The 144,179-nt window shown below is 35.2% G+C and overlaps 7 protein-coding genes across 9 annotated transcripts in view; 6 read left to right on the top strand and 1 right to left on the bottom strand.

Moving 5' to 3' along the window:
• Positions 1 to 82, top strand: part of LOC128550963 (uncharacterized) — a 5,357-nt gene extending 5,275 nt beyond the window's left edge. Inside the window, exon 7 of the mRNA XM_053531164.1 lies at positions 1 to 82. This exon is cut by the window's left edge and continues 58 nt beyond it. Coding sequence (XP_053387139.1) covers positions 1 to 59 — 59 coding nt within the window. The 3' untranslated portion in view covers positions 60 to 82.
• Positions 83 to 7,318: 7,236 nt separating this feature from the next.
• Positions 7,319 to 8,266, top strand: LOC128550962 (techylectin-5A-like). Its single transcript, XM_053531163.1, has 2 exons — positions 7,319 to 7,466; positions 7,998 to 8,266. The coding sequence occupies exons 1-2, from the start codon at positions 7,319 to 7,321 to the stop codon at positions 8,264 to 8,266; spliced, it is 417 nt and encodes a 138-aa protein (XP_053387138.1).
• Positions 8,267 to 47,657: 39,391 nt separating this feature from the next.
• Positions 47,658 to 51,269, top strand: LOC128550961 (beta-2-glycoprotein 1-like). Its single transcript, XM_053531162.1, has 3 exons — positions 47,658 to 48,066; positions 49,604 to 50,308; positions 51,253 to 51,269. Exons 1-3 carry the CDS (start codon positions 47,898 to 47,900, stop codon positions 51,267 to 51,269), a joined length of 891 nt encoding a protein of 296 aa, XP_053387137.1. The 5' UTR covers positions 47,658 to 47,897.
• A 1,607-nt stretch (positions 51,270 to 52,876) lies between these two features.
• Positions 52,877 to 57,013, top strand: LOC128551215 (ficolin-1-like). The gene is made up of 4 exons (XM_053531866.1): positions 52,877 to 52,893; positions 53,867 to 53,963; positions 54,480 to 54,647; positions 56,277 to 57,013. The coding sequence occupies exons 3-4, from the start codon at positions 54,500 to 54,502 to the stop codon at positions 56,543 to 56,545; spliced, it is 417 nt and encodes a 138-aa protein (XP_053387841.1). The 5' UTR covers positions 52,877 to 52,893; positions 53,867 to 53,963; positions 54,480 to 54,499; the 3' UTR covers positions 56,546 to 57,013.
• A 6,794-nt stretch (positions 57,014 to 63,807) lies between these two features.
• LOC128550960 (toll-like receptor 8) lies at positions 63,808 to 66,063 on the bottom strand. The gene has a single exon (XM_053531161.1). The coding sequence runs from the start codon at positions 66,061 to 66,063 to the stop codon at positions 63,808 to 63,810; it is 2,256 nt and encodes a 751-aa protein (XP_053387136.1).
• A 7,426-nt stretch (positions 66,064 to 73,489) lies between these two features.
• On the top strand, positions 73,490 to 104,399 carry LOC123541837 (uncharacterized). The gene is made up of 7 exons (XM_053531160.1): positions 73,490 to 73,547; positions 77,281 to 77,352; positions 77,798 to 77,880; positions 78,435 to 78,506; positions 80,769 to 80,871; positions 81,681 to 81,775; positions 104,241 to 104,399. The coding sequence occupies exons 1-7, from the start codon at positions 73,490 to 73,492 to the stop codon at positions 104,397 to 104,399; spliced, it is 642 nt and encodes a 213-aa protein (XP_053387135.1).
• A 7,070-nt stretch (positions 104,400 to 111,469) lies between these two features.
• On the top strand, positions 111,470 to 143,309 carry LOC128551269 (uncharacterized). 3 transcript variants are annotated; one of them, XM_053532027.1, is made up of 6 exons: positions 111,470 to 111,757; positions 123,096 to 123,558; positions 124,754 to 124,824; positions 125,662 to 125,989; positions 126,409 to 126,563; positions 142,888 to 143,309. In XM_053532027.1, the coding sequence occupies exons 2-6, from the start codon at positions 123,220 to 123,222 to the stop codon at positions 142,961 to 142,963; spliced, it is 969 nt and encodes a 322-aa protein (XP_053388002.1). In that variant the 5' UTR covers positions 111,470 to 111,757; positions 123,096 to 123,219; the 3' UTR covers positions 142,964 to 143,309. The 3 variants fall into 3 exon arrangements, with proteins under 3 accessions (XP_053388002.1, XP_053388001.1, XP_053388000.1); XM_053532026.1 differs by lacking the exon at positions 142,888 to 143,309 and adding an exon at positions 140,526 to 140,684 and having other exon boundaries at positions 123,100 to 123,558; XM_053532025.1 differs by lacking the exon at positions 142,888 to 143,309 and adding an exon at positions 140,526 to 140,684.
• Positions 143,310 to 144,179: the final 870 nt, after the last annotated feature.

The raw sequence follows: 144,179 nt of genomic DNA, 5'->3' as shown, positions 1-144,179 counted from the left end.
TTAAAGGAAAAAGTGATCATGTAAAGCCCCAACGTTCGCTGACAGACCACGTTTTGTAGTGCTGTTGTAACAATGATTTGTGCAAAAAAGGGTTTTGTAATGGACAACACTTGTCGCAGGTGCGTATACTGCTTCTTCCCAGTTAAAATAACTATATTCGTATTTGTATACCTGACAGCATATTAATTCATGTATTGCTGCTTTAATTTTGTGATTTACGAGAACCGTCGCAGAATATAATAGTATCAGTTCTAGATAGTCATATTGTTCATCTAAATTCAGATCATAATTCTTCGAGTCCGTATGTGCACTATCGACGCGAGAATACCAAGTTCTAGATAGCTTTACTATGCATATTTCTTCAGATCACTGTTCTTCTAGTCCATGCCTGCATGGTCGTTGCGAGAATACCCCAAATGGATTTACATGTGTTTGCGACGATACGTATACTGGTGTTACATGTGATACTCGTAAGTAGCAGTTTAGGATTCTAATTGAACAGATTCGAAACAAACAATATTTCGTGCAATGGATAAATACTATTCTGACCTCAGGGCTCAAAATTCCGAGTAAAGGTTGAAAACTAGTATAAATGACCCAAGGGCTATAGGTATAAGAAGCCACAAGAGACGGTTAACAATGGCAAATACCCTAGTCTCTCATGCTAATCTGATAATGGATTAATAAAAAGCCAACATTAATTTTGCACATGATTCCATGATTCCAATTGTTATATAATAGTGTTAATCAAAGTTAGTGCTTTGGGGCTTGAGAAGTGTTGCACCTTCCATAACCTCTCACGAATAGACATAATTAAATCCTGTCTGCTATTAAATTGCTTTGTTGAATTCAGTGCTTCTAAATGATATCTTAAATTCTATTATCTATCACAATATCAGGCTTTACGTTTTCTTGTGGCCGTAAAATGTGGGATGATTGTGTAGTACATAGTACAGTTGTACATTCAATGTATTTTAATCATACAAGTTTAGCTTTAGCCGAATGCCAGGTATTGAGGGATGTTGCGCATTTCATTTCCTCTCAGTTAACCTAAGTCTGGTATTAACTTACCTCATTGCATTCAATTTATTAAAAATCATGTTGACAGTGGTATAAAATATTGTATATCTACCAGTATTCGTCAATTTTCTATTCACAAACAGATTTCGGAAAATGTTATAACAACCCGTGTGTTCATGGAAAATGTTATGAAAACGAAGAGGGCTATCTATGTGTGTGTGAAACAGGATATGAGGGTCAACGATGTGAAAACAGTAAGTGTTTTATGATAGTTTGACGTCATTGCATCAAAGCTAATACATTTATAAATTACCAATGTAAGAGGTATGCTACTGAACTGAGATTTTGGATTACTGCAACTCTAGATATTGAATGCGGCATACAAGATAATTTTTTATAAAAGTTTTGATCGCGCTGAATTCCAGCGAGAATCTCTTATACTGTTTACATGTCGAAGAAACATGTTTGTTAAATTTAATTATATATTATATATTGACATGACGAGTGTGTCACATATACATAATTGCATACCAATACAAAAATAATTCTTCTTGATTCCTTGAAGTTTTCTAAGATTTTAGTATTGCTAGAATTATTTTATGATACATGTATTTATTTTTTGTTTCTTGTATTAGAGACTGATTACTGTCAATCGAGTCCATGTGTGCATGGGAGATGTGTTTCTAACACAGCAAATTTCACGTGTATCTGTGGACGTATTTTCACGGGAGAAAAATGCGAAACGGGTGAGATGTCGTTCAAAATTTTGTTAAATCTTTACACTGAATTTAAGATATATTTTATTTTGTCAGACTACCAAATCTAATGTTACAGTAGTATTTGCCTGTTGGACTTTTTCTTGATTTTGTGTCAGTTGTATCTATTTCCAACCAAATGGAAGAAAATTATCAAATTACAATTTTAAAGTGAAAAGATCTGTACATTGTAGATATATTTTACAATTATATTTGTATCAAAATGGTAAATATTCACAAAGAAAAATTGATAGAGGTACGTATGATTCATGTTGTTCTATAAAATTATTAAGCATGTATGGCTCCACAATTGCATTAGATGTATTTGTATTTAAATTTATACTTTCTTTCACTTTTACATCTTTTCTAAACGCTTTAAAGGGAAAGTCGTAGAGAGATGAATATTGTATTACAGCATTAAATGCTCTTTCCGAACATGTGACCGATTTGTGTATAATATTTTATAAAGCTATAGCAGCTGATTGCTACGACATTTATACGAAGAACATCAGTACAAAAAGTGGGGTATACAGTGTTACGTTGTGGAGATCAAAACAAATCATAGACGTATATTGTGACATGGATACATATCCTTACGGATGGACGGTAACTTGTTCTTGATGTATTGTACCTATACATTTATATTTTTTTAAATAATGAAAAGATTAGTGATAAAAACGTATTTAACAAATAAGGGTATTTCAATATTAAGAGTACTGGTCTAGATTACATCTTAAGTAATATCTTAAGCAAGACTACCACCCTAAAACAGTTAAGCTAACACATAACGGAAAGAAAAGTTTTGGTTGAAACAGCTTTCGTGGGGATACTTTTCAAAACTTCTGTTACATACAGGTTTTTCAGAAACGATTTGATGGCTCTGTTGATTTCTACCGCAATTTCACAGGTAACAGATGGTTTTGGAAAACCCTTTGGGGGTGAATTTTGGCTTGGTGAGTATAATATCACTTCTTACAAGATATTACTGGATTCAAATTTTAAGTTCGCATGTACATGTAAATTTAAATGTGAAAATCCTTCAACACCTTTAGAGATGGTACCTAAAAAAATTCAAATTCATCTTTACATATTTTTTTCAGAGTGAAATGATAGCTAAAGGCACCAAGTTTCTAAATATATTTATGGTTTTCCTCTTCTCCATGTAAAAAAAGAATTATTTTATATTTAAAAAACGACATTTTCAAAATATCTGAAGCAAACTGGACAACTCTTGTATTGGCCGTTTTTCAATGATTTTAGGATGTCCCCAATCATAGTCTATATCAAAAGTTTCCACAGCAAAATAAATTCAAAATTGTATAGTGTAAGTTTAGTTTACTTTCAACACGTTGAAAGAGCCTATACTGAACTTCCTTTTGTCTTTTAATAAAGTCAAATTCCAAGACCAGCCAAGAGTCTAAAACGGTTGAAAAAATTCTGAGTGAAAGACAATGACATGCTCTTTATCATAAGCTTGCCAAAACCATACCAAAAATTTACCTGAAAGAAGATATTAAAGATTTTATAATGTAAACAAGCCCCTACACCATCAATACTTTCCACTCATAAATGCACTCAATTCAGGTGATAATTGCTAAAATATCTGTAATTGAGAGGCCCAACAAAAAGCTTCTTTTTCAAGTTGTGTAAACAGTCTAAATGGTAAATTAATGTTGATATCTGAATTTATCCGCTTACTTTGTTAAAACAATAATAAAACACTTTATAGCTTGTTTAAGGTAGTTGACCTGTATCGAAAATCATCAGATAAAGTAAACTCCATATGCTTTTTCAGCATTTATTCGTTTTCCAAGGAAATCAATAATCGTGATAGTGCCATCCAGAGAATGTTGAACTACTTAAAATACATTACATAGAGTCATTACCTATCAGATACCTTCAAATGTTGTAATTACAACCACTACCTTAAAACACTATAATTATATCCGATGACAATGAATTTTTGTGTTACATTATTTGAAGCAAAGTACTCCTGAACAGTAGGAGAAACTCTTCAAAATGACTAAAGCATATGCAACACTTTCAAAATGATTCATTGAGTGTATCAATATTGAGAACAATAAATGACTTTGACTAAAAGATCAAAACCTAATAACGTTTTTTAATTTCGTAAATTTTCTTTAAAGGAATTTATGCATTATTTTACATTATCTTCATGCATTACTAAACTTTCTATCAGGGCCTCACTACAACATATAAAGTAACTGTCAGTGTAAGCCATGAGAAAAGTGTGCTATTGTAAAATTGAATGAATGAGATTTAAACAAATGTAGGTCATATTTTGTCTGCCTGATCAGTTTTTTGGAAAAAGGACCTATCTGTTTTTCTTTCACTTTTGTCCAATGTTTTATGTTAGCTTCTTTATTGGTCAATTTAGGGGCTGTTCCCCTTAGATTTACTTCGGTAGGTACATCTCTAACATCTTTTGCATGCACGATAAGAGAAGTTATGCGCCAATACATAAAATTACATAAAATATGGTTAAATGCTAACAAATCGGTAACTGGGATAGTTATCTCAAATAAGCCGCTTCTGATTTGTTATTTGCCAATTCTACAGTAGAGCACATGTCGCAGGTTTTGAAAGTAGGAAATAGTGGTTATGTTTAAAATACTGTAAAAGCAGCAATTTTTGCGCAATATATTAACATGATATACAATATCAATTTAAAAACGGTAATAATATTTTTTATGACTTTATTTTCATAACCAGACAACATAATTCATTTTAAAGTAGTATTGTGCGTAAGTATTTATCTGCACTAATCTATCTCGGGCATTCTCGTTTTCATGCGATATTTGTTAGCCTGAGCATAACTTTTAAATGAGTATTCGATGTCTTTGATTTAAAGTTTATATTGTGGATATATGTATTAATTAGATGACAAGAACATGCAATTGGTACATTGTATTTAACAGGAATAATACGTATAATATTTAGATCAGTCCTTATATTCTAACATTATCCGATTTCCATATTAAACAAAAAAACTTAAACTGTGTGTTATTATGCAACACACACACATGCACGACACAGTTATTATGTCATAACGGTAAACGTCATAGCGACGCACTGTAAAAGAAAACAGAACAGGCAAATACTGTATAAGTACTTATTTCTGCGGACTTAATATTTTGCGATTTTTTCAAGAACGGGGTGGCATTAAATTTCTGCGGTGTCTTCCTTCTCACGTATTTTTGCGGTTCTGTATTCACCGGTTGTTTCATTAATTTAAAATAGACAGGTACGTATTTTGTTGTTTTTTTTTTGACAGTTATGTTGGCTTCCGGGTTGAAAATAAAAGTTGACAAACACTAATGTGAAATCGTCATCATAACATAATGTTGAGTGTTAAATAAAAACGCAAGAAAAACAGTCATTTTATAAATACAGTCATGTTAAACAGACACGAAAAATGCTTGAATATATGCATTGTAACGGTATGATAATTTTTGTTAATCACGCCTTTTTCAAGTCCCATACAAATAACGGTAAATATGAACAACACCAGACGGATCGGTTAAAAATAGACACAAAGGATACAATGGATTGTGTTTGTCACATAGTTTAGAAAAATTGAAAGTGGCAGCTGACTGCTCAATAGGGAACGAAAATAAAAAAATGATGTTTTTATTATGTTTATTCAACAGCAAAACAATGATAAAACAGTTCTATTATATTACCGTTACTACTAAAATTTTAAACTTGCTTCGTCGGCCTTCGGCTACAGGTGGGACAAAAGCCGGTAACGCTATCGGACATTGTCTTATACTTAACCGAATTATAATGGCGGCTTGTGTCATCGTATCACGGCATGTCAAGACAAAATTTTCTGCGGATTTTAAATCTGCGGTCTTGTTGTCTCCCGCAGAAAACGCAGAAATAAAGTTCCCGCAGAAAAAAGTACTTATACGGTATCGTTAAGTGTAAGATTCGAAATTATATAGCTCTTTTAGCGATTTGCTCTTGAATGAAATTATTGTTTGTCGTTCAGATCAAAGCGTATATTATGTCTTATCTGAATTCCAAACAATGGTTTTATTTAACAAAAAATCACTAAATAATATATATCTATTTTCAAGAAACCAAATCATTAATTGACAAAAAAACAGAAAGAATATTTTTAACGTCAAAGGTTATTTCTAAGGTCACGGAGTAAAGCTTATAATGACAACAGCTTTCGATGGCAGTTGCTCAGTCGAGTGTGACTTACAAGTTCTAAGTATTCCTTCTCGAGAAAAGAACAATAAAGGTCTTCGATACGCAGAGGAAAATGCATACATATATTAACACTTTTTTGATTTGGTCATCTCTTTTAATTGTGCCCCGCCTTTTTCTAAGAAAAAAGGGGAATTTAGAAATAGACTGCGTCTTTTCGTCCGTCCGTCCTTACTTCCATCAGTCCATCCGTCACACTTCGTGTCCAGTCCATAACTCTGCCATCCATAAATTTCCCCATAATGCGCAAGACCCAGATCCCTAGCTACAAGGTCAAGGTCACTCTTAGAGGACAAAGGTTAACAAGTTCTGTTTCGTGTCCAGTCCATAACTCTGCCATTCATCAAGGGATTTTAAAATTGCTTGGCACAAATATTCCCTATAATGAGTTGATTTGTCAGGCGCAAGAACCAGGTTCCTAGGTATACGGTCAAGGTCGGACTTAGAGGTTAAAGGTTAACATGGTCTGTTTCTTGTAGGGTTATAACTCTGCCATCATCAAGGGATTTTAAAATTACTTGGCATAATATTCCCTATAATGAGTTAATTTGTCATGCGCAAGAACCACTCTCTAGGTCTACGGTCAAGGTCAAGGTCACACTTTAGCGGTCAAACGTCACATTCAAGAATGACTTTGACAGAAGCATTTCTTCTTCATGCATAGATGGATTTTGATGTGTTCACTACCATGAGGCACCCTTGTTTTTACAATTACATCCCTTTGTTTTTACTATGACCGTAGGGAAAAATCTAGACCACTTTTCTGTGGTACAACATGCATGTTAGGTCCTATTCTCTACCTTGTGAGGTGTTTTGTGTGGACTTATATTATATAGATTTTATTTTTAATTTTAGGATATACTTCCACTTGATGCTACTATAAATAACATCTATAATAACTTTTTTATAATTGGTAAAAATCCATATGCAAATACAGGTGCTAGTGTAAAGAAATTTACTATATCGGGCGTATATTGTGATATTCTTGCACTCTTGTTTATTTTCCTTACTAATTTAAAAATTGAATCACATTAAATCTTTAAAATACAGATATTAGTATTTGACAGCATTCACCAGAAAAATTATCATAAATTTCCAGACATTTTCAAACTTGATGTCTTCATGATATATATGATATATATTTATGACTTAATGGACATTGTTAGTATGTTGCCCTATTACTTAGAATTATATTGTATTGGCATGCAATTCCAATATGTTTTGGGAAAAACGTCCCTTGGCGGTAGACGTTGGTAACTCTGTCACAACTTCTTGTTTATATAGGTCTCCGTTATATCGAAGAAATGGCATCTAAATATGAGAGTGAACTTAGACTGAATGTGGTAGCAGCTGACAATTCTCATGTGTACGAGGTCTTTCAAAATTTCAGTTTATCGAAATATCCAAATTTTACCCTCCATCTCGGATCTCAGACTGTTGAACAAATATCAGGTTTGTTAAAGTTTTCATTGCATTTTATTAACAGACTGGATCAAAGAGCGTTTGTTGTTACTGTATTTGATTGCATACCGTATGATAGGATTTCTAATCACAACTATGTATTTAATATGCAAAAGAAAATTATATGTTGCCAAAACTTTGATTGTATTAAATGAAATCAGCATTTGCCATTACCAGTTTTATATTAACATTTAAAAATATTCCGTTGAACATGCTTACTTCTAATAGGAATGATTGCAATGTATATGTGTCACTTATTAAGTTTTCATATGTGTATGCGTTCAAGTTTACAGTTTTTCGTCAAGCAAAGTAAGCACTAGGCAAATAAAGTGATGATCTGCATCTTAAATAGGCTTATACCGTTATACATTATTTCAGTTAAACAACTTTGTGCGACTAACATTATGAACTATACATTCTCATGATCAGGTATTTTAAACCCTATAACTTTTTGAACAGAGAACACTAACCTATTGATGCCTTTATGCATCTATTAAATTATATAACATTTATTAATTTCAGGTAATACATACGGTTTTCTTTATTGCAATGGTTATGACTTTAGCACATTCGATCATGATGTGGACACTTCTGGATCAAACTGTGGACAACTTTATCATGGTGGTTGGTGGTACTGGAGCTGTGCTCAGACAAACTTGAATGGTGAGTATCTCTCACCCCCAGGAGCAATTTCCACTCACATCGATGGAATGGGAGGTTTCATCTATTATGCATGGAAAAGATTAGCAACACTTAAATCTTCACAAATCATGTTCAGAAAACACACCTGAAGTTGTTTCTCGAATAATTGTTCTGTATAAAATATATATGTTAATAAACATTTAAGAAGATATTCCATGCTTTGTAGAATATTTATGCTATATCTAATCAAAAGAGCCTAATGGATTTGACCATAATGTCACTGTTGCGTATTTATTATAAATATATTTAATTAATTTCTTGTTATTTTCTGCTTCCGTTGATACCTGTCGTATGACGGAATACTTGATTAACATTGGAAGAAGTAATTTAAAATATTAAGTTGTTTGAGATAACTCACATATGATTCTGACTTATCAGTTCATGTGCAACATAAAAATTTGAGCTTTTCTAATTTTGTAATAATGCATGGTCTCTATATTCACCACTGCTTTGTATGTTTATAATATAAAATTAAAGCGCTATGGAACATTTATAAATTCATACCTAATTGTCTGCTTTCTTATTGTCGGTTATTTAACAAACAATATGTATATATAGAAAAAAATAATTATAAAAACAATAATAATAGATAAAGTGAAGAACTAACTCCAGATATACACTTTTTACTTTAAAACTAACATGTTCCGTCCATTGACTTCATTAGAGTATAATAAAAAAGAAACAGTATGACATCACAGGAAAGTACGACGTTAATGAAGGCGTCAAAAGACGTTACCCATTTTGGCGTAATATTCACATATAGTATAGGATCAAAAATAGATACTTATTCCATGCAAAACTTGCAAAGCAAAAATAATATGAAATAAGGCACTGCCTCAATCGGGAATCGATCAGACTTCAAGTCGTCCCTTTAACATTAAAAAAAGACTGTCTACTAGGGTATTAACAGGCAAATTGTTGAGAAGCACAATAACAGACTTAGGGTGATCACATCAGCTCACGTCACACTTTGCACAGGTGAGCTAAAAATCATACAAACTGAAAAGTTACTAGATTGCAACTCACTGTTAACAAGACTGTAACAGACAGACACACATGAGCTCAGACAAGGGAGACATATTAGCCTTCTTGTGCAGGCTTGATTTTTTCTATTTGTGTTAATTGTAATTCTGAAATAACTCGCTCTTAGTACCATGCTTAGTAAAACAAATCCTAATTTCGCTTTTATATACACATTACAAAGACTTGCATCACACTTTATTTATTGAATAAACTGTCCACATGTTTAAGTTTTATCTATAAACAAATTTATAATGATCACAGATCACATAACTTGTTTTATCCATACATGAAATAAAGCTGAACTGTGAATAACAACTTTTAATAAAAGTACTGGATGCTTTTGTCAGGCTTTGAAATAAGTATTGTCAAAATAAAGAAAATGTGACTTGCTGTAATCTGTATTCTAAAATGTAAACTAGCTTTTCCTTTGATTTGACCCGGTTACCTAGTTTTTGACCCCACATAACCCAGATTCAAACTTGACTTGAAGATCATCAAGATTAACATTCTGATTAAGTTTCATGAAGACACAGTCATAAATGTAGCCTCTAGAGTTTTAACAAGCTTTTCCTTTGATTTGACCTAGTGACCTAGTTTTTGATTCCACCTGACCCAGATTTAAACTTGACCTACAAATTATCAAGGTTAATATTCCGACCAAGTTTCATTCAGATATGGTCATAAATGTGGCTTCTAGAGTGTTAACTAGCTTTTCCTTTGATTTGATCTAGTGACAGAGTTTTTGACCCTACATAACCCAGATTCAAGCTGGACCTTGAAATCATCAAGATTAACATTCTGACCAAGTTTTATGAAGATATAACCTTAAATGTGACCTCTACAGTCTTAAAAAGCTTTTCCTCTGATCTGACCTGGTGACCTAGTTTTTGAACCCAGATGACCCAATATTAAACTCGTCCAAGATTTTATTGAGGGTAACTTTCTGACCAAGTTTCATTAAGATTGGGCAAAAATTGTGACCTCCAGTGTTAACAAGCTTTTCCTTTGTCCTGACCTGGTGACCTAGTTTTAGATCCCATATGACCTAATATCGAACTCGTCTAAGATTTTATTGAGGGTAATCTTCTGACCGAGTTTCATTAAGATTGTGCCAGAATTGTGACGTCCAGTGTCAACAAGCTTTTCCTTTGATTTGACCTGGTGAACTAGTTTTAGATCACATATGACCTAATATCAAACTCGTCCAAGATTTTATTAAGGGTAACATTCCGACTAAGTTTCATTAAGATTGGGCCAAAATTGTGACGTCTACAGTATTAACAAGCTTTTCCTTTGATTTGACCTGTTGACCTAGTTTTTGACCCCAGATGACCCAATATCAAACTCGTCCAAGATTTTATTGAGGGTAACACTCTGACCAAGTTTCATTAAGATTAGGTCAAAATTGTGACCTCTAGAGTTGTTAACACTCAAACTGTTGACGACTGACGGACGAACGGATGACGCCGGACACAGGGCGATCATAAAAGCTCACCTTGAGCACTTTGTGTTCAGGTGAGCTAAACACTAGAGTTGTCACAGGAGTGACGAAATATACCCCCACAATATGGCCTTATCACAGAACTAATTTAAGCCGATGTCAAAGCAGCACTTCCTTGAGCTTTGACTTAATGACCTCAAATTCAATACAGATCGTCCGCTGGTCCAGATCAATCTCCTTATGAAGTTTCATGATCCTCCGCCCTAGTGTTCTCAAGTTGTTGTATGAAAAAGTTTAAATGTTCCGGGTCATCCTGACCTTTGGAACTCAAAATCAATACGGGTCATCTGCTGGTCAAGACCAACCTTGTACTAAATTTTGTGATCCTCATCCCATGCATACTGAAGTTATTGTCCTAAAACCGTTTTAAAGAACCGTTATTTATTTTGTTGGATTTAACGTCACACCGACACAGGATAGGTCATATGGCGACTTTCCAGCTTTAATGGTGGAGGAAGACCAGAGGTGCCCTTCCGTGCATTATTTTAAAGAACCGGGTCAGTGTGACCTTGACCTGTGACCTCAACATCATTAGGGGTCACTTGCTGGTCATAATCAACCTCCCTAACAATTTTCATGATCCTAGGCTCAAGCATTCTCAAGTTATAATCTGAAAAACATTTCACTGTTTTGCCTTATTGTGACCTTGACCTACTGACCTAAAAGTAAAACTTGACCTGTATTTCATGATGTGACACCTGTGTACCAAACTTTATCATCCTATGCTCAAGGTCTCAAGTTATCATTCGGAAACGGTTCAACTGTTCAGGGTCACTGTGACCTTGACCTTTGATCTACTGACCTTAAATTCAAACAACCTGTATTTTATCATGTTACACCTGTGTTACAAAAGCTATGATCCTAGGCCAAAGCGTTCGCAAGTTATCATCCAGAAACCATTTACCTGTTCAGGGTTACTGTGACCTTGACCTCTGACCTTCTGACCCCGAAGTCAAACTTGACCTGTATTTTCTGATGTTACACATGTATACCAAAAATATTTAAATTGGTCAAGCTTTTCATGAGTTATCATCTGGAAACCATGAAAACAAATTGACTGAAAGGCAGACAAGCTTACTACATGGGGGTTAACAAAACTTTCTCTTTAAAATTTCATGGAAAATATTACTTAAATATACCTATATTAATTAGTAGACAACCTTTACAAAATAAACCAGAAAACAATTATCTAAAATAAGATTAATGAAACTTTAGTATGTTTTATGAGCATAACAAAACCAATGTGATAATAGTACTCTTAAAGTAATAGAGCTTAGTCAATCACTGCTGTTCTCAAAATAAATTTAGTTTCCAAGTAAATCCTGAATTTCTATCTTTAAAAGTTTGTTTTTTTACTCAAGTTCCCTTGTTCTTCTGTCTTTTCATATTTTCTGGTGTTTCTTTCTTGCTTTTCAAGTATACTGGTTTTGTTTACCTTCCATTTTGTAGCTGCCTGCTCTCAAGAAGTGAACCTGTAAAACACAAAATTAATAAAAAGAGACCCCAACAAAAAAGACATGTTTTCGTACTCAAAGCTTTCAGAAAGCAGGCAAACTAAAACAAATAAATATAAAATTTCTATTACAAATTGGACATTACTCTGAACAATTTGAAATATTTTCAGCTGTTGCAATACAGAGTTGGCCAAAGTTTTTCCTAAACTTGCTTTTAACCGAAACAGAATGGCTAAGTCAATTTTGGTAGAGGGTCACCTAGAGATCATTTCCATAAAATATTTTTGAAATCCCGCCAGGGCTTTTCACCAGCAAATTGGATAGAGACCAAGGCCTTTAAAATTTGGAAATTTATGTGCGATAACTGTCCAGTTTTCGAAGAAATGCTATTCATGGAAAGATGGTGTTAGTGTTTAAATTTGAACAGTAATAAATATTTTCAACTCAAATTTAATATTTACTGTAATAGACTAGACTACAGCATTTTTCAGACTTCAAGTTTTACAAATCTAATCACAGGCCGTTTCTTCGGTGGTATTATTACCCGTACCCTCAAAGTTACGCCTTTTTACTCCACGGTCGAGAGATTACCTCTAATTTCTTTTGATACTGCCACGTGTTTGATAGATTTGCCTTTATATGACATTTTGTCAGGAAAATAATCAATCGGAAGTAAACATCGAAAGACGAATTAAATTTATTTCCCTGAAGCACGGACTAAAATATAAATTCCGGGACACGAAACATAAAGGATTAGAATGGTATTTAAATGCGTAACACGCAATACTGTGCGCTATAGTAAGACAAACAAGAGCTCCGCCAAGTGGGGCAATATACGCCCGAAGGATTACATCATAGGATGGGAGCAAAATTTAAAGAACTTGACTGTTTCAGCCCAAAGGAGTGGAACCACAAAAGGAAAACTTCAAAAAACAAATCTTAGTCCACAAAAAAGATATTCAAAGTCCACCAAAAAAATCCTTATCAGGTACATGTATGTAAAAATACACCTAAAATCAGAGGTACCGTCCATGTTGTACCACAAAAAAGTGGTCTCGGTTTTTTCCTACGGCCAATAATGAAAAAGTTTCAAAAATAAGCTATTTATAGTAACATAAAAGGGAAGTAATTCAAAAACAAAATTATTGTAAGTGAACAAAAAAGAGATCTGCCAAATAAAAACAAGAGCACTGCAATGCAGAGCTATATACACAAAGCAGTCATATATGACCTTTGACCCTTAAGTGTGACCTTGACCTTGAAGCAAGTCATCCGGAACATGCACTCTGCACATTGACTCAGTGTGGTGAGCATTTCTGCCAAGTTTCTTTGAAATCCTTCCAGCAGTTCAAGAGTTACAGAGCGGACACGAAACAAACTGATATGACTTTTGACCCCTAAGTGTGACCTTGACCTTTAAGCGAGTCGTCCGGAACATGCACTCTGCACGTCGTCTTGATGTGGTGAACACCTGTGTCAAGTTTCCTTGAAATCCTTCAAGGGGTTCAAGAGTTACAGAGCGGACACAAAACAAACTGATATGACCTTTGACGCCTAAGTGTGACCTTGACCTTGAAGTGAGACATACAAAACATGCGTTCTGCACGTCGTCTTGGTGTAGTGAACATTTGTGTCAAGTTTCCTTCAAATCCTTCAAGGGGTTCAAGAGTTACAGAGCGGACATGAAATTGCTAACGGACAGACGGACGGACAGACGGACACCAGCACCAAAACATAATACGTCCCTTCGGGCGTATAGAATTCGATACCCGAGAACCGCTTCCTCCGGTAATACTAAAATGTAAACAAAATTAAACCATTTGTTGATGTGATTTTTGGGAAATATTACCAAGCATTTTGGAATGTTTCTCTGCCACAGTTGGGAAAAAATGCAACATTTTTGGATTGGGAAGTGGCCGAATATAGGCCTCTGTCATATAAGGAGGAAAAGCCCTGCCGGCTAACAATTTCTGACAAGAAATCATTTTCAAAGTTTTTCTTTTCGGTTGACATGGCAACCAGAGTTCTATATGGAATTAAATTCTTTGGGCAATTTTGAAAGAGACCCACCCAATGATCACTCCTGTGAAGTTTGGTGTAAATCTGTCCAGTGGTTCTGAAGAAGAAGATGTTTTACAAATTGTTGACACATGACGGACATCAACTCATGTTGTCACCCTGTGACAGGTGAGCTAATAATTGTTTAAATTTGCATACATGTATAAAATTTAATGGTTTTGTCCAGAAATGCTTTTTCATTCAGATACCATATCATGGATTTTCACATCAAGAAAATGAAATGGAGTCTTTACTAAGGCCTAAAAAAGAAAGTTCTTTGTTTCCGGGCAACATTCTAAAAAATTAGGGTAGGTAGATCGGAAAAACATTTTCTTTGGGGTTTTTTTATATAATTTTTAGAAAAACTTTTCGGAAATTATTTTTGTGTCAAAAAATGAATACAAATAGGGGGGTTATGCCTCTAGAGCATCATTAAGTTGATTTATAACATCACTGACCATGTTTAAAGTATAAAAGTGCAGTTTTGCAACTTTTTGTTGAAAAAAAATGTTCTCCAAGGCCATAAAAACATTTAGGGTCGGGCCAAAAATTTAGGGTAGGTCGGGATACCGGAAACAAACAATTTTTTTTTACGCCTAATGTTCCTTGATATTTGATTCTGTGCACTGACTCAACCACAAAAGTCTATCCACACAAATACTAATGATTTTACAGTATACCATGCTTTTTGAATGATTGAAACTGCTTCCCACAGCTGCAACTATAAAGAAATAGAAAGATAGAAATAAATACCTTATGAGCTGCAACAAGTGGTTTCAAACTGTCAACAAGCACATTGGAGCAGTACAACAATACTCTGTATAATAGACCAAGATGCCTGAAAATAGTGAAAAGTGAGCAAATTAAGAAAACATGGACAACCAGCTGTTTTGAAATTTCTAAGGTCTAAGGGCTAACATCTTTTTTGCAAAAGCTGTTTTTTTTTCAATTTTCATGCCAATAAGATGACCCCAATTATATCATTGGCATGGCGGGAGAAATTTGTTAAATAAAACTTTTTTCAATGAAAATAAAACAGTAGCAAAATTTGTCAAAATGTATAATGAAACAATGTAAATGCGGTTAAAAATTTCAGTTTTGAAAAAAAAGTCACTGTATGAGTGGGTTTGTTTACAGGACTGACCAGCCAGAACGGCCAAACATTACTTTAACCCAGTGAATTCCATGTACCTTTTTGACTTGGTGGTCTATGACCTTCACTTTGCTCGATATCATTAAAGGCAAAAACAGACTGGTAAAGCAGCTAGAAGAATTTGTTCTGCCTTCCTCAGTTTAGTATGAACATAGGAGCCGACAAAATGCTACAACTGTTTATTGGTATCTGACGGCCATGCTTCATAAACGTATAACTTTAAACGTATTTGAGTATGCGTGCAGTGTACAAAATTCAGATTTCAACTAACCCATTTTGACAACCAGATAGAAAATCTTCCAAGCCTGACACCAATTTCACATGCCTGAACTTAAAGCACCATAAAATATCTTAATTTTGCACCATAAAACAACTGGTGTCATACCCTCAAAATACTTCATCATATTGTTTAGGACATGCTTGATTGGGGATTCCTAGGAGAACAGGAATTGAATGCATCGGAACAGTCTTCCAACAAGTAATGTGAGCGGCTTCGGTTTGCATTTGCAGAGCTCAAATTTAACTTTTTTGACCAATTGCAAATTTTAGCACGTAGCTTTTTTTTCTTGTTGTTAAATCTGAAAATCTACTTGCAAATTAAGACTTTCAATTAAAAATGTTAGAATATCCGAAAAAATCATGCTAGAACATCAATATTGTTTGCACAGTTTTCCTTGGCGTACAATTTTGTGCGTTATAGCTCAAAATGACCCTCAAAGTAATTCGGAACGCATCATTGATGGCGTAACTTAACTACAGGCTGAAACTACAGCAAGGCAAATTTTCGTACCTAATATTGTAAGTACCGATTCAATCGTATGTACGAAGTAGTAAGGTAGCCTGCGTTCTAGATTTAATTATCAGATAGACCTTTACATCTCTTTATAATCAGTAATCCATTCAACAAAAATTGGCTAACCAACAAAAGATGTTGTGTTTTCTGTTATCTGCACGTGGGGAAAACTCTGTCACTGCCTTTAATTGTCCTAAAATGAAAGCGAATCTACAAACATTAACAAAAACTGCAACAATTTTGACTATTATTTGTATTTGCAAAATAAATTGTGTGAAATTTTTATCTTAACTCGCATTCCATGAAACCGACTTGCGAGTGCAAAATTTGAGCCCTGTGATCTGTGAAAGTAATTACATCTTCTGCATGATTTATGGTCTAACTCTTAAACTCTTGCATTTATGGAACAGTTTGAATTCAATTCCTTCATAATTCTGACCAACTAATCGAGCATGCTCATACAGTTTCAATAAATCAATAAGTGTTCCTCAACCTGTACATTATGCGATGCATTCTAGAAAAAAAAAGTTTTATAAATGGAAATCACACTAAATAAACAAGATTGACGCATTTAACTAACATGCTTTTTCAATCACATTAGGAAATAAATGGTAGCCTGGTCGAGGTTGTATCTGCGGCGAATCAGTAGCACGAGCTGAAATTCTGTGTTTTGAAATTGGTTATTGAACTACCTCTAATTTCGAACACTGTGCATTCACGGTTACGAGTAAAAGCATGTATATGCATGGGACTCACTGACCTATTTTTAAATCAGATGTGCGAAATTACTGGTTTAAATGATTTCTTATAGAAAAGCTGATTAACGAGGTCAAATATGTGTCCAGTCATGAAAAATAATGCAGTATATGCAAAATTCTGAGAACATGTTTTTCTATAAGCCGATCCGATTCCCTATATTTAGGCTGAGCACAGCTTATGGGCAGAATCATTAGCTCAACTTAATTACTGTGTATGCAGTCTGTATCTGTATCTGTATTGATACTCGAAATTATCTCACTAATGAGCAAAAATTATCGAGGATGTAATATGTTAATCGCGCGATCTGTAGTCCAAGAGAGCACGTTTGAATATATCGTTTTTTGTACAAGTAACAATTGAGTCTGGTAATGAGTTCCAATCGCGGATGGTTTGAGGCACAAATGAGTTTTTGTATATGTCTGTATTACATGTCACTTGTTTGAATGATTTAGAATTTGATCTTCGTTATTGCCGTGCGTTATATTCCAGGAAATTATCAGCGGGGACGGCCACCAGGATACACGATCTTATGTAGGAATGCCAGGCGCTGGTCTCGTCGGCGCTCCTTTAAGGGTTTCCACTTGAGGCAGTGAGCCTTAAGAAATAGTTATCTAAAAGGCCCATTTCAAATTTATGAATAAATAAAAATGGAAAAAATAAGGAATTTCTATGCTTTTTATGTGTGGAGTGTTTGTTTACATTGGAAAGTTAGTTACTCACGTTTCTAAAAATGTCACAGGTTCAACCATGCACATGCTGTACTGGAGTGCCGTCCATATTCTATATAAAAGTAAAATAGTTCCATTAATCAGTCATGCCTGCAAGTAAAATCACGGATTTCTTAATTTTAAAAATTCAATATAGGCTAAGTGAGTAACAGAGAAGTTCCAAGAAATTAAAGTACCGGAAAGGGATTAAAATATGAACTGAAAAGCGGCACAAAGGTGACCCAAACGAAAAAAAAGGGAAACAAAACACTTAAACAAAACACTAATACTATACTGTATTTTGATGATGTTTTATTAGTATAGCAAATGACATGCAAATGAGGTAACAAAACACTAACAAAACACTAACAAAACATTTCTAACGAAATACCAACAAAACATGATATGCAAATTATGTTACAGGTTTATACAAAACACTAACAGAATACTTTATATGTTTTGTTAGTGTTTCATTATATGTGCTAAAGAAAACACTAACAAAACACTGCTAACAAAATACCAACAAAACATATGATATGCAAAAGAGCTAGGTTACAAATTTAAACAAAACACTAACAAAATATTTTATGCTTTTTTAGTGTTTCATTACATGTGCTGAAAAAATACCATTAACAAAACATTATTTACATGCATGAAACAAATTTATATATGAGCCACGCCAGGAGAAAACCAGCATAGTGGTTTTGCGACCAGCATGGATCCAGACCAGCCTGCGCATCTACGCGGTCTGGTCCGGGTCCATGCTGTTCGCTTTCAAATGTTATTGCAGCCAGAGAAACCATCAGCGAACAGCATGGATCCTGACCGTACTGCGCGGATGGCAGAAAAAGTCTACACACAATAAGGTGTTCAAACGTCACCATTTTCTACTCAGTTCCAAAGTCATTAAAGTATATCAATATTTTCCACTTTTTGCCATGTTTTTTTTCAAATAATCTTCTGGTGTATAGTCAGTGTAAGATATGTTATTGTACTTTCAACTGAATGTCACTATTGGTTGAGAAATTTTCTGTAACTGTTAGCCACCATCAGTGTAAAATGCTACAGTTTTTCACTAACCGACACAAAGCCATCATTTGCAACCATTCGTCTCACTGCAAAACCTGTAGATATAAAAAAAACAAGAGATATTAAACCATAAAAGCAGTTTCTTCATTATTTTTTTCCTTTGTTTATAGTTTCAAAATTAAATTAATATCATACATGGTAATTTTTGGTATTCAAAGTAGTGCATCTTTTTGATACAGGCAACACTGCAGATTTAAGCAAGTAATACTTGTTTTATTTTCAAGGAACTGTATTTTTTTAATTTGATTTCAAATGTTGGTATAGAATAAGGTTCCAAAGATGTCAGACAGATATTCAATGTTTTGGGGTAGTGATAAATAGTTTGGACTTATGCATTGCTATTACCATTACCATATTGTATAAATAGTAACTTAGTTTAATTTCTGCCAGTTACCTGCACTTACACCTCAAGTTATGTTGACTGTCATGTGATTACTTAATTTGGTATTTTTTAAATATATATATATATATATATATATATATATATATATATATATATATATATATATATATATATATATATACTGATTTGGACTTGATATAAAGGAGATAATTATAAAACCTGCCATGAGTTTGCTGGAAATAAGTTTTAAAATTGATCCATTAAGTCATGTTCGGGGTACATTTTTCAATTGCCCACATTCAATCAAACATACAACTAAGGTAGTGTGTACATGTATATATAGCAATATATAATGCCAGTATACTTACATGTTTTTGAACTGATGGATTCATTAAGTCTACTTTGAACACAATACCTTGATTAGATCCCAATTCATTCATGTGTGCCATACTTAATATACACATAATTATGGTGCTATACCTGAAGAATAGATTTAGTTTAAAACTTCAAATGTTCATTAAAAATTTGGTTTATTATTGGTAATGTCAATGACCTAAAATTTAAACTGTATACATTGTGATGAAAAATGGGGCCAAAAAATGTCACCAGCAGCTTCCAAGTTCTACCAGATGTATAGCAAAGAGGGTTACATTAGTCTTTATTCTTATTACATTATACTCTTTAATAGATTGAAAGAATTATCTACTAGATGAACATTAATAATAAATTTGAGTATTTTGGAGAAGTTATTCATATGTTATGTTTTAAATTAATTACCCCAATCTTATAAAATAAACAATATAATCATCTATAACAACAAGTAAATAATCCATAAACAATTATTTTTGTTGAAAATAATTTTCATTTACCTTAACATAAATGTGTGCAACACCAATAGACTATAATTAATAAGTAAAACATAGGTTAAAAACACTGATTTTAAAGCAAAATATTATTCTCTGAATTTACAGACTGAAGTAGACAGTGCCATGGTAAGCAGACTGGTAGCATTATTTACCCTGTAATTGGGGAGATAACTATACTGGTTTAAAAATTTTTTGTCTCAGTTGAATAATTTCATTTAAAAATATCCATTTTTCCTTTTAGTAGATTAAAAGCATGATAAATGCTTAATAGTTGCAAAACAAAAGCATATGAACAAAAATATATGTGAAGCAAAAGTCATTTGTGAAAGCTACCCAAACGAAAAGTAAACAACCTGCTTCCAGTTTGAATCCATGATTTACTAGTTACAAGTAATCTAGATAATTGTTGGATAATGAATAAATTATATTGACTCACCATTTGTATTCTTTTCATTACTCTAAAACTTCCATGTTTAATATAAACTGCACATAGTAAACAAAGAGCTGTATAAATAAACTTCTTTGTAGTGAAATAACTCTATCCTGCTCACAAAGAACTTCCTGTTAAAATTTGAAATTTTGATATTCTTGGGCAAATGTGTCATTTACAGTCAGCTAAAGAAGGATACATCTAGGATGTTGAAACTATTTCTGTACTAGAGTAAGATTTTATTCCGTTTAGATACACATATATTTTAAAGATTACTCTAATAAAAAACCCAAAAAAGTTAAGGATTACTTTTTGTGGTACATGCACAGCCCCCAGAAGTAGTTCACTGACTTCTTTTCATTGGCTGACCTCTTGGTAGAGTTTCTATATATAAAGCAGGCAAGATCTTATCAGTCTGTGCTAATCTCCTGTTGTGAGACAAGCAACATGTACACTGCAGTAGATTAATTTATCACCCCTTAATAGCCAGGTGGAAAAAAATGCAATATTATCCATGCAACTACTGTTAGTGATGTTCTTTTTGGTGTTACTCTAGGAGAAAAAGTAATAGTAATTAATTCAATAATTTTTTAATTAGTTCAAAATGAACTTTTCTGCAAGGTGAATACATATTTATACAAGTTGCATTACAATAAATGTTTTAATCCCATCTGTTTTGTTAACTATCTAATTAAGTTAATTGTAGTTATTGGTCATAAAAATACTTATCCATTAAAAAATTCTATGTTCACAGGAAATACCTCCCAAAAATTCTGTGGCTATAGGTTGCATCACAAAAGCTTTCTAAGTTATTTTTCATGCTATTTTCCATTCCAAAATTTTACTAATTAAGTTCAACTTCCCAAGACAAAAGCTCCTGTTTCTATAGGTCAAATGAGATACCAACAAAATATAGCATGTACAAATTCAAGTGTAATGAAACACTAAGAAAACATGGTTTTCATTCTCCAAAGTGTAATCATGGTAATAAAACATCAATAAAACATTACTGATATAAGAAAACATTAACAAAATACTAAACACCTAAAATCCTGGAAGTACAGTATTGGTGTTTTGTTAAATGCTGTAGTAACGAAACATCCTAACAAAATATTAAAATATGTTTTGTTGATGTTTTGTTTGTATTTTGTTAGTGTTTTGTTAATTATTTTTTTTCGTTTTGGGAATCTATTCTCTCATTCCCCGAGCTGGAGAACTCGTTGAAGAAAGTTTTTGTTTTCTCAAATTTTCAAAATGTCGGCGCCAGTGTAATTGTATCTACTCTCACTTTAAATAAATGTAAAGATAAAAATGTTCAAAATGTCGCCGTTTAAAAATGCTACTCAGTAATGAATAAAGCATGTTTGTATCACAAATTATATCAGTGTAGTCATGTTACCGGCTGATTAGCTTGTGACGCAACAAAATTAACAGCTTACTTTGAATATTCTTTCGTGTCGCAGACATCTTATTGTGCGGATATTGCGTTTGGCCTACTGATCTGACGGACGCTTATTAACATTAACGAAGACCGTGATATTCCGAATTTCATCGGGGTCGTCGCACGCCCATGGTCTAAACCGGAACTCCATATTTTTTTATTTGGATAGTATGTGTTGTTTGGATTACCTCGTATGTTATCGTAGTGGGATTCGGTCCCCTAATATTAATACAGGCAAGGAAAACTAACTAATATGCAAAAATACATTAGGAAGAATCTGTGTGAAAAAAAAATGAAAGACTAAAATAATATTTTAGCATTCATGCCATAAGTCCAGGCTGTATTCAATATATGAATCCAACGAGTCTCTTTCAAGTGTCTAAACCAGTCATTTCTTTACCAAGCTGCAGTTGACCGATTGTTAAAGAAAACATCGCTTGAAGTAACTCGTCTGGTTTGTCAAGAACAAAGACAGCAACTGCATGAATCCAAACCTAAAATGACTGAACAGGAAAATAGGCTGAAGGCAAAACTAAAGAATGAAACAAAATGGATAACTGTCACACAGGATATCTTTGAAAAAAAAAATTGCATTTTGATATTTTGATTAACTTTTTCCCGCCATTTGACGTTACGTTATCAGTTTTACGTCATGTCCGTTGTTTATATTTGTATGTGTATTATCCTGATGAAGGCGTTAGCCGAAACGTTGATGAGATAAAAAAAACTATACATAATACGTGTTGTTGTTGAAATACCTATCGCAAAAAAAAACAACAAATACCTAATAAAATTCTACAAAAGCAAAACAACAAAATTGAAGTTTTGCAGAAAAGGATGAGAGATGTTCCAGTCAACCACACTTCCTGTCCTGAGATAAATGAAAATGGTATTCAGAAGAAGAAAAACAACAACGACAAGTAAAACAACAGCGACAAAACATCAACAACGAAAATAGAGAGAAAAAGAGACGAAATGATAAAGAGAAAACTACTGCTGCCAAACAAAAAACATCATCTACAAAAATTAAGCAAATGCAGAAAAAAATTCTTCTCATGTTAACTTAAATCAGTCAGAAAAATAAAAAACAAAACAGGAAGCCCCCAGGCAACTCACAGAATATGACCTACTCGAATGTCACAAAATGGAGTGTGTGTGTGGTGGCGGGGGGGGGGGGGGGGGGGGGGCACCAGAAGAGGAACGAGAATCAGCCTCCGAAAATCAAACCTCGGGGTGCACAGAGCTGCCTCAAGGAGTCCATAGATCACCTCATCAAGTGTCTGAAAGAAATAAAAGAAATAAAAGAAACAGGAGATTCATACGAATTCACGGTAGGACTAAAAGGCAACAACAAAAGAAAATACAGAAAGAAAAACGAAGGGGCAAGGAGACGGTGAAAAATCTTTCTTCAAGAGAACTTAAAACTGTTAGTACAGACTTTTAGGTAAGGGACTAAAATGTTGTCTTTAACCTTAGTACCGTCGTTCATATGTATTGACTGAAAAATTGTTGAGAAAGACGTTAAACCCGAACACACACACTTTAACCTAAGCACCATAATGTGATACAGTTGAAACAAGAGATTTATGAGTTCACGAGATGTTTACGGTTGAAAGAATTTTTTTTTTCAAACCGGAAGAGGATTCTGATGGTGAAAATGATTGTGATAGTGCTGAAGGTGTGAAAATAAACATTCTAGCATAAAACTGCTGTTATTGTCACTTTTCGGGGGTGTTTTAACAGAAGAGAAAACGTGTGTTAACGGAGAGATTCTCGCGCTCACGTGCTGTTATAACACCTTTTTATATATCCACGTTCCGTGGCAAAGCGTAAACGCATTACAGCCCCAAAACGGATAATTCAAAATGAAATGACGTCAACGTGACAAAACAACGTAGACTTTACCGCGCATTTCATGGAAATTCAATGACGTTGAGGGACAATATATTAATTCACCTGTTTTTTATGCGTTTTCTGCTAGAATAGCGTTAGCGCATGTTCTTTTTGGTTACTATGGATGTTTCATTCTTGTACACTAATATTCCGCATAATGACGGGATGAAGGCTTGCCTTGATTATTTGGACAAAGCTCGTTTATACTTATCACACCAGTCAGTCAATGATATTTGTCACCTATTTGAACTAGTCTTGACCAAAAAAAACCACACATTTTCAGTTCAATAACAAAAATTATGTTCAAAATATTTAGGTACTGCTATTGGCACACGTATGGCTCCTACTTATGCTTCCCTTTTTACGGGAAAACTGGAAAGCGATTCCTAGCTTATACTACTGTTAATCCATCACTTTGTTTACGCTTTCTTGATGATAGTTTCTTTATATGGAAACACAGTGGAGCGGGCCTACTTAAATTTATTGACAGTTTAAACGATGTCCATCCCAATATAAAATTCACACACAGTTATTCAAGGGATACAGCTACATTTCCTGATGTTAAAATTGGTAGAACAGTAGATGGTAATTTTGATTTTTCCTGTTCATGAAAAACCAACCAATACACATCAATACATTGAATTTTCATCCTGTCATCCTCTTTCATGCAAGAAATGGATCCCGTTTAGGCAAGCTAAGCGGTACAAGCGTCACACTTCAAATGATGATTTCCAAAATCGTAATTATCCAAGTCATATCCTTGATGATGCATTAGCTAAGGTATCGGTATTGTCGGCATGAAGCCATGACCAAACACAGGCAGAGTACAGATGATATTATCCCCTTTGTTTGTGTATACAACCTATCCCTACCAAACATTGGCCAGATCCTTAATAAATATTGGGGGCTTTTTTGAAATATCTGAGAAAAGCAGTGTTCACAACTTAGCCAAATGCAAACCAAACCACTTATTGCCTACAAGCGACTTACAAATCTTAATGATATCTTGGTTCATAGTAGCCTGATGTCTTCGGATGTAAATGGTGGTGTTCTTAAATGCAATAGAACACGGCGTTTTCTTTGTGCTTATATAACTGAATCTGCACAGCTTATAAGCTTTCAAAATTAATATAAGCTTGTACATCTGTATCAAACTAGTTCGATCACAGAGCATACTGCCAGTTGTTATTATTATACCAGATTTGTTGAGCGCCCTTTTCATATGAAATATACGTTCAACGGCGCCTAACAATTAAACATGTACATATCGCAAATATGTAATAATATCACAAAACATGACATATGCAATCATTAAACTGAAACTGAGTAATTTGATTAAACGCCCATTTTTGTAAATGATATATTCAATGGCGTTGTACATAATAATAATAATAATAATAATAATAATAATAACAACAGGTATTATAACAATATTAATAATGACATAGATAACAATTACAGCCTTATTGTAACAAACAGTCATGACTGCAACCCTCCCTTTGAGGTCATTTTACCCTTATTGCCAATACCAGTGCTTAAAGCATCTGGTACGCCCAGACGAGCTGCATATAGAGGTTCGAAGCCCCGGTTAATGGTGTCATCATATACTGTATTAGCAAGAAATACCACACAAGTGAAAGTCAAACCTTGCAAAACATACACATAGAATGTCATAACCCTTAACATGTGACATGATGAAATAAAGGATGAATTGACAATTTAGTTGATTATATGATGAAATGTACAGTAAAGAGATCTTCGTCAGCAGCGAATGACTTGCCGTAGTTCTGTATCACACAAAAAAAAAAACGATAGCATATTCAATATGGGTAGAAACAGTCACAGTTGTTACCGGTATCTATGTGTTGTAGAAAATTTTGAAAAGGTGTGTTTTGAGAGCTATTTTGAATGAATATAGTGATGAATCTTTTCTGAGATTGTCAGGGAGAGAATTCCATAGTTTTGCGGCGGCAATTGGCACGTAAACCTTCTGTAAGTCGCCCATATACACCGGCGACTGTCCATGCAAGGCCTTGAATGTTTGAATGAGAATTTTTTAATTGATTCTATCTTGTATTTGAAGCCAATGAAGAACTTTAAGGATTGGTGTTATATGTTCAAAACGAGTAGTTTTCGTAATAAGACGTGCAGCTGTATTTTGAACATTTTGCAGTTTGCTCGTTGTTGATTTTGGCACGCCATACAGAAGAGCATTGCAGTAATCTAATTTTGAGGTCACAAGCGTGTTTATAAGGGTTAAGTGGCATCAGTTGTCAAATATGGTCGAATGTGACCAATTTGTCGTATTTGGCTAAAGCATATTCGAGTCACAGAATTAACATGATGGTCCATGTGCATGTTCAAAGCAAGCCTAGCACCAAAGTTTCGAACAGATTTTTATTGTGTTATGCACAAATCGCCAACTTCCAGTTTTAAATTTTCAACATGTTTGTAGCGGTTATGATTCGAAAAAAGAGTTACTTCAGTTTTGTCTGCATTCATTTTGAATTCATCCATGAGATGATTTCTTTTAGGCACTGTTTAACTCGCGTGATTGTGGCTGCCTTTGATGCATGGTCAACTGGTTTAAACGAAAGATAGATTTGGGAGTCATCTGCATAAAAATGTTGGTTTAGTCCATGGTTTCCACATATGGACCCGGCTGACTTTGTTTGTAGTGTGCGCGTCTGCGTACTGTGGGTTTCGTTTTGAGGAGGCTGCGTTTTTGGTACGTGGCATTCCCTGTTTGATATTTTGTCTTTTTTTTGTGTACATCGTGTAGAATCTTGGGCTAGAACAGATTTCATAAGGACTGGTTCAGAGAGTTTGCCATCGATACATACTGTTTGGTAGAGGTTTGTTAGATATGATGCCACCCATTAAAGAGGTTTAAAGGCGAATCCAAAGTTAAATTGAGTCTATAAGGAAGGGTGCTATGGTCAATGGTGTCGAACGTAGCCGAAAGGTCTAACATCACAAATACTGTGACGTCACCTTTGTCAAGGGATTCGAGAATGTCGTTCTGAACTTTTAACAATGCGTTTTCAGTTGAATGAAATTTTCTGTATGCTGACTGGTTTATTTCATGTAATTGATTGTTTGTCAGATGTTCCTCAATTCCTCTATTTGCCACTTTTTTATTTTTAGAGGTATGACAGATTGGAAACAGGTCTGTTATTCTTAAGTGTGTTCCGGTCAAGACTTGGCTTTTTAAAAATGGTCTTATTCATGAAGTTTTAAATGATTTTGGCACGATTGCACGTTGCAGAGAAATGTTACAATATTGGTAGAAGTTCGTTTTTACAAGATTGCAAGAGCCATGTAGGAAGAAGGCCTAATCCATATGACTTATTAGGTGACTGTTGAACAAGCTTTTTCACCTCCTCCTCTGTTGATGGACTGAAACTAGCCAATCGCGCAGTATCACATAGTTCTATGCGTCCGTCATCTGGAGTAACTGATTCACTCTGATCCTAGGATGCAATATTAGTTCTGATTGTTTCTATTTTATCTATGAAAAAATAGTTGAACTTCTGTGCTAGTACTTCTGGGTTCTTGCCTGATGGAAATGTAACTTCGCTTGGACCGATGCTAATTGTACTAGAAACCTAAATGGTTTTTATGCTATTTCATGGATATATTACTTCTGGTTAATTTGTACCTTATAACACTGTTTAAAAACAGACATCATGTTGAGGTCGAAAGCTGAATACAAACGTCGTTGAAATACTGAAATCATAGGGATGTATGAGACATTACAAAATAAATTCTTGAGTAGCTTGAAACAAGGTAGGTAGGTAAACTGCACCTTATATTTGCAATACATTAAGCGTATGAATTTGTATATACTGTGACCAAAAACCCTAATTATTCTATATAAATTACAAGCATTAGTTATTGCATGTTACTGTATGTTTCTTAAAGGAAATCTGAATCCAGATTCCCCAATTTCACGTTAACCCTAATGTATGCACTTTATTTCTTCCGTTCTGTTAAGTTAAAAAACTGCGTAACAAATAATATAGAAACAGAAAGACATAAATTTACTCATTTATTACGAACAAGCTGAAAGAAGTAAAAAAAATAGCAAGTGATAAGAAACGTAAATCTGAAACATTTTGTAAATTTACGACCAAGCTTAAAAGTGAAAAATTAACAAATGATAAGAAATATAAATCATATACATAGCACAGTAAGGTAGGAAAAACGTAAGGTACGGCTTTTACCATTGGTCGCATACAGCCTAAACTAGAACACAGAAAACCCTAAAAAATCTAAGGAAAGGTAACTATAGATTATGTCTGGGGAAAGGAACAGTGCAGACAAAAACATGATTTTATAAAGAACAATGACTAGAAACAGAGGAACTAAAATGAAGAAGTAAATAATGTGACAAAAATTACACTACATTGCCAAATTAAGTCCCCGTTCATGTATAAACTAATGGCGGATTGTGTTACTTTTGTTGTTCATTTTGTCTTCGTTGTCTGTAAGTTTTACTTTGTCTATATTGTATAGATATGTTTATTTGTACTCATTCATACATACACTGCTATGGGGTTACGGTTTGATGGGGTTTCGTTCTAGGAACTGACTTTCCTAATAGATATTAATCTTTGTCAAATAATGTGACAAAAATTACCCTACATTGCCAAATTAAGTCCCCGTTCATGTATAAAGTCATGGCGGATTGTGTTACTTTTGTTGTTCATTTTGTCTTCGTTGTCTGTAAGTTTTACTTTGTCTATATTGTATAGATATGTTTATTTGTACTCATTCATACATACACTGCTATGGGGTTACGGTTTGATGGGGTTTCGTTCTAGGAACTGACTTTTCCTAATAGATATTAATCTTTGTCCTCTTTTTTCAGAATAATAAGAGATAATTGCGGTCTGTTTGTCTCACTAATTATGTTATCCTCAATGAAGCGGACACTATGTGATTTTCACCATCTATTTTCTGTAATATCATAACCATACCTTTCTCAATTAATTTTAATGATTCCTCTCAACAGTACCCTATACTCGCCCTAATTTGGTGGACGGATAGCTCAGTGGTTTGCACACTGGCCTTCCAATCCTGAGGTCGGGGGTTCGATCCCCGGCAGCTACTCGGGAATTTTCAGAAACGCTTTTCAGTGTTTCCCACCCAACTAGAGGTGTACTGGTCAGGAACCCAGGCAATCCTTGCGTGTATCAGTGCTATACACTGGGCACCTTAAAGAATCAGGCTGTCTATTCTATTTGAAAGTGAAATTGATCATGAAAAGGGCGCTATATAAATCTGGTATAATAATAATAATGATAATAATAATAATTTGATACGGAAAATCCATAATATTTCATAACATTTTCCTCGTACACATGAGAATTGTCAGCAGCTACTATGTCCAGTCTCAGTTCACTCTCATAGTGTGATGTCATTTCTTCGATATAACGGAGGCCTATGCAAGTTAAAAGAGATGTTATTATGACATAATAATTATGACGTACAAACTCTGTGTGTGTTGCATAATAACACACAGTTCAAGCTTTCTTTGATAAATATAGATACAGATCGGATAGTATAAGAATATAAAATATACGAGGTGTGCTCTAACAAGTATGAGTTTCAACTAGTCTCAAACCTGTTGAAAAAGTGTGTATACATCAAATGAACTTCATGGGTGGCCATGACTGTAAAATACCTTCATTAATTTAAATAAATTGCAAACAGCAATCTTGATTGACGTTGACACTGAGAGAATCTAGGTATTGCGAGTTTTGAAAATATTTAAATCGCTGTGTGTTTTTCTTACTCCTAGAGGATGTAAAACAGGGTGGTGGTCGTATTTTGTAAGTTGCTGTTTTCAGGCGAAAAAAAAAAGTTGCAGCTCAAAATGACGTCATTTGTTTACTTTCTGATATAACAGAGGACACATTTTGCAGTGCATAAGTGTGTTTATTGTTTACTCATTTTCAAACGATAACTTCTAACGGAGATAACTTAAAATGAAGGATAGAGTAATGTTTACTTCACGTCACACAATTTAATACTTATCATAAGCGCCAGTATATGTCTAAGTTTGTAAATATTGTTTGATTACAATGCAAAAGTAGAAGAAGAAATAAAATGTTACTAAACCTAAATGAACTTATATGTATATTTCTTTTCAGTTTTTTTCCAGCAAGTAGTTATATCATATATAAACTTGTTGTATTTTAAAAGAGGATTTTATATCCAGATTCCTCTTATTCAGCCAAAACCTTAACAATTTACGTGCTTTTTTTCTAAATTCTGACGTATTTTCTTCGTAAATTTTTTAGCGAAGAAAAAATCAACACGCATTTCTTCATACATTTAACCTCATCCTTAAAAATTTACGTGCTTTTCCCCCCATTTACAACGTAATTTCTTCGTAAATTTTTCAAGCGAAGTAAAAATCAACACATAAAATGACATATGTCATGATACATAATGGATTGCTACTATTTATAAGTAAGTTATTCGATTCATAATATTATCGCTCTAATTACTTCAACTGCTCTGTTTGATATGTGTAGATATTGATATAGAAAATTGAAAGGGGAGTTTAAAACTGATTTTTTTCCATTGTGAAAGTTATTGTGGTAACTTCTTGACTGTACATATCTTTACAATGTTAAGAGGGATTGCTCCCTCTTCTGTATAAATTACATATTATGTAATGAATTGTACAGTTTATCACCATTACATTGTTACATTGTTACAGTTAATTATGTTTACTTTGAAATCGAAATTTAGTATTAAACTATAAATGGTGAAGTAAGTTTCTGTTTATTATTATCTATGAGAAAATTGTACATTATGTTATGCTATCTTATATTTATTATATTCTAAATTGTTTGCCGCGCTAAAAATCGTGTTGCTTACCATTTCAGACAAAATGGTGAAATTATACGAACAACTAGGTCAAAACATGGCGACATCCTAGAAATTAAATGTGACAACGACAGTTAACTAAACGGATCGAATCCAGTGATATGTTTCTCGTCAGGAATGTGGAGCGCCAGCACAGACTGTATTTCTAAAGACTGCGGGCGATTTCCATTAAAACAAAATATGATAGCAAAATCAGAAATGAAACGTCTGTGGGATCGATAATATCTTTGTCGTGTATAAAAGGCATAATTCTGTCCGGGAACAAATTCATCATTTGTCAGACGAATGAAATTTGGTCTGAAACACCTACATGCAAACCTGTGGATTGCAGACCTCCGAAGACTAAAACTAATTCTAGGCAAATAGATATTGTGAAAGGAACATATAATAACTCATTTACTGTCGAGTGCATATGTTGATACTCATTAATGAGCAACAAGACTGGATTATCAATCCTTATCGCAGAATTGGTGGCGCTGCGATCGTATTGGTCCTAATCAATCGAATTACTTCTGTCACTTTCCAGATACTCCTTAGTACAAAAGAATCCAATCGAGTAGAAACAAGTTTAGCTTTTAAAAAAAGGTAGAAAGTGGCTCGCTTAGCTCTTGTTCTAACAGGGCAGTTATGAAGCACAGTGATATGCCAGTGAAAATTACCTGTGATGCCTGGATAGGTCAGTGGTAGAACGTTTATTGTGGGTACACAGGTTATGTGTTCAATGCCTGAACGTGAGCATTTTACCAGAAATTCCCTTGCTTTTTGCTTAGCATTAAAAAGAAAACCAACTTCCTCTCTCTTGTACATTCATGGCGATGGATATCATATAGCGTAAAAAAAGTTACAGCTATGGCGATGGAAAATTATGTCTTGCACATCTACAGGTTTTTGCGGGAACCTCAAGTGTAGAAAGTTGCAAAAACCGAAAAATTTAACGAGAAGAGCCGAAAAGGATGGAAGGAAAAAAACGAAAAATTAAACAAGAAGAACCGAAAAGGAACGAAGGGTACTGTATTCTGTGTTGATAACGTCTTGAAATTGAGGCGTATATTCATTCATTTTTTCCAGAAAAACAAGCGCCGTAAGCTGTTTGATGATGTAACTAAATCGCACGAAAATAAGGAGAATTTTATTTGTACTGATTAATTTTTCCTCGGCACGACTGAAGATATTGTAAGTTCAAAGCTCATTGAAAAGGAGCAAGAAACTATATCGGACGAGGAAACAGCAGTGAAGGAAAAATCATTCTGCTCAGCTCCAACACAGACAGAGAATCAAAGAATTTTCTCAATAGAAAATTTTGGAAAGATGATGCTGGAGTCTATTTCTACACTGGGCTTGAAAACATTTTAAAGTTTTATTTAAATTTGTTCTTAAAACACTTGGACCAGCAGCCTTTTGCCTAAATTACGTGTACCATAATGTTGTTTCAATTAACGTACCAGACCAGTTCTTCATGGTACTTATGAAACTACGACGTCACAAAACTAACTTTGAGTTGTCGAGAATGTTTGGAGTTACCGAAAAAGTTGTTCTAAATATCTTCATCACATGGATTAATTTTATGTCACTTCATTGGAGGGAATTAAACATCTGGCCACCAAAAGAATTTATAGCACATTTTACTCCAAGTGGATTTCGTAGATCTTTCCCCTCCACACGAGTAATCATTTATGGAACAGAATGTCCAGTTAAAAAACCTAAAAACCCAAAGTCACAACAGCAAACATTCTCCACATAATTATAAGAATCGAAACACGGTGAAAGTTTAAGTTGGTGCAACCCCAGGTGGACTGGTATCTTTTGTGTCAAATGCATATGGGCGAAGCACCAGCGACAGGCAAATTACAGAGCGAAGTTCTTTAATGCACTTGTGTGACCCAAAGGACAACATAATGGCGGACAAAGGTTTTAATGTCCAAGATCTATTTGCCCCAAATGATGTTTTTATAAATATTCCAACTTTTTTCAAGAAGGAAAACAGAATGAGTGGAGAAACTGTCATTAAAGATAGAAAAAATTCTAGTAAGCGCGTTCATATTGATCGTTTTATTGGACTTGGTAAAACCTTCAAAATATTAACTGTCTGATTCATGTTGTGTAATTTCCGGTCAGGAATCATTCCTAAATATGTATAGGTGTTTACTCTATATAAACATTAAAAACACAAATATATTTGAAGCAATATTTAATTTGAAAAACAAATCAAATCTGCAAATTACAATTCTTTCAGTGTATTATTGATGATAGAGATGTTACATGCAATAAAAGTTAACTATACAAGTACTGACTTTTTATTGAATGAAATATATTCCGCATAATTCTCACTTTTAAAATAAATAGTTCATATTACACAACTCCAAAAATAATTTACTAGGGCATAGTTTGTGCTATTGACCCGTCTATTAAGACCACCACACTCTTAAAGTCTGTCGTTGCTATGATTGAATGTTTGAAGAATAAAGCAACCACGCAAAACAGTTTTGTTGCATGAAATATGCAAAACCCCTCTTCCCCATGCATATAAGCCAGGTGAAAGCACATCTTGCTTCACTTTAGAAAGCACTACTGAGAATCTCTGTCTTAGACATTTGTCCTTCAGCTATTTCTATAAACATGTTATGTAGGAACAGCTACAGATTGCTACGACATTTTCAAGAACAATATCAGCAGCGTAAGTGGTGTGTACAGAGTGATGTTGTGGAGCTCAAAACGAATGATAGATGTATATTTTGATATGGAAACATTTCCTTACGGATGGACGGTATCACTTTTCTTTACATTTGAAAAGCAATAATTGTTTTAAAAGAAAGACTTTGCAAATAAACTGACAGAACATCTGACTAGTCTTTGCAAAATACTGGCTGCATACCAGTAAATTGCTTTATTGAATGTTTTAATTTATATGAACCTTTTTGCACAGAATTATATCATCATAATGAAGGCACTGACCTCCAGATTTTAAGCATTTTATTGTCAGCTTTTGGTAAATTAAATTGAAAATTGACGTCACAGTATCAAATTTTCTGGACCAAAACTATGATAAATTCACAATGATGTCTGTTATAAAAACGCAAGACAACTGAGCTAGTCTAATAGAGTTTGATCGAATAAAATATTTTTTAGCTCGACTATTCCAAGAATTTCAAAAGCTATTGCACTCAACCGTTTGCCGGTGTCCACGTGTGCGTAAGCGTTGGTTAAATGTTTTAAAGTAAGCTGATACCTCAGTAACCGGTTCATAGAAAGGATTATAACTTACCACACATGTTCACTATGATGATGTGGCAAGCAATGCACAGATAACATGTCTTTAATTTGCTGAATATTCACAAAAAGTTTTCCCTTTTGACTAAGTCTTATCAATGTTCGGTTAAATTGCTTCAGTAACAACGATTTTTAATTTAATTTTTCACATGCGTCTTTACCTAAATGATCTGACATGCTGTACAAAGATTTCGTAACTTTATTTTGCTTTCACACAAATTATGTCCCTTTATAGCCCCATCCTTCTTTGTGGGGAAGTGAAAGTTTTAATTTGCCATTGCCCGCACGAATGTGCGTCCGTCAGTCCAAATTAATGTTCAGTATATAGCAAAAAGTACAGTACCTAGTCATCAAGCCTCATAAATTTTTTAACAGCATGTAAATTTGTACACATGTGTTTTCGTTTTGTATTTCAATCAGCCAGACCAGAGTTATAGCCATTTACTGAGACAAGAATTTGTGTTGTGAAGACAGGCATTTCATATAGAGTTGTCAAAACGTCACTATCTGAAGCTGTCAGCAGGCGTCTCCGGGAATACTAGTAGTATCCTTTGTCAGCCCAGAGTTGATGGTCATGGCTACGTTGAAATATGCTTAGTACGTGGTCATAATAAAAGTATACTAGTTTACTAGTTTAAGACATATTGTCATCACAGTTTATCATGTTAATACTGTTAAGCCACTAAAGATAATGGACGATATCAAATGTACAGATCTACAGTAATCCATTTATAAATGAAGACATTTTGGAAGCATAGAATGCAATCAAACAAAATTATAGGAGACTCGGTTTTATTGAGTCTATTCATGAAAGGTAATGGAAATCGCAACACCCTATGCCCGCTGGCACCGGTTAAGCAGAGTACTGTTACAGAAATATTAAATGGTTTGTATGATCTCAAAACCACTTTTTGAATGAAATGACGTAGGTAAAAATATCCGATTTTAGACCGGCATAGAGATAAATGTTCGTCGTCGTAAATACTTGTAAGTTCTAAAAGTTTGTTTTTTCCGCCATCAGTGTAAAATCTTATATTCAGTAGTTTTCAACTTATTAAGTGCTATTTTATACCATGTTTAAATAATAGAAATGAAATTCCCAGAGTTTATTGGAGACCACTGATAAAGTAAAGTTTATTACAATGAAGTATCATCCAACTTTAATTCTTAAAAATAGTTCTTTGAGTAACTGAAGCGACCGATTCGCGAGTGAAATGAGGCGGTTCACTACCGTACTATACAATAATTTCTATAAAACGAAATTATATCTGAACTCGCCTTGGCGTGGGAAACGGACCATTTTGTTTACATTGTCTTCGAGACAGGTTTTGCCTTGTTTGTTGCATAGTTTTCAAAATTTTAACTTGTTTTTGTTGTCATGAACTAGCTTAGAACGTTACGTTGGATGAGTTTGCGGTAAATCTTACACATTTATTTCCAGATTAACATATAAGATAGTTTACTTGCACATGTATGAATTGGTTTGTAGTATTTTGCTGCCCACAACGTCAGAATATTGGCTTAGTTTTAATCAGAAAAACTATGAAGTCTTGCTTTTAGTGACACATGACAAGACATGAAAGTCACATAAATTAACTCTACCTTTAAATATAAATAATAATGAAAATTATCAATGGGGCCTCAACATTTGCATCTTATTTCATTCATGTCAATCTATATATTCACGAGTATTTTACGAAAAGCGGTAGTACAAATATGGCTTTAAAGAACGAGCGTTGTGATTGGTATAAAAGTCGTCATCAAACTTAATCATTAAGTGACTAATGAAATGACTGTATTTTACACACAATAAATGGACGAAATGTTAAGTAACTTAGTAATCCACGTGCAAAAAAAAGAGAGTATCGGAATTGACTTGTTGTCAAAATAAGAACGCTTAGCTTTATAACTCTGTCTTTTCCCTCGTGGTGAGCAAGAACAAATGTTTTAAAAATACGATTTGACAGAGCTTAAATGATAAAGACTACTTTAAAGTGGCTGATTTAAGACATTTCGTTATGTCTTATTGGATTTCTTGCGGCTCTTGTGACGCATTTCTTTATGTCGTACTGGCGCGCACGCCAACACTCCATAACGAAATTTTTATGTGTCAGTTTGGCGCGCTCGCCAACGCAATAAAAAGAAATCAACGCGATATTACATAACAAAACAAGAGTGCCTTAATGTCACAATATACGCCCGTCACAGCAAATTTCTTTACTCTAGCACCTGTATTTGCAAATGGAATTTTAATTTTGTGGTTGTTTAGTAATCATTGTAAGCCTTTTGTTTTTCTAAGTCCACAAAAAAACTCCTTACCAGGTAGAGATACCTTAAAATACACCTAAAATTTGAAAGTAACATCTATGTTGTACCACAGAAAAGTGGTCTTGTTTTTTCCCTATGGCCAATTATAAAAAAAGTTACAATATAAGTTATTTATAATAACAACTAAGGGAAGTTTTAAAATCTTAAAAAAAAATCAAAAAAGTCCACACAAAAATCTTTACCAGATTGGTCAAAATACACCTTATAATTGGATGTAGCATGCATGTTGTACTACAGAAAAGTGGTCTCGATTTTACCCTACGACTAGTAATGAAAAAGTTACAATATAAGCTATTTATAGTAACAACAAAGAGAAGTAATTCTAAAGAAGGGAACTGCGCATGACACTTCGTCTCATGATGGTGTATAACTGTGCCAAGTTACATCAAAATCCCTCCATGCATGAAGAAGAAATGCTTCGGACAAACTCATTCTTGTATCTGACATTTGGCCTCTAAGTGTGACCTTGACCTTAGACCTAGGGACCTGGTTCTTGCGCGTGACACTCCGTCTCGTGGTGGTGAACATTTGTGCCAAGTTATATCAAACTCCCTCTACGCATGAAGAAGAAATTCTCCGGACAAGGTTTTCATTCTTGTATCCTTTAACTTCTAAGTGTGACCTTGACCTTAGACCTAGGGACCTGGTTCTTGCGCATGATACTCCGCCTCGTGGTGGTGAACATTTGTGCCAAGCTATATCAAAATCCCTCCATGCTTGAAGAAGATATGCTCCGGACAAAGTTTTCTTTCTTGTATCCTTTGACCTCTAAGTGTGACCTTGACCTTAGACCTAGGGACCTGGTTCTGGCGCAAGACACTCCGTCTCATAATGATGAACAATTGTGCCAATTTTCATCAAAATCCCTCCATGCATGAAGAAGATATGCTCCGGACAAAGTCATTCTTGAATTTGACATTTGACCTCTAAGTGTGACCTTGATCTTAGACTTAGGGACCTGGTTCTTGCGCATGACACTCCGTCTCATGATGGTAAACAACTGCGCCAAGTTTCATCAAAATCCCTCCATGCCTGTAGAAGATATGCTCCGGACAAAGTCTGTGGACGCCGCACGCCCATCCGCCCGCTCATCCGCCCATTCGCCCGCCAGGGGCGTTCCCATAATACGTCCCGTTTTTCAAACGGGCGTATAAAAATGCGACAGAAAAAAACATTTTATTTCGCGTTAGTGTGCTTATCAGTATCAAAGATTTTGGGTTGGCTTGTTTGCACGCGCGCTTAGACGAAACATAATGTTTGGTTATATCTCGCGGCTATATACCAAATTTTGTGTCGCCAACGCCAACGCGAGACAAAGTAACTTTTTATTTCGTCTTGGAGTACATGCCAACCCGCCAAAATGAAATATGTGTTAATGACAAATATGCAAATGCGAAACAACTAAGCATTTTATTTCGTCTTTCCGTGAGAGTCAGGACGATTTTGTTGATGACACGCGCGCCAATATAAAATAGAATGATTCGTTTTGCCACGTTCAATGCATTTTAGGTTGCTTTGTTACATTCGTTTTGTCTCGTTGGTGGGTGCGCCAATCTGACACACAAAAAAAAAACAAACTTTAAAAATTTCATTATAACACGATATACTAACACTTTTCGCTGTTGCTTTAGGTTTCAGAAACGATTCAATGGTTCTGTTGACTTTTACCGTAATTTTAGTGAGTACACAAACGGGTTTGGAAATCTCCATGGCGAATTTTGGCTTGGTCAGTTTAATGCCAAATATATGCTTTTAAATCGAGAATACCATTTGGTGCTTGACGAAAACATCAAAATGAATCCAACATTGCCAAAAACACTGATAGATATCAGATATTACACAGAATAATTTCTGCGCAATTTAAAACAGAAATATGTCATCTGGCTTAAAATACAAATATTATAAAATAATTCAATTACAAGAGATTCGAACAACAATCTGTCAGTATTTATTTGACATGCTTAAAGCATTAAACACATCTAATTGATATGTTTTCACTTTAATTGATAAAGGTCTGCGATACATTGAAGAAATGGCGTCTCAATACGAGAGTGAAATAAGACCGGATGTAACCGCTGCTGACAACTCTCATGGGTACGAGGTCTTTCAAGACTTCAGTTTATCGAAATATCCGAAATTCACACTTCATATCGGAACGCGGACAGTTGAACAAATATCAAGTAAGTGATTTAAACGATTTCATAAAGTGCTACGCAAACAGAGGACAACTCTATCAGGGATAAATATGTTGCTTATTTAAACGGTTAATCTGCGAATCTAATGGAGCAAGTGGAAGTTTAAATTTGCGACTACATCGCTTTCGAAAGTAATATAATATCTACATCTGATTTTTTTTACTTTATAATGAAAACCTGTTACATTACCGTCATAGGTAATAGCCTGTCTCTTCTTTTCGACCCCTTGTTACATGAAATTCACTAAAATTACAAGGCGTAAAGAAATAAATGATGAATCTACAGGCATGCAACATTCATACTTTCTTTCATATTTGTTAGTCATAATTTTTGTTTCAAATACAATCTGTTTTCCCAAGAATTCCACGCGTTTGATATTTTTGTATGACTGTACAATGTCATGTATTTTCGTGCTATGAAAGTCTTAGAGGAGTAGCATTTATAGATATAAAATTATTTCTTTGTTAGTAACAAGTTACGTTCTAACTTTTCAAAGAAGGTGAACAACACGATATATTTTTGTAAATACGGTTAATTATAGGTAAGCTGGTCAAAGAGACTTAACTCTTACTTGAAGAATAAATAAATAATAACATTTTTATTAAAGTTTCTTTTTGAACACGCTGATATAAATGAAAGTAACTAGTCGTCTTTCGGCACCAAATATTATATACATGTACACAGAAGTTGTATACAATGGCAGTTTAAGATTGCTTGCATATTTTAGCACGGGTTCTACTTTTCTTACTTCTATAATTTTATCCATATAGTAACTGTACTAGACACTTTCGGACAAAATTTATGTTAACTTTACATTCATGGTAAAGAACAGTTCAGGAGCTGCAGTGTGTATAAACCAGTACCTTCTCATTTATATTGATTTAATATCATAATTACAGATTGTTTCATACTTTCACTTGAACTCTGGTTTGAAAATATGTTTAATGTAATCTTTAATTTGAATTTACTTCAGTAAATTTGACGTTTAGTATTTCTATTATTTAATCAGATTTCTATTCTACAAAATGTGTCAGTACCTCAGATAATGGTTTCTTCTGGTATTATGTTTTCAGCTTTATCGTTGAAGGAATGAAAACGCTTTTCTGCAAAAGAAAATTAACCTAGTTGGATCATTAAAGCTCTTGATGTGGGCCTACTTTGCAAATGCGTGGCCCTGAGACTGTCTGTGGTGCTCTGTGCTTCCGAGAAATCTACCCTTACCTATTTTCTTTTGTCGCTATACAAGTGTTATTATTCAGTTTTATGATAACCAGTCCATAGCATGAAGCAATATGGGGTTCAGCAATATTGCGTTTGATTCAATTACTTTCTTTAGTTTAGAGGAAAGAACTGCAGTATGTTTCAATTTTGAATTGTTTAACTAAATAAAATTTTCACTGTTAACAAATAGAAATATTATCTAGTTTTCGAGAAGAAAACGGCATTAATCTGTACACGTGTACTGTTATAAGAGCAATCGGGTTTAAATTTACAGTTTTATTACACGAATAATATTTTCGTGTTCGTTTTACTTTATCCAAAATAATTTGATCGAGAGAGTTGATCGAACAACACTTCATGAAATCAATTAACATTGAGTTTATTCATTTCTGTCTATCACATATTGTAACGATTTCTTTTCAGAGTTCGAATCTGACTTGACCAAATTAGAATTTCCCTTACGTACGTGTACGTTTTAGAACACACAATAGTAAATATTACTACAATGTACAATAGACAAAATCCTGCATATTTTAGTCGATGTGAAATCTTCAAATTAAGAAAGTCTGAAATGTTCTACTCACATAAATCTATCTTTATTACAGTTCTAACATGTTTTTGTTAAGTGTTACATTTATTTTTTTATTTCATTATTCAATATGTTTCGTATTGAAAATTTTATGTTTATTATGAGACGCGGCTTGCAAATATTATCTATTTGTAGAAAAATACAATCTAAACGATAGTCATTTTTTGAAATATTTAAATCATGCATCACAACTCAAATACGAATTGATTATCTATATGTGAAGTAATAGTTGCAGGTCAATACAAATAGATTTGAACTTTGGTGCCGAAACAACCAATGCCGAAAGGACTTAATACCGAATCGACTGTGGCGCCGAAATGGCTATATGCAGAAACGACTGTAGACATAAGGATAATAACCATCAGAAAGTCATTTCATTTCTACATAAGTGTTCAAAATTTAAGAAGTAACATTTTACATGAACGCTCTGCTTTTTTAATGATACGTTAACAAAATATTTCTGTTGTGCTATGATTTATTTGTATTATTTTACAGTAATAGTATATCACTTTCAGATATGACTAACGGATTGTCTTATTACAACGGTCATGACTTCAGCACATTCGATCATGATGCTGAACATTATTTTCGGAAATGCGCGGAATTCCAACGTGGTGGATGGTGGTACGTAAACTGTGCTCAGATTAACCTGAATGGCGAGTATCTAACGCCACCAGGAAGAACATCAACTTACGGCAGAGGATGGGCAGGTTTCATCTTTTATCCATGGAAAGGATTGGCAACACTTCAATCTTCCCAAATAATGTTTAGAAAGCACGCTTGAAACTGTCTATTTTGAAATGGCCTATCATTGTGTTAGTGTAACTTCATGATACTAATAAACTAACAATGATATAAGGATGCATGTACTTTAAAGTTTAGCTCAAAAACTATATACATCCCCATAATCACGTTGTCCAGAAAATAGTTTTTTATGTAAACACTTCACAAAATGTTTTAACTGAAGAGATAATTTGGTTTGAGTTTAAACGATGCACAGACGATAGAGAGGCAGGATTCATTCCAATCGTTGAAATATTTCTTTTTATGAGGTCAACAATATTATTTCTTGAAAATACTTCATGCCCGATACATTTATTGTCTGCATTTCGTGATATTCCTTGTTCTCCACATTCAATGTAGAAGAATTGGTGTCATTTAAAGATCATGCACGATGTCGTCTGCGCAAAAGCAAGTGTTTCGTCCTGTGAACCTAAACTTTGTGTAGGATGTATTTTTGCGCGTAGTAGGACGGAGATTTTAGCGGGTATTTTGTCGTCATTTGAATCAAAAATAAAGATAACCCTTCCAAACTGGTTTTGAGTTATTTTGTTTTGGATTGATTTGTTCAGGCACATGTGTTTTAAAAAGAACTTTACAAAGCAAAACATGACAATTATATGTAAAACATCTACAACCAGACATATTCCCATGTTACAGTTTGATATTCTTTTAATAAAAAATGATGATATTTTTAAAACTCTCTTTGCAAATGCTGCGTTTCAGTAATCGTTTTTATTTTATTTTGATTTTTGGGAATATTCTGATATAGAATTACTATCAAGTCATTTAGTGCTCTGAAAATAAACGATTTTTCCAATCTTGTCAAGTATAAAATACTCCAAAAATGCTGTTTGAGAAAATACTAATTGCTTTTAAACCGGATGTGCTCATTAATATTAACGAGTAGCAAATATGTTTATTAAACAAAAGTACTGTTGAGTGACTACTGCCTCCGCTCAATTTTGGTACCATTCGTTTTATTTTATCACCAAATCTCTGACTAAAATATGATGGTCTTATCTATCGTTCATATCGTAGCCATGAAATCAAATAAATCCTACGTAATTTAAAAGAAGTTTACCACAGACATGTTTTTGTTCTCGCTCAGTCGGTCAAACAAAAATAATTTGCACCAATGAAAATGTGTCCACGGCGTTGCATAGTAGACTTTACTGGCCCTCGAGCTGTATCTCATTATACTGTGTGCATTCAATTGTCTGGATGTCATGTTGTACGTCTTAAGGGAACATCTAAGCTTGATTTTGCATAAATGCATACTGTCACAACTAATGATGGGCAAATCGGTTAGATTTGCCAACCGATTAATCGGCATAATCGGACATGCCAAACATTTCGATTAATGGGATGTAATCGGATAATCGGTTGCTCTAGTTGAATATCTATAAGTTCACCTCACAGTGTATGTTGTATTTCATTACTCAAGAAATGAACCACACAGACATCAAATATCATATTTCTATTGTATCCTTTTATAAACACGAGTAAGTTAACAGCATAAAAGTAAAATATTTGTGAAGATAGTAAACTTCAAATCAGGTATTCTTCTTAATTTCACCACCGACTGATAATGTCAAGTCAAGTCAAGTCAATATTTATTTATTGTCGGTTGATAAAATAACATTATTAACATAAGCTATGTATAGCTTTTGACCAACATGTGTTATTAAATTAAAATTATTTGGAGCAAAAAAAAGTATTTACGATTTATTAATTTTTAGTTTACGACTGGAATGACCTCAATCACCCAAAAAGATTGAAAATACCTTTGTTTATATGCTTGTGTAAGTCTTACGGCATGCTATGCATATTGCCATACTAATGTCAATGTTTAGGTTGATGGTTTTCCCGGCTTAATTTTGTAAAAGCCAAATATCTTCCAAAATCTGGGTGATCACCTCAATGACCTCAATTTCATTCGAGACTTTGGAGGAAGTCATTTTTACGTAGAGTTGTTTTCCTTAGCGTTATTGCCCCTAAAACGGTAAATACCAAAAATAAAAGGATTAGAAACAACTAAATTAAAATTGCCAGGTAATTAATCGGTCTTGGAAAAGTGAAGTCGGCGATCACGCTCATGAATGCAAAGTCGACGATTGTCTACCCATTACTAGTCACAACGAAAGCTGACTCAATGGAATGCCTAGTCGACAAAGTTGTACTCGTTTAAGTAACGATTCGGATTGTGCGAAACAATAGTTCTATATCCATAGTAATATATCTTCCATGGAGCAAGGTTATAATGTAAAAGGACTTTTTGTAAAACGTTGAACTGAAATCTGATTATGTTAAGTACAATTTTAAAGTATGCGTATTTTAAAGGCATAGTTCAAAATGACGAATAAGTGTTACAATTTCTAGCCTTTTACGCATATTTCCTTTTTGCTCAAATCGAGCACTTCAAACGGACATTTAAACAATATAAATCCTTTGGGTTTAGGCAACCAGTTATTTTCTGAAACCAAAGGATGGTGCTTTTCCATCCTTTATCTCATCATAACGTCAGCCCTCAATTTCCTTTTCGGTCCATAACTCGGCATTCGGCAGGGGAATCTTTTTTAACTTTAATGTTCCCCATACGACGACATGTCAAACATAACCATAACTTGCTTAAAGGCCAGTGTCACACGCAGAGGTCAAAGGTTCACGGCTATTTTTTATTTGTCCGGTCTGTAACTCAGTAACCGATGAAGGGATTTCTTGGTACAAATGTAGCCCATAATAAGGTGATGTGTAATGCACATCTTCAAACCCCTAGCTTAAACACGCCTGGTAAACAACAAATCTACCTCTTTCGGAGGTATACGGTAAAATATTCTGTCTCAACTTCCGAGGTTGTGCACGTCGCGATAAAAGAGCATCAACAAAGGTGAGTGTAATCATATATTTTTTTTTGCATTTTTACCAGCACTGTGTCGAAAATCGGGGAGCGGTAAGCGATGAAGATATGATTTAGCTTTACAGAGAACTTAAAGTTTGCTAATTTATTCTTAATTTGCGATCGTGGTGATGCTTACCAACGAGTTGATTTAGCAGTGAATTTGGCCGTTTCGTCATGAAAGCACTTTCAGTGTCAATTATTTGCACTTTAAATAAAAGGAAAAAGCAAACCGAGTAGGCGTGAAAGAGCTTGAAAGTATAAAATGTATTTGGAAATAAAATATGTACCAAAAATGGTTTGGGAGTAAAAATATTCACGTTTTATTGCGAGAGACAGCTCTGTTGTAAAGGAGATAGTCCTGTCGCCAAGGAGTTAGCTCTGTGATACATTAACTGTTTTGAGCAGTGTTGAATGTATCAGGATAGTAGTTTTATCCAGTTACGAAATATAATTCAGTTATTACATATTTATATATACTGTATATATAGAATTTGTATAATACATCTTGCTTATATCTTCTTATATTTATTTTGCTTGTTTTGCATTTAGTGCCGTTTTAACCAGTACTTCTGGGTCCAGCACAAGTACTTACTTGTTCTCAGCAAAGAACTATCAAGTCTTCCTTCAGACACACTGTGAAATAGTCAGGGTTTCAAACTCAAAGCCCATGATCAATAGATCTGCTCTATTATTATTGACCTAAGCGAGTGGTACCGTTGCACCAAACACATTTTTTTTTTTATTCTGTGAAATATTTGTATATTACAATGCCTTAATGGATGACAGTTATAGGCCTGAAAGGAAACAAAATACCGTATTGTTATTTGACCTCTATGTTTACCTCAACCGATAGATTATATGAACGTTTATTTAGTTTTGTATTTTCGACAAGAACCAGTTGACAGTATGACAGTGTATTAAGGTACAAGTGTCCCTTGGGTACATACACTTTGTTTTAATTTATTGTCTGAATCAAGAAAAGAGATTTAAATACCGTGGTCTAGAAATGCTGTTACGTGCCTGCTTGCTTTTCATATTTTTAAGAACTGGAAAAACAGATACTTCAAGAAAAATCATGTCAAATGATGTTCTTGCCCTATACTTGTGCCACTCAAACATTGCTTCAAAATCCAGAAAGAGGAAACAAAACTAAGTGAAAAATTATTTATTGCAGCATTCCTCGTTGAAATTTAGTTATTGAATCTATCTAAAGATTTTCTTTTATATTTCGTTTTGACATTTTCAGTAGGTTTTTTTTCCCTTTTGCATTTAAATGTTTTTTTCCAAGTCCCCTTTGGATATTTTATAATATTACTCTCATGAATTAATAAAGTAATCAGTTTCTTAATCCCATTAAATCGATTTTATAACTGTGTTTTAATCCCATTAAATCGATTTTATAACTGTGTTTTAATCCCATTAAATCGATTTTATAACTGTGTTTTGATCCCATTAAATCGATTTTATAACTGCGTATTTAATCACGTTAAATCGATTTCATAACAGTTACTATACATTTAATCAAGTTAAATTGATTTTATAACTGTGTAGTTAAATCGATTTTATAACCGTGTATTTAATCACGATAAATCGATTTTATAACTGTGTATTTAATCACGTTATTAATAAATCGATTTTATATCTGTGTATTTAATCACGTTAAATCTATTTTATAACTGCGTATTAAATCACGATAAATCGATTTCATAACAGTTACTATACATTTAATCAAGTTAAATTGATTTTATAACTGTGTATTTAATCACGTGAAATCGATTTTATAACCGTGTGTTTAATCACGATAAATCAATTTTATAACTGTGTATTTAATCACGTTATTAATAAATCGATTTTATATCTGTGTATTTAATCACGTTAAATCGATTTTACTGTCCCCTATTTGGCGTTCAGATAGAATATTATACACGTAAGCTAATAGGTTTCAATAATGGTTTACAAACACAATATCTATGTATGTAAAATTTATTGGTAAGAAGTTTAACTGTACAGTTCGATACAGTATATTATTATTATTTATATTAATATATTTAATTCCTCATTTCATTTGATATAAGACACGAAAGAGATAAAAGGGGAGACAAAAATTATTACTTTGCGTCAAATTATGATAAAACGCATTTTCCAAGAACATATAATGTTGTTATTTGGGTTATAGCATCAAACGCATTGTCTGCTTAAAGCCAAAACAAATTGAAGCAACATAATGCAATTGTGCTGACATTTCTTGCTGAAAGTTAAGACCTAGTCAGATGATTATGTATTATCTACTGCAGTCAAATATTGCATAAAATAGGTCCAATATTTACAAAATCCGATTATTACTAATTGGACGTATTCGTCTAGTTTATATTCAAATATGTCTTAGTTTGTAAATTTGTAAAAGCTTAAAAGTAAGAAAGTAACTAATCCCAAATATTTAAATATATATTTATTTTGTATGGATAAAGCATGTTATTTAATTTAATTTTTGTCGAGCCCGCTTGCGGAAGCGAAGACATAGTTGTCCAAATGGCTGTTCGGTGCGTGCGTGCGTCCGTCCAGATTTGTTTGTCCGGACCATAACTTTGACATGCATCGACCAATCTTGTTTATATTTGGCATGTATGTGAATACTCAGTGAGACGGAGTGTCATGCGCAAACCCCAGGTTCCTATCTCAAAGGTCAAGGTCACACTTAGAGGTCAAAGGTCAGATACAAGAATGACTTTGTCCGGAGCATTTCTTGTTCATGCATAGAGAGATTTTGATGTAACTTGGCACAATTGTTCACCATCATGAGACGGAGTGTCATGCGCAAGAACCTAGAATTACTTCCCTTTGTTGTTACTATAAATAGCTTATATTGTAACTTATTTTATTACTGGTCATAGGGAAAAATCAAGACAACGTTTCTGTAGTACAACATGCATGCTACATACAACTTTGAGGTGAATTTTGACCTATCTCTATCGGTAAGGATTTTTGTGTGGACTTAGAATTTAATAAAAAAATAAGATTTACTTCCCTTTGTTGTTACTACAAATAACTTATATTGTAACTTTTTGTAATCTTTTTTTTTTTAATTGGCATAAATGTTTGCCTCAAAGAAACAGAGTGCCGTGTGCAACTCCCAGTCCTTTTGACAGCTGACGGGCTCGACATGTTGCCCGTGAGCATCTAGTTTTTTTATGTTATAACATCTGCAGAATCATGAGGGGATCAGCTGGTGCCCGAGTCTAGTAGCTTTTATAACACGAAATGAAAATGCGTTAACGCTATTCTAGCATTAAACGCGTAAATACTGATAATTGAATAAATTATCCGACAACGTCATTAAATTGCCATGAAACGCGCTATAATGCCTGCGTTTTTTTACGTTGACCTTGTTTCCTTTTAAATTATCCGTTTTTGGGCCGTAATGTGTTTACGCTTTGCCATGGAACGCGCATACATAAAAAAGGTTGTTTTTACAGCACATGAGTGCGAGAACAAACGTTTCTTCTCCTGTTATAACACCCCAAAAGTGGCATTAACTGCAGTTTGATGTAAGCCTTTCCAGCAAGTAGTTATAACATATATAATGGACTGCTATATTATAGTCCGTTTTTTCTATTTAAGCAGTGAAGTTACGCTTTCACTGTAAATTTTTAGTCATAATATGAATATTCTCTTTACTTTTAATGCGTAATTTGTTGCGTAAATATTGATATAGAAATTGCAAAAGGAAGTTCAAAACTTATTTGTTTTTTCCGCTGTTTAAGTTTGTACTGTGATAACTACTTGACTGTAAATATCTTTATGCGATTCGCTTTACATCTGTTTACAGCATCCTGTATGAGATATATTATGAATTAGTATTTTATTATTATACTGATTTGTGTTCAGTGGATATACTTTTGTGTGGTATCAGTAAGTGATATTTTACGTTAGAGCGGTCACAAAATTTTAAATATAATGTTGGCTTAAAGCGTACGGAGTATGAAACTTTTGGAGCTGAAAATTTCAATACGTATGATAACACAGAAATGCAGCCGCATACTAATCAAGAAAACGTACAACATGATGGAAATACAAGGAGCAAAAATAACAGAAGGAGGAAGAAAGTGTGTATTGTCAAAGTTGTTGCAGTCATTACATTGCTTGTGGTAACACTGGTTGTTATGGCAAATGTTTTCCTGTCCTCTAAACAACAAGGTGGGTCGAGTTTAACTTAAGTTAATGCTTATTAGAATCTTATGAATTAATTACTCAAATAAAGAAAAACCATCTATTAAGTAATTCAGTTCAACATATTCTATTACTCTTTTAATATGCCTGCGAAGAGTGGCATATCATAATCGGACAGTCCGTCTGTCCATCTGTCTGTTTGTACCCCCGATTTCAAACTGATAATTGAAAATCGTCCCAGTGAATTAAAGTCAACTTTTGCATATAGGCTTTTCGCAGCTTGCACATGACTCCAATCAATTTTGAGAGACCTTGCAAGGTTAAGGTTGCAGTGAACTTAAGCTGAAACATTAAGTTCCGAAAGATATCTGAAGAACGCTGACAAGAACCTCAAACTCGGTACACAGGTTAAGGTAGACAAATGATCCCTTTTATTTTGAGATCAGTTTATATAAGGTCAAGGTTGCGGTGACACTGAACAAAAAGCTGGTTTACGATCTACGAATAATGAAAGCTACGGCACAGAAACCGCGGTCGAGACCGGCAACAGACCTCAGTAGATTTTTGGTTTAGTAGCCTAATAGTCACTATCGCGGGGAGCTTGTGCTGAGAATTCGTTTCCGATCGGTAACTCAATAACACTTCATCTGTGGAATCTCAAACTGAATTAACTGGTTGGTAGTGACCGACAGATGAGTCATGCCGATTTTAAGGTTGATGGCTTGTTGGTCAAGATAGTTATCAACTTGAGCTTCTGATCGATATCTCAAGAACGCTTTAGCTCAGGGCCCTCAAACTTCATAGACAAACTGGTTGTGACCGGCACATAGTTCTTATTGATTTTGATCAAATGTTAAGAATTTGATATCTCGAACATCTTTTGAAATGTAGCATTAAACTATTGATGTTGATCGATGTTTCTGTTCAATGTCGTTACTTAGAAAATGTTACGTTATTTTATACTGCCATTTTAATTCTAGTAATAAAACTTATTAAGACTTAGGTCCATGTTTCGGAGAAAAAAGTTCGAACCTCACCAAATCATAGAAAGGAAGAATTGTTTCATATGAAAATTAAACAGCATATAAAGCACTTAGATCATTCTACAAACCATTGTCATTGTACTCAAATATATATCAAGTTCCGGAAAGGGACTGCATGAAGGGGCAACACTTCTGTACAGTTCAACGCCTTATGAAATTCCGTTTTTAACAAACTGTTACATGTCTTCGTTTTGATCAATTTTATAACAATTTGTTAGTGCTTAAACTTTACATAACTGGGTTAAACGCCGTTTTTGACAATTGTTTACTTTTATTTCTTTACAAATGGCATTCTTTTTAAAGAGGAGCAACTCTTTTTAGAATATTTTATGTACCCAATTCTACGGGACAGAACAGTGAAAAATGTATAGGACAGATAGGTTGTTAGTAAAGGTTTTCTTCATTTACTAAAATGTCTCTGTTTTTGTGATATACTGCTTAACCTTAAATACACTCAGTAAACTTATATTTCATCCCACTTTTAAAATAAGAAAATATTTCAAAGTTTAGAATATTTTAAGGCGTCAGTTGCCCTATTCATACGAACATCAGCAATGGACAAATAATAAGAACGACCGGATCAAGACAGGGCGACATCCTTGAAATTAAATGTGGCAACAACAGTAAACTAAACGGATCGAGCCCAGTGATATGTTTGTCCTCTGGAATGTGGAGCGCCAGCACAGACTGTATTTCTAAAGACTGCGGGCGATTTCCATTAAAACAAAATATGATAGCAAACTCAGGTATAAATAGAACCGCTGTGGGATCGATGATATCTTTGTCGTGTATAGAAGGCTTTATTTTGTCAGGGAATAAATCCATCATTTGCCAGACAAATGAAATGTGGGCTGAAACACCTACATGCAAACCTGTGGATTGCGGACCTCCAAAGAATGTAACTAACTCTAGGCAACTAGACATTGTGAAAACAACATATAATAACTCATTTACTGTCGAGTGCATACGTGGATATGCATTAATTGGCTCTAAAACAGTAACATGTGATAAACACGGACAATGGGATGCCTTGCCTGATTGTAAAATTGTGTCTTGTGGAATACCCAATTTGCCTGCGCACGCAAGTTTAACAAACCTAACAGGAACAACATTCCAGTCGAACATGTCTATGAAGTGTGATGAAGGCTATCTTTTGCACGGAAATCCTGTCATCTGGTGCACGAGTAGTGGAAAGTGGACAGCTTTACCAACATGCAAACCATTAGGTAGGTGTGTATATATTTGACAAAAATAAACCTAACATGTCAACAGGAAATTTCTAGCGTTGTTAGTTTTACTTCCTTACTGCATAGTAAAACGAAACAAAACTCATTGTGAGAGAGATTTATTAAAATATCTAACTGTTTCTTTCGAAAGTATGTCGTTCTTCTTTAAATCATTCATTAAGTATGATTTATTTTTACTTGTATCATTAAAAGCGATTGCCTTCATAATACATTTTGACTCTTTAACATAATAGAAATTGCATAAGAAGCGTTCGGGAAATAACTGTTGTTCTCACATTAATAAGACATCCTCTACTGTTTTCTTCTTAAAGTCATAGATATCGGCTAAGGGATGGCGGTCAACATCAGTACAGTTGGCACCTAATGACTTGTCACACTATGGTTCCAATAAATAGTGGTCAAATTACTGTAAAGTCAGTCTACGATATGGAAACTTTACAAAATATCAAATAAAACGGAATATTATATACGCAACTAAGAATTTTTAAACTATCATTGATTGTTTTCATCAATTCCCAAAGAATGTAAAACGAACTAAGAAACATTTGATATTCAAACGTATGACTAGATGAAATCAACTGTATGTTATTAGAAAACAATAAAATCCTGTTACTTGAATAAACACGTAATATTTTAGATTCAAATAAAAGAAAATGAAACAAAATAGTAAACAGAATGGAATTTATTATTTCCGGAAAACGGAAAATCATTCGTTTTTTTCTTGTTGTAAAGATATTTTAATTTTCTTTACAGAAATATTGCAACAGTCAAATTCCCTTTTTTAATGCAGAATAACAGAATCGAGTCTGTGTGACTTTTGTCAAATTGAAGTTTTAAATATGGAGCACTTGTTCCGGAACTGTATAAAAATAAAGCAGTTTTTGGATAATATTTTTGAATGACTAATCTATTGTTATATTCAGACACAACTATTCCTTGAATTTATTCACTCAAAAGAAGCAAAGTCATCGAATAAATACATCATGTACTCATTCTTTCAAAACACTTTTTAAACAAAAATAAAATAAAGAAAATAATACCAGACATAAATAATTTTGAGAAATAAAAATATACAGCTTTCCATAACGAAAGTCTTGACATTTTCAATAAAAACTGATTCTTTCCTTTACTTTGGACAACATGGTAGTCTTCCTTCTCATGTCTTTTTTCTTCCTTTCTTGTTTTTTTTTCTGTTTACCAATCGTTGTTTTTTCCTATACGTATCACTAAGATTTTAGAAATTGCATAAATTGTTATAATTCTGTATGTAGAAAATAGTACAAACAAGATTTTGTATTATTTTTAGATAGCAAAATTATAATGCTAAGAATGTTGTAATAGATAAACGGGCCTTAAACGTGGTTCCAAAGAAGTAATGAATGTAACAACTCTGACTGAATGTATGGCGAGACATTTTACGGTCTTCATATACGGCAAAAACAACGCTGCTTTGATAATTAAAAGAAACTTCACAGGTCATCCAACAGGTCATCCAACACATCAGAAATGTTGCAGGCATCATGTAAACGGTTAACAAACTCAGTTAAATCGGGTCTGCTATCATCCCTTTTTGGTCCTTCAGGATCATGGAATCAATTCAATAGCTGTTCAATATAATTCCGCTGAAACCGATGTTAAGGGCGTGAGGAGTGCTGTTCATATATTTACCTGTCATGATCAGGCCCATGTTAGGTTGTGTCAATTAAAATCAATGAATACCCTTGAAATTGCTAACAATGTAATATATATATGATTGTCCGACGTCGACATGGCTTTAAAACTTCCTTTTGAAAACTGTTGAACATGTTTTCATTACTTTTTAAAACGTGTACAATTAAACATGCTAAAAAGTTTCACATAACTAGAAATTATGCTTTACTCGGAAAACTTAAAAATGTTTTTCTTCAAGATTTTTGAAACCCTATACGCAAAGTCAAAAATGAAATCAATAATGTTCCATTCAGTGGCCTTAAAATATTTTCTTTTCTTTCCAAAATAATTGCAAGGCAAACCTATCAAATAAACTATGCAATGCAAATTTAAAAACTTTGAAAAAAGAACTCTAGGTACCTTAAACTAAAAAGCCGAGGATAGCGTTGTAAAACGGTTTCACAAATCATGATAATGTCGTTTTATAATGTTGAAACTCAAATATGGTTTATAGCCATATCGGACTCATATAACTACACTTTAGTACCAATTGCGACAAATAAAATTTGAATTTACTTCGTCTATACTTTCTGTATTCGGAAATGTCAAGTAGCTTCCTAGAAAAAAAGTTCAGAAATTAGATATCATATCATTTTCACAAACACAAAAGTGTAAAGAACAACAAAGTTGCATGGTGAAGAATTATTAATTCGTGGTAAGACGTGAATACGCCTATTGAGACAAACAAATGATAACATTAAAACGATCGGAGTGTCCAATAACATTGAAAATCATTTGAATTTCAGTTTCGTTTTCAAAAAGATATTCAATGTTTAAAATTCAAGCAAAAATGCGAAAACATATATTTCTAATTTTTTTGTAACACTTGTAATACGTATCCTTATGGATGGACGGTGAGTGACACTCATTTTAGCGTCTATATGGTTTATGTACAGTTTACGGTTTTTAATATTAAACAAATGTTGTTTCTTTCTTCAATAAATGTCCTGAAAACCTTAAAAATTTCCTTGTACGATCTAAAGTGTTATCGCAAGATATTTATCAAATAACAGAGAAATGTTCTTGACAAAGATGTCTGCATTGCAAAAGACTGTAACATTCATAATGTATTCTGTTCAATAGTATTAAATTAAACACAGATCAACAATCATGTCTTCTTAGATGCTTTAAATATTGTATTACACATTTTATCGTATTTCTTGTAGGGCCTAGAACATGTCTCAAACTTATTGTGAAACTAACCATAATGTTTGAAAACGTATGAACGATTATCTGTATTGAATCGGACAATTAATGATGAAGGAATCTTGTTAAGCTTATACACTTAATATAACAGCAATAATACAATAACTGAAGACATATACGTATGTGTGTGTCTTCAATTAGAACTGTATGTGGGGCCTCCGTGGCCGAGTAGTTAAGGTCGCTGACTTCAAATCACTTGCCCCTCATCGATGGGGGTTCGAGCCGCACTCGGGGCGTTGAATTCTTCATGTGAGGAAGCCATCCAGCTGGCTTACAGAAGGTCGGTGGTTCTACCCAGGTGCCCACTTGTGATGAAATAAAGCACGGAGGGGCGCCTGGGGTCTTCCTCCACCATCAAAGCTGGAAAGTTGCCATATGACCTAAACTTGTGTCGATGCGACGTTAAACCCAACCCAAAAAAAAAAGACAGAACTGTTTGTTTTCGTTGTACACATTTAAAATGTATATATTGCCATATAATTGTTATGTTCCGCATCTACATTGTTGGGGGTCTTTACGCGTTATTTCATTTCAGTTTACACTCATCTGAAATAAATATTTCAAGAACTCAGTTATGAAGAAAGAATACTTATCCTAGTCCATATATGTGTCATTTTCCAGGTATTTCAGAAACGATTTAATGGTTCTGTGGACTTTTACCGTAACTTCTCGGAATACACAAACGGGTTTGGAAATCTTCTAGGCGAGTTTTGGCTTGGTGAGTACAAAATGAAGTATTTTACAACAAATGCAAAGCTGAAGAGATGTCACATTATCCGAATTTTATTCAGCAGGTTGTACATTTAAGCTCCGACATAGAGTTGAAATATGACACATCAGTACATGACAAACGTTTAAAGAAACCCAAGTAGAAAGTTTTGTTTAATTGACTAACCAGATCGGCATGCTTGCGATATGGCATGGATATAACGCAATGTACCTTTCTCATTACAACATCTACACGCCTGCATAAAATTAATATAAAATTAAGGGCGCAAAACTATTGATGTATTTACCTCTCGTATCGTTTGTACATCCGGGCATACCAAAGTCATACCAAATGCATACCAAAGTAAAGAGCGAAAACAAAACTGCACTTTGTTTTGAAACTGAAATTGATATGCACAAGTGGCATTTCCGATGGTGCATTCCTTATCTAAACCTGTCCACTATCCTTAGTGGACGGTTAGAAGAGAACTGAAACTATATAGATAATTACTCTTTATTTATGCAGGTCTTCGTGCTATTGAAGAAATGACATCACAATATAGTAGTGAATTCAGACTGGGTGTGACAGCTGCTGATGACTCACATGCGTATGAGGTCTTTCAAAACTTCAGCTTATCGAAATATCCAAAGTACACCCTTCATCTAGGGGCTCAGACTGTCCAACAAATATCAAGTTAGTTTGACAAAGTTTTACACAGACAAAGTGGACACATTCATTTAAAGCGTTAAACGGGCTATATGTGAATATCTAACAAGTCTGTTTTAAAAGCCAACATTTCGTAATATTACCAAAGAGACTGGTATCAGTCCAAATCGAGTTCAAAAATTGTACATATACACCTGAATGTTGGGTATTTGAAAGTGAAAATTGATTGCAATACTTTTACAAAAAACAGCCTGCAGCTTCATAGTTACCGCCGTCAATGTAATTCAACGTACACGGTAAATGTTGTGACTGACGATAACTGGTCAACTTTCATGCATGTCCACATTTGTGTTCTTATTTTTAGTTAGGTACATATGCATGGCACTGTGTTGTTTTAAGTACAGTTAGTTTATCACACATTTGACCTGTTTAGTATGTGTCTATCTTGATACTGACGCCCTAGAGTCACTTTTATTTTCACTAAAAGTGTATATTTATTATTAATAAAAAATTACCCTTGTGAAAACAGATAATTCCAGGAAACTCAAACGTACTTAAAGCAGAATTAACTCAGAAATAAAGCGCAGACAATAACAAGAAGCGGTCACAATAACGGGAAACTGGCAACATTAACCGGTTATTGGACCGCTAGGGATATGTGATGTCATATATAATACTTCGTAATAATCATACATTGTATAGTCTCGATGAAAAAAATGCAAAGGTTAGTATTTTATCTGATATACTGATTCAAATACACAAAGAATGGATATTGAGTTAACCGACTGCTTATCTCAATAGGTAGAGCGTCGGTCTACGGATCGCGGGGTCTTGAGTTCGATCCTCGGGTGGGGCGTATGTTCTCCGTGACGATTGTGTCTGAAATTATTCGTCCTCCACCTCTGATTCATGTGGGGAAATTGGCAGTTACTTTCGGAGAACAGGGTTGTACTGGTACAGAATCCAGGAACACAGATTAAGTTTACTGCCCGCCATTACATGACTGAAATACTACTGAAAAAAATACATTAAACCCAAAGCAAAACAAAACAAACAAAAAAACAAACAAAATATTGAGTTATTCAAATTATAAACAATTCATTTTTCAGATGGATAATGGCATGACGTGCTATACTTAGTTATAAGCACACATACGTTCTTATGCAAATATAGTTTTAGCGGTGCTGATAGCCACTTCAGAACCGTCTTTGCCGTTGTTTAAATTTATAGCGTTAGAATGAAATTGTGTTTCGTACATCCTGGTATATTACAAGTATTTAAAAAGGACGATAGTAACCAACATAAAGCCGTTTTCTTGTAAAATTATTTAAAGAATGATCTATCATGCGTTGTTCGGGGCACACTAATATGAGAATATTTGAATACTGAAGGAAATTTAAATTACAATTTACATTTCAAACTTGTTATCTCAAACTAGCTTGTCAAAATGTTCCGGATAACTCGAACACACCTTCTTCATGTACCGTCCGAAAACACAACAACAAAATATCATTTTAAGACGAAATTCTATTATAATCCCGAAGTAAATGCTCAAAAAACTATTCATTGTAATTTATTTCAAACGTTTCTGATCATCGAAGTCTCTTGTTGTGCTGTATTTCATCAATCGTAATTTATATAATATATATCTTTCAGATGATTCATATGGATTTTCTCAAGGCAACGGTTCTGACTTCAGCACATTTGATCATGATGCAAATAAGGCTCGTCGTAACTGTGGACAACTGCAACGTGGTGGATGGTGGTATGGTGATTGTTCCCGGGTTAACCTGAATGGCGAGTATCTAACACCACCAGGAGGAGCATCAATTCACTACCACGGATGGGCAGGTTTCATCTATTATCCATGGAAAGGATTAGCAACACTCAAATCTTCGCAAATGATGTTTAGAAAGCAGACTTGAAATTTTGTATTTTGAAATGGCCTGTGATGGTATAAATGTAACTTCTTGATATCAAACAACTAACATCGATAAACATAAACGTGTAAGGGAGCATTTTTGAATACCACATAATGAAATTTAAACTACATACTTTATTTTTCGCCTCATATGTTCCAGTTTGTATCAATCAGTAATTTAATACTAAGTGCAAGGTAGCTACTTAAGGATAAAAATACGTACAGCTACCCGAGGGTGAGGAATCTAGAAGGTTTAAAGAAATTTTAGAATCATGCACGATGTAGTATAAACTCCCATGTATTTATGTTAAAACGCTGTTCCCGTACGTAAGGTTTGCACCCTATACATAATTTCGCCAACGCAAATGCAAGTATTTGGTCCTTCTAACCAAACTTAGCGTAGCAGGAAGCAGCTTTCGAGCGTTTATTTATGTCATGTGAACCAAAAATAAAGATAGCCCTCCAAAACTTGTTTTTGATTTTAGATTGATTTGTTAATGTATAAGTGTTTTAAAAAGAACTTTACAAAAGAAATTATGAAAACTTTAACATCTACAACCAGACATTTCACAGGTGCAATGCTACGTTTCCATTTCAATAAACTTGTTAATTTTATCTCTTTCTAGGGAATATTTGGATACAAAATTACTATCAAGTTATTTAGTACTCTAAAAATAAGCTATATTTCCATGTTTATATATGCAAACAATGCTTTAAAAATACTGTTTGAGAAAATACTGGATGATATTTAGACTAGATTAAAACAGGTCAGTTTTTTCTCATAAATAATTTAAGACGGTGCTAGGGGGCGTGGGCAGTGTTGCATTTTCCATTACTGCTCATGAACAGACTCAATCAAACCGAGTCTTCAATTTTCATTGTTTGCATTGTTCTCAGTGCTTCCGAGGGATCTACTTTCCAGATTTTATTTACTTCACAACAGCGGGTGTTAAGGGCTGTGTGGCGGCCGTAAAACCTCGCCCCGACTTCATCTCAGTGTTGTTATATTTTCTGGTCCTTCGGGATCATTGATTTCAATTCATTTAGATTTAAAGATTGAATACTGCTTAAGCCGGTGCTAGGTGGCGTGGGCAGTGTTGCATTTTCCATTACTGCTTATGAACAGATTCGATCAAACCGAGTTTGCAATTTTCACTGTTTGCATTGTTCTCGGTGCTTCCAAGGGATCTACTTTCCAGATTTTATTAATGAGTAGCAAGTATTTTTATTAACACAAAGGTACTACTGAGTGGCCACTGCCTCCGCTCAATTTTGGAACCATAGGTTTTATTTTATCACCAAATCTCTGACTAAATTATGACGTTCTTATTATTTATATGGTTGTCATTTTTACTGAAACGAACGATTGCCGTGAAATGAAATAAATCACATTAACATAGTTAAAAGAGGTTTTCCTTGGAAATGCTTTTGTTCTCGCTCAGTTGGTCATAACGAAATAACTTACACCAATGAAAATGTGTCCAAGTGGATGCTTAATAGAATTTACTGGCTATATGTCGTGCTATATGGCATACTACTGTATGCATTCCGTTTTTGGATGTCATGTAGTTCTTCTCAAGAGATTTTCTTTCCTCGATTTTGCATAAATACATTCTGTCACAACGAAAGCTGACTCAATGAATTACCGAGTTGACAAAGGTGTGATTCATATGATGCGAAACAATATTTCCATACACATAATAATAGATCTTCCACCATTCTGTCAAACACGGAATAATTTAACAAGAAAAAATAAGAGCACCCAAGACAGTAGTTTCATGCCGTATTCTAATACCCAGAGATCAAATTAGGGTAGATATGGTCGTCTTGTTTGTGAAACGGTGTTATTCAAAGAGCGTATGGTTATTTGAATAAAAAAGTGTGCAAACTGGGTGTATCATAGCGGAATCAAAAATGTAAGATTTCTTACGGCAAATATATAAGGTTCCTCATAGCTATAATACGTTTACAATATGATGATATTCTTTTCTATATAATATCATGAGACAGAGCTTTGGGAACTGCGATTTTCAAGGGATCGCCAGACTAGTCCTTTTAGGTGATACTGCTTGTTTGTTTATAGTCGGAAAATAGTTAAGGTAAATCAGGAAGAGACAGGGGCCTATTGCTAAATAATGAGGAACTGCAGAAAGAACAAGTAGAGAGGATGAGGTACAGTCGTCAACAAAGACAATTTTGGATCTGTCTATGAGTAATGACTTTGTTCTCTGTGATGCTAATGGATGGACTCCCAGTGGAGTTTATGTATTAATTTATGGTCAACCTTGTAGAAAGCTTTTAGCAAAGTGCGTTACCATGGTTGTCAGTTTGCTGGCCATTCTCTAGATTTTTGAAGGCCGGCCACTTAAGTAATAAAAAAGCTCTGAACTGAAACAATATTGGTTATGAGTGAATTAATCGTTTTTGTAAGGAGGACGAGATGTAAGCTACTAAAACATGTTCCATCATTTAAGAGGCAATGCATTTTAAGAATATAGGCATATATTTGCTAGTCTCGGAGTTTTGGCCTTCCTTGTGTACTGGATCGAAGTGACTGCATTTTTCCATCTTCTCGGACTTGACTCGTTTTCAGCGATAGTTTGAATGTATATTTTATGACTAGAGCTGTCCTACGGTGAAGTGAATCTCCTCGAGTTGTCTTGCAGAGCCTTATTAGGATTTCAACCCTTCAAAACTTAAGAATGTTTCTTAAAATGGTATTACACACTTTGTTGTAAGAAGAAATTCAATCAAAGAAAAATGAAATCTGAAAGAGAGAAGACCCGCCCGGGGATTGGGCTTAATATTGTTATATCATAATGTAAGTGAGCCGTTGGTCTCCATCCCAGTATTAATTGCAAAGGGAAATTCCGTGTACCAAATTCGGATAAAAATGTTATTTTCTATGCATACATCTGTATAATCATGTAGAAAAATGTCCGTATTTGCACTATGTTTAGCGTACAGTCGCTCCCAAATTCAACGTGTTATTTCAAAAGTCTTAGTATTGGTGCAAAGTGTATCTTCCCAGCTGCAGTATGATACCTTTCTATCATATTTATGCCATTTTGGCAAAAACCACGAAATTTCCTGGTCACGAAATTAAATGATTTTGCAGTATGATGTGATGAAAGAATATACAGGCCTTCAAATGGTTATTTGCCCTAACATTAAGCTTTGATATACTTTTATCACATAGAGACGTGCTATACAAACATGGTGTAATTAAAATGGAAGACAGACCTCATGTTGGGGCCGAAACTCACAAAATTCGTTAAAATGCTGAAAACTTCTTCTTAATAATAGGGATGTATAAGATCATTATAAAACAAATTATTGTGTAGTTTGAAACAGTGTAGGTAGTCAGCTCCTTAATAGTTAAAGACCATTGTTTTCTCCAATATTTGCAATACACCAAGCGTATGTGTGGTATATCATTTCACCTAAGGCCTCATGTTTTCCTACACAAATTACAGACATTAGTTATTGCTTGTAACGCAATATTAAGTAATAGTTTTAAAGTAAATCTGAGTCAGAATTCTCTTATTTCACGTAAACCACTAAGTATACGGTCTTTATTTCATCGTGTCTGTTAGAAACAACAGTGTACAATAAAATATAATAAACTAAAATGACATAAATTTAGTGCGTTTATTACCAATAAACTGAAAAATGTGAAAAATAAGCAAATGATAAAAAATGTAAATCTGACACAGTTGGTAAATTTATAACCAAAATGAAAAAGTGAAAAATTAACAAATGATCTGACACAGTTCGTTATTTACAAGATTGTTACTTGTTCCTATATTTACGAACCATTGAAAAAGACTGAATATTACTGCAAACGTTTGAAAACAATCAAAGGCTCAACTTCGTAAGTTTATGCACACAGCTTTATTGAAAAGCAGTCCTTTTTACATTAAAAGACCTTTTCTAGAGTGCGTAAAATAAGGAATAAGTTCAAATTGATAAAAGTGTCGTTTATTGCAAAAACTGGAAAAAAACTGACAAAATTATAACATTACGAAAGATATTATAGTGAATATATATAGTTTGATATCTTGAATAAACTCTCACTCCAAAGTATATTCCTCCTATGATGGGAATATGTGGAAACTAGCCTCTATAAATTAGCTGCTGATGATATATTTTAATTTCACGAGCATTTATTTTTAAATGACTGTTTTGTTTTGTATCAATTATCTCTGCCTAGGTACACATTTTTGTCAATGGCAAAATGGTCAATGCCTTTTGAAAGAAGTGGCCTCACATAAGTAGAAAAGCATGCAATTATGAAATTCATATTATAATATATAGTTCCAAAAGTTTAATGTGAATCACGAAACTTATCAAAAATAAAATAATTTAGGTCCCCAAATGTAACAAATTTTAAAGCTTTAGCTATTACTCGGTGTCGGTGTCGTCATCGTTAATGGACATCATATTAACGATATTATAAGCACGCCACTGTTCCATTTATTAATCTCATAAGTAAAGAAACATCACACCTGCCTTTTCCAATTTCCTTTTGCTAAAAGCTGAAGCCCAATCTACATTGATTTTTTTTCTCTAATGATTTTGTCAGTTAAAACAAAATGCAAAGTGCCAATCTTAACAGATAGGCAAACTTTTTCTTGAGTTAGGTTGGGCACACTTCTAAAACAATATCTATAACTTGAATATAATCAGTGCTATAACGTTTTATAATGTATTGTCCCAAGAATCATTATAGGTAGTTTATTTTTGTTAGATTAAATAAGGGCTGCGACTAAATACAGATTTGGTGCGCCTGTGATATAATGCAGACTCTGGTATATGCCGGATTAACTAAATTTGAACGAAAATATCTTAAATGTATATATTTTATATTTGGGTGGTACTAACCCTAACCTTTAGTCAGTTTATTGTGCATTTACACACTAAATGCGTGCAGACATGCAAAAAATGAGTAATTTTGCCGTGCGCTCCAATAGATAATAATTTCGCGCATGCGCAGACCGGCTGCACCAACTCTGCAATGAGAAACATTCTTATATAAGTAGTGTATCAATCTCCAAAGATGAGAAAATGAGGAAAGCATAAGGTTGTAAAAGCACACTTTCAGTAGACCTTTACCAATGTCTTTAAAACATTAGCATGCTGACGCCAATTGGATTAGCCTTTACGACTGTACAAAAATAGGAAGTACACATTATATAACATAGTAAAGAAATTATAGGCATAATCTTGATATGTATTCTGTACAAAAATAGGAAGTACACGTTGTATAAAATGAAAAAGAAAGTATAGTCATAATATTAATATGTAGTCTATACAAAAATAGTATGTAAATACAATATAACATATTAAATAAAAAAAAATTGTTTGGCTTTTGGGTGTAATGTCGCATCGACACAATTATAGGTTAAAGGTCAGTAATTCAAATCCTTGTTTCATATAATAAACGACAACTTCAAGTTGTCTTTACCTTTCTTCAGAGAACATTACTTTTTTCTACATTTATGTTTAATGAAAGTTACAAAGTAACGAAAAAATGAAAAGAAAATAAAGGGTTGAGTAGTTCCTAATGAAATACCAGTCAGTTGTGGTCAGCTACCCTAAAATGGCGCATATTTGCTCTCGTCCGCGCAGTAAACACTTCCGGTTTCGATCTGCAAAACTTGCCATGTGGAGTGTATGAACATGAAACCCGTCTCATTTCATGCCGAAATTATTCTATTAGCAAAAAGTGTGATTAAAGCACTCGTTCTACACGAATTAATGCAAAAAGGGAAATTTAGGATCTATTTATTATGGACTTTTTTCGACTACACCACGGAAATACATTTTAGACAGAATTACTGACCTTATTCTTATAGGTCATATGGCGACTTTCCAGTTTGATGGTGGAGAAAAAACCCAAAGTGCCCTCCGTGCATTATTTCATCACGAGCAGGTACCTAGGTAGAACCACCGACCTTCCGTAAGCCAACTGGATGGCTACCTCGCATGACGAATTTAATGCCCCGAGTGAGGCTGCTCGACATACATCGATGAACGGCATGTGATTTGAAGTTCGCTTCCTCAACCATTCGGCCACGGAGGCTCCAACAATATGATAAAGAAAGTAATGGCAATCTAATAATATATATTCTGCACAAAAATAGTATGTACACACACTCACATTACAAAATAGTAAAGAAAGTATAGGCATTCTATTGATATATATATTGCATCTATTGATATAATATATATTCTGTATGTACATACTGTACATTGTATAATATAGTAAAAACAGTACAGTCACTAATTATTACTAATATGTATCATGTAATTTAAAATATGGTATGCACACACTATATATAGGAATACAAAAATTACTGAAATATAGAGTAGCAGCAAACATATAATATCAAGTTTAATGTATTTTATATACACATAAATCAGATTGGACATATACAGTAAACGTTGTAGACACATATATTTTCCATTATAAAGTGTTAATTCGTAAACAATACATTGATTAAAAGTAGTCAGATTCTCACATAAAGTGACGACAGCACGTTCAGGTACGAAGTTAAATTGTTTTCGATCTTGAAAAAAAAATACATTTGATTAATTTTGTCACTTTTCTTCAATATTGATTTCCCAACACCAACTGTATCTCCAGAGGTATAATAATTAGACGGTCTCTTTGAATAGAAGGACAAAGAAAAACGTTACTGAAAAACTACAATATTTTAGCAACACTTTTCATTAAATAAGTATCATTCCGTTTTAACTTGAACTATTATGCAACTTAACTTTTTCGCAGAGCATTAATATAGCTTACCAACAAACAGGTATAGTGCAACCTGGTTAGTTATTGCGAAATATTCTTTCACTTATAAAAACTGATAACATATGCTTCCGACCTTGATAGAAAACAAAACGTCCACAGTAAAGAAACACAAGCTTTTCCATTTTTAGAGCATGTAAAGTGAGGGAAAGAAGTAATTATTTCATTTAAAAATGAGATTCTCAGACTATATCGAATAAGAGATTTTTAAGAGAGGGATTTTTTAATTTGCTACAATGTTATTGGGGTATATACTTAGGTTTCACTGCACGATACTCAACACCACACTTTATGTTTTCATAGAATGTTGGTCGATAACTGAGCGAATTTGACATTATACATGGTATCAACATGCGACCGAAAATAAATGACAAACAGTTTACATGTGATGAAAAATATCAAATATCATGAATTTTACTTTATATGTTTTTGTTTTCACTTTCTAGACGTCATTCTAATTCTTCTGCACATTGCCGACTTGCGAGATGTATGATAGAGTCACACAGCCCTTCCCAGCCCCCAGGCTGGACAGTGAACTCTTCATCCTGTTTCACGAGTTTTGCACGAGTGCATCGTTGAAACATTTGTTTAAGATGAGCAGGCATTTCGTTTTCATCTACTTCTTCACAGAAAATTAACACTATTGGTTTCTGTTGTTCATATGCTTCTTTTATTTCTAAGCAACACCAGCTGCTTTGACAAAATGACTTCGACACGATGAAGACAATTACACAAGATTCTGATACGAATCTCATTATTTCGGCCACGATTTCTGCTCCAGCACGAAAATGTCGTTCAACGATGCAAACTGAGTCTGATTCAGGGCCAGTAATTTCCTTTAATGTTTCATTCATATTTTTGTAGATATGTTCAATGGCAACAGTACTATCCGTGTTGAAATAGGACAGTAAGCACAGAAAGTTTTCTTTAATCTGGTTATTTTGATATTTTTGTAGAAATCTCCGGACCTGGTCATTCTTTCTACGTCTTTTGATCAATTTAGGAACGGCTATAGATACAACTGTACTTGCAGCTATTGCAAAAACTACTGCTAAGGCGATAGATACGTACACCAATATCCTTATACACATAAATTGCGTCTTAGCTACAGTTTTGTCATCAATGCCAACTATCCGGCCTTCTATTGTGCAATTAAGCATTATGCCACGGTGTGGCATATATACTGAATGTTTCTGTATCCATTTTATGAAAGGTGCACTATTACATGAACATTCTATTGGATTTCCTTCCAGATTGATGTTTGAATATGTTTGGAAATGAATCACATCGTTCAGATTATTCATTGATTGTTCATCTAAGATATGAATCAAATTGTCAGATAAATCTAGATGTTGTAGATACTTGAGATGTTTTGTGTTAAAAGTAACTTTTCTAAGAAGGTTTCCCTTAAGGGTAAGGTAAGTAAGCATTTTATTCCGAAGAAATATAGACTCCGGTAGATAGGATAATCCATTTCTGTCCAACACAAGTTTCTCTAAATTTAAACAGTTTGCGAACAGATTTATAAATTCAGGAGAAGAAGACATATCAGACAGCCGGTTTTCACCTAGCACAAATGTTGTGAGATTTGTAAGTCCACTGGTTACGCTTGAAGACAAAAAACTCATTTTATTACCTGTCAAATCAAGGTAACGCAGGAAATTTTGATCTGGCCAATGGAATGTTGTTCCTTGTATCCGACGAACGTTATTTTCCCTTAATTCTACTACCTTTAAATTCATTCTGCATGTAAAGTTAAACGTTGAATTAATTATTTCAATAGGAAATCCAGTATCTACAAGCATATTATTTGCGTAAATATATTCAACAAATAAAAGGTTAAATATATACACCCCACATAGTTCTGTACAATCAGTACAGTGAAGATTAGTAAAACGTAACCGATCTCCTCTCCAAAACGTATCAAACATTTTAAAATTTGTGATATTCAGCAATTTTGTGTTCCCAAATAGCCTTAGTAACGGAACAAACACATCGTCTGGTGATGAAAACCTGTATGACAGGCTATATGACGTATCAGACAGATCGAAACGTGTAACCTCAGAAACTGATTTCTGAATAAACGGCTGAAAATGAATCATCGTTTTTCGTAAACTCAGATTTTTAATTCTTTTATTTACCAGCATATCTATGAATAGTTGAGAAAAATTTATATTCCTACTTCCAGTATTAGTATTAACTTCGTTTAAGTTTAATGTGCGAAGTTTTGTAAATTCTCCATCCTGCATTAGTGATAACGCAACAAAGCTGCTGTTAAGATTGACACATCCGGAAAAATCAAGTTCAGTAATGTTTTCTAGTCCGCGAAAAATATTACTTCTATGTCTATCACCAATACTGAATCCACGGGTGTGGATACCAAATACACTCAAAGAATCCAATTCACGAAAAGCAGAGTCATGAACTTGAATGGAATGAGTTTTTGCCTTATTTTGGTATATCTGAAGAATCAAAATATGTTTCCAACGTGGATCACTGAAACTGTTCCTACTGAGGTTAATATCTTTGTGATTTTCAACGTAGACCTCTGTCACCCCAGGAGGTATTTTTTTCGGGATGTCATATTGGCAAGTCATTCGTTTGTCTGTAGTTTCACAAACAACATCTGCCTTGGAATCACATACCAACAAGATGAAAGCGGTCGACACAACCACCAGGAATGTTATGATATGCATATTCTCCATGGCTTCGAAACCCTGATTTTAATCTATAAACGTACAATTGAAATGATTCATCTAAAAGAGGTATTCTTTTGTAAAGATATCAAATAGATATTTCACCAAAATATTTCATTTTAAGTGTTTACTTCAAACGAAGGAAATCCTCATTAGATAAATTTAACTTAACTGTATGTAGATATAAAAATTGTGTTTATAGAGCTACATTCATAATCAAACTGCATGCAGTAACAGATTATTGTATTATAGCTCGGTGTTTTTCTTAACAAATTTGGTGCAGGTAATTCGTATACTCTGAGTACAGGGTGTGGTAACTAAAAGTGTGCAGGTATTTAATACCCGCACGCTAGTTACCGCACTGTAAGTATGCCAGTGTGTCTGGAACAGTAGACAGCGAAGTGTATTTTATTGATTTTCTGCTCTAGCATTGGTTTATTTTACCTGGGCTTTACACATTTGTAAAGCAAGGATGTTAAGTACTCACTGAACTGCTGTAAACGGCATTGTGGAACGCCTACAACTACCATATATGGATGGCTATGATACAAAACAGAAAGAACATTAAAACTCTCGGGTAAACGAATTGTACTCGGGGACTATGCCCCTCGTACAAATCGTTTACCATCGAGTTTCAATGCTCTTTCTATTACTTGTTAAGAACACTTCTATTGTTTAGTGAAAGTAAACATTTTTACAGTAACAGTTAAAACAGTATTTATAGTCTATTAACCATATATGTATGCAGCTCGAAATGTTTTAACCTAATGTATAGTATTGTTGATACACATAATCTTGGTGTTTTTTTTTTTTTTTGTTTACATAACCTATATATAATCTTAGATCATATTTTTATCTATGAAATTTTATTCTTTTTAGTCGTAGATTAGTATTCCATCTAAAAGAAAGCAGATTTATACTCGTACATAAAATTCATGACACTGAGTTGAATTAATTAAACCGACAAATGACTTGAATAAAATACATTTTGATTTAAAGAAATATCTCTATCGGAAAAAATAAGGGTTATCACAAATATAGTACAAAACGTAATATGTAACTTTTGAATTACCTGTTGTATCGTTCCGTTAACGTTTTCCTTTAAACGTATATGAAACAACTCGGATACTATTAAAGAAGATATCCCTTCATACAGCTTGAGCACTTGTGCAAAATATACGAAAAAATAGTAATTCTTTATGTAATACGAATCAGGAAGATTTAATGAAACTGCATCTAGTTACATGGAGGAAAATATGTGAAATGTATACTGAAAAGTTATACACTAAATGCTCATTGAAATAAAGTGGGTTGAAATTTTATACACTTATGTAGTTCTGCACGTTTGGATCGAAATTTTTTCTACAATGTAGAATTTGATTAAACTCTGATTTTTTAAAATTTCAGAATATACTTAGAAAAATCAGCAAATAAAAATGATAGGGTAGTGTGCTTGATTTTTTGCTAGACTGATTTGAAAAATTTGGACCTCACGCAATTGTTCGAAATGGGAGTCTATAAGAAAATAGCTACTTTCATAACATTTTCCCGAATAGAAAATTTTCCACAATGTAGATTTTAATAAAACTTCTCATAGTCGTAAATAAATATATGACCTACGTTTTCCGGATAAATGACGTTACGCCATCACTTCCGGTTTATCAAACGTACAGAGCTACCTTAACGCTTAATAAATTAAAGGTATTATAGTACTAAATTGATTATAAACAACACTTCCAAGCTTGTCAAATAATGGCAATAAGAAAACATTATAAGTGTTTTCCCGGTTAATGTTCTTAATTGTTTTTACATTTAGAGTTAAAGCTAAATGCTTAAGTAATCTAATAAATGATAAATGAAATCTGCAGTACAATGGGGTTTCCACGTCGACAGCAGAAACAATGCTCGACCATTTTAAAACTAATTGCATATAAACTGACTATTGATATTACTAAATGTTATTTCCTGAAAATAAAATATAAAAAGAAATACGAAACAAGGAATATCTTTAAAAATGATGGTCGGCGAATTGTAATAAGGAAAGAAGTTTATGATTTTTTCATCTAACATTTTTCAAATTGCAAAACTACACACCGCACTTTAACAATTTAAATGGTTCTCTTTTAATTTTTCGCAAAGGTTTCGTAGGGTTGCAATTTTGTTTCGTTTATCCTTAGACGAATAATAACAGCAGTAGTTTGATGAAGATTCATGAAGCGGTTCATGAGAAGAGGTCATTAAACGTGTTTATATTTTTAGCTAAATTGGTCCCTATCCCCATTTGTAACAAAATAGCAGGAGACCTTACGATATTGTTACACATCGAGTTTGATAAAAATCCATTACATTTTAGTGGTTAATGCGAAGAAAGGCATATCTACTTTTAGCTATAGTGGTCCCTAATATGGCCCAAGTTCCTATATAAATAAATTTGGAAGAGGACCTTATAATGATGCTCCAGACCAAGTATGACAAAGATCCACCAAGCTGTTCATGAGACGCTGTATAAAGGCATTTCTAGTTTTAGCTCTAGCAGCCCCTAAAAGAGGTCAAATGTCCCAGCTGAACAAAGTTGACTGCGGGCCTAATAAAGATGCTACAAATCAAGTTTGATTAGAATACATGAGAAAAAATCAATTAAAGGATTTTTTTATTTATTATTTTTATTTATTTCTAAAATAGGCAAACTGATCCCGCTTTATGCATATTCGCTATTCATGAATCTTTGGACAATGACGTCACACCTATAAAAAAGTGAAGGTCAAGCAAAACATACAATTGTAATTATTTCAATATTTCTGTTTTATAAGCAAAGTTTGACCGTAGTCATATCACATAGATAAACTGTATGCAGCGTACCTTCACTTCAGTGTACTGAGATTCAGTCATTATATAGCATATATATAATAAAACAAATTTCAACTGAGTTCAATATTTGCATACCATACTAAAGAAAAATATTCATATATAATAAATCAGTTAATAAAGTACACATTTTAATATGCAATCTGAATAAGTCACAAAAGCAAGAAACCTTTTCATATACAGACGACAATTGTAACAAGGAAAATCTTTTAAAAAGCACTTCTCTACATAAAAGACTCTTATCACACCCTTATTCATGTGATACGCAGACCGTATTCAGCTCTTTCTTTAATTTGATATATGTTGGTATTTGAACAGGTTTTTATCATATTTATTAAACTTACTTATCATTTTGAGATATATCAATATTCTTGCTAAATATACTGAGCAAAAGTTAGCTTTAAAACTGTGAACAGCGTCGTTTAGGATAAACGCTTTGTCTACATTTCACTCAGCGTAGCACAATCAACAGAGTGAAAGAAATTGACACTCTCGTCCAATCAGGCAGAGTGTTGCATAAATCTTCCATTTTGATAAATTATCTATAATGCGTTATCAAGTAGTTTGATTTGCAAACTGAAGTCACGCGGCATAGGTAACGAAAACGAATTTAGACGGCGTTCGCCGAAAAACATAAGATTATTCATGCAGTCTTATATGAACTATGAAACATAGGCTATTTCCGTATTCTGCGTAAAATGCACTGGCCATTGCTTAGCATAAAGGTGGAGGTGATCGGATAGGGTATCATAGTACATGTATATTTATAATTGTAGCATGGAACTAGAAACTCCGATGGACCAGGGAGTTGCTGTACGTGTCTACACCCTAACTTAAAGTGTTATCATCGCTTGAAATCTTTGAATATAAATTTCAAATGGAATGTTACTAACAGATATCTGTTATAGTGCCTTAACATTGGCTTCTTAAAGTCATGATAAATAAAATAGTGTAAACTCTATCCAAAGTTGTGCATTTTAGCAATACTTTGGACATGATAAAATTATGAAAAGGATTGACGTAAAAGCTGATATATCTTGAGGCTATGTAGCGCATGTTTAACACTTAGTATGTTCTGCTTAATCAGATAGGCTGGTGCATGGATATATGAGATTAACTTACGATAACATAGCAAAATATATGCAACACATGTCTCGACTAAAAAATCTTAGTGGGCATCAACGACTGAGTGGCTAAAATCACATATCCCTCAGCTTTATTGGTTCAAAACAAAACAGCGCCAGGAATGCAGAATAATGTCGTCCATTCGGCTAACTGTCGGACAGTGGGTCTTGTCAGATACCTTCCTAAGCCTGAAACATTGTCTGGCATAGTTCACCACTATCAAAAGCTGATATGATTTTGGTTGTGTTGGTGCGACATAAAATCTAAAGAAGAAGAACAGGAACAAAAAATAAATTTACAACATAGATAGACGCAAAAGGAAGCTTAATGCAACATTATTATGCAATTTAAATAATTTTATGGCTTAAACTTTCCATTCATGTCTGAAAGTCAAGCTGGTATTAATGTAGGGATAATTCACCTTTTTTTGTGTATTAACGTCTGCAGAAGCCCGCGGGATTTTTTGTCACAAAACAAACGTGTATCGGTCTCGGTCACAAACATATCCCGCGGGCTTCTGCAGACATTAATACACAAAACAAACGTGTATTGTGGCTATTCTTGCATAAAAACAATACACGAAGACTTAATGTATTGTTTTCATATGTGATGACTTGGCGATTCCGTTACATTTTTTATTTACCATACTTGTTGTTCTTAGAAACGGTAAACATGTTTTAAATATCCGTATCTAGGGCCCAGAAATAAACAACACTATCAAAAGCGCATTCTGGAGGTTTTTAACGATTTTTTTTTATCTCTCGTTATTACAAACATAAAATTACCAATAATTGTTCATATCACTTAACAATTTGGTGCACTCCAGCACAATTTCAAGAATAATAACTTTACATTCGAGTTATATTGAGTACGGACACAGTATGGAGTACGGATGAGTACGAACGTAGTGTCAAGCTTCGAAGGAGTTAATTAAGCATTTTGCGACGGTCTGGCATAGATACTAAATGTTTCTGTATTCATCCTACGAAAGATGCACTTTTACATGGACATTCTTTTGGATTTCCTTACAGATTGATGCTTGAATTTGTTTGGAAATGAATCACACGGTTCAGAAAATTCATTGATTTTTCATCTGAAATATGAATCAAATTATCAGATAAATCTAGATATTGTGGATATTTTAGATGTTTTGTATTACAATTAACTTTTCTAAGAAGTTTTCCTTTAAGGCTAAGATAAGTGAGCATTTTGTTCTGAAGGAAGATACCGGTAGACCCCGGTAGATAAGATAATCCATTTCTGTCCAACACAAGTTTCTCTAGATTTAAACAGTTCGGAAACAGATCAATAAATTTAGGTGAAGAACAAGAAATCACCTAGCAGAAATGTTTTAAGATTTGTAAGTCCTCTAGTCACGTTTGAAGACAAAAAGCTCATTTTATTACCTGTAACATCAAGGTAACGCAGAAAGTTTTGATCTGGAATGTTGTTTCTTGTATTCGACGAACGTTATTTCCTCTAAACTGTAATCTTTTTTAAATTCATTCTGCATGTCAGGTTAAACGTTGAATAAATTATTTCAACAGGAAACTCTGCAAGCACGTTATTCGCATACATGTTTTCAACGGTGAAAAGTTTAAATGCATACAAGCTGTGTAGTTCTGTACAGTCAGTACAGTGAATATTTAGTAAAACAAAACCGATCTCCTCTCCAAAAGGAAGGAAACATTCTTGTGATATTCAGCAACTTTACGTCCCTAAACAACCATAGAAACGGAACAAATACATCATCTGGTAATGATAATAGGTTATGTGATGTGTCAGACAGATCTAAATGTGTAACCTTGGAAACTGTTTTCTGAATAAGCGGCTGAAATTGAATCATCGTTTTTCGTAAACTCAGATTTTGAATCCTTTTTATTTAACAGCATATCTATGAATGGCTGAGAAAAAATTATGCTCCTACTTCCAGAATAAGTATTAACTTCGTTTAAGTTTAATGTGCAAAGATTTATCTGTCGAGTTTTCGAATTGGCGGGTATAAATATGTCTTGTCGGCGCCCTTTATCGGTCGTATTTCGTGTTTTCGTTTGGGCTGGGCGAAAGCACGACAACACGAAAACTGGACACATTAGGTATTTGTCGTGTTTTCGTGTTGTCGTATTTTCGCCCCGCCGACACGAAAACACGACAAATTCATTATTTGTCGAGTTTTCGTGTTGTCGTGTTTTCGTGTCGGCGGGGCGAAAACAGGAACACACGAAAAATTCTTTTCAGACATATCTTATAAAATGTAGAGTAATACGAAGTGTATGTATAACTGACCCGGTTCCAGAAATGTTTCATATGTACGGAAGGGGGTAACCCCTCATGTTGGGTGGGTCAGGGTGTTTCTGCCTTTAAATGTATGTATAAAATGGTGGCCTATGCAGCATTTTTAAGTACAAATTTTGAGGTACGGGGGTTGGGTATTTCGTGTGAATAAGTTAATCTTCATTGAGGCCCACGCATACGTATTTTTTTTTCTATTTGTACAGGCTCGGGTCCTGGTCGTGCTATCCATCCCCCCACAAACCCCAGTCCCAAAAGTGACTTGTACTCATCATAGTTGCACCTAAGCAAACTATTTTGGCAAAAGAATAATATTTTTTTTCATTATTTAGAGCCCAAAATGCAACAGAGGCCATCATTTCATTCCTATATTTCAAAAATGTCCGTGAGGGTACCCTCTGACTCCCTGAATAGGAGGGCATGACCCCTTAACGTATCTCAAATTTTAGAACATTTCAAACATTTAAAGGCAGACACGCCCTGACCCACCTAACATGAGGGGTTACCACCTTCCGTACCTAACCCAACTCGGCTCAACTGTTGCCGTTCTCCGCACCCCAATAAAATATTTCTGGAACCAGGTCAGTAATACATACACTTCGTATTCTTAAAACGGTAACTGACATCTGACATATTATTGTACTGTTTAATAATATCAAATCTCCTAAAGCAGCTTTAATGAATAGAAATAAATTTTGAATTGGTGGTTTGTCCGAATAGAAAGAAACATGATTCTCAAACCCTTTGCCACTGGCTTCAGAATAATTCTACATTTTATAAGAGATATGTGAAAAGAATTTGTCCTGTTTTCGTGTTGCCGTGTCGACGGGGTGAAAACACGACAACACTAAAACTCAACAAATACCTAATTTGTCGAGTTTTCGTGTTGTCTTGTCGGCGGGGCGAAAATACGACAAATAAAGGGCGCCGACACTACATATTTATACCCACCAACACGAAAACTCGACAGATAAATCTGTCGGGTCGGCGCTTTTTAAACGTCGAGTTTTCGCGTAAGTTTTGTCGTGTTTTCGTGTTTTCGCCCCACCGACACGACAACACGAAAACACGAAAACTTGACAAATCAGGTTTTTGTCGAGTTTTCGTGTCTTCGGGTTGTCGTGTTTTCGCCCCGCCAACACGAAAACACGAAATGGCAGAAATCAGCCACCATACTTATTGCTCCAGTGTTGATGTTCAAGAGGATACAAGTAAAGAGTCGTTAAAAATCTTCTTTGATTATGATTTTCCTGCGTAAATTATTGATTATTTATATCTAAATAATATTATTGTCTTACTGCAAAATTATAACATTGTACAATGGGTGTAATAAAAGTATCTCAACTGACATATACATTTGTTACTGTCATCTGATAATGTTGGCTACTGGTATGTTTTTGAATGCTTCCGAGATGCTTTTAAGTTATATTTGAAGAAAATGCATATACCCACGTACTCTCTCAACTTACAATATGGTCCTGAAGAGGCATTCAAGATATATTGGAAAGAAAAACAAGTACTCATGTAGACACTCGCTCTATAATATGGACCGCAAGAGGCGTTAAAGTTATATGTGAACAAAATACAAATACTCATGTAGTCACTGGACTTAAAATATGGTCTCCAAGAGGCGTTCAAGTTATTTTTGGACAAAATACAACCACTCTCGTATCCACTCGACTTGAAATGTAATATGGCCCACAAGACACGTTTTAGTTATATTTGAACAAAATACAAATACTCATGTAGTCACTCGACTTGAAATATGGTCCTCAAGAGGCGTTCAAGTTATATTTGAATAAAATAAAAATAGCCATGTATTCACAGGACTTAATAAAAGGTCACCGGGATGCATTCAAGTTATAATTGAACAAAATTCTAATACTTAAGTGGTCCCTCCAGTTAAAATATGGTCTCCGAGAGGAGTTCAGTTATACAAATACTCATATAGGCATAGGAGATACAGCTCAATATAATTGCACCTTTACCCATCCTTCTTGTCAGGTATTACAACACCTGTTCATGAATATGACATTTTAATAAAAGCAAAACTGCATTATCTTCCTTTTAAAAGGGAAGTGATATTTCATTTTAATATCCGCATGTTTAGTGTTAATACAAGTTAATAAAGATATTCAAAGCAGTTTTTTGTTTCGTTTTGTTTATTTATTTATTTATTAATTTAATTTTTTTTTTTTTGGAAAATCAAACACACGTGAAAATATTCTAATTGACTATGTTGTTAACAGAATTATAATGCTGTGTCTTAAACCCTCAATTGATACTGAAAGGGGAGTAAACGTATAGGTATATCTGCCTGAAAGTTATTGCCTAAGGCAAGAGTTGTCACTCTTTCTAGTCACAGCTTTGATTTCAATATTAAATATCTTTTCAGTTATTGATGTAAACTTTCATAAATGTCATCACATTAATAAAATTTTGTGAAATCACTTTGTGATATTTGAAGGACGTAGAAATCAATTTCTAGACTTTCTTTAACACTATTGGACAATGCCTAAAAAGCGTGCAATGCGCGTCGGTCAGTAACTACATTCTAACAAAATGAGAACTGCCAACAGAAGAAACAGATTTTTTATTGTAATACATGGTTGTGTTTGGTATCCACGCAAGTTTAAAACATTTATGCATTCCATGCGCAAATGAAAATCACTAAACTTTATTTCTTGATTATATTTTGTAAGCAAGAAGACATAAATTACAAAGTGCAGAAACAAAACAGAAAATTTAAAATATTCTGTAAGTTGGTCGTTTTAAGCGTGACAAACCACATATATGGTAACATTTCCTAGCCTACTTTATTACTTTATCTATAAAAAAAAGTCACGTTAACGACATTTGCATTCTAAATTTGCATGTTCCTACCTATTATCTAAGTTTGGATATTACACGGCTACTAAATGCTAGCGCCACCACCAAATTGTGGTGATAAGGAAAAGAGCTATCGACATTTCCGTGGTGCAGCTATCGCCCGTTTCTACTTGTAAACACGTGAGTAAATCTTTTATTTTATCTAATATTTTTATTGATAGAACTTTTTTCGAAAATCGGAGAATGTTGTTCCATGTAACAACTCTTTTACTACAGGTTGACTGTAATTTCATTAAAATAATATGCAAATTGTGGTGTCAGGAGCGTTTCTCCCGAATCTGACAGTGGCATATTTTCATATCGGCCAGTATTCGAACACCATTCCGATGAACAGACACACTGTAAGATCATACCTGCGCATGCAAATGGTGTAGAAATGATAAATAATTATATAAGCACACACCATGAATAATAGAATCTCGGGTTAGAAGAAATATTCAAGGATTTTTAAAAGTGGTGGCGCTGTAACTCTAGTGATGGCGCTATACAGTAGTGGCGGCGCTGTTACGGCATTCAGTAATACGAACTGCCAGGGACATAAATAGGTAGGGAATCCCTGTAATACATCATTCCTGGAACTGCTGACGCATCCGGAATAAAACAAACACCAATATTCTCTAACTGATAAATTTCCTGCAAGGAATTATGTTACTGAAGAAAGAAAAACACGATCATGGTTTATTTACCTTTATGAAATATTCTCTATCCGATAAAAAAAAAAAGATCAAAATACTCACAGACCCTTGGTAAATATTTTTCTTTGTTTAAAATGTTAATGTAGAATTATTTCTAACCTTTAAATATTCTACTAAATACAAATGTAAAGAAAAATAGTAGCAATACATCTATTTCAAACAAAGATTTGTGTCCAGGAAATAATTTGAAGATAGTGTAGAATTTATTTTTTGAATTAAGATTCTGAAAGTTACCTCCCGTTTTTTTTTATAGGTCGATTTAATATGATTTATCAATAGCGCTTAGATGTACAATCTGAATCCATATACATGTAGACTATTTTGCCATCATTTAGAGGTTACTACATGTATTTTGTTGAGTAACGTACTTTGGGTATAGTGTGCGATAGGTTGATAACATCGATTATTGTAGAAATTTCCGTGGCTTGCAGACAGACATTTTTATATATTAAAATTGAATAAATTAGCCACTAATTATATACAACAGCGCCACCACTACTGTATAGCGCCACCACTAGAGTTATAGCGCCACCACTTTTAAAAATAGTCGTGTTTTAACTTTTTATTGTGTTTTTCGTAATTCTTTGGTGTATGGGAATACGTGTAATTCATTTCTACACCATTTGCATGCGCAGGTATGTTCTTACAATGTGTCTACTCATTAGAATGGCGTTCGAATACTGTCCGATATCACAATATGCCATTGTCGGATTCGGGAGAAAATCTCCTGGCACCACATTTTGGATAATATTTTAATGAAGTTACAGTCAACCTGTAGTAAAAGTATTGTTACGCGGAACTACATTCTCCGATTTTCGAAAAAAGGTTCTGTCAATAAAAATATAAGATAAAATAAAAAATTTACTGACGTGTTTACAAGTAGAAACGGGCGATAGCTGCACCACGGAAATGTCGATAGCTCTTTTTCTTATCACCACAATTTGGTGGTGGCGCTAGCGTTTAGTAGCCGTGTATTAGGTCAAGCTATTTCGTCAGTCTTTTCTTTGACAAGTCGCAGAATAAAAGCCTTTTAGGTGAGTTGATTGACTAATACAAAATTTAAAAAAAAAGAACAATCTTTTCATGTTACAATACTCTGTTTACTAGAACTACAAATATTAAACTTTTCAGGGTTATGAAAAAATAAATGTAATTCCAAATTACCACCAAACAGCTTCTGGTTTTATTTGTAACTTTCCGTAAATCATTTTCTTACTTCCGTGCTTTAAATATCTGACCGTATCCATGGCTTGAACACACGACAAAGATGCACAGATGATTTAAATTCAGCCATCTGTGCACTTCATTATATATGTTTGCTATATTTCGTATTTCTTCAACTCTGTGTACATTTTAATAGGTACAACACCTTCCTGCGAAAATAAAATGAAATATAGAATATTCATGCTTTCACTTTCCTTTGTACACAAAGGTAAGAACAATCAAGTTTTACTACAGAAATGATTCTTTAACTGATAGATCATTGAACAGGTCAATTGCAATTTTACTCCAATTTTATTTCCATCAGCATCAGCTGACTCCCCTTCTTCGGATGTGTCTAAATGAATTCGCATACAAAGAAAAATCTCAAGTTACCATAACTTATTTGTATTTGTTTCTATGACACAGAGCGAGTATTTATAAATACAAATGTGAACCACATAGAGCAAAGAAACAATCAATAAAGTTGAACAGGTTACTAGTGAAATAATGTGTATTTACATCATTTTCTATCTTATACTGAATATTCTGATATATAGTTATGAATTTTCATAAATGTCATAACCATATTATTATTTGCACGAAAGCAATGGTAAATCTGTATTATCAGTTCATATAGATTATTATGAATCGAATATGATATATTTGTTATACAGTTCTGGCTCTTACCTGTTTACAATGCAAAGGTATCTCTCAGCCTCGGCATTGCACTATCGTAGATGTATGCTTCCCCGGAGAGGTATGTAATGTTTATGTAATTTTCTTATTGCAGTGTATTTTTGACACTATGCAATTGTTTACACGGAAGAAACATGTGTACAACTTTCCCTTACAATTTAACTTTTAAGTAGGGTGCATATTTTTATGGTAGAAATATTCATGAAATCAAATTATGAAAGAATTATGAAAAAAACAGTGTGAGATTGTAAGATTTTCAGTAATGTATTCTTTTTAAGTATTTAGTAAGTGCATATTGAGTAACACCTTACTAGGTATGTAAAATGATTAAAACAAGCAATAATGTCTGCAGAAGTGAGGTAACATTCAGTGTGTTATTCATGAATGCCAGCTATTCTTTTTGTATAAAACTTTGTATATAAACAGAATTAATTCCTTTTAATAAAACACTTTAAGAACTGGACTACATGTAACCTTTCATATGATAACGGGGTTGAAACCTCTACATATTTGTGTGCACATTTAAGGTGATATCATCTTTAATTGTAAGCATAAACATGCAAAACTGTAATCTTACTGGAAATGAACGCTATGTCTTACAATACAATTCGTCAGGTGTGTGGTGTTGAAAAGGTAACCAACTCACTCGGGCATACTGTCTTCAATGTGGGTTGCTTAACAGAATCGGTAAGATGTCAATTATATTAAAAACAATACATAATTGATAGTATTACACATACATAAAAGTGTTTACAATTTGACACAATTATTATACACATTTCATTCGACAGATCAAAATTAGATGTTAATTAGTCTACATTTTAATTTATCAGATTAATTCGACCGTTGTAACATTTTTAATGAAAATAGTTCATCTATCCACTGGGCTTCTTCGTAGAAATACAAGTGAATGAAGTATTGCCATGCGATACAAAGTCTCCTACTGGAAGGCATCTAATTTTCTCTACTGCAGTATAGCATAATGAACTGATATCTATCAATGATGTATAAACAATATTGTACTATATATACAGTATGTTATAAACAAAAGACTTGGATTAAAATTTGTATATATAAAACCCTATAGTTGTTTCCATATAGCATTTTTTGCCGATTATCAAAAAGGTAACGTTATTTATAGTAAAAAACAAAATCCATATAAGTCCACATAAAACTCTTTACCAGGTATAGATAGGTCAAAATACACCTAAAATTGGATGTAACATGCATTTGTACCACAGAAAACTGGTCTCGATTTTTCCCTACGGCCTGTAATAAATAAGTTATAAGCTATTTATAGTAAAACAAAGGAACATAATTCTAAATAACAAGAGTGCCTCATGGTGGTGAACATTTATGCCAGGTTACATCAAAATCTCTCCATGCATAAAGAAGGAATGCTCCGGACAAGATAATTCCTTAATTTAGCATTTGACCTCTAAGCGTGACCTTGACCTTAGACCTAGGACTTGGTTCTTGCGCACAACAATCCGTCTCATGCTAGTGAACATTTATGCCAAGTTACATCAAAATCCCTCTATGCATGAAGTAGAAATGTTCCAGACAAAGTCATTCTTGTATCTGACCTTTGCCATCTGTGTCTGACCTTGACCTTCAACCTAGGGACCAGGTTCGTGTGCGTGACACTCCCTCTCATAGTGGTGAACATTTGAGCCAAGTAATATTCAAATCCTGTTTTGCATGACAAAGTTATACACCGGATAGGAAAAATGTCCCATAAACCTTTGATCTCCAAGTGTGACCTTCACCTTTAAGCTAGGGTTCTGGGTGTTGCGCATGACACGTTGTTTCATCATGGGAAACATTTATGCCAAGTAATATTAAAATCCCTTGATGGATGTCGGAGTTGGACCGGACAGGACAAAAACCCTATTGACATTTGGTCTCCAATTATGACCTTGACCTTTGAGCTAGGGGTCGGAGTTTTGCACATAACACGTCATATCATCATGAGGAACATTTATGCCAAGTAATATTAAAATCCCTTTATTGATGGCAGAGTTATGGACCGGACAGGAAAAAAGCTCTGTTGACCTTTGACCTCAAATTGTGACCTTGACCTTTCAGCTAGGGGTCCGGGTTTTGCACCTGACACGTTGTCTCATCATGTGGAACATTTATGCCAAGTAATATTAATGTCCCTTCATGGATGACAGAGTTATGGCCCGGACACGAAACAGACCCTGTTCATGCCATGTTAACATTCGATTGCTAAGTGTGACCTTGACCTTTGGGGTCTGAAAAATTGTGTATGACACATTGTCTTATTATGAGGTATATTTGTGCCAAGTAATATTAAAATCCATTCATGGATGGCAGAGTTATGGACCGGACAGGAAAAAAAACCCTGTTGACATTTGATCTCAAATTGTGACCTTGACATTTAAGCAAGGGGTCTGGGTTTATTTGCATGACACATCGTCTCATCATGGGGACTATTTGTGTCAAGTAATATTAAAATCCCTTCATGGATGACAGAGTTATGGACCGGACACGAAATTGCGGATGGACGGATGGACGGACGGAATGACGGACGGACGGAAAAGCGCATTCCTATAGTCCCCGAAACTGGTTTTCAACCAGTAGGGGACTAATAAAATGATTTAACTACTAGTTTGTACAAATAGATGCATAGTAAAGCATGTTCAGTATAAATGATAGTGATACAATTGAAAATGTGCTATTTAATGATAAACTACTTGAATTAAACGTTTACCTGTTGTAAAAGATATTTACTTTGAAAAGGAACAAAATAAGCAAATCTTTCCAACATATTAACTTATTCATTACTTCAATGCTAATTTTAAGTAGAATCCCAAGATTATTTGAATCATAAATGACTGTTTCCATTGTTATGACTGTTTTCATTGTTATGACTGTTTTCATTGTTGTTTGGTATCATGCATATCCGTTTTCACGCCATTTTAGAAATGTCAAAGCAGGTCAATAAGAAATCAACGATCAGGAAATGTAGGATGCCGTCAGTGTTGTCAGTCTGATCTCTGCAATGCTGAAGGATGCGGAGAACCTGGTAGATACACGGGTGTTTCAACACACAATACTTTATTTCTGCATTGTTTACTAAACAGTCACAAATAACCAACAAAGTGCTTTCCACAATAGCTTATACATTTCTGTTTATAATTTTAATTTAGGAATTGTGAATTTTTTGGCAATTAAGCTTATTATGAGCAGGCCACATTTTGTGATTTTAAAAGTGTTTGTGTCAATAGTAAATAGAATTTTGTCCAGAGGATGAAATAGAAAAGCTCGGTTTTCACGTGCAATGACTTGATAAAAACTTTGCCTATCAAGGTAAATGCAGTCCATGAAGTTTAAACAGTTAGACTGTGGACGCTCAACCTAATCAATACTTAGTTATGCCTTTTTGCAGCTGCAAATTAGTGATCTCATTTTATTTGGACAATCTGCATATTGAGAACACATAACAGATGATTTTGGCAGTATCCGCCAAATTATTCCTTTTTTGAGTAGGTTTCGTTTCCAGCGCTGCGCTATAATTTTGACGCTATGACGTAATAATTTTGACGTACAAAAAATAATTTTATAAAAATTATAGCCTTCAGTCTTCTTTGTTTTATTGGAAAACAAATCGGGCCATGTTTGAATAAGTTGTTGTTTTGTTTTTCATTTTACTACGTTTTGTTTTCTTGGATCAATGTATATCATGTGACTGAACCAGTAATATTGTTGATCTGGTGATGTCACATTGCTGATTTATACTTCTTTGTCTTGGAATGATTTCATTTTAATACGTTATTTTAAATGTTTATGATAAATACCAAATAATGATATTACAAAATGTGATTTTCTACACAGGATATCCAGAACACAGAGGCCCAATTTGTTTCAATTGCCCTTTGCATACAAACTTAAATACATGCAGCGACATTGCCTTCTGTGAACAAGGCGATGTAAGTATGGGTTTTAGGTTTGAGGGGGCGTAAGGGATGCTGTACTTTCCATTACCTCTCATGAACAGACTCGGTCAAACCGATGCTGTTATTTTTCGGAGGATTATTTTACAAATTTTATTTCATATGATTAATAATGTTGTCAACGTCAAGCGTCAAACTACATTATATTTATGAAAAAGACTTCGACTTCAGTTTTATAGAAGAGTTTGCATTTAATTCACATTCATGAGTTATTTCAGTACAAAATTATATTTTATTATTGTAAATTGCGTAAAACAACAACAAATTATTGTTGAACACTCTTTATATGCTTTATTTATTTTATTATTATTTTACTGTTAACTTGTTGTTGTTATTATTATTGTTATTTTAAGAAAATCAGTTGCAAGTACAAATTGTTGCGTAAACTACCAAGAACTGATTCTATATATGAAATAAGAATAAATGGGGGAATAACCCCATTTTCAAAACAGGAGAATAACCCCATTTTCAAAACAGGAGAAATTCCCCCGCAGGTGAACCTCCCGCTTGAGTTCGCCAGTATCACATGTGGGAGGAAACCCCAGTGGAAAATTTTCAGAACGCTTATTTTCAGGTCTAATATAGAAACAACACAACAATAAATACTAAGAAATACTTACCAGCGATAAATAATGAATTTCAGAAATTTTGTTAAAACCCAATGGGGTATTTCTCCCGCAATTCTCAAAGTGGGAGAAACCTCCGATTGGACCTCCCATGGGATAGCGAAAACCCCGCGGGAGAAAAAAATACTCCCATGGGAGGACCAACTTTGAAGCCGTCCCAAGAGTTCGTTGTTTGAGATATTTGAAAGGAAATGGCCAATTATTTCTCTATGAGACCCGAACTATTGTTAGGTGTCAAAAGATCACAAAAAAGTCAAAGATAAAAGGTAGCTGAGTTTGCGAAAATTCCGGATTTGCAAACTAAATCCGGAGACTGTTCTAGAAGACCAAGCACTCGCCCACTTTCAAATGTAAGTGCAGAAACGGCCAGAAACGCTACCCGTAGAAATTGGCATTTCTCGCCAGGTCGGGACCTGAAAGAAATTCGAGTTTTGGGGTGATTTTGGCCCAACCGGATTTTTTTGCTTCCATCTCATGCTAGGATGGTCCTAGAAGACCAAGCACTCGCCCACTTTCAAATGTAGTGCAGAAACGGCCAGAAACGCTACCCGTAGAAATCGGCATTTCTCGCCAGGTCGGGACCTGTAAGAAATTCGAGTTTTGGGGTGATTTTGGCCACCCGGATTTTTTGCTTCCATCTCATGCTAGGATGGTCCTAGAAGCCCAAGCACTCGCCCACTTTCAAATCTAAGTGCAGAAACGGCCAGAAACGCTACCCGTAGAAATCGGCATTTCTCGCCAGGTCGGGACCTGTAAGAAATTCGAGTTTTGGGGTGATTTTGGCCACCCGGATTTTTTGCTTCCATCTCATGCTAGGATGGTCCTAGAAGACCAAGCACTCGCCCACTTTCAAATCTAAGTGCAGAAACGGCCAGAAACGCTACCCGTAGAAATCGGCATTTCTCGCCAGGTCGGGACCTGTAAGAAATTCGAGTTTTGGGGTGTTTTTTGGCCACCCGGATTTTTTGCTTCCATCTCATGCTAGGATGGTCCTAGAAGACCAAGCACTCGCCCACTTTCAAATGTAAGTGCAGAAACGGCCAGAAACGCTACCCGTAGAAATCGGCATTCTCGCCAGGTCGGGACCTGTAAGAAATTCGAGTTTTGGGGTGATTTTGGCCACCCGGATTTTTTGCTTCCATCTCATGCTAGGATGGCCCTAGAAGACCAAGCACTCACCCACTTTCAAATCTAAGTGCAGAAACGGCCAGAAACGCTACCCGTAGAAATCGGCATTTCTCGCCAGGTCGGGACCTGTAAGAAATTCGAGTTTTGGGGTGATTTTGGCCACCCGGATTTTTTGCTTCCATCTCATGCTAGGATGGTCCTAGAAGACCAAGCACTCGCCCACTTTCAAATGTAAGTGCAGAAACGGCCGAGAGACGCTACCCGTAGAAATCGGCATTTCGCCAGGTCGGGACCTGAAAGAAATTCGAGTTTTGGGGTGATTTTGGCCACCCGGATTTTTTGCTTCCATTTCATGCTAGGATGGTCCTAGAAGACCAAGCACTCGCCCACTTTCAAATCTAAGTGCAGAAACGGCCAGAAACGCTACCCGTAGAAATCGGCATTTCTCGCCAGTTCGGGACCTGTAAGAAATTCGAGTTTTGGGGTGATTTTGGCCACCCGGATTTTTTGCTTCCATCTCATGCTAGGATGGTCCTAGAAGACCAAGCACTCGCCCACTTTCAAATGTAAGTGCAGAAACTTCCAGAAACGCTACCCGTAGAAATCGGCATTTCTCGCCAGGTCGGGACCTGTAAAAATTCGAGTTTTGGGGTGATTTTGGCCACCCGGATTTTTTGCTTCCATCTCATGCTAGGATGGTCCTAGAAGACCAAGCACTCACCCACTTTCAAATCTAAGTGCAGAAACGGTCAGAAACGCTACCCGTAGAAATCGGCATTTCTCGCCAGGTCGGGACCTGTAAGAAATTCGAGTTTTGGGGTGATTTGGCCACCCGGATTTTTTGCTTCCATCTCATGCTAGGATGGTCCTAGAAGACCAAGCACTCGCCCCACTTTCAAATGTAAGTGCAGAAACGGCCAGAAACGCTACCCGTAGAAATCGGCATTTCTCGCCAGTTCGGGACCTGTAAGAAATTCGAGTTTTGGGGTGATTTTGGCCACCCGGATTTTTTGCTTCCATCTCATGCTAGGATGGTCCTAGAAGACCAAGCACTCACCCACTTTCAAATCTAAGTGCAGAAACGGCCAGAAACGCTACCCGTAGAAATCGGCATTTCTCGCCAGGTCGGGACCTGTAAGAAATTCGAGTTTTGGGGTGATTTGGCCACCCGGATTTTTTGCTTCCATCTCATGCTAGGATGGTCCTAGAAGACCAAGCACTCGCCCACTTTCAATGTAAGTGCAGAAACGGCCAGAAACGCTACCCGTAGAAATCGGCATTTCTCGCCAGGTCGGGACCTGTAAGAAATTCGAGTTTTGGGGTGTTTTTGGCCACCCGGATTTTTTGCTTCCATCTCATCTAGGATGGTCCTAGAAGACCAAGCACTCGCCCACTTTCAAATGTAAGTGCAGAAACGGCCAGAAACGCACCCGTAGAAATCGGCATTTCTCGCCAGGTCGGGACCTGTAAGAAATTCGAGTTTTGGGGTGATTTTGGCCCCCCGGATTTTTTGCTTCCATCTCATGCTAGGATGGTCCTACAAGACCAAGCACTCGCCCACTTTCAAATGTAAGTGCAGAAACGGCCAGAAACGCTACCCGTAGAAATCGGCATTTCTCGCCAGGTCGGGACCTGTAAGAAATTCGAGTTTTGGGGTGATTTTGGCCACCCGGATTTTTTGCTTCCATCTCATGCTAGGATGGTCCTAGAAGACCAAGCACTCGCCCACTTTCAAATGTAAGTGCAAAAACGGCCAGAAACGCTACCCGTAGAAATCGGCATTTCTCGCCAGGTCGGGACCTGTAAGAAATTCGAGTTTTGGGTGATTTTGGCACCCGGATTTTTTGCTTCCATCTCATGCTAGGATGGTCCTAGAAGACCAAGCACTCGCCCACTTTCAAATGTAAGTGCAGAAACGGCCAGAAACGCTACCCGTAGAAATCGGCATTTCTCGCCAGGTCGGGACCTGTAAGAAATTCGAGTTTTGGGTGATTTTGGCCACCCGGATTTTTTGTTCCATCTCATGCTAGGATGGTCTAGAAGACCAAGCACTCGCCCACTTTCAAATGTAAGTGCAGAAACGGCCAGAAACGCTACCCGTAGAAATCGGCATTTCTCGCCAGGTCGGGACCTGAAAGAAATTCGAGTTTTGGGGTGATTTTGGCCACCCGGATTTTTTGCTTCCATCTCATGCTAGGATGGTCCTAGAAGACCAAGCACTCGCCCACTTTCAAATGTAAGTGTAGAAACGGCCAGAAACGCTACCCGTAGAAATCGGCATTTCTCGCCAGGTCGGGACCTGTAAGAAATTCGAGTTTTGGGGTGATTTTGGCCACCCGGATTTTTTGCTTCCATCTCATGCTAGGATGGTCCTAGAAGACCAAGCACTCGCCCACTTTCAAATGTAAGTGCAGAAACGGCCAGAAACGCTACCCGTAGAAATCGGCATTTCTCGCCAGGTCGGGACCTGAAAGAAATTCGAGTTTTGGGGTGATTTTGGCCACCCGGATTTTTTGCTTCCATCTCATGCTAGGATGGTCCTAGAAGACCAAGCACTCGCCCACTTTCAAATGTAAGTGCAGAAACGGCCAGAAACGCTACCCGTAGAAATCGGCATTTCTCGCCAGGTCGGGACCTGTAAGAAATTCGAGTTTTGGGGTGATTTTGGCCACCCGGATTTTTTGCTTCCATCTCATGCTAGGATGGTCCTAGAAGACCAAGCACTCGCCCACTTTCAAATGTAAGTGCAGAAACGGCCAGAAACGCTACCCTAGAAATCGGCATTTCTCGCCAGGTCGGGACCTGAAAGAAATTCGAGTTTTGGGGTGATTTTGGCCACCCGGATTTTTTGCTTCCATCTCATGCTAGGATGGTCCTAGAAGACCAAGCACTCGCCCACTTTCAAATGTAAGTGCAGAAACGGCCAGAAACGCAAACCCGTAGAAATCGGCATTTCTCGCCAGGTCGGACCTGTAAGAAATTCGAGTTTTGGGTGATTTTGGCCACCCGGATTTTTTGCTTCCATCTCATGCTAGGATGGTCCTAGAAGACCAAGCACTCGCCACTTTCAAATCTAAGTGCAGAAACGGCCAGAAACGCTACCCGTAGAAATCGGCATTTCTCGCCAGGTCGGGACCTGTAAGAAATTCGAGTTTTTGGGGGATTTTGGCCACCCGGATTTTTTGCTTCCATCTCATGCTAGGATGGTCCTAGAAGACCAAGCACTCACCCACTTTCAAATCTAAGTGCAGAAACGGCCAGAAACGCTACCCGTAGAAATCGGAATTTCTCGCCAGGTCGGGACCTGTAAGAAATTCGAGTTTTGGGGTGATTTTGGCCACCCGGATTTTTTGCTTCCATCTCATGCTAGGATGGTCCTAGAAGACCAAGCACTCACCCACTTTCAAATCTAAGTGCAGAAACGGCCAGAAACGCTACCCGTAGAAATCGGCATTTCTCGCCAGGTCGGGACCTGTAAGAAATTCGAGTTTTGGGGTGATTTTGGCCACCCGGATTTTTTGCTTCCATCTCATGCTGGGATGGTCCTAGAAGACCAAGCACTCGCCCACTTTCAAATCTAAGTGCAGAAACGGCCAGAAACGCTACCCGTAGAAATCGGCATTTCTCGCCAGGTGGGGACCTGTAAGAAATTCGAGTTTTGGGGTGATTTTGGCCACCCGGATTTTTTGCTTCCATCTCATGCTAGGATGGTCCTAGAAGACCAAGCACTCGCCCACTTTCAAATCTAAGTGCAGAAACGGCCCCAGAAACGCTACCCGTAGAAATCGGCATTTCTCGCCAGGTCGGGACCTGTAAGAAATTCGAGTTTTGGGGTGATTTTGGCCACCCGGATTTTTTGCTTCCATCTCATGCTAGGATGGTCCTAGAAGACCAAGCACTCGCCCACTTTCAAATCTAAGTGCAGAAACGGCCAGAAACGCTACCCGTAGAAATCGGCATTTCTCGCCAGGTCGGGACCTGTAAGAAATTCGAGTTTTGGGGTGATTTTGGCCACCCGGATTTTTTGCTTCCATCTCATGCTAGGATGGTCCTTAGAAGACCAAGCACTCGCCCACTTTCAAATGTAAGTGCAGAAACGGCCAGAAACGCTACCCGTAGAAATCGGCATTTCTCGCCAGGTCGGGACCTGTAAGAAATTCGAGTTTTGGGGTGATTTTGGCCACCCGGATTTTTTGCTTCCATCTCATGCTAGGATGGTCCTAGAAGACCAAGCACTCGCCCACTTTCAAATCTAAGTGCAGAAACGGCCAGAAACGCTACCCGTAGAAATCGGCATTTCTCGCCAGGTCGGGACCTGTAAGAAATTCGAGTTTTGGGGTGATTTTGGCCACCCGGATTTTTTGCTTCCATCTCATGCTAGGATGGCCCTAGAAGACCAAGCACTCGCCCACTTTCAAATCTAAGTGCAGAAACGGCCAGAAACGCTACCCGTAGAAATCGGCATTTCTCGCCAGGTCGGGACCTGTAAGAAATTCGAGTTTTGGGGTGATTTTGGCACCCGGATTTTTTGCTTCCATCTCATGCTAGGATGGTCCTAGAAGACCAAGCACTCGCCCACTTTCAAATGTAAGTGCAGAAACGGCCAGAAACGCTACCCGTAGAAATCGGCATTTCTCGCCAGGTCGGGACCTGTAAGAAATTCGAGTTTTGGGGTGATTTTGGCCACCCGGATTTTTTGCTTCCATCTCATGCTAGGATGGTCCTAGAAGACCAAGCACTCGCCCACTTTCAAATGTAAGTGCTGAAACGGCCAGAAACAATGCCGATTTCTACGGGTAGCGTTTCTGGCCGTTTCTGCACTTAGATTTGAAAGTGGGTGAGTGCTTGGTCTTCTAGGACCATCCTAGCATGAGATGGAAGCAAAAAATCCGGGTGGCCAAAATCACCCCAAAACTCGAATTTCTTACAGGTCCCGACCTGGCGAGAAATGCCGATTTCTACGGGTAGCGTTTCTGGCCGTTTCTGCACTTAGATTTGAAAGTGGGCGAGTGCTTGGTCTTCTAGGACCATCCTAGCATGAGATGGAAGCAAAAAATCCGGGTGGCCAAAATCACCCCAAAACTCGAATTTCTTACAGGTCCCGACCTGGCGAGAAATGCCGATTTCTACGGGTAGCGTTTCTGGCCGTTTCTGCACTTAGATTTGAAAGTGGGTGAGTGCTTGGTCTTCTAGGACCATCCTAGTATGAGATGGAAGCAAAAAATCCGGGTGGCCAAAATCACCCCAAAACTCGAGTCTCAACCTGGCGAGAAATACCGATTTCTACGGGTAGCGTTTCTGACCGTTTCTACACTTAGATTTGAAAGTAGGTGAGTGCTTGGTCTTCTACGACCATCCTAGCATGAGATGGAAGCAAAAAATTCGGGTGGCCAAAATCACCCCAAAACTCGAATTTCTGACAGGTCCCGACCTGGCGAGAAATGCCGATTTCTATGGGTAGCTTTGGTGGCCGTTTCTGCACTTAGATTTGAAAGTGGGTGAGTGCTTGGTCTTCTAGGACCATCCTAGCATGAGATGGAAGCAAAAAATCCGGGTGGCCAAAATCACCCCAAAACTCGAATTTCTTACAGGTCCCGACCTGGCGAGAAATGCCGATTTCTACGGGTAGCGTTTCTGGCCGTTTCTGCACTTAGATTTGAAAGTGGGTGAGTGCTTGGTCTTCTAGGACCATCCTAGCATGAGATGGAAGCAAAAAATCCGGGTGGCCAAAATCACCCCAAAACTCGAATTTCTTACAGGTCCCGACCTGGCGAGAAATGCCGATTTCTACGGGTAGCGTTTCTGGCCGTTTCTGCACTTAGATTTGAAAGTGGGTGAGTGCTTGGTCTTCTAGGACCATCCTAGCATGAGATGGAAGCAAAAAATCCGGGTGGCCAAAATCACCCCAAAACTCGAATTTCTTACAGATCCCGACCTGGCGAGAAATGCCGATTTCTACGGGTAGCGTTTCTGGCCGTTTCTGCACTTAGATTTGAAAGTGGGTGAGTGCTTGGTCTTCAACGACCGTCCTATCATGAGATGGAAGCAAAAAATCCGTGTGGCCAAAATCACCCCAAAACTCGAATTTCTTACAGGTCCCGACCTGGCGAGGAGTGCCGATTCCTACGGGTAGCGTTTCTGGCCGTTTCTGCACTTAGATTTGAAGTGGGTGAGTGCTTGATCTTCTAGGCCCATCCTAGCATGAGATGGAATCAAAAAATCCGGGTGGCCAAAATCACCCCAAAACTCGAATTTCTTACAGGTCCCGACCTGGCGAGAAATGCCGATTTCTACGGGTAGCGTTTCTGGCCGTTTCTGCACTTAGATTTGAAAGTGGGTGAGTGCTTGGTCTTCTAGGACCATCCTAGCATGAGATGGAAGCAAAAAATCCGGGTGGCCAAAATCACCCCAAAACTCGAATTTCTTACAGGTCCCGACCTGGCGAGAAATGCCCATTTCTACGGGTAGCGTTTCTGGCCGTTTCTGCACTTAGATTTGAAAGTGGGTGAGTGCTTGGTCTTCTAGGACCATCCTAGCATGAGATGGAAGCAAAAAATCCGGGTGGCCAAAATCACCCCAAAACTCGAATTTCTTACAGGTCCCGACCTGGCGAGAAATGCCCATTTCTACGGGTAGCGTTTCTGGCCGTTTCTGCACTTAGATTTGAAAGTGGGTGAGTGCTTGGTCTTCTAGGACCATCCTAGCATGAGATGGAAGCAAAAAGTCCGGGTGGCCAAAATAACCCCAAAACTCGAATTTCTTACAGATTACCTGTCGACAAATCCCGGATTCTTGAGTGTTCGCATACGAATGCAGACACCAGGCCTGGCAAGAGAACTCTCTTAATAGATATAATCCAATAATGTTCACTTCAGGGTTTTAAATGTGATATATTCCTTTTGATATATCCATGGTTTTTCAGTATTTTTTTATTTTTAAAGCAATGCGAATTGACAAAGATAAACAAAACGAAAACGGACTCTGACATCATGATCAGAACAATAGCCATGAGAAGTCTTCGAATAGTCAAGCTTGTCACTATTTTAAAGTGTACATAAATTTATATATACCCTGTGTTCTACGGAAACAAGCTTTAACAAGACTTTTTTTATTAGTTGAGACTGCCTGGATCTTGATTTTAGTGTATTTATTTGTTGCTGAAGCGATATAACCTGCGATTTGCCGATTATAAAAGTTGAACAGGGATTGCATGTGATGTACATCTTCCCCTTTAATCATACATATTCATATATTCATGCATTTAGTAAAAATGAAATCTTATAAACCTAAACCGATATGGGAAATTTATACGTGACATGTACATGTAGTACCATGCTACTATGAAAAGACCAGTCATGATACCGAAATTCTTGCCAAGTTTAATTGTCAGATAACAACCAGTACCAAGATATTAACCTGACCGGAAATATCCCTCTAATTAACATGAGGGCCGTCATGGCCCCCTATCACTCAAGTGAGTAATATTACACTATACATGTTATTAAATCTTCGATTTTTACCATTTTAGGGGTCATAACGCTAAGACAAATAGCGTGATATGGCTACTTTTTGAGATCTTAATGATATAACTCTAGGACAAATGGTGCTATATAGCTGGTTTTCGCAAGGAACCGAGATGTTATAGATATGTAACTTCTATACAAGTTTGGTCAGACACTCACAAAGCTGCGGATATGACCACCTGGATAAACGTGGAGAGGAAGTGGAGACCTGGCAAGATGATAACAAGCTAAACCTCATCAACAAGCCAGATGACCCCCCCCCCCCCCCCCCCCCCCCCCCCCCCCCCCCCAACTTTTTACTCCAGAAGCTGACGAACAACATCAACCCCTGATCTTGCTTTATGTACTGATGACATACATGGACATGTCAAGCGGGAAGTCATTGAACAATAGGAGGTAGCGACCATCGCCCAGTCCAACTCACTATGGACCGTATAGCCTCTACTTCATCTAACATCCCCAGATGGAACTACAGGAAGGCCAGATGGACCTTTTACCAAAGTCTGAGTGATGAGCTCTGTAAAGACATCAGAGTGGAAGGTAGAGACATCAACCGGGTTGTCAAAGACTTCACGCCAGTATACTTAAGGATGCTTACAGCGCCATTCCAAGGGGAGCAAGAAAGGACTAAAAAGCCCTACTGGAGTGATGAGTTGGAGAATCTACAAGCAAAGTTATCAGAAGCCAGGGAGGAAGCAGAAAACAATCCCTCACAAGAAAATAACCTCTCTCTACAGCAAGCCAAGGCCAAATTCCTCAGGCACAAACGGGAAGCACAGAGGAAGAGCTGGAGAAACAAAACAGCCTCGCTCAACCTAGAGCGAGATGGCCAAAAGCTGTGGAGATTGGCGAGACAGCTGAACGATGAAGAAACAGGAAGAGGCTCAGTAACTTTGGAAGAGAATGGTGAACTGTTGATGGGTAAACAAGCGGCAAACACTTTTGCCTCTGGTTACAAAGATGTTTCCAACATCCCCATCAACAGGGAACGGCAAAGGGAAGCCCGAAGAGAAAAAAGGGAAAGGCAGACAAGCCAAGTGACACCAGAATGCATGAAGCAGGGTCTTAAACTGCATGAGCTACAGACAGCTCTTAGGCAGTTGAAGACAAAGAAGTCTCCTGGACCAGATGGAGTCACAAAATAAAATGCTGACCCATCTAGGCACTGAAGCAATTTGCAAACTCCTGGAAATTTACAACTACAGCTGGACATAAGGACTGCTTCCACAGATATGGAAAGAGGCAGTCATGATCCCCATCCACAAGAAAGGGAAGGATCCAAAGAAGGCTGCAAGCTACCGCCCAATCAGCCTAACCAGCTGTGTTGGAAAGACCATGGAGAGGATTGTGAATGCACGCCTGAAGTGGTACATGGAGACTAACAACCTATTTGCAACGCAACAAGCTGGCTTCAGACAATTCCGCTCCACTGAGGACCAGACCACTTATCTATCGCAAGAGATAGAGGACGCCTTCCAAAGCAAAAAGTCGTGCTTACAACATGGATTGATCTGCAGAGAGCGTTTGACAAAGTCTGGACTGATGGACCCCGTCAAGCTGATGAGGACTGGAGTAGGATGTCACATGCTGAGGTGGAATAAGTCATACCTCCACAACAGGAGAGCAAGAGTCAGTTTAGAACATGCCAGCAGTAGGAAGTTCCTGTTGCGTCATGGCGTCCCACAAGGCGGAGTCTTATCCCCTACACTCTTCTTGCTTTTCATCAATGATCTGGTGTCTGAACTACCGAAATGAGTTAAGGCTGCTCTCTACGCTGACGACTGACGATCTGGTGTTATGGTGTAAGGAAGAACATGCCACTACAGCCACATACAGGATGCAAGAAGCCATCAACAAGCTTTCAGCTTGGGCTGAAGATTGGTGTGTATCGATCAATACAGAGAAATCGTCCACCACACTATTCTCCCTGTCGTCAAAGCAGAGGGCGGGTAAAATCAAGATGGGAAATACTTCGCTGATTGAAGCAGACGAGGCAAAATACCTTGGAGTGACCTTTGACAAACGGCTAACCTGGAAGCCCCACATTAGTCAAGCAGAATGGGAAGGCCGTAAAAAGCTTGCCATGATGCGCAAACTTGCTGGAACAACGTGGGGAGCAAATGAGCAAATACTCAAGACAGTATATCAGGGAACAGTGAGACCCCATTTAGAGTATAGCTCAACTACCTGGTCCACTACTGCCAAAACTAACCAACAGGCTTTAGACAAGGTTCAGAACCAAGCATTGCGGATCATGACAGGTGCTACAAAGTCTACACCAATCTCCTTCATGGAGAAGCTAACAGGCACACAGCCGTTACAAGACAGAAGACATGCAAAGGTTCTGCTTCAAGCAGAGAAGTTCAGGTCTTTTCAAGACCGTCCCATGAAAGCCAAGCTAGATGGCTATACAAGAATCGGCTGAAACGTAGCAGCTTCGTACATGAGGCAAAGAAACTCAACCGAGAGTTCAAACTGAGCTGAGCATTCCAACGACTCCCTTAGGTAGTGAAGACATCATAACCCACTAGCGAATGATCTGTCCTCAGTGACTGTGAGACTTGCTGTTCCTCGTCTTCAAACCGCGGGAAGCATAGAGGATGAAGGCATTCGGAAGAGCCTCACACTTGCTATAATCAATGAAGACTATCCTCCGGAATTATGGACTCATGTCTATACAGACGGATCAGCCACATGTGCCGTCAAAGATGGAGGAGCAGGAGTTTTCATTCAATATCCATCTGGCAAGAGCGAAACACTACATGCAGCCACAGGAAAACACTGCAGCAACTACAAGGCAGAGACTGAAGCACTCATGAAGGCCGTCTGAATGGTTGAAGACTCGGCAGAAGAAAGCTCCTCAGTCGTCTTTTTCACAGATGCACTGTCTGTCATGGAAGCTCTGATCAACAATAAAGCTCCGCAGCTAGCCAGGGGAATGCAGAGCCTGAGTATAACCTGCAAAGTAGCACTTCAGTGGATTCCATCCCATTGTGGACGTGCAGGCAATGAAGAGGCAGACAAACTGGCTAAGCTAGGAGCTCAGTCAGAACAACCAACAGTACCTGTGAGTTACAAGGAGAAAGTCACCATCATCAAGGCACTAACGAGACCAAGGATGGAGGAAGATGCTTTTCATCTCCTTGATCGGTCTGAACAAGTGATGATGGTCAGGCTCCGCTCAGGGCACAACAAGCTCAATGCTCACATGAAATACAAGAAATACAGACTGACATCATCGCCAACTTGTCCATGTGGTGAAGAAGATCAGACTGCGGAGCATATACTTCAGAGATGTAAAAGGCACGATCAGGAGCGAGCTGCGACTTGGCCAGTAGATACCTCAATTAGGGCTGTCATTGATTGGGTCTTTGACATATCGACGATACCGATATATCGGAAGACAGATATCGACGATACATCGATATATCGATTATTAAGTTAAAGTAACAACCTATTTGTTCATGTACATGCTATATAGGGCTGTCATCGATAGCCTAAGATCCTCAATGCCTCCATACAGTTTCTGGTGGATTGAGGTTAGGGCTGTCATCGATAGAAACGATATCGATGTATCAACGATATTTTTGGTCGATCGATTATCGATTCCCATTTTAAAAAATCGATATTTTACACAGAGAAAAAAAAACTATATAGATAAACACTCAGACACTCTAAAACAACTTTACTGCCTGCAAAAATGCGCCCTTAGTAACGGAAGTTGTCAACAAAGGTCATGTCTAAACTTATACCGTAGCAGTCTTTTCCAACTAGTCGGCACAACCTGTATGGGGAAATACATAAATACAAATAAAAAACATGAAAAGCTGACAATTAAACTAAAAATAACATTAACAAGAAGGTATATAGCATGTACATGAACAAATAGGTTGTTACTTTAACTTAATAATCGATATATCGATGTATCGTCGATATCTGTCTTCCGATATATCGGTATCGTCGATATGTCAAAGACCCAATCAATGACAGCCCTAATGCTATATACCTTCTTGTTGTTTTAGAGTCTGAGTGTTTATCTATATAGTTTTTCTTCTCTGTGTAAAATATCGATTTTTTAAAATGGGAATCGATAATCGATCGACCAAAAAATATCGTTGATACATCGATATCGTTTCTATCGATGACAGCCCTAACCTCAATCCACCAGAAACTGTATGGAGGCATTGAGGATCTTAGGCAAACCACAAGTTTCATCGAGGCTACTGGTCTGAAAGTGTAGATGCGAACGACAAGAAGAAGAAGAAGAAGTTTGGTCAAAATGAAATAAAAAATATGGTCTCTATTGTGTTCACAAGACTAAAATAAGCAAATTGTGCCATTTCATCCATAACTCCGAGACAAATGGCGCGATATGGCTGTTTTAAAAGGAAGTGAGATCCTATATAAGTTTAATAAAAATGAAATAATAAATGTAGTCTCCATTGTGTTGACAATGATAAAATCAGCATTTTTATGCCAATTCAGGGGCCGTAACTCTCAAGTCAAATGGTACAATACGGTTGTTTTTGAAAGGAACCGAGATCTTATAGATATATATAAGTTGTGTGCAAGGTTAGTCAAAATAAACAAAAAAAATGTGATCTCTATCACTTTTATAAGGCTAAAATCAGTAATTATTGCCATCTCAGGGGCCATAACTCCAAGACGAATGAGGTGATATGGCTGGTTTTCGAAAGGAACCGAGATATCATAGATATATATTAGTTCTGTACAAGTTTTGTCAAAATCAAATAACAAATGTTGTCTCCATCGTAATCACAAGAAAAATTTGAACGGACGGACGGTCGGACGACGGACGATGTACAAAGGGTGACCACAATAGCTTACTTTGTCATTTCGTACAAGTGAGCTAAAACATGTTACAAATGTGTTTCAGATGTAAAAATGCTCTTTTTTGTTCATTTTTCCGATCGAAAATGACATGTGACAAATGTGATCAAATGTCACATCAAAAATCGGCATCGATCACATTCGTCTCAAAAATTGTTACATATGTGCTTGATTTCTGTTACATATGCGATCGCATGTGTAACACTAGTTACAAATGCGATCTGAAACGAATGTGGTCCTACAGCGCTCTCTTTACTGAGTTAAATGGGCGGCAAATCTACATAATATACATATATGCCCTGTCAGTATTGCGCATTATGGTAGTTAATTCAATCATTTTAGAGTCAAACTTATAATTGTCTAAACCATCACCCGATTATCAACAAAACACGAATCTGATGTAATTTGCGCGGGCACGTCATGACGCTGTGAAAAGAATTATTCCTCATAGCTTGACTGTAAATACAATTTATAAAAATAATGTTTTCGTTAATTTGAAATATGTTAATGTAAAAAAAATGCATGATCCATTATAATGCATAAATAAGAAAAGAACGTTTCCATAACAATTTATCAATTTAAAGATGGTTATTTCTCTGTCAGTTATAATTACCTGTTGATAGCACTTGCCCTATTAGAAGAATTCGAAATGTAAAATAAATCCTACTAATGATTTGGTTAAACAAATGACAAAATTGACTGATTATCTTTCCTGACAGTTAGTTAACGCAGTTGAATCTAGGATGCCGAAAATATCATAAATTTGTGCAGTGAAAACTGCTTCCTTTTGAACAAACGGATCTGTTACATGTATTTTACATGTTTTCCATGCATGTTAACAGGGGATAAGCGAATGTTTCAAGGTTTATTGATTGGTTGTATAATATTTTTCTTATTTTAACAAATAAACATTTAGTTACCGTTTAGACGCAAGCAAATCTTAAATGTTAGAGACTGTGGAATACTACTTAGCTTCAGGTTGTAAATTACGTGACTCTTGCAGCTGTTTATGAATATTACTATAACACAATTTCTTGGATGTGGGAAATTCGTTTCTCTAGCTTGTGGATGGAATGTGTTCGGTAACCATTATCTGACAAAAATATTATATATTAACAAGATTTATGTTGTGCCAATTTTTATAATAGACACGTTCAAAGCGCTTAAAATATAAAGGCAGCCACTCATGGTGCCAAATCGTCCTCGGCTGGTACAGACACAGAAGAGCGATCTGACCAGAGGGACTGAGCAAGAGAAAACCCCTATTAGTGGAGCAGGATATTGCAAAAATACTTCAGTTGATGATACAAGCATCAAATTTACAGGACAGTAATTACCTGGCATGCGCTTTAACATAAGATCAAGGGCCACTTGAAATAATGTCGTTTTCAAGATGGCCGCCGAAAAAACAAAATGGCCGTCATTTTTTATTTACTTTACAGTACTTTATTTGAGGCAAGCATGTAATACATTAAAACGATAGCATTTTTATGCCCCCAGCATCTACTGATGCGGGAGGCATATATTGATTGTCCTGTCCGTCCGTTTGTTCGTCCGTACGTCCGTCCATACGAGCTTAACCAGATGGGGCCGTTTTGTCTAGCATCAATACCCCTTACTAGAATGACTCTAGTGTTGTTATATTTTCTGGTCCTTCGGGATAATTGATTTCAACTCATTTAGATTTGAAGATTGAATACTGCTTAAGCCGGTGCTAGTGGGCGTGGGCAGTGTTGCATTTTCCATTACTGTACTGCTCATGAACAGACTCAATCAAACCGAGTCTGCAATTTTCAATGTTTGCCTTGTTCTCGGTGCTTCTGAGGGATCTACTTTCCAGATTTTATTTTTGATACTAATGAAGATGGAACCTGTGACCACTCCTCATCTTCAGACATCACCTGACCTCAGTTTGACCTTGACCTTGACCTCATTTTGGACTAAGGTTGCTTTATATGGGCCGTCTCTTGGTTAACCAAATGGGACCGTTTCGTCTAGCATCAATACCCCATACAAGAATGAATTGAAACTAATATAGATGTAAACTGTAACCATTCCTCATCTTCAAACATCACCTGACCTCAGTTTGACCTTTACCTCGTTTTGGACTTAGGTGCAAAATCTACAGACAAGGATGCCACTGGGGGCATCAGGCGTTTATTGAACGCAGCTCCTTGGTTTTATTTATACACTTTCGTTTCAGTTTAGGACAGACTATCAATCTGTAGTATTCATATTCTTTTAATTTGTAATCAATTTTGTATGATTAAGCTCATGGCTTTAGACATCTCAACACTTAAGTTTTTATAACTTATAGTTTTGTTTTCGAACAATGGTAAAATCTGAAGCACACCAACCAATATAAGTTTTATATACATTACACTCGGATTACATTCAATGCAATAAATTAATATCGTTAAAAAATGCGTCTTATAAACCACGAGGGGATAAAGAAATAGGACAGCGTGAGTATTTGCACAGTCAAGAGCAACATTTTCTTATAATGTAAACCATGAAACTATACACATCGTGTTCTAACCAAAACAAAAAAGAAAAATATGCATATACTGCATTTAGTCATTTTCTTAACAGTTGCAACATCAAATTGCTGCGCATAACAGAACTAAGCAACTGGCACTTGCAATTTCCAGTACAGGAAGTCCTTTTGCAGCCACACTTTTGAAGGACCTGGAAGCATTCAGCTGTAACCGACAATTCCATCCAATAAGGGATCCACACATTGTTCTGCTTCAGCCACCCCCAGTTTGACGGAGGCGGCAGTTGCTTCATGGTAACAGCTGCTTTACCCCAGACATGGCTTGCCTGAAAAATTGCTCGTTTGATAAATTGTGTCGCAACCGGTAAAAGCAAGAAACAATGACAATGCCTGTGAGTGAGGACCAATAAGCAAGCCACAAAACATCAATACACTGCCATAGCAAGAACTAACTAATAATTGTAATTGTTCGGTTTCCTGTCAATGAGGCATGCTTTGCATGAACAAATATACGGTTATCGGCTTCTTCGAGATTACATGAAGCAAGCGCATTTCTGTTTATATCTAAACTGCAAACAATATTGGCACCTTCTGTTGCTATGATCATTTTATTGGTTTGCATAGTTATCATTATACCCCGAGATATCTAGGGGCTATTCTTGATTCCGGTCCATCCGTCTGTATACGGAATTTGTCTGCGCTATTTCTCAGCAATTATTCGCCAGTTTTCAATCAAACCTTGTACTTATTATCAGTACAAAGCCAAGTCGCGCATGTGCGAAGCTGGTTCCATTTGGATGATTTTTCACTTAGTTATGGCCTTCTATTTTTCTTTCTTTATATGTATATGGAAAACTTTTGTCCGCGCTATTCCTCGGTCATCATGTGCGAGACTTTTATCAAACCTTGCAATTATCATTGGTACCAAGTCAAGTTGTACATGTGAAAAGCATGTTCCATTTGAATTATTTTTCACATATTTATAGTCCTTTATTATTTTTTTCTATATATGTATATGGAAAAAAAGATGTCCGCGCTACTTATCAGTCATTGTATGCTAGACTTTTATCACATCTTGTTATTATTATTATCATTGGTACCAAGTGTAGTTATGCATGTGCGAAACACGTTCCATTTGAATGATTTTTGACTAAGTTGTGGTCCTTTATTTGTTTCAAATACGAACAGAGCTACATTGGATTTTTAAACATACTTTATACGTTAAGTATAACTAGTTGATGACCTTTGGTGATATAATAAAATAAAAAAGTGGAAACCCACAGGTCTCCAAACACGACATAAACGAAAATGTTGCAGGCTTGATTTGATTTGTGGTTATGGAGCCTGCATATCACAGAAACTGCCAAAAGACAAGATTAAAAAGCGGATTACATGGTCCCTTGACCATGACCTTGACCTACTACCTTAATTTCTTCTTTTTTAAGATATTGCCATAAAATTCGAACCACTTCTACAGTTTTGAACAAACATTTCGAAACTGACTTTCAGTGACCTTGATCTTGACCTACTTTCTTCTTTTTAAGGTACAGCAGTGAAATTTGGAGATCTTATACAGTTTTGCACAACAATTTTTGTGCGTCTTTGTACATTTTCTCCCTTACAATATACAAAGCAATGTATCATATTTTCAATAACCCTGTTCCTTTGACAATAAGCTGATGTCTGGGGGTATTCATCACCACTAGTGATACGTCTTGTTTTATCCGCACAAAAACTAAATAGTTTAGTTTTATTTTCAACGCATCTATGAAAGCTATTCCATAGTTTAGGAGGTCTTCTATTAAATTCTTTTCGCCATTATCAAAAGTTTAAAATAGAACATAAACAAAAGCACAGATACTTAAACTTACCATGATATATTCAAATTTGGTATCTGTTAATATAAAGTATGTACTATTATAATTTGAAGGCCAAGGGACTATCCTTTTACCGCCTTCAATATATATTTAACATCTTGCTGTATGGGATACGACTTGTTTTGATTTTTTATGTTATTCCTACGCCTAGAACGATTGCTCATCCAGTGACATGTAACTTCTGTGCGATCTGTATGCCATCCGGAGGACTGAAGCACCGTTCTCCTTGGCTCGGCTTTCCTGAGATGGCATATTCCATCTATTCGGAAACCACTCTTCAACCATCATGAATGCGGATCAAAGAGTATTTGGTAGACTTCATACACGTATTGAAGTTGTCACTGAACCCCATGCTGAGTTACATGACATTATGAACTTTATCAGTGTGCCCTTGTAGTGTTTGTAGTTCATTCAATAGAATCATTACACATATCATTTAGTCAAAGATTTTGTTTCAACTGATAAGCGATGGTTCAGTATTGCCATGATTTTGAGACTGTTTCTCAGTGAAACAAAGCAAGATATGAAGGACAGAACAAAGAAGAAATTGATAAGAAGAGACGTCCATATAAACCATATTAGCTTATTTCAGGCCAATATCATAATAATATGCTTTCAGGTTTATCTGGGACCAAGATCTAATCAATAGTCGATGGATATAGCACTGAAAGTAGAAAACTCAAACTTGGCCGTGATAAGAACGTTATCTAAATGTCTGGCGGTCATTTTAAAGGTGGCGACCTTCTTAAATGGGTCAATGTTTGGAAAATGCAACATTAAAAATAAAACTATCAGCTTATGGGAACAAATTGATAGGGAAAAACATGTTATATCACAATAAATGTGATATTTTAGAAACTTACAGATCCTGATTATATGAAAAATGCCTCAATTCTGGCAGCCATTTTGAAATTTGGAGGCCATCTTGAAAATGGATGATTTTTAGGTGGCCCTCGATCATTTTTGAATCTGAGCCATATGATGAACATTTAGTGTAAATTTCATACTTGTATCATCAAGTGAAGTATTTCCTTAGATTTTCTCTCTAAGCTGCTCCACTATATAACAGACAAGAAATCTATTAGATACAGGCCAGTCCGTCTAACATAGCCTACCTCTTTGCGAATGGACAAAGAAGTCCTTTAACGTGGCGGGTATAGGGTACTGAAATACGCAAAGCTTTCTGTTCGGGGAAGACCCAGTACCGGCTTCTAAGTTAAGAAAAACGCCCAAGACCGTCTCAGAAAAGTCAAGTGCCTTGACCGGGATAATAGCTATTGCGGGTAAGTCTAAACCTTTCGAGGATTACCCCAAGTGCAGACAGTATAACCATTGCAAAACAGATTTTAATCACCATAGTGGTTCTTTCATACTTGCAAGTACAACATGTATTGCAAGTTTCAAAGTAAGAGCATGTTTTTGTGAGATCATGATCGGTTATAACATATAAAATAAAGACTTTTGCCAGAGACAATCTGCTATAGATTGTGGAATAGGATCTGCACAAGACGTAGCACGTGGATCTTATGGAGTGAGTATGCATGTATATGCAATATAACATCAATTAGCGGGTCAGTCCTCTTAATTGAACTATATGAGCATTGCGTCCAGAACTCTGAAAGTACTTGCTCTGACCAGAAACTAAGTTGTCTTGACATCAGACCGGTTTAAACACATCTGTTAGATGCAATAAGTCATTGTTTTCAAAGGATGAAGATCTTTATAAAAAGTAGAAAACTTATTGTGTCAAACAATAAAGACAACTATATTTGTATGTTTTATCCCTTGACAATGTAAATAACCATGCATATCAGACTACATAATTGAGCCGCGTCATAAGAAAACCAACATAGTGCGTTTTCGACCAGCATAGATCCAGACCAGCCTGTGCATTTGCGCAGCCTGGTCAGTATCCATTTGTTCGCTAACGGTTTCTCTAATTACAACAGGCTTTGAAAGCGAACAGCATGGATCCTGACCAGACTGCGCAAATGCACAGGCTGGTCTGGACCTATGCTGGTTGCGAAAGCAATGTGTTGGTTTTCTCATGGTGCACACATGTGATCATTAGACCAGATATTTACCCGGCTGTTACGATGAAGTCTAAATAAATAACCTTGTCAGTCAAACTTTATCCTGGACATTACTAAAAATGTCTGCTCGCATGTTTATGAAGAAGTAGCTAAACAGACTTGATATTTGAAATTATTGCGGCCTCTCTGTCCTTTATGGCGTCAAGTGTCCCTAATTCGAGTCTAAGATTAATGCAATGCCTGGGAATTAGCTCCGGTACTTGCTGTAATAGATCTATTACGGTTTTTATTCCCCGACGAAAGTCGGAGGGATATAATTTTGGCGTCGTCCGTCCGTCCGTCCTTCTGTCCGTCTTTCCGTCCGTCCGGCGCCATATCTAGGAAATAATTGGGAATATTTATTTAAAACTTCATATACATGTTCACCACAATGAGTTCCTGCGGCCCGTCAAGTTTCAGTCAGATTGCCCAAGTAACACCAGAGTTATGGCCCTTAGAAGTTTCTAGTGTTAACTATATAGGGTACTATAAATACATGTATAGCAATGTCTGCATCATAACTTTTGATATATTTGACCTAGAACTATGAAACTTAAACAGAATTTAGATCACCATAAAATGGTTGTGTACACACAATTTTATATGGATTTATGTGTAAATTAAGAGTAATTGCCCTTTAATTGTATAAAAATCCACATATTTGTACATAACAAACTTACCATTTGGTAGAATTTCATTGAATTTCTTTAATTCTTTTCCATGAACATTTATTGTAAACATGTGAAGTTGTGTACCCACACCTGGTCACCCACTTACCTTGATCACACACCTCCCGCTCCCCCCCATACCCCCACCCACATCCCACGACACCGCCCCCCCCCCCCCCCCCCCACCACCCCCGTAAAAAAAAAATATCTTTCCTTTTTTTAGATTTTTTTCAAACAAACTTCATAGACATGTTCACCACTGTAAGGTTATGAGGCCCATCAAGTTTCAGACAGATTGCCCAAGTAACACCAAAGTTATGGCCCTTAGAAGTTTCTAGTGTTAACTATATAGGGTACTATAGATCTATAGTTTCTGCATCATAACTTTTGATATATTTGACCTAGAACTATGAAACTTTAACAGAATTTAGAGCACTATAATGTGGTTGTGTACACACAATTTTGTACGGATTTCTTTTGTAACTTCAGAGTTATTGCCCTTTATTTGTCTAAAAATCCACATATTTGTACAAAACAAACCTACCATTTGACAGAATTTTATAAAATTTCTTTCATTCTTTTCTGTGAACATTTATTATAAACATGTGAAGTTGCGCACCCAAACCTGGTCACCCACTTGCCTTGGTCACACCCCTTCCTCTCCCGTTTCCCTGCTTCCCCATCCCCTAAAAAATAAATATATATATCTATATACATATATATATTTCCATTCCTTTTTTTTTAAATGTTCAAACCTTCAACATATTAAGTTGTGACTGCACAAACCTTGACCTCAGCCATGTTCAAGATATCTTACCTGTGTTCTCTTAAGGACATCTGTTCTTTTAAGTTCAAATATACTTGTTAAACAGCAACACCTGGTGCCAAACCACTCAAAGACAATATTTCGTTCCAGTTAAACTTCAAGCTCACATTTCATTTAACTGCATTTAATTTTAAAAGCTAAGCTTATTACAGTAAGCATTGTAACGCCGCATAGCAGCATCGCCGCATAAACGTGTTTTTCAACGCATAAACGTTTATGCGGCGACGCTCAACGCATAAAGCAGAAATTGCTTTTATGGGGCGCAACTGTGCCTTTTTGCCACATAGAGGATTAACTTAACCATTTATTATAAAGCTAAAAAATAGAGTTTTAATATTTCAACAAAAACGATGGTGATGACGTTGATGATGAGGATGATGATAATTATGATGATTCTGGCGTTGGTAATGATGATGGTGGTGGGGATGATGATGGTGGTGGTGGTTGTGATTGTGGAGATGATGGTGGTGGTTTTGATTGTGGAGATGATTGTGGTGGTTGTGATGATGTTGTTGATTATGATGATGATTAAGATTACGGCGTAGCATTTTACTGTCATTTTGAAAAAATACGGGAATGATGATGATGATGATAATTATGATGATGATGGTTGTGGGGATGATGATGGTGTTGGTGGTGGTTTCGATTGTAAATGATGATGCTGGCGTTGGTAATGATGATGGTGGTGGGGATGATGATGGTGGTGGTGGTTGTGATTGTGGAGATGATGGTGGTGGTTGTGATTGTGGAGATGATTGTGGTGGTTGTGATGATGTTGTTGATTATGATGATGATTAAGATTAGGGCGTAGTATATTACTGTCATTTTGAAAAAATACGGGAAAAGTAGGCAGGCAAATTGGTCAAATTTAAGGTAATATTTTAAAGTTGAGTCAAAATTGAAAGTTGAAAATAAATCATTACTCCCCTTGGAGTGTTCACATCTACATTTTCTTGGTTACAAATGACTAGTGCATAAAACACAATCAATGAAAGAAAGACGTCCATGATGACCCTATATCAGTCATCTGAGTCATCTTGTTTAAGTGCCCAAAACTAATGTTGTGTTGAAATTTTTGGAAACAATATAATCTTCAAAAGTTTGCCTTTCGTTGCCCTGGTAACCAGAGATATACGCTGATGACCTAGACGTGAATAAATTTCACAATCGCACAATTACCAGTGATTCTTGACAAGGAAATAATTCTTAGCTCATCTGAGCACAAAGAGCACATGTGGAACTGTGAGGATTGTTGGATTTGTTTGTCCGTCGTTAACAATTGACTTTTCTAGAAACGTTTGAAATGACGTTGAAAATGTGCATTGTCAAGGGTACATGCCCGTCAGTCTGACAAAAAGGCGAGAATATATGCTACGTCATACGACGATTCAATTTTCTGATTGTCCCAAATCACGGTGTTGTGCGTTGTCGTAACATATATTCCCGCCTTTAGTTGGGTCAAACGTGATTTCAAACGTTTTCGCAGAAAGATCAATTGGTTTGGTTCACATTTAAACCGATCTTACTAAATCTTTGTCAGAATTTACGTCTCTAAAAGTCTAGTTCAAAGCTTGGTTAAGTGGACACAAAAAACTAAGTCCGATCTTGATGAAACTTTATCAACCACTATTATACTAGTATGTGTTTTAAAGACGATTTCGGGAGTTTCATGTTTTTTCATATAGACAAAGAAGGAAAATTACAAACTGTTCCATAGAATTTTCTTAAACTTGGCATGATTATAGAAAATTACCACAGGAAGAAATTTATGAGAAAAAAATCGGGGGTCACCGTCCTACTTTTTGAGTTATCTGCCCTTGAATCTGAGATTTTTACTATTTCAGGTCATTTTCAAGGGCAGATAACTTAAATTTGCGTCTAGTCATACCAATTGTCATTTGAAATAAATGGTTCTTACTTTATTCCGTGTCATTGTACCAGCTGTACAGAACTTCCATCAGACAGATATCTTTCAATAGTCTCTTACGCGAACAAACTTTTTTTTCAAATTATCTCCCTTTTTTCAAGGAAAAAGCAATATGCTTACTCATTGAAGTATAGCAATAATTCTATTTAAAAGAATTATTTAAAACTTTGCAGAATGTCTGAAACTGAGAAAACAAACAAGAATATGAAATTGTATGAAGTATCAGTAGGTTTGAATTTGAGTTATCTGCCCTTGAAAATGACATAAAATAGCAAAAATTTCAGATTCAAGGGCAGATAACTCAAAAATTAGGACGGTGACCCCCGATTTTTTTCTCATAAATTTCTTCTTGATGTGAATTTCTATAATCATACCAAGTTTAAAAAAAAATCTATGGAACAGTTTGCAATTGTCCTTCTTTGTCTATATGGAAAAAAAACACGAAACTCCCGAAATCGTCTTTAATTGTTTTTTTTATGCGGCAAAAGTGTGCCTTTAGGGCACAAAATGGATAAAGATAGAGTAAAAAATGAAAATCACCGCATAAACGAAAAAAAAAAAAACACGTTTATGCGGCGATGCTGTTATGCGGCGTTACAAAGCATATCCCATTCAAAATAAATTCTGTTTGTTTGTTTTGTTTTGGGTTTAACGCCGTTTTTTAACAGTATTTCAGTCATGTAACGGCGGGCAGATAACCTAACTAGTGTTCCTGGATTCTGTACCAGTACAAACCTGTTCTCCGCAAGTAACTGCCAACTTCCCCACATGAATCAGAGGTGGAGGACTAATGATTTCAGACACAATGTCGTTTATCAAATAGTCACGGAGAACATACGCCCAGCCAGAGGATCGAACTCACGACCCCGCGATCGGTAGACCAACGCTCTACCTACTGAGCTAAGCGGGCGGGCTTAAATAAATTCTGTAGTCAGGATCAAAGTATTATACCTTTATTTTGTACTCTTTAATTAAACATTTGTTTTCTGTTAAATTGATTTTGACTAATGAAATTATTTGCTTCTTATTAACATCCTTAACTTTTTGCCGGGTATATCTTTTTGCCATTCCTCACCACAAACTCTTTCGGCAGGGGATACCGATTCATCGAATTTGCTTGTTTCCTAAGTTTTCACTTGCCCATCTCAACCTGCTTAGACTATGATCGGCGGTTTGACATTGCGAGCTCAATAGCCCCAAGGACGCCTTCAGCTTGAGCATATTCAACAAAATTAAAAAGGATAATGTAAGGGGAAAGGAGAAGGGCAAAAAATGGATAAAGATAGAGTAAGCTCAAAAAGTATAAGGATATTCAAAGCAAGGCTGTATCTGGTGTGTATGCTCATATAATAAGAAAAAATGAATGCATCAGCAGGCCCGGAGTACAATTTATTTGTTAAAAATGCGACTGAAAATGCGAGGAACCTATGGAGTGACAGTTTGCTTTTTAAATGTATATTATTCAATGGTTTAGAAGCTGACTGTCCATGTAATTGGAAAGAACAAGCACGAGTTCTTGCAATACAGTTTTCAACAATTAGTATTCTACCAAGTACAATCTATAGGTCTGATCAGTCCTGTAACTGGATGGCACGGTAACACCTCTGACTTCTTGCTGGTTAAGTGCAACTGCAAACAGAGTAAATGGCAGTTTATTCACTGTTATCCAGTAAGCAGCTTAAAAACAAATTGATCAACTGTTTTTTCCTGAATTTCGCTTAGTTTACATACACTCGAAGTCTAAAGCGGAAACCTGCCAGAAATTACTGTATGCAATAGGTAGACTGCCCAGTGCCCTTGATATAGCTGCTAGGAACAAAACAGAGTCTGATTTTTCTTCTTCAATGCGGTACTGGTTTTTATAGGCATCAGTATGTGTTGTACACTTTTAATTAACCCGCTTAGCTAAGCAGGGAGGGCTCAGATCTACGGATCGCGGGTCATGAGTACGATCCCCGGATGAGGCGTATGTTCTCTTGCTTGCCAACGATGAAATAATGCCCGGAGTAGCATCCGGAGTCTTCCTTCACCATCAAAAGCTGGAAATTCGCCAGCATCGTTATAATTGTGTTTTGGTGTGACGCTAAATCTGAGAAGAAAAAAAACACCACAAAAATCATGTTTCTACTCTAATAAAATATATAAATGAACAAGGTGGTATCAAATATGTCGCACTAAATACAACAATGATATAATTGATAAAATGTGTCCATACTAGATTCAACCAAGGTAGTATACAATTTGATTATTACGCTCCGGAAAACAGTAATTGCAAATAAACTCGTAAAATAAAGATTCTAACACGACCAGCAAATAACCTATATACATGTAGAGCAAAATCTATCTCGAGTTATTCTGCAATAAACCACCCGCGTTCAATGCCGTCATCCGATCCAGGTGCGTAGCACGGTCATAAAAAGTAGTTACAATTGTTTTCTAACACTTTTGATACTAGTATGCCGAGTTAGAATCGAAATAATAAGTTCCCAAGTGTGATTTATCTAAGAATAAACCCAGTTTTTCGTTCTTATGCGAAACAATATATCACTCAGGCTTACGGGCTGAAGAACTCAGGTAATTCTACGATAAACCACGTTTGGGAACTTATTATTTCTTGAACAAAAACACAGTAAGTCTGTGAATGTAGGGCAAAATATGTAGATTTTTTCTGTGTTCAAGCTGTGTGAAAAAGACGACACATTAATTCATTTGAATTTAACCTTGAAAAAAAGAAGAAAAAAATGAACAAACGCACACAAAAATAAAGAAGGAAAGCAAAGAAAAAACACCTAAGTAGCAACGAGTCAGGCGTTTTGATAATTTATTTAATTTACAGAGCTTCCTGTCACCTTAAGAAATTTAATATCGTGCTAAACATATATGATTTTGCTAGGTTGCATCCTATACTTTCGGGCATATCTTACACATTTATCTAGGAATAGACGATTCAGTATTCTGAATAGAAATATCATCAATATTTTACTTTAAGATATATGAGAATGTGGTAGATACTAAAAAGATCAACACCTTCAGGATAACAACATTAACTTTTAGTTAAGTGTGTCGGTGCGACGTTAAATCCAAGAAAGAAAACAGTATCAGAGGCATATATAGTTTAGCGGAAATACGCAAGTTTAACAGTCAGTCAATAACAGTTCATGATAACAAACTAGCATTTTCGTTTTGTTCTTGCGTACTTATAAACGTACTTTTTTCATATTTTGTTTAACTTACAGTTTTTGCTAAATCATTAAATCCGGGCTTTCGAAATATTCATTGGTTTTCACCGGGTACGGATGTGGGTATACGTGATGTCAACTAAACAATCTGCAAAAGCGGATGTTGTAATTACTTAAAATTTGTATATCCGGGTTATATATGCATGTCATTTTATTATCAATGCAATTATAGTGCACTTTACACTTATCATTCCTTATGGATTTTCGAGAAAAAATATTTTCAACTAAAATGTGTGGGTTGGTCCCTTTAAAGATTTGTTTTTATGGCTTTCAAAAATGGCATAATACAGATTCCTCATGGCATCAAAAACGAAATCAAGGTTTCATTATACATTTCGAACATAAATTGTTTTTTTAGTATTTTCTAAACATGTAATTCTCTTAAAAATATTTGATATTTCATACACGAAAAAACGTAATTCAGCAACAAATAACTTTTTTCTTAAAATGTAATGTTGACGACAACACATATTTATGTACCACTCAGCTACGATTAACTGTTTCATTAAATGTTACTAGTGACGACAATATATTTAGATAAAATCTTTAAAAAAAGATAGTTTTAACATCCGTCTACCGATCATGCATTACGTACATTTCCCTTCAATAATTTCTTCTCGCCAATCACATTCTAACAAGTATGATGTACGCATTTATAAAGAATTTAAAGCAAGTCATTTACAAAATGATCAAACCATAAGAAATGCAGTGTAACCGTGCATTAAAAAAAACTCGTTTGATATCCGTTTAACGCTATTTGCAGTAAGTTGCCATGGTAACATTTATATACAACTGCACACATGAACGTTACAGATCAGAGACGTCAAATTATCTAGCATTACCTTCACCTTGGACTGGGGTCAAACTTGAGCAATCTTTGAATAAATACTGGGACAAAGAATTTTAGAAAAGGAACACCATTACGTATATGTTTTCATCATTGTGTGAGCCGCGCCATGAGAAAACCAACATAGTGTCCTTGCGACCTGCATGGATCCAGACAAGCCTGCGCATCCACGCAGTTTGGTCAGGATCCATGCTCTTCGCTTTCAAAGCCTATTGCAATTAGAGAAACCGTTAGCGAACAGCATGGATCCTGACCAGACTGAGCGGATGCGCAGACTGGTCTGGATCCATGCTGGTCGCAAAGCCACTATGTTGGTTTTCTCATGGCGCGGCTCATTTGATCTTTTGGGTTTTAATTCACAAAATTTAAGTCATCTGGTGCCTGTCCAGCTTTTGATGGTGTCAGTTGTCCCTTCAGGATTTTACCAGGAGTTAACGAGCTCCTGGAAAGAACCACCTACTGTAAGCCAATTACCTGGCTTCTACACACGAAGTATTCTATACTTCAAATGACGTTTCACACAGATCGGTGATTGGGAAGATTCGAAGTCAGTGATCTTATTAATAATCACTCGGCAACAGAGACCCCTCATTGTATTACCTCCCTGTTTTAGTAATACTTAACGTATAACTTGAAAGCTTGTCACCGTGTTGGTTAATAGGTATTATAAGCGCTAATATTGTTCGTATAATTTCCATGCAAAATATTGTTAATACATCTAACTTCATTTTTATTTGCTTATCATAATACAATTCTAGATCATGGATATGTCAGTAAGAAATAGACATTGGAGGGAGTTAGGTTTGTGTCCTCTCTGTCCGCCCCCCCCCACTCCCCTACCCCCAAAAAAACTGAATTATGTATGTAGGTAGGGTAGAGGGGTCGACACAACTGCAGCGCTGTGGTAATTGACACCGCGAGTACAATTGCACAAAAGTACCGAATGATCCTTCGACAATGGGGAAAGAATATGAGATATTTATGTAGGGGCAGAGGGCAGCAAACATTATCTTAATATATTTCGGGCAGTAGCACTGAAATAACTGTGAATCTGTCAACAGTTACTGCACTACAGCTGCATCTATAGGCACAAAAACATGGTCGCGCAAAAAGGTAAAGTGGTTACCAAAAAAATTGAAATATGTTGTCATGACATTGTAACGAAGACGAGGGTATCTCAGGCGCAGAAGTACCGTATAGGGTACAAAAGTACAATGCAGTACTGAATGATTCTTTCTTTGATTAGTGCCTGCATGTTGTGGTCATTCTTGGTGGGTTCATTTGAATTTTATGTACAATTACAAAATAGCAATAAATTAATTAATTAATTAATTAATTAATTAATTAAATTAAATTAAAATGAAATAATCAGCTTAAAAGAAATTTTAGCGAATTGTATGCATCATTCTTTATTTCATAAAGCAAGTCATCATTTTTTTTAACAACAAAAAAAATGTAAACGGGTCGCTTTTATTAAAAAAAAATGGAACGTTTCAGTCAGTAAACTTACGCTGGTCGAGTTACACTTGGGCGAGCGAAGCAATAATTACCCGTATTGTATCACTGCACAGGATGTCACAGTACACATTTAAATGTTTTAAAGTTAAACCTGAAACTGATACGTTTTTACATTTGAATAAAGTTTAATATACAACTTGATAATATATACATGATATATGGTGTGCGTGTGTGAAGAAACACTTTTGGAATATTAATAGTGCGAATTGTCTATTATTTTGCGCTGCAAATGTGCCTTCAAAAATGTGCCTGCAATGATAATATTCCCTATATAAAATAATAGCTGGACAGTTTTGAACAACCAAGTTCTATTGTTTTATGAATCTGGATAACTAGCGGAACTGATTCTATATAGAAGGGTGAGTCTTAAATTCTCATATCTCTCAAAGTGCTAAAGCCTATTTTCGTACAAAACTAAACATTTAGTCTACAAAACATGTATATGATCATTGGACTGCTACATTTAGCAAATACAAAATTGTAAAGTTATATAAAATAAATTATTACAAACATGTGTACATTAAAATCATTTGGTACTTTTAATAGACTAGAGCCAATGGATTAAGCGTTTGTATAAGCTATGCACTTTCCGTGTATCAATACGCGACATTTTAAGCATTGCAATTAAGTAAACGCCGATAAAATCCCGAAAATACTTCTTTTCTATTTCTTCAGTTTAGTTTTACTGCTGGTAGACTGATCTCATTTTTCAGACAGATACTCGGCAAAGCTTAATATATTTAACCCTTAGCCGGCTAGATTTCTAAAATGGACTGGTCCGTCATTCAATTTTGGCAATACTTTATTATTCGAAGGGGTGTTCACAGAAAATTGCAGTGGAGACCATGATCAGCCTGCACGGACCTTGGTTTGCACTGGTCTCAAAGGCAGAATCAATTGCTGTCAACAGACTAAAGGCTTATTGGACTAGCTATGATAAAATTGTAAAATATCATTCCATATACTGACTGAAACTAGGCTAAATCCCAAAATATTTGTAGTTCAGTTTTTGCAATATCACTACTTATTATCATTCATATCTTTAATAAAGTCATGTACATCCAGGTATATAATAGTTCACTTATATGTTTTGAAAGCACGGGTACAGTGGAGAAAAAAATATTTTGATTTTTATCTTTATTACACGATTGAAATACTTAATTTTACTACCATTCAAATAGCGAGGTCACACTGGTGTAAGTAACTTTCATGAAAATTGTAAACCTTCTTGTGACATTATATATTTTTATCATAACAAATTGAGAGAAGTTTAATGTTTCAAAGTTTCAAAGTTTTTATTTTCATTAAACCAGAAGGTCATAGACCCATGTGGTACATGGTACGCTATATATACATGGCAACAGTGAACATTTAATTCATAACACAATAAACAAATGATTCGTATAACAATTCCAACATCTTCAACAATTCATGTATATTTATGCTTCAATCTGACAAGTCAAAGAGATTCATCAAAGATTTAAATGTTTCCGTATTAACGTATAAAGGCTATCTAATAGTAACTATACTAGATTGTGATATATATAACGGTAAAATGATAATAATGTAGGCCTACCGAATCAGAAACACTTTAGTCATTACTCAATAACAAAGCTTTAGATCTACAATGTTCCTTTTCATTGAGTATTTATAAATCTTTCTTTCTATGTGAAAGTAAGGCGTAAAAAAAAAAATTGTTTGTTTCCGGTATCCCGACCTACCCTAAATTTTTGGCCCGACCCTAAATGTTTTTATGGCCTTGGAGAATATTTTTTTCAACTTTTTAACAAAATGATGCAAAACTGCACTTTTTATGCGTTAAACATGGCCAGTGATGTTAGAAATCAACTTACTGATGCTCTAAAGGCATATCCCCCTTATTTGTAATCATTTTTTGACAAAAAAATAATTTCCGAAAAGTCTCCCTTAATAAAAAAAAATTCCAAAACAAAAAAAAAAATTTCCGACCTACCTACCCTATTTTTTTTTAGCATGTTACCGGAAACAAAGATTTTTTTTTTAGGCCTAATTACTTTGTTTTCAGCCGAAAACCTTTAGAGCGCCAAGTAGGCCTACTCGTATTTATTTTATATTCTTCAGTGAGTGAAATACTGAAATTTATCGGTGAAATATTACAAAATATACTTCAGTAAAGATATAAATGTATAGAAATACTAACAGGATCATAAATTATATATTCTATTATAACAAAATGTAAAAGAAATCAGGAAACGTAATAGAACTATTTACAGGTTTTTTTTTTTTTTTTTTTTTTTTTTTTTTTTTTTTTTTTTTTACAAAGATATCGTGACGTCACGACATTATGAAGTCATCATGTGTGCAAGTGACGTTGTGCGGACAAACTGGACATAATTTTGTTATACCCATTTAAAATACATAAAATGAAAGAAATTTTGTTTGTTTTGGTGTAAGATCGAAATATATTTCATCCGTGAACACCATAATTTACATTTTTTTCACTCCTGGCTGACCCACTCGTGATCATATTGCATTATAGTATTCACTCGGTGAAATATCTGAACAACAAATAGATATCTTTCCTCTCTATATATATCATACTTATGGTACTGTTGTATTCTTGAAGCTGTAATGTAGAGAAAAAATGTTGATTTACGCAGTTTATTTTAGAACAAAAATATAAACGCGTTGAATATTGCAAACATTCGGAGCTCGTATCTGCACTTGGCTCGATTTGAAAGCTTTCTCCAAATGAAAACTACACTTGCTGAAATAAATTATTTATTTATTTATTTATTGTCCCCATATACAGATTTATAGCAACATTAAAATCGAGGTACTTTTGCACAGTGACTATAATTTAAAGCACTTAAAATGTAATATATTACTTTTGGCGTGGGGGATTATCCTAACCATCGAACTTTGAAGGTCAGGCTAGAAATTTACAAGACTGTTCACATTTTTGATACTCTATTTTTATTACTGATAAACAAGGAGTTTTAGTCCTTTCTTCAGACGGCTTTGATATATGTTTTTGTGACATAGTTTTAGGCAATATTCGTATTATATTGAAAATGAGATATAATTGTAAAAATTACACCGATTACGCAAAACCCAAATGGTTTAGTGATTTAATGGGATACAAATATAGTTAACAAATTATTGATTTCAATTTAGATTATGACGCAAAAGGAATGTTGATACTTCATGAAGTCGAATAATTTCATTGGATGTCATTTTGTTATTTATATTCTTAAACTCTGATATAATTGTATATCAAACCTCAAACAATTAAAAATAAAGAAATGTCTTACCATGTAATCTTAGACATGATCAGTTGGTTTAGTTAGGTTACGTTTTGAACAGATATCTCATACTTATTAAGCGGTTTAATGGACCTGGCAGGGCGTGGTCTCTCGACGGTCCAGGATATGTAAGACTTTAGTGTAGTTTTGGTTACAGCATTTTACAATTACAACGCTCTACATTTTTTTGTAGATTACTATCGTTTGCATAAGTCAGAGGTTAACTCCGCCTCGGCAGGTCGAATCAAACGCGCAGTCACAGAATGCAGAGCAAGAAGGGTTATGAAAAACTGAAATAATATCAAGTTTTGATAGGTTTTAGTTTTTTACCGGAGATCGGGAGTGTTATAAATACGCAAAGATTGCAACCACAAAATTTGACATATGCGTGGTGACTACACCGGGTTTTAAGAATTATTACGCAGAAGTAGAAGTTGTATAGATGTTGAATAAAGATACGTTTCACAACACATCATTTGATAATATACTGGTAATTTCACACCTGGACGGTGTTTCAACACTAGAATTATATTAAAATTAGTTTGATACATTTACCTACATGTAATTTCTACGTTTATATAATGTTATTGCTGATGAATATATAACGATAAGACCCAAACAATATTGTTTGTTTACGGTAACATACAAAAAATAAATAAATAAAAATAAAAAAATGTTAACGTAAGTAGGCTGTTATATTTTTTTCTTGGATTTGGATTGCCACATATATTTCAAGTAAGCAAAATAATAAGCAAGAAAGTTTAAATTGTATAATATATAATAATCCCTTTTATACAACATATACTTTTACAGAAGAAATTTTCTATAAGAAACAGTCATATATCTACTGGTAAAAGTATAACCCCTCCACCAAAAATAAAAACAAAATAAAGAAAAAGAAAAAAAAAAAAAAAAAAAAAAAAGAATTGTGTGCCCACATACCCAACTTCAAAAAGTAGGGTCGGGAGAAAGCGAACAAAGACTTTTTTAGATGTGGCCTAACCTGTTATTTTCTATTTCTAAAGGCAATGAATACTTAATGACGATCAGAAAATTGCGTATACTCCATAACTATGCGATTTCGGCATTCTCCGTTCTACGGAAACCATGTGCGCTTTGAATTATATTTACGTCCGAAGAGTGCCGAATAGTCTGATGAGGATAAGTAATCACGTGTGTTTGCTGGTCCATTGCCGTAAAAGGGGTTTATGGATATATAATATGTAAATTATAATATATGTAATATCATACAATTATTGACCCTTAAGCCATTGGATATGATGTGATATTCACCGGAAGATGGCTCAAGAGTCAATAAATGTTTTATTAAATGGGTTCAGGTTTACGAATAAGTAACAAATATTTGTTGCAACATATTTATTGTTTGAAAGTAACGATTAATTATTTCTATTCTATTTTTAGAAAGTTATTTTTAGAAATGGTCGTATTTATTGGGTAAAATGTAAGAGTCCAGACAAGGTAGCGACACGAACTGGCTGCATAAGTCAGATGACTGCTTTAAAAAAGCGGAAATTTAAACAAATACGTCCATTTTGATAAGTTAGCTAATTGCCTAATTAGGCAAGTGACCGATTTATACAGGTGGCTGCAAAGACAGGTTAAACTGTACATGTATAGAGGCTGAATTTCAGAATTAAGCCTTTGGGATCTTGATACTTTGCCAAATATTGTAATATTGTATAACAATTTAGATGGGTCAAATTTAACATGATGTAAGAGCTGTTGTGTAGGGAAATATGTTTTTTTTTTTTTGTTTTGTTTTTTAATATTTATAAACGCATTCTAGAAGACTGTCAGATTACAAATCCATCATTTATAAACATTACATGACAAAATATATCAGTTTTAGTTGAATGGTTTGCGTGTACATATTGCGTTTACTACATATTTTATTTTTGTTGTAATAGATCTATTTCAGATTGTACTCCCGATTTAGTTTCGTTTATATTTATAAAACTTTCATTTTTGATTTGCTGAAAATAGGTAAAAAAAAAAAGCTGATTATATCAGCTCATTTACAGCCGTTTGATCTGTAAAGGGTGTAAAATATACTTTCTGCGTTAATCACGCAAGAAAATTTGTAGGAATGTAGTTGCTCTATTCATTACATGTTTTATTTTTTTTGTGAATTATCGAAATATTAGAGTGAAATGTATCTTGTATTTTCAAATATCGAATGTATTTTTCTCTGGTAAGAACATTATTAAAGTGAAATTTAGTCAAAACATGAAATAAATAGAAAATTTGTTTGTTTTACAAGTGAGATTAAAAACTCTTTTACTCCTAAACACCGTATCTTACATTTTCATTCATGGATTGGCCTACGTGAAAATAATGCATCTATGGCTTTTCTCTAAAATACGGAAATTGCCGAATTGCATACGGAGAATTACGTAAGTTGCCGATTAATGATTGCGGATAATGATTTACATTATTTCATACACGATGATATCTCTTAAAATGGCAATGTAAAGGCGTGATATTCAGTGAAAAGTGCATTTCGAATAAAACATTTCCTTCACTTTTGTAATATTTTATACGTCAGAAAAGGTCATGTGTAATAGGCTGACAATTTTTCATCGCTACCGGATCCTATTACTCGGTCAAAAACTAAACGGTGCAATTTAGATGAATTTTCGAGATAAACTTTTCACTTTAATTTTGTTTGATGGGTGCAAAAAGTGTATTAGAGCTAGTATAATGAATCAGCAGATGTATTAAAAATATAGCGTCCATAATGGATACAAGTTTTGTGATGCTTTAACGGAAGAAGATGAAATTTCTATCATAAAGAAGTAGATTTGTTCAGTAATTCAAATAATTCACTGTCTTCCAGTGCTTTGTATTCGAGTCCCCTTGCGGACATTGGTTATCTGCTGTCAACAAAGTCTATTATTACGAAATAATGATTGGTCACATATACTTAAGCAAATAAATACTGTTGTGCAAGAATTCTTTAGTGTGTGCCTAATTTCCCTTTGAATGGAGAGTATACATATAAGATCAAATGTGGTTTTATGTTACCTCGCTTTTATACAAATAACATGGTACACATTTCTGTTGGTCAAAAGACGTCACTTGTGCTTACCTGCGGGCAGACACATGTACCGTACGTATTGCTTATTTAGTTAGGCTTTCATCGGACAGAGTTTCAATCGTATACGGTCACAAATGTTTACGCTATACGCGAGGAAATAGCTTTTATAATACTTCTTCACAGCATTGAATCTGCAGTGTCAAGCGGCAAAATATGAATTCTGAATTTTCGGCACTCGCTAATTTTACGGAAAGCCATATGCGCGTTTAGCTACATTTAACAGAGCACGTACACATATTGAAAAAGCCGAGTGTCATCTGGGGTATTTCGGGTATTACGTTAAAACCGATTTAAACTGGATACTATCGACTACTTGAGTGTCCGTTTAACGGGTTAGTTATATCCGTGATCAATGTTTATGACGGTGTCATAGTTATAAAATTCAGTGGTCCCAAAATAATACGTACCTTGATTGTAATACTTACTCTATGAATAGCTATCAGCATCCGGGCGTGTAGGCTGAGTATACAAAAGAGGCAAGTGTTTGATGACAAATGAGTGAAACATGACACATAATTGCGAAAAGATTATATTTGAAATGGGGTATTTGATATACGTTTTGTTCCGTGACAAACTTTCATTTTAACCCGCTGAGACGAATTTGTTTTTATATAAACGAAATCGTTTTGTCATAAATATATTTTTTGTTTCCCTTATAATGCTAATATTAGTTTACACTGGTGTAAATGAAAGGTATGTAACGTGACATTTGATTTGTTTATGTATAAGATACCCACACATTCAATATCCAGATCACGTATGACAGTTGTATATAGACGGCTTTAAAGTAGTACACCGCTAAATGGCTCTCGGCAATGTTCGTGCGATTACGTGTTCTCCGTATTTTACTTCGGCATTATCCGGCATTCTCCGGCATTCTTCGGTGGTCAAAGCACATGCTAATTGCATACTGAGAATACTAGTACGTAATCAAACGACAATTTCCGATTATCATTATGAATTACTCGTGTTTGTTTTACCCCAGGAGCAGTCACATGAATATCACTTTGCTTTTTACATGGCAGTTAGACATTTTAGTATCATTTTTGTATCCTGCATTTATTGTAAATCAGGGTTCATGAATCCTGCTTATTTTATTAAATTTTTTTTTTTCCTGACCATAACAGTGCTGAAGATGTATTCAAACAGTTCACAAATATAGAGAACAATACGGGAAATGTCAGTCTGTGCAAAAGACATAACGCTACCTTGCGTATTTTTAATTATCTCCCTTTCTTAAATTCACTCATGTCGAGTTTTGTCCCTTGAATAGCTCCAAAATATTATTTTGACTATTTTAACTTTCACAGTGTAACAGAAGAAATCGAGCAAAGTTGATTATGTACAAAATTATAACTCTTTTAATTATCTTATCTTAATTAATTTCGTATTTCCTCAAGCTTATGCAATATAAATTGACGTAATCATATTTTATTACACTTTGATATAAAGTTGTTACAATAACAAAATTTCAACATTTTACGATCAAAGACCAAAAGGGTCGGACAACAAGTTCTGACAATATTAGAAACTGACCTTTCCTTAATCAGTAGATACAAAATCGAACGCATGATAACAGAATACAAATTCTAATATGCTTGTCTCTGTTAAAACACGCTTACGCTAGAATGACGTCACGTTAACGTGCGGTGACGTCAAAGTTTTTGTTGCGACCAAGAAAGCGCGCTACTATATTCTATCTACTGTTTCATATTAAGGACATATTGGAATCGAATTTTTTTTTTTTTTTTTAGCAAAACCGTGTTTTAACACTATTTATACACTCGGGCGGTTATACGTCGTACAAATAATTTCAATCGGGTTGCGCCCTCGTGAAATTATTACACCCGACATATAACCGCCCATAAATAGTGATAAAACACTCTTTTGCTATAAATTATTTCTTAATTATAATATGCTTGTCTCTGTTAAAACACGCTTACGCTAGAATGACGTCTCGTTAACGTGCGGTGACGTCAAAGTTTTTGTTGGAACCAAGAAAGAGCGCTAGTATATTTTATCTACTGTTTTTGATTAAAGGCATATTAGAATCGAAATGATTTATAGCAAAACCGTGTTTAAACACTATTTATACACTCGGGCGGCGCCTTCATGAAATTATTACGCCCGGCGTATATCCGCCAATCGTGCATAAATAGTGTTAAAACACTCCTTTGCTATAAACTATTTCTTAAGGTATTAGATCACTAATAGAGAACCTACTTTTTGAAGAGTATTCAATTCCTACAATAAACCTACTTTGACAGCAATTCTTAGGGGGGCGTAGGTTCAAGCCCTACTGGGACCAAATTTTTTTCCCCTTATTTTCCTTTTTTTCTAGTAAGTTTTTACTTCTTTCAAGACTTACTATTGTTTTCTTGTACAAAAATGGAAAAAGATGAATCTTATAAGCGATTTCTTGGTGTTCAAAGTGAATTTACTACTTAAACAGAATGGGTAGAGTTACACATCTTTAAAAATATTGAGTTACACACGGTGAAAGTTCTCTGTTTTGCTTTCACTCTTAGATTATATATTGTGGAAGAAATTTAGGTAGGTTTTACGTCTGCCCTAAGGTTATTTTTAAATGGAGTAAGCAAAATTCAAAACAGAAACAATGCATTCGACCTTATTTTTTCAATGCTGAAGTATGAATTCTGTCTCATTAAATCCGTTTACTTGAGGCACCATAGAAAAAATGATATTGACATTTTTATTTTGTGTTTTATAATTGTTTACCAATAGTTTGATGTTTCTTTTATCAAAATTAATGGTAAAATGAGTTCTCTGCAAACGTTTTGGATAGTGGCCATCACTTTGAAATTTGTCTGTACTTGAGCTTCAGGAGATACCATAAGTTATACAAAATTAATAAAAAAACGGCACGGTAAAAGTTGTTTAAAAATTGCAAAACAGTGCAAAACACGGTTACCTTTCAGAATATACCAAGCAAAAGCCATTTTGTAAACATTTCTATTAGTGCTCTAATACCTTAAATACATTATGAAAAGAATGTGATTTGATTGCATGAGTCTCTCTGTCTGAGTTTCAGGAAATGATAAATGTTTATATATAAATTTGAAGTATCGTTTTTAGAGGATATTACATAAGTGTCTTTTCATATTGAATTTATTAAACGAGTTGAATAAAATTTAAAAAAAAAAATAATGTGAGGCTCTGTCGAGCATTTTATCAATTTTATTTCACGAGTTTGATGAATTCAATGTGGAAAGACACAAATGAAATATTCTTTTTTATCACATGTAAGCTTTTCTTGCTGAAACATGAAAATTTCTTCTTTCTTTACATATTACAGACCAAGTAAATTCGACAAACGTCTCTTATACCTAAAATGACGTCAACGTCAAGGCTTTATTACAATAGTGTATTATCAAATTTATGTAATGACTTTCATTCCCATGACGTCAAACGTGTGATAAAAATCGTACTCTCATGTATCCTGTGCAATACTTTAAAAACTTTGTGACCAACACCTGCTTTACGTTAAGTCGATGCGGATGTCGCTTGTACGCTTCTCTAAATACGAAGGGAAGTTAATTACCGGTTATATGTGTTTAAATCACAAACTGTTACTTGAACGAGTAATATTATAGTTATACGTGTAGTAATGTACGATCTTAACAAATATTTTGCTTAATTTTGTATTCAGTATTCGTTATTTTTTCAAAACAAAACGTTTTGACATTTAAACAGTTATAATGCTTGTAAATGCATAATACAGTTTTCACTATCTCCCATAAAATTAATGTGGAAAAAGGCCGTGCACAACTTAAAGAAAAAAAAAAAGAATTCTACATCAGGTTTGATTTATGCAGTTTTAGTTTAAAAGACACATTTTATATCAAATATATATAAAAGGTTTTGTAAATATGGTGTTAGGACATTTAGTATTTAATATTCCTATGCTGAAAGATTACATAAATGAATGCTATCACTGAAAGAGAAAACACCGACAAACACCTTATTAAACACCAACAAACTCCTCATTAAACACCAACAAACACATTATTAAACACCAACAAACTTCTTATTAAACACCAACAAACACATTATTAAACACCAACAAACACCTTATTAAACACCAACAAACTCCTTATTAAACACCAACAAACACATTATTAAACACCAACAAACACCTTATTAAACACCAACAAACTCCTTAATAAACACCAGCAAACTCCTTATTAAACACCAACAAACACCTTATTAAACACCAACAAACTCCTTAATAAACACCAACAAACTCCTTATTAAACACCAACAAACACATTATTAAACACACCAACAAACACATTATTAAACACCAACAAACTCAACAAACTCCTTAATAAACACCAACAAACACCTTATTAAACACCAACAAACACATTATTAAACACCAACAAACACCTTATTAAACACCAACAAACTCCTTATTAAACACCAACAAACACATTATTAAACACCAACAAACTCAACACCAACAAACACCTTATTAAACACCAACAACTCCTTATTAAACATCAACAAACACCTTATTAAACACCAACAAAGTCCTTATTACACACCAACAGACACCTTATTAATTACCATATAACAATATAGAGCGAAAATGTATGACAATTTATCCAGTATGAGAATTTGACCATAATTACAATAAGATGTAATTGCAATAAGATGTATATAGAAATAATACTGGTGATAAAGTAGCAAATATCTAGATTTTTTTTTCAGTTTGTAATAGGTTATACAAAATTATTACACTTTTTCTTAAATCTTGTTTTCAAACTTCTGCAATATAAGATATTAAAGCATTAAATACATTTACTGGTCTGTTTCATTCCATTTTAATCGCTACGATTTACAACTTAAAAGAATTTAATGACATAGGGGTGGCTTAAGATTTAACATTTTATTAGCCGAGTAGTCGAATACAAATGGTCAATAAGTAAGATGTTTTGGTCTGACCAGTGCGGTAACTCTGTACTTAACGGTTATTTTTACAGGTAAACGAAATATCTCTTGAAATAACATGTATCCAAATATAACGATAATAAGTTCGTTGTCTGTTAAAATATCAATATTTTGATACTGGTATTTCTAACATAAATAACACATCTTAAGTGTTACATTATTTATATATCATTTGTTCATTATAAATTATTTTTAGAATTTATGTCTCAGTTTAGATAAAACTGTGACAAATATTCGTATGAATGGAATACAGTTAAGGTCAGAGTTCATTAAAAATTGTTTCAATTAATAAATCATTGGACGATTCGCCTTCTGTTGAAGACAGGTACAGCACCAGTCACGTGATGTGAATTTAAACCAGTAGAAACACTCGTTATTTACAAAAGATTCTTGCGCAGCCGCAGTTAAAGAACACCGGTTGTTGCATAGCGACGGAACTGTCATAATGTCAGAAGGGCAATCGACTGGCACTTTAAATCCGGCGTTTGATCTAAATGGTGAGAGGGAAGAGGTCAATGATCAACAAGAGGTTGAAGCAGATGTCCAAGTTACAAGATTTGGCGGGAAGGAATCGGACACTGAAGGAAGTTTAGAAAATAGAAATACATATACTGCTTCTAATGATGACGAAATTGAAGTTAAAGAAACTGTTCTTGACATTTTACGTAGAAGTCAGAAGCAAGAAGAGGCAGACAAGGGACATAATGGCAGCGAACGAGATATCAGTAAGCCTCATGACGTCAGAATTACTATTCCTGAACCAGGTGATTTCGCAAAAGAGAAGGTACGTTAGATTTATGTCACAAAAAGTGTTCCGTAAGTTACATATGTGTAACATTTAAATGTAAGTTAACTTTGTTTTTGTAAAGAAATACACAGGCATAATATAAGATGAATACTTTAAATCCTTTTAATTATTGTGGAATCGATGTTTCTGATATTTTGCTGATATTGTTAATTGAAATAGATATATTAGTTTTTACTTTGAGGACATAAGTGCGCAATTTGTACGTATGTCAGGTTAGAAAGATGCCAAATATGTCACATTTGTCCCTCCTTTGTAAATATTATACATCTTTACTATGGACAGGGTAAGATAATTAGAGTTTTATGTTCAGAATATTCACCAGACAATTTCTCATATGTTTTCGCGACTTTACATAGCTTGATTTGATTCGATAAAACAGCCTCTTTGTGTTGTTTTTTATTTGGCTTAGTAGTTTAGTATAAATGAATCATGGATCTATGTCATTAGAAATAAAATGAAAAAGAACTCTTAATATTAACACAGTGTAATCTCATAAAATACTTTAGTTCCGTTGTCTTATATAAATGAAGAATTGCGCTGTTTGTTTAAGAAATAATAAGTTCCCAAGAGTGGTTTATCGTAGAATAACCCGTGTTTTGAGTTCTTATGCGTAAGAATATATCACGATGGCCGTAGGCCTGAGTGATATATCATTTCGCATAAGAACGAAAAACTAGGGTTATTCTACGATAAATCACAATTGGGAACTTGTTATTTCGATTCATACACGACATACTAGTATCAAGTGTTAGAAAAAATAGTAACTACTTTTTACGACCGTGCTACGCACTTAGATCGGATGACGTCATTGCACGCGAGTGGTATATTGCAGAATAACCCGAGATTGATTTTGCTCTACATGTATGTAGGTTATTCGCTGGTCGTGTTAGAATTCTAAATAGACACTGTGCCATTACATTAGTTAGTCCTTTGTGGTCGCGAAGTCCATTCCGTGTATCGGATTAACAGAGTTCGGCTTAAGCTAGTGCCAGGTGATGAAGGGGTGTAAGGGATGCGCCCATGCTGTACATTTCATTACCTCTTATGAAATGATCAGTCAAAATGCTTCTGCTACCATTTCTTGCTAATTTTAATAGGATTTTCTGTAGAGTTCAATACGTTATCGCGCATTCTATTTTTCATCAACATTTTGGTAACTTTTTTTGCACAGGTATCTGATATAACCAACGGCATTTCTGAATATTCTACAGCCGCGTCAGCGGACTCATCTGGTGAGACTAAGTAAGTACCAATTATTTTTAAAGGGACAGAACTCCAGATTGACATTCATCTTTAGCCTGCCAGCGGCAAGTGATTCTGCCTTTGCAACCAGTGCAGACCAAGATCAGCCTGCACATCCATGCCGGCTGATTTTGATCTGTTTTTTTTTTTTTTGGATTTAACGTCGCACCGACACATGATGGGTCATATGGCGACTTTCCAGCTTTAATGGTGGAGGAAGACCCCAGGTGCCCCTCCGTACATTATTTCATCACGTGCGGGCACCTGGGTAGAACCACCGACCTTTCGTAAGCCACCTGGATGGCTTCATCTGCACTTTGCCGGCTGATATTGGTCTGCACTGTTCGCTAATCAGTTAGTAAATTTTCATTGAACACCCCTTTGAATTATAAATGGTACTGCCCAAATTGAATGAAAGACCAGTCCATTTTAGAAATTTAGCAGGGTAAAGGTTAAATTTTCATTTTTTAAAACAGATGGCACTTGATATGAGATATAGAAAATGATAAACCAGTATTGTTAAAGTAGATATTTAAATGAGTATCATATAAACTACAGCTAAATTTCTTCTATTTCGCATCAAATTGCAATAGCGTGACAAATGCTTTAATACGTAAAACATCCACCTTTTAGAACATTTAGAATAAGATAAATGGAATGTGTATATTGTTTGAATGTTAGAAGACATTTAAAGCTATTCAACTTAAGTTGCGAAAATACAGGGTTATTTGCTCCAACTGATGTGAAATCTTTCTTATTTTTTTACGTGATTGACTTATTAATAAGTTATTTCAATTTATAAAAAATAGGATAAAGATCACGTACTTTGTATTCTAGCGGAACAAAAGACGACGCAAGAATAAGTGATATGGAAGGTGAAGACACAAAGGAGCAATTACAGGGAAATGTTCAATCTGACGAGCAAATCACGAGAGAAAGTGGTAAAAAGCATGGCTCAAAAGAAGGTTTGGAGAAGCGAAATACATATACTGTGTCAAACAAAATTAACAATGAAGAGAAGGAAACTGTTCTTGACATTTTAATGAAAAGTCAGAAGGATAGTGGAAATAAGGAGACTGTACAAAGACTAGAGGATGCCACAGTAGGACAAACCGATACTGAAGAAACCAGATTTACTATTGCGGATGAAGTTGACAAAAAGAAGGTATGGCAGTAGTATATTTCCGTGTCTGCATTTAACACCCTAGGTAAACAACAAAGAAATACGTATTCATATTAAAAATGAAAAAAAAAACAAAAAACAAAAACAAAAAAAAAAAAAACTATCTTACAGAAATTTCAAAAGGCAATAATTTTTCTTGCCGGTTTGACGATCGCGTATATTTTTCATATAGATTAAAATCCTAAATATGTCACAATACTATGAAATGTATTGTAAACCTAAAACCTTTTTTTTTTAGCTGAGATGCAGTTTGCAATTGTAACCTAAGAGGTACTGAAACGTTTGCTAGTAGCCAAGAACATGTAAAAATAAATGTATATGTGCTGCTACGCCACTGACGTATAAACGATAAGTCCAAACAATTAACTTGCTCTGATTTTAAATTTACCCTTTAATTTTAGGTATCAAACAAGGCACTCACCCAGACGTATAGTTTAGCTACCCCTTCGAATGGAAGGTCTTCAAGTGATAGCCGAAATATTCCGAAAAACAAGCTAGGACAGTCACTAAGTTTGTCGCTAAGTAAGGCAGAACAAGTCCCTCCATTGGACCCAAAGTAGGTACCCATATTTCTTTATTAATTTTATTCTTTAAAAATACGACTTTGCAAAGAATATTCATTCAAATGCGTACGAGTTTGCATTGCCGGATATAATGCGCCATTCTGAAGAACTTTGAGAAGGGAGGAAGGGTGGTAATGTGGCCTTTTTTAATTTTCAAAATTTGCAAGTTAACTTTTTTATTAGTTTATGAGGTATTTATCACGGGGGAGGAACTGTTACACGAGACTCGGTTGTGGAGGATATCATGTTACAGATTTAGGATGCTACTGTTACAGTATTCCTGGATAACGTTACAGCATTCGGAGGATAAAAATCACTGTCGGTGTTTTGTTTGCCAAAAAAATAGTAAATATTTATCTCTTTTTTGCGAAAGTAAAAGTTGTTTTTCTAGATCAATGGTATGTACGTCTGTTGAGACATGGTTTAACACGTGAAACACAGTATATTGATGTCTATCAAGCGTTTAATGACAAAATCCGAAATTTTGATAGAAAATTATCTAAAAAAAAGTTGATAAAAATATGTTTCAACCATGTTTTATGCTCATTTGCATCGATAAAGACCCTCTTTAGGCATGCAGTTATAATACGAGGTAGAAAAATCAATGTGGGTCTATTTTTTCGTGGTTTTATAGAATGTTACAGTTGTGGGGTGCTTCTTCTTGATGTGTTACAGATTTATGATGATACTTTTTGGAATACATTTTGACAATATACAATACCAGGATAGCAAATAAAATTTAGATATCATGAATTATGCCGGATTTTTTGTAAGATGTAACAAATATATTATACCAAGTGCATTTTTTTCTAATTTCGAAATTCTAAATCTGATTCAACAGCTATATATAATAAAATGATATATAAACATTTTCAATGGAAAGCTAGTGTTCTATATCTAATGTATATGATACCATAATCACCAATTCGCATTGAATCGTCGTTTGCACTTTAATAAGCTGTTCTTTCATAAATAGTACCTGTTTATGCTACATGTATTAAGCTAGCAAACGTTGTGTCCTAGCTTCAGAATAGCTTGGCAATGCGTGTCTTTATCAACGATTTCAATTACTAATAAGTTTAAAAGAAAATATCCTCTCGGAATCGGTAATGGAGAATTTGCATGGAAAAGGGATGGGAGATTTGCTCTGCATAACTAATTTCATCAACTGTTCATCATATGTGATTCTTGACATATCACAACCGACATCTTCTCCCGTTAAGTGGACTTTCCTGAGTTTTTAAACGTCGTTACAGCAACGCCACTCTAGTACATGTCTGACTGCCTCAAATGACAAAATAAATGTTGTTTAGCAGTACATGAATTTACATCTAACAACAGAATCCTGAAGAAGGAAAAAGTATCATCTGTAACACATTCAAAAGCAGCATCCCACAACTGTAACATATCCGGCTAAACTGCAACATTCTATAAAACCACGAAATATTAGATCAACAGTAATTTTTCTACCTCGTTTTATAAGTCCATGCCTGAAGAGGGTTTTAATCAATACAAATTTGCATGAAATACGGTTGGAATATCTTTTAATCAATTTCTTTTAGATATTTTTCTATCAAAATTTCGATTTTTTTTTTTCATAAAACGCTTAATTGAGATCAATATACTGTGTTTCGCAGGTTAAGCCATGTCTCAACAGACGTGCATATCACTGATCTAGAAAAACAATTTTTATTTTTGGAAAAAGAGATAAATCTTAACCCGTACGTCGCACGCTATTTTGCACAAATGCGTAACGTCATTTTGACGTCAGTTCGACGTACAAATTACTACTTGAGAAAATAAATAGCAAAAATGCGTTGAGATAAATCTGCATATTCTTTAATGGTATCGTAATTTACAGTTATTGCTTTGTTATTGTTATTATCAGTATTGTTTTTATCATTAATTATTACCGCCCGTTTCTTCAAATTAAATAATATATATGCATTTTAATCTGCAATTAATTTTATCATGTTAATTGTACCGTGTTGATCGCAAACATTTATATAACCTCCGGACGTTAACAAAACTAGCATCAACAGTGATCAGGATGATTATGACCCACAAAGAGGCAGTGCTGTCGCACGAAAATATTTGAAAAAAAATATTTTCATTAAACCGTAAAGCAGTTAATTTTAGAAAAAATTTATGCATTTAAGAATATAACAGGTCCTGTGGATTTAAAACTTTTTTTCATGCTAAATTCAGTTTTGTACTCTGACTTTTGTTTAAAACAACACCAAAAATTTAATTCTAACACGACCAACAAATAACCCTACAAATAGAAGAAAATCAGACAACTGTTATTTTGCGATAATCCTGCGCATGCAGTGACGTCATCCGATCCTGGTGCGTAGCACGGTCGTAAAACGTAGTTACCATTTTTTTTCTAACACTGTTAATACTAGTATGTCTTGTTAGAATCGAAATAACAAATTCGCAAGTGTGATTTATCATAGAATAACCCTAATTTTTCCTTCTTATGCGAAACAATATATCAATCAGTATGAACTGTGCCATGAGAAAACCAGCATAGTGCGTTTGCGACCAGCATGGATCCAGACCAGCCTGCACCTCCGCTCAGTCTGGTCGGGATCCATACTCTTCGCTTTCAAGGCCTATTGAAATTAGAGAAATTGTTAGCGAACAGAATGGATCCTGATGCGCAGGCTGGTCTGGATCCATGCTGGTTGCAACCGCACTATGTTTGTTTTTCTCGTGGCGCGGCTCATATATTCTTATGCATACGAAATCAAAAGACGTGTTATCCTACGTTAAACAACGATTGGGAAGTTATTATTTCATAAAGAAATTATTAAGGCCCTATAACCAGTTCTCAACCAGCTTAAGTGCCGTTTAAATAACACCTTTTTTATTCACATCATCATCATGTGCGACACTACAAATGAAAAATGTTTCGTGCTCAAAATGAAATACAATGTTCAAAAAACGTTTAATAATCTCAGTGCTTTGGACAAACTTACATAGATCTATAGACATTGTGTGCACTATCATAATAAATTAATAAATAACGGCGTTATCGATTAAATTTTGTTTATTGTCTTTATTAAAGACCGCGTATTATAAGCAGGAAAAAAACATAGTTCGGTATCAAAGTTTGATGATTTCTTTATATCTATTCAAAATACATGTAAAGCATCAAAATGTCAAATCAGCTTTTTATATTTTATATTTGTGCGGAAAGCCTTGAAACTTCACATCCGATACTAGTCACAGTTCTGCATCTAGCGTTCACGTTTCTGTTCAAGTGGTCGTTTGTTTCTGTGCTTTTTTTTTCTTTTGGCGGTACCACTCTCGCCTCTCCGCAATGCTCAGACAAGGGTGGGGTGGGGGATGTGGGGAGGGGGTATCACACTTCATTTGTGTAAATATCAATAAGATAGAGCAGGCCTAATCATTGACAAAATTCATAACATTTGTATATCAACTACGTATAGATACTGACCGACATAATCTCTAGTAAGACAGACAGATAAACGGACATACTGAAGAAACAAATCTTTCAGGCTGACTAAATGAATGATCGAGTAAATAATTACCAACATGAATTCTTGCATACTCATCGGCTATTCGACTGCAAAAAGACACGCGGATGGATTGAATGGTCGATTGAATGTTGCGTTTCATTATTTGCTATGTATATTCATTTATACCTATTATTATTACCGCAGTAAATAATACACAATTTGCACATTTATTCGGAAAAAATAGAGCGGAAAAAAAAACGAAACACTAAAAATTGGACGGCTATAGTTAAAATTCGGACACTAAGCTGTGTACGAACTTTTTCGAATTTTATATTAGCAAACGAAATATACAACAATGGAATGATATATAAAGATTAGTATGTCAAAGCATACATTAATCTAGGTTATATACTTATGAAAGAAATTTAATATACAATTCAGCTGCTTCAGGTCCTTTTTGATACAGTTTCTAGTTTTTCACTCCGTTATAGACCTATTTCCAAAAAGACATTCATGAATATGCTTTAAGAAAACGAAAAAGAAAAAAGGGTGTTGATAAGTTTGCAGTTGAATACAAGTCAACTGAAGATAAGTACCCTCATATTGCCGCATTTCAGAAAGCGATCCGCAGAATAAACACCGTACTTTCGTTTTTAGAGTAATAAAAAATTAAAAAGAAAAAAAAAACAATAATGAAAGGTATCTTTTTTCCCCGGGATTAGGCGCAAATGCGCTAAAATGAAAAAAAAAAAAAAAAAAAAAAAAAACTCCATTTATTAGGGATCTTTACGACTACGCTACACTGCGGAAGCATATTTTTGACCGAATTACTGCTGTATAACATCAAAAACCAGCAAAATGACCTACGTGAGGGAGCGAGGGAGCAGTTATTGTGTGACCATGTGAGTGAGGGACTGCGGACGAAGCAGACTTCTTTTCATTTGAAATTTATCAATTAAGACACCATGACTGTGCCTAATGATTTTTATTCTTTTTGTGTGCTCATTAGAACAAGACAAGACAAATTTATTAAGACTTGCACAGTGTACATCGTCTAAACACATGAAAATTTTACACATATTTGGTCACAAAATAATGAATGTATAATAATAACAGGTATCATATTAACACAGTTGTGTGCCTAGATTTTAATGAAATGTTAAGATAAATTTTACAAATCAATATTCTGGAGGATAACTACTTATAGTTATGTAATAATATTAAGACAATTGTTTCTTAAAACTAATGCTTCTTTAACAAAGTTTGCTAATTTAACAAGTTCTGATTTATCAGTTGTATTTAACAATTGGTGGAATTTGTAAACAGAAGGTCGGTTGTAATAGCATTGCTTTAAATACTTTCGTCTAATATTAGCGTAGGTAGAACATTTACAAACAAAGTGATATTCATCTTCAATATCTAATTCATTGCAACAAAGACAATAACGTTCATTTCTTGGGATATTCTGACCAGCATATCTTCCAGTTTGGATTCGAAGCGGTAAGGCTGAAGTTCTAAGCTTGGTGACATACTGTTTTAGTGTTTTTGGTACTAAATCTAAATAATGCTCGTATTTAAAAACAGGCTTAAATACACGATACATATCTAATACAGAACTATTAGCAACACATCGAGACCACTCTTGTTTATATGTGTCAATTACAACGTTTTTAAAGTAAGCTATAAATGTATTAACATCGACTGAGCTTGGATTATCAAACACATACGAAAACCCATGTGTGTCTAACAGTCTTTTTACATTCGAAACCCAGTTTGTACGTCCATTGTAGCAATCCTGTAAGGCTTGCATGTATACAGATTTTAAGATAATATTTTCAGTTTGGAGGATTTTAAACCAATATTTAATTATTCTTATATATCGATTAATAAAAAGAGGGTATCTGCCTAGCTCGCCATAAACTACAGCATTACAAACATTTTGTTTGACATTCAACAAACGTTTACAAAACTTTAAATGTACCCTTTCCAATTCTTTTGACTTAGTATTACCCCATACCTCACATGCGTAATTCAAAATAGAACCAACAAAGGCATCGAACAATTGACATTGTATTTTGGGCTGAAGATCAAACTCTTTACATTTATTAAATAAAATATTCATTGCTTTTAATGCTTTGCCACATAAATGTTCTTGATTTAGATTAAAATTTCCTGTATAATTAAAGACAGTTCCCAAATAATTAAAGTCGTTCACTACTTCTATTTGTTGACCATCATATGTCCATTTTTCAGATGGTAATAATCTACCACGTTTGCGAAATACCATTATTTTAGTTTTATTTGTGTTTACTTTTAGTCCCCAACTATTGCAATAATTAAATAAAAGATCTAAATGTTTTTGAACTTCTTCAGGAGATTTACCTATAATGGCCATATCGTCAGCAAATAGTAACAATATCAATATAATATCGTCAATATTTAAACCGGAAGTAGCTTCATCCTGCAAAAACAATTCTAAATCCTCTACAAATAGGGAAAATAACAAAGGGGACATAACCTCACCTTGACGTAAGCCTACAGCGTAGGAAAAATAATCTGAGTATGATGAACAATGCTTAACACATGACTTAACATTTTGGTACATATTTTTTATAATTCTTAATAATTTGCCTTCTATACCACATTTGAACATTTTTATCCATAGTGCATTTCTATATATAGTGTCGAAACATTTCATCATATCAACATAAATAACATACAATCTTTTATTCTCGTTAATATATTTTTGGACTAATGACATAAGGATGTATATTGCGTCAACTGTTGAGTGCCCTTTCCTGAATCCGAATTGGGCGTCCGAAATGATGTTAAAGTTATTACAAAATGTTTCAATTCTGTTATTAACAACTGTTGTAAAAAGTTTAGATAAACAACTGAGAAGTGTAATTCCTCTATAATTGTTAACAACTGAAGTATCGCCTTTCTTATGTAATGGGATTATAATACCTTCTGTCCATTTCTCAGGGTAATGGCCAGAGTTTAATATTGCATTAAATAAATCACATATATGTAGTGCCAAAATATCAACGCATTCAATTAAATATTCATTCAAAATACAATCGCTTCCATGCGCTTTATTACGTTTTAACAATTTAATTGATGCTTTAATCTCATTAACAGTAAAAGACTGATCTAATTCTGGGAAACGTGTATTTGGTAAATCAAAATCATGTGTTGAACAAAAAGTTTCGGCCTCATCATTTACACACTCAAACATGCCGCTACTTATATTTGAGAAAAAATTGCTAAAGTCTTCTAAGGCAATATTTTTGCTCTTCGTTTTAGTATTCGTCTTAAAATATTTCCAAAAATCTTTGGGTCTGCGATTTTTCAATCCTTCAATTTCATTTACTTTAATTTTTAAAAAGGCCTTTTTTTTTCCGATTTATCAATTTTTTATATTCTTTTTTATATTGTAACAATTGAATTCTATTATTTTCCGACTTATCACAATTGAAAATATTTAACAAGGATGTATAATGGGCATGTACTGTTTTACATTCATCATCAAACCAATCTGCATGCTTAACACTACTGCATTCTTCAAATTTCGGTTTGTTTGAAATAAAGTGTTCCTTTGAGAACAAAGGGTCTGCAACATTGCGAATAACATCAGTAAACATATTTAACGCAGTATTTACAGAATCATTACTAGAACAATCTATATTATCAATAATTCTGTTAAATAAAGGTAGGCTAGAAATTATGCCTGATCTAAACTGATTACGCAACGATTCGTCCCATTTAAACTTAGTCTCGGTATATGACAACGGCTCAACTGTTTTATTGTTACAGTGTACAGAAAATGTTAAAGGTGCGTGGTCACTGAACTCGTTAAAATCATGTACAGTAAAATCTTTAATAAGTGTAAAATTTCGTTCATGACAAAGCAAATAATCAATTGTTGATAAACCGTTACGAGAAAAATAAGTAAACTGACTCGTATTTCCTACTCTACCATTCAAAATACGATAATTGCATGATTTACACAAATCAAGCAGTTTAATTCCGTGGCTATTGTGTGATCTATCAACTGAGGCCCTAGCACAGAAAATATCCGGGTCATAATCTATATCATCAGTAGATTTGTTTACAATATCATGAATTACAAAGTCTGATTTACACCCTATTCTACTATTAAAATCACCACAAAGTAAAACCTGACCACGTTTATCATAAATGGCAATGTCATTTTCTAATAGTTCAAAGAAATCAACACTAAGAATATTATATGCAGGCGAATCCTCGCACCAAACATAACAACCGCAAAGATAAATATCTTCCATAACACCAAAAAAATTTCTATCAAGTTTCACCCAAATAATTGAATCATGATGATTTTGTATGATTTCAATTCCATCTTTTAAACATTCTTTATAAAATAATGCTACTCCACCGCTACATCTACGCGCATTTCTATTCTGGAATTTCCTATAAAAGTTATGAGAAATGTATCCATTTAAGTTAATGTTACTTGAAGAATTAGTCCAGGATTCAAATAAAAAACAAATATCATATTTTGACAAAATGTTAACAAATAAAGGGTCATCGTTCTTGCACTTAGTAAGTCCATTTACATTCCACGACAAGATCGTGAGTTCTCCCCCATCGTGCCCCTATTCCTTGACTGGACGGCCGTCAATGTAGAGAGTGTCGTAGGCAATCCAAGCTCTCTTTCCTTGCCCCCTTGCCTCTTTCATCTTTGGTATCAGCTTACGACGCCTGGCAACAACTTCCTGTGGGAACTGTTCAAAAACATTAAAGTTCGTACCGTTTAAATTCTTCCATTGCCGTCGTACAGTCTCGCGGTCCTTGAAGAAGGCGAACTTCGCTATGATAGATCGGGTTTTGCCTGGGGTAGGTTGACCCGGCGAGCGATGTACCCGTTCAAACTGCATATTGTCCGCAACCTCCTTCGCGATCTTCATTGCCTCATGAAGGTGCACCCGGAGCTTACTTTCCGTGACTTCCGGTGTCTCGCCTGTAACTTCCGGTACGCCGGTAAAAACAAGGTTATTCCTCATTGATTGAGATTTCAAATATGCCATATCGTCCCTGAAGTTGTCGCGCTCCTTCTCCAAATGCTCCACCCTGCTCGCCACCTGTGCGACAGCGATGTCCGACCCCTGTACAACGTGTTGCAGTCGCTCAACGCGCTCTTCAACCTGCTTGACCCGTGTATCAAATGCTAAACACATACCTTTAATGTCTTTAATATCTTTCTCAAAGACAGAGATTCTCTCCTCAAGTTTATCAATAGAAAAGAGCCTTTTGTCAACGTTATCTAGCCTACTTTTAATCCCAATTAAGCAGTTCATAATGTCTCTAGTGGTAGGCTCACCTCCAGACTCACCTCCAGATTCCGCCATATCACCCGAATACTTTAAAGAATCGTCCGTAAACACACTGATATTATGATCATCAGCTCCATAAAGCACAGCACTAGCTTTGTTTAGCAAATCACTAAGTGTAGTGTCATCGTCCGCGGACGGGCCTCTTTGTTTGGTTTGTTTACAATTATGAATGTTTGTGTCACTATCACTACTACTACGACATTTTCTTTTACTTTTTCCCATAAGTAACACTCAAAGAAGCATTCTAGTTTTATTCACAAACAAATAGAATCCAATTTATTGCCGTATTTATCCAAAATTTACTATTTTGTTATCCCGCGTTAAAAACACAACCATTTCACACCGTATCACGTGCCGCTCTCATATAAAAGTATATTTTCCCCTCTTTGATTTATTATATTAGAAAAGTATCCAAGAGTGACTGTTCTACTTTTGAAAGCTGTATAATTATGATACATAACTGCATATGCGTATATGATATGACAAAATCATGTAAAATCGACTCCGAGCGAAAATGCAAAATGAAATTGTCCTAACTTAAGTGTAGATAAAAAGTATTACTTTTATTTATTTAAACTTCGTAGGCTAACTGATCGCCTTAATTTTATCACGGTATTACAATGCCTCGAATGTAATGCATTCATATAGACCTGTAAATTACCACTTAAAACACTGGTTTTTATGAAAAACTAAACGGGAAACAGAACATTTGATTAGTTCATAGATGGTAGGTCTGTAGGAATATGTAATATAAATTCGTTGAGAAAGTAATTTAAAAATACTTCCATTTTCGTGGCACATCAAATAAAATGACGCTTGCCATGCAATTTTCTCTTTCTTTATAGGTCCAGTACAATTTTCTTACAGAACATTATTTTTTTGGACTGGACCTTAGATTTAAATGTAATTTTAAGTGATTTATTCAAATTATCATAGATGAGACGTTCATACTTTAAGTTTACTTCTAGGCACAATGTTCAGAATAAATTATTTCGAAGATACTGAAAATATAGAAGAAAGATAATAAAGATAAATTTGTAAAATGAACCAAATACTTTAAAGTTATTTAATGGAAATCGAGCTAATAAAATCATCAAAAACGTTGCGTTTTTATGTACAGCAAAGTGAAATTATACGACGTAACGTTATGCAATCTAATATTTGCAGCTTTACTGTAAACGACGTAATATTGTCACAGAATGATGGTTCATGAAAGTTTTATTCTAACAAGATAAGTCAGATATCTTTAGAAAGTTCATACAATGCACTTTTAGCCATCTATAAAGATCAATGCCAACTTTCAATAATAACTCGCATAAAATGGGGAAACTCACTTTTGAAATGGACTTTTTGACGTAACATTTTCAGTATGTAATTTTTTAAAATATACCGTAGTCGTTTAATACTTGTTAATGATTATAGATTTAAACATGTACATAATTGTTAATGTATGCATTTTATGATAGGATAAATTTTGGTATTTTTTCCGATAAATTATTACAGTATAATTGAATAAATACGCACCAGGATGACGAGCGTAACGCTTGTAGGAAAAGCCGTCAAGGTTTTGTTAAAGCAAGTAAATACGGAAATGACGTAAAATAAACGCATTGAATGATGCGCGGCAAAATTCAATGTCGTCTGCTGGTTATTTTGTCCAGATATCTTTAAAATTGACAGATTTATCGTCAAAAAACCGACTGCCGTACTAACATCTTGTTACGCGTAACGTTACATTTTTCGTCATTTTTGTTGATGATAATTCGATTTTTTATGTATTTTACGATTATAAATTCTCTAAAAATTAAACGGGGAAAAATGTAATTTAAATCTTTTAATCACTGTAGTAAAAACATACATGGACGTCAGTTACTCATAATTTAAATAGCTGCATACACATCAACATGTATCTCGAAATCGCCTATGTGTAAAATAGCGTGCGACGTACGAACCACATCTTTGGCAAACAAAATACTGACAGCTATTATTATCCTCCGAATACTGTAACGGTAACAGAAGCATCCTAAATCTGTAACATGATATCCTCCACAACCGAGTCTCGTGTAACAGTTCCTCCCCCGTGTTTATGAAAGTAAATTTTAGTAATTTAGACAATATTTAAAAAAAAAAAAAAAGTTTATTGGGGGTGGGGGGGGGGGGGGGGGGGGGGGGGGGGGAGGGATGGAGGGCATGACTGTGATATCTTAATGAGCATAACAGTAGCGTCTTCATGCAAAAAATGTCCAAAACAAAAATAGAAATCGTGATTTTGCTCGAGTTTTATGGTTTGTAAAAATACATTATTTTTGGCAATAAAATTGACGTTATAAACGATACCTTTAGAAAGATCATGCTACCACCTACGGAGAACTTCAGAATGGCGTACATGTATAGAGTATTATTTATTTGAGCCGCGCCATGAGAAAACCAACACAGTGGCTTTGCGACCAGCATGGATCCAGACCATCCTGCGCATCCACGCAGTCTAGTCAGGATCCATGATATTCGCTAATGGTTTCTCTGCTTGTAATAGGCTTTGAAAGCGAACAGCATAGATCCTGACCAGACTGCGTGGATGCGCAGGCTGGTCTGGATCCATGCTGGTCGCAAAGCCACTATGTTGGCTTTCTCATGGCGCGGCTCATTTAATCTTAGAAGTAGTATGCACAATGTTTGTTGTAGATCATTTTGTTTATACAGAGTAAAATGTATTATTCATCTATGTCTTTTGAATTATACTAAATAGAGGCTGACTGAATAAGTTTGCTGATGAATTTGTTAAACATATGAGTTCAAGAAGAGCTAATTATAGTTTATCAATTGTGAAACAATAGGTAACCATTACACTGTGAGGAATCATGTGACCAAAATAATCTGTAAACCAAAGTATATTTAGGAAGAATGTTAGACAAATTGAATACTGAAGCAAGTTTTGCTTTAAATCTAAAATATAGCCTTATGACAGCATAGATGCATTCTAAAACTTCACGGATTTCAATCACTATCACGGCTTCTGATTATTTTGAGCACTTAAAGGAACTGCGACTTCATATTTTCGTTAGTGTTCGTACGTGTGTAATAACTAGAAATTTTTCATTATTATAAAGTACACAGTTATTTAAAATCTTTCGTTAGCCGTGTGTCAGGCTATATTCAAACCCCTTGGCTAATCATGGTAGGAATTTTTTTTCATGTTTTTCAAGATATCACATTGGTTTAGAGATTAGGTAACAGGGTACACTTCGAATTTTGGCCCCCGTCAATATTTGTTATAATTTTGGATGTCTGTAAATTAAGGTGAGAGATAATGATTGTTAATTCTTTAGAATATTATACAGCCGACACATGTAAAATTCTGATGTCAGTTGTAAAACTAACTGCTGGTAGCCTTGTATGAATCAATGAGGCACCTTTCCGCGGAAAATTCAAATCACGGAAGGGTTCTGTGCTTGTTGATTGATACTCAGGAACATTTTCGCTATGTTGTGAAAAAAAAAAACGAGCTGGATGGGCCACCATTCCGTTTATATCCCATAAAATTGGGCATTGTTCTTGCAGCGGGATCATTGCAGGCTGTTCAAAAAGTGCAAAATTGATGATTTTGGCATGCTATTTTTCATGGATGATGTAACACTTTCGTTTTGATAATTTTCTTTATTCTTGTATGAGAATCCTGATCTTGCCATAAATTAAAAGCGCAAAACATGCACGCAATTTATAAAATGGCCACCCTGATTCAGCTTATAAGGGAAGTGCAATATTGCAACTCGCGACATGTAAGACTGTCCGTGCCCAAAATTTTCGAATCTTAGTTTACCCTGCTACCTAAGTTTGATCATATGATTCCCCACACTGCAACACTGAGGGTCACATAGCAGATACAGTGTAAACAATAGGCGACTTAAAAAATCTGAAATCACTGATTAGATTCGTAGACCAGTTAACTATAAATTCTTTTGTAGCTTTTCCGATAGATGAACAGTTTATCTACAACTTTCCTTCATTTTGGACAAGAGCAACTCAGGAAGTGTTATTTGTAAATTCTGTAGAAAAACAATATTCTGTTAGAAGTACTTTTTAATTTCTACGATAAGTCAGAATTATTTCTGGACTCAAAAGTTTAACGCAGTTTATTTGCAGTGTTTCAACAATACCTACGGTGCCCCTAAAGTGACATGTTACACACTTTTTTTCCATTTAGGTAATGTGAGACTTTTTTATTTCGTTTAAACGAAATAAGTTTAAACGAAATCATTTCGTTAGAACGAAATAACTATTTCGTTTAAACGAAATAACGTTTCGTTTAAACGAAATCATTTCGTTTTAACGAAATAACATTTCGTTTTAAACGAAATGATTTTGTTTAAACGAATTAGTTATTTCGTTTAAACGAAATAGTTATTTCGTTCAAACGAAATCATTTCGTTTAAACTTATTTCGTTTAAACGAAATGATTTGCCCGTTTAAAGTTGTGTTTTCGTAACACTGCAGTTTTAATCTGGTACTCCGGACTTATCTGAAAACGTTCCCTATAAATCAGCATTGGGGAAATATAACTTGAGACACATTTATATTGTTTTAAGTCGCATTGTTATGGAATGCATTTGCCCTGCCGAAGGAATTATTTTGTACATTTGCCCTGCTGATGGAACCATTTTGTACATTTGCCCCGCTGAGGGAACTATTTTGTACATTTGCCCTGCCAAAGGAACTTTTTTGTACTTTGCCCTGCCGAGGTAACTATATTTTACATTTGACATGCCGATGGAACTATTTTGTACATTGGCCCTGCCGAGGGAATTATTTTGTATAATTGCCCTGCCGCCGAGGGAATTATTTTGTATAATTGCCCTGCCGAGGGAATTATTTTGTATAACTGCCCTGCCGAGGGAATTATTTTGTACATTTGCCCTGTTGAGGGAATTATTTTACTCCGTGTGCTGAATAGAACGGATAACATTAGATTTTTCGTTAAACAAACTGAAAATGATTTTACGTAAGTTAAGGTCATTTCACATTAAACGTATATCGAGGCTTTCGTGATATAATATGTTAATGAGTTTGTTCTGTTATAACATCATTTCATTCACAGCTATCTAAGAGGTACACTGCGCTTTACAGAAGAACAAATAAAGGGAAGAAATATGCTGTACATGAAAATGGGTCCTATGACGTATGTCTTTGGAAGGGGTTGAATATATAGCCGTTATATAGCCGTAGTAGCCGTCGTTTCCACTCAGACCAAACACCCATCGTTAACTAAATCAGGCATAAGAATAAATTTATCCAACTTACGGTATTGTGCACCCGTAATGATAATATGCCAATTTCATATTATCCGTATACCATTTCGACATTTTACGGTTTTTAAGGGGTGTTATGTAAGCTTTGGTCTACTTTAAGTCCGACAAACAGCAATACGAAACCATACGGAACTTGCCGAGTTTCAATACGGAATCAATGTCTTAATATATTATACGAAGTGTTTACTGTCACAACAAGGAATTTCAACAAATTGGTAACTGTCTTTCCCTGTACCAAATCAGCATGGTATCGACTGTAAAAGTTGGGAAAAATTGAAAAGACAACGAACGAAAGAAACAAAGTTTCTTATTTACATATAAAATTAAACTGTCTTTAATTATGATATTTTTTTGGCCTAGTATGCACGCAACAGCGTTGCATCTGGCATTCATTTGATACCTCAGGAATCAAAAAACTAGTATGAACCTATAAGGCACAAAGTCCTCTATTAAAAAGTTTTCCTGATACGTTTTCATTCATATTTCTCTGACGGCTATAGCTTGAGTATACGGTGGACTGTTAGGGTCAGGGTGGAAACGAACTTTCCCTTCCACGTTAAAATATACCGTATATTTTCGCTTATAAGACGCACTCGCTTATAAGACGCCGGACATGCAATCTGTGGTTTCTTTTTCTTTTAATTTCCTAGTAGTACACGCTTATAAGATGCTCCCCACTATCTGAACTGGAAATATGACTCATAATAATACGTCTAATAAGCGAAAATGTATGATATACATGATCTATAAATAAATGAATTTCGATTGGCCGAATGACCGCTGATGGCACAAAATATTCACGATATCTCGCGGTTCTATTGCTATATCTAAACATTCTATACATTAAATAATTATATTAAGCAATAACTTAAAAAGACCACTGTGCCCTACTGGAAGGAGCATTTGACATATTTACTGGTATAGGAACTACATTTTGTTCCAATCTGATTACCTCGGTCTTTATGCTACGCAATAGACTGTTAAACGGAGAATACGGAAATACCCGATGTTTCACGATTGCTTTTTGTTCATTACGTCAAGGGCTTGTCAAACTGGCCATAGAAGATTCATGTATCTATACTTCGTGTAATATTTCAGTCGTACAAATTTTGTTTTTCTGCATGGACAATACATAGATAACGAGCACAAGACCCCATGTACAACTTAGTCTGGTAGAATGATATTCACGTGCAATATCCTTCACAATTTTTAATGAAGTTCATGGTTTTTCTTCTTTTTTTTTTGCTTTTGCAGTGAACATGACAATAGTTTATTGCATAAAACATGCAGGTTTTATTTTCATACAGATTAACTGATAAAATTTGATAAAACAATGATCTTTGAGTTAGAAAAGAATAAAAGTAAGGTTTTTTGTTTTATAGTTCAGATACCGTATATAACCCGATAAATGTTGTAACAGAGTTCAAGAATATATTATAAATTTAAGTTTAATAAATGTTTGCCATTTTTTCAATTCTTTTTTTTTAAGTTCAGAATTTCTAACACATTTGTTTAAAAAGAATTAGTAGCAACATTCTATTTCACAATACACGTGCACGCTGAAACTCCGACACTTTCACATGAACAAAATAAGATAACAAATGTTCTTCAAACCCATTATATTTGGGGATGGAATTTTCTGATCTTCGGCCTTCGTGATTAATTACGCATCTCAACTTAAAACCGTGTTTTATTTGCCAAGAAAGCACATACATCTAATATCTAATATCTATTTCCCAAATAGATTGCTTTTCTCCTCGTAGCTGAGTGGGTAGTGCTAAGCATTACAGACTGAACAGTGGCCTACGTTTAATAAATGTTTATCGTGTCCTACTATAATGTAAAAGCACATATTTTCGCTAGGTCAAAATTTCGCGAATTTGAAATTTTGAGTATGTTCGCGAGGTTTAATATTCGCGAAATTGTTAAAATGGTAGCCTACTTTGATTAGGATAATACTAATGGTGAATATTTACGCGAGGATTGATTTTCGCGAGATGTAGGGCCTCGCGAATATAGCGAAAATTTAACTCTCGCGAAAATTTCTGCTTTTGCAGTATTTTGTTTGTGAGGGATTACAGGACGGGTGCTGGGTTTGTAGAATGAAAATCTAACGAGAATTCTGCTATATATATGTATCTATTTTTTCAGCACTGCCGAGACTTCACGACAAAAAGTTCAGTCGTATTTTAGTACATGCGAATGGACGTACGTTTCAATAACATAATACAATTGACTCTATCCTAACTATAATACGCTAGATATGCGGAAAGAATGAGTATATCAGTGGTTTACGTCAGACGGTATAAACATGCTGAGTTTTGTATTCATCAACGTTTAACCCTTAGCCTGCTGGCGGCAAGTGATTTTGCCTTTGCGACCAGTGGAGACCAAAATCAGCCTGCACATCCGTGTAGTCTGTTCATGGTCTGCACTGTTCGCTATTCAGTCAGTATCATTTTTGTAAACACCCCTTTTAACAGTTAATGGTACTGTCCAAATTGAAAGATGGACAAGTTCATTATAGAAATTTAGCAGAGTAAGTGTAAATACTAAGATTTTGATATATTAAACTCTCTTTGCCCCTTCGTTTTTAAATTTATATAATTTCTTAATGACCTTTTGTGAAAATGTATATTCTGCATCATCAGGCCAGGCCAGCAAAATTAGCTGTCTCAAAAATTGTAAAATCATTAATTTTTCGTGCGCACGAAATGTTCATATTTTGTTTTGTCAAAATGGCAATTTTGTAGGAATATGAACACGCGAATTTCAACTTTTGAAAATAAAATATAAGGGGACTTTACTTGTTTATTGGAACTAAAATTCGAGGAAACTGTTAGTATTACGCGTCTTATAGATCTGTGTCAAGAATGGTAAACAATGGTGGCATAAAGGTGACACGTGAACATTTTAATATTTTTTGCAAAAAAAAAAAGAGATCGCAAAACCAAAGTTTGGCAAAAAAAAAAAAAAAAAAAAAAAAAAAATCATGAAAGTACCAAAGTTGTGAGCAAAGTATTTTTTTCCGGAGAGGTGGTGTGAGAGCGGGGTGGGGTGGAGCTGGTGGGGGTAAAATTGAAAAAAAGTCGCCAAGAAAATGCACATTTTCCTTACATCGCGTGAGAAGGCCAACTAGATGATTTTGCGATTTGTTTTTCTATAAAAATAAATTGTAAAAAACTAGTGAACGGCTCTTTCTGTCCGTTTTTTTAGCTAATTACCGTCTGACGAAAATCGTGAATTATTTGTTTTATGCTATAAGTAATAAAAATAGTTCTGTTTTATCCCAAAGAGAGTATTTAACAGAATGCAGATATATTAATAAAATCGTTATGAAAGCAAGTTAGTCTAGATAGTTTTTAAAATTGCTTAATAATAATAATTGTATAATTTGGTTGTCTAATTACTAATTAACTGTTTACTGAATAATATATTTCTTT

The sequence above is a fragment of the Mercenaria mercenaria genome, chromosome 19, assembly GCF_021730395.1.
Source record: "Mercenaria mercenaria strain notata chromosome 19, MADL_Memer_1, whole genome shotgun sequence".
NCBI classification, from domain to species: Eukaryota; Metazoa; Mollusca; class Bivalvia; order Venerida; family Veneridae; genus Mercenaria; species Mercenaria mercenaria.
Note: the sequence above shows the minus strand (reverse complement) of the source record. Positions and strands in the feature narration are given on the sequence as shown.

Bases quoted from the DNA above. Each gene is read 5' to 3' on its own strand.
- LOC123541837 (XM_053531160.1), top strand. From the start codon at position 73,490: ATGGCAGAAATCAGCCACCATACTTATTGCTCCAGTGTTGATGTTCAA. The intron at 77,881-78,434 runs GTATGTAATGTT...ACAATTCGTCAG, and splicing joins ATGTATGCTTCCCCGGAGAG to GTGTGTGGTGTTGAAAAGGT. The intron at 81,776-104,240 runs GTAAGTATGGGT...GTTGATGATGAG, and splicing joins CCTTCTGTGAACAAGGCGAT to GATGATGATAATTATGATGA.
- LOC128550962 (XM_053531163.1), top strand. From the start codon at position 7,319: ATGGCATCTAAATATGAGAGTGAACTTAGACTGAATGTGGTAGCAGCT. The intron at 7,467-7,997 runs GTTTGTTAAAGT...TATTAATTTCAG, and splicing joins GACTGTTGAACAAATATCAG to GTAATACATACGGTTTTCTT.
- LOC128551269 (XM_053532026.1), top strand. From the start codon at position 123,220: ATGTCAGAAGGGCAATCGACTGGCACTTTAAATCCGGCGTTTGATCTA. The intron at 124,825-125,661 runs GTAAGTACCAAT...TTTGTATTCTAG, and splicing joins GACTCATCTGGTGAGACTAA to CGGAACAAAAGACGACGCAA. The intron at 125,990-126,408 runs GTATGGCAGTAG...CTTTAATTTTAG, and splicing joins ATGAAGTTGACAAAAAGAAG to GTATCAAACAAGGCACTCAC.
- LOC128550961 (XM_053531162.1), top strand. From the start codon at position 47,898: ATGCAGCCGCATACTAATCAAGAAAACGTACAACATGATGGAAATACA. The intron at 48,067-49,603 runs GTGGGTCGAGTT...GAATATTTTAAG, and splicing joins CCTGTCCTCTAAACAACAAG to GCGTCAGTTGCCCTATTCAT.
- LOC128551215 (XM_053531866.1), top strand. From the start codon at position 54,500: ATGACATCACAATATAGTAGTGAATTCAGACTGGGTGTGACAGCTGCT. The intron at 54,648-56,276 runs GTTAGTTTGACA...TATATCTTTCAG, and splicing joins GACTGTCCAACAAATATCAA to ATGATTCATATGGATTTTCT.
- LOC128550960 (XM_053531161.1), bottom strand. From the start codon at position 66,063: ATGGAGAATATGCATATCATAACATTCCTGGTGGTTGTGTCGACCGCT.